Genomic DNA, 106,606 nt, shown 5'->3' on the forward strand with positions numbered 1-106,606 from the left:
GGACTCATGTACGTGAATAATCTCGCCAGATATTTCTGTATTTCCCTCCATGACTGTATTGATTGACATTCTTGCTGACCCTGCAGGAAATTGCTGATTTCCCCACTGCCTCGCCATGACGACCTGTTGGCAAAGCTTTGCATTTTTTGCCTGGGCGTCATTTTGATGTGCATCTGTTGGATTCCCAGCAAGCCTGTGCGTCCGGGGTAAGGGGTTTGTGAAGTCTGGGGTGCAGTTGGCAACTGGTGTGGAGGGTCCCCATCTCTGAAGGGCTGGTTTCCAGAGTCCAAAGGAAGGGGTTAGGGGAGCTCGGTGCGGACTTCCTGTAAACCACGCTCCTTTCCTGGCTCTGCTGGCACGCCTGGAGTCGGGGGAGGCGAGCAGAAACAGAACAAACTTGGCCCCTGTCTGTTTTGATTGCAACACCCTTTCTTTGGAAGAAGCAGGGAGAGGGCGATGCCTGCTTACTGTCCAGAGTCGAGAACAGACTTCTGACACAGGAAGGGGAACCTGCTAGGATCTCCCAACCCCCCATCCCTCCCTCTATGCCCTTGCTCTACCCCAACCCTGCCCTAGTTCCTCGATTAATCACAGCCTTAAACATTGGCGCTCTTTGACCGTCTTGGGCAGGTGTTGCTGCTGGCCTCTGCCTCCTTCCAGGCCTGGTTCCTTCTTTCCCTGAGTCTCCGTTAATCCTGCCGAAGGACGGATCGGATGGATGATAGCTCCTGCTGTTTTGACACGGAGAGGTGCTAAGATGCTTCAGAGCCCTGGGCTTCTACACTTTATGCCCATGGTGGTGGAAGTCTGGGAAGGGTCCTGTCCCCGATCGCTAGGAAGTGACCAGAGCGATGAAGGCAAATGCAGAACAGCGTTTGTTAGGAAGGAAAGAATTCTCTGAGGCTTCTTCCTGGGGTGGGCGCTTCTGCCCAGAAGGGCAGGAGGATGACAGGCAAGATAAGGCAGCAGGGGAGACAGAGGAGGAGGCTGCGGGATGGGACTTCTGGCCGGCTGGTGCACCCTGCCCAGCATTCCACGGAGGGAGGGAGGGGAACCAGGCTGCCTGAGCTGGGTGCGGTTGGTTTCTGGGACCAACAGAGCATTTGCTGTTTATCCGCAGTTTAGACGGAGCTCGGTGTCCCGGGTCACGTCAGGCCACCCTAGCTGGAAGGGCGAGGAGAGAACAAGGAGAAGGAAGTGGCCATGATTTCTGGGTGGGAGGAGGTGCTCCCCCCCCACACCTACTGGAGTGTGGTTACTTCCCCGCCTCCTCCCCTCCCCCCCCCCCCCCCCCCCGCCCCTCACCTCTGACCCTTCAGAGGCACAGTCGGGCCCAGGAATGGCAGGGACTACCGCTCCCTCCTGGCCCCCCACTTCCAGAATGGGGTCTTTGCTACACTGCTTTCTGAGAATTTCCCTCCGCTCACCGTGCAACCCGAGCTTCCCCTTCTCACTACTTATTACTCATTAACTTGAAAGTAAACTTGGCCTGGTTGAGTCTCCTCTGCCCCTTGGCTCCTTTTCCCCCACCCCCATCCCCGCACCCCCTCACTCGCCGTCAGCAGAGGCCTGGGCACCAGGGCCCCCTTTAGCCGCGCCCCCCACCCCCACCCCCGCCCCCGCCTTGGAGGATACAGGGCCAGAGGCTTTTGACCTCCCAGCCCCAGTTCCTAATCTGTAAACTGGACCATCACAACCATGGAACTTCTCCCTGAGTCTTGGGGTGACAAGCTGGTGGCATCAGCAGACAGAATGCTCAGCCTGGTGTCCCGCACACCTGGACTGTGTGTTTATTTTTCCAACACCTGCTCCTCCCGCTTCGTGCCTTACTTCCGGGACAGCCCTGCCAGGTCCCCAAGCCAAGGTCTCCCCTTCCTCCCTGGCCCCTGCATTCCCTGTCCCAGTCTGTCCCCTCTCTTACCCCTGGGGTCCGCGGTCTCCCTGCTGCAGGCTCATTGCTTCCACACCACATGCTCTACAGCAACTGGAGACCTTGTCTAAAAACCCAGATTCGCAGTCCTACGGCATCGTGATGTCGAAAACAGGAATATGCAGGAACGAGGCGAAAGGCTCCGTGAGACCCAGACGCAGCGCCTTATCCCACCAACCTTGTTTATTTTGCCTGTTTTGCAGACCAAGAAACGGGAGGGCTTTGACCACTTGCACAACATCCCCCAGCTGGCAAGAGCTGGGGTCCAGAGTTCATGTTCCTAAACTGTATGAGCTTCTGACTGCTGCTGTAACAAATGACCACAAACTTGGTGGCTGAAAATAACCCCTTTATTATCTTACAGGTCTGGGGTTGGGGGCAGATGTCTGCAATCAAGGTATAGGCAGGCCTGTGTTCCTTCATTTCCTTCGGGAGGCTCCAGGGGAGGAATCCTCTCCCAGCCTTTTCCGCTCGAGGCTTGTGGCCCCTGCGTCCCTCCAGCCCCACAGCATACTCCTCCGGGCGAGTTTTCTTGTCCCCCTCCTTCTCGGATGGACCTCTTGCAAGGATCCTTGTGCTGACACTGGGCAATCCAGGATCACCTCCCGTCTCAGGGTCTTTCACGGAATCACCGCTGCAAAGTGCCTTTTGTCACAAACTATGACATTGGCAGGTTCCACGGACTGGACGCGGACATCTTTGGGGAGCCACGACCCTGCCCAGCCCCGCAAGCGCAGGGAGTAAAGACCTCGATCCTGTACGGCCATGTCCTTCCCTGCTTTGAAATTTTCCTCAGCTTCTGCAGCCACCGGTAAGAAGTCCAACCGCGGCTGCGTCCTGGGGCTTCTGCCAGCTTCTCCCCCCTCCCCCCCGCCCCTTCCCAGCTCCAGCCAGCCCTGCAGTGGGACTGCCAGGCTATTCTGGGCTCCTCTGCCTCCACGTAACTTCCTCAGTCTGCAATGCCTCCCCACTTCCCTGTCTGGCAGGGCTATTTATTCACCTGTGCCCGTTAAGCTTGCTTCCGTTTGCAGGAAGCCTTGACCCCAGCCCAATTCTCTACCCGTTGTCCCCTGCCTGTGCCCCCCTCCCCAAAGAAGTACCTCCCAGAGTTCCAAAAGGGGCTCTGGGCACTCTAGCTGAAGGGTGTGCTGGAACGGGAAGGGGAGAGCCCCATCTCCAGAGCTGCCCGTGTGTGTGTGTGTGTGTGTGTGTGTGTGTGTGGCACGCACATGTTCAGGTCCGTCCCCAATCAGAGGTCATTCCTCAAAGCCCGCTGCAGTTCACAAAAAGCTAGGCTGTGCCGAGTCACTCCCAGCATTATCCTGGGCCATACTTGGTGACCTCGTGGGACACCCCCCTTTCACAGTCTGGGAAACAGGTGAAACCACTTATCTAGGATCACACAACAAAGGGGGCAAGTTCAAAAGGTTTGGCTGCAGGGAGTCCAGGTGCAAGGGGGCAGTGCCGCTGGTGGGAAAGCACAGCTACGACATCAGTCCGACATCAGACTGTTGCTGTTTTGAGTCCCGAGTCTCCCAACTTATCTGCTGTGTGGCCCTGTGCAAGTGACTTAGCCTCTCTGTGTCTCACAGGCTTTTTGATAGGAATGAGGGTCCACAGAAGCCTTGGAGGAGGGTGTGGCATAAAGCAGTCATTACGTGTTCAGTCTCTGCTGTGAGCTCTTGTGGGTCTGCCCACCACGTTTTCCCGCCCGCCAGCCTCTGCGGGTGCTGTGCCCTCGCCTGGGCCTGCTGCCCGTCCCCTACTGCTCCAGTCACCTGTCCCTGACTTCCCAGGCTAGGTCAAGGCCCTGTGATGAAACTGTCCAGTGACTCAGCCCTCTCCCTGACCGGCCCCCCACCCCAGACTGTAAGCCCCTTGAGCGGGTCGTGTCCACTGCTCTGTCCTCAACACCAGGAGGCTGCAACCCTCCCTCCGCAAGGAACACGGGTTTCTAAATTGTACGCACAGCCTGTGTTAGGCCTCAACACCCAGAAAGGCAAGGAACCAGGGTAGCAAAACAGATCGGTCATTATTGCACAGTTGTGAGCGGTGGGTGGCTCTGGGGCAGGGACAGGGCTGCCCCGGGGTGGGGGCGGGGAGGAGACAAGGGAGCTCTCTTCGGAATGGGCTCCTGGGCCTCCGGTCCCGGAGAGCAGGGTGCCCACTGCGCCACCCTTCTCCCCCACCGCACGTGCCTTGGGAGCGGGGCCGGAGGGTGAGGAATGTGTGCGGAGGGCGGAGGCAGGAGGTGGGGAAAGGAGGACCGGTCCAGACGCTGGGGGCTGATCACAGAAGCTCCCGGCCGCCGGCTGTCTTGTTGACTTTGGATAGGCCTTCCCGGAACCCAGAATCGGTCATTCTAAAGGCAAACAGCAGGGAGGGGGTCTGGCAGTTGAGGGGCACCAGGCGCCACTCACCCAGGGCTCATCAAGTCCACGCCCAGAGCAGCTTGCCCACCTCCCCCCACCCCCCCGCCCCCCACCCGCTGCAGTCCCAGAGCCCCACCCACTCTGCCTCCAGAGGTGCCCCCGCCCCCGCCCCTGCGGCTCACATCTGCTCCATCTGCATGTCCTCCTCGTCCTCCTGGGGCAGCTGCAGGTATGGGTTGTCGCCTGCCGGCTGGAACTTGTAGCCGGTGAGCACGAAGAAGGCCAGGGTGGACCCCTCCACCAAGAGCTGGGGGGCAAGGGGCATGGCAGTGTCGGGCATCGCCCCCCACCCCCAGCCACTGTCTGGCCCACCTGCCCACCCCGCCTGGGGTCTTGGTCTTCACCTGGTACAGCCACTGCCACTGGAACGGCACGGCCACCTGCAGTAGGATGGCGATGACCCGCGTGAAGTACACGTAGCAGATGACCTGCGGGACAGGGGGTCGGGCAGAGGCCGGAGGTGGGCTCGGAGTGGCAGGCAGAGGGGCTGGAGTGGGCACCCCAGCGGCTGGTTGTACACACCCCCACCCCCCGCAAAAAAACAAAGACAAAACTCCCCCAAATACTTGCTTCAGTGAGAAGAGGGCTCGTACCATGATGTAGTAATGGCGAAACAGCTTCAGCTTGGCCAGGTTCACTGCCACTGCCGGGTGTGCGCGGGCGGGCGAGGGGAGGGGAGAGGAATGCAGGAGGGCCGTTTGGGGGAGTATCCAAGGGGCAGGAAGTCCGGAGGGGAGGCCTTTCGGAGGACACGAGGCAGGGGTAGCCGGTGGGGAGGGAAGGGACATCCAGGCATCAGAAAGAGGGGCCTGGAAGCGGGGACAGGGGCCGAGGGCACAGCAGTCCGGGGACCAGGGCCTCACCCTTGCCGTCTGTGCCGGACGCGTCCTGGAGATGCCGGATGGACCTGGAAGGGGGCGGGGGACACGGATGGCTGTCAGCACTGCCTCCTACCACGTCTGCAGGGGGCGGGGGGTGGGGGCAGGAGCCTCACCAGACCACAGGGAAGAGGATGGCACCGCAGCAGATGAGATCCACCAGGAAGAGGATCTCCTTCCAGAGCATGTAGTCACTGGCACCCTCCTCGCGGGACTCGATGACGATGTAGGCCACGTTGGCCAGGACCTGCAGGGCGGGGAGAGGTGGGCAAGGGGCAGTGCGGGGTGGGTGGGCGGCGGTGCCCCAAGAGAGCATGTGTGCCCGCCCGCCCCAGGGCCCCAGCGGCACCTGCAGTGGAATCACGATCCCAAAGATCTTCTTCTCCTTGTCTGACAGGACGTACTTGACGAAGGCCCAGCCAGAGCCGATCAAGGCGATGGTGATGAAGAGGAGGGCGCCCTTTAGCCTGGGAGGGTGTGTGTGCGGTGAGGGGGGTGGTGCCCGCCCCCCAGCCCGCCCCCCCACCTGCCACGGAGAAGGGCACTCACAGGTGCGTGATGTAGTGCATGACAGCGAGGCCTTCAATGGGGTGGCCCTGGCTGTTGATGAAGTAGTAGTTGATCTGGAGGCGGATGGATGGACGGACAGTCAGACAGACAGATGGACATGGGGGTGGGCAGTGGCACACCCGGGAGGATGGTGGTGGTTTAGGAACACAGACAGTCACTGGGGGCATGGGGGCCACGAAGGTGACAGAACCGACAGTTGTGATCGGGATGGTGGGTGGACCCAGACACGGGCGGTCGTGGCTGTGACAAAGGGGGGGGGGGGAGTCACAGCTGGATGGACAGTGAGACCATCCATCAGGGGGAGAGTCGGAGCCAGGCCGGCAGGCAGTTAGACGTAAGGACAGACGATCACGGATGGACAGGACAGGCAGACAGCTGAGCTAGGTGGACAGTTGGTGGCCACAGGGACAAAAATGGCTAGCCATGGGGACATTTGGGACACGTGAACTCCCAAGCCCAGGGTCTGCAGAGACTGGGATAAAGGGCTCCACGGGCTTCTTCCTGGACCCAGAGACCCCAGCCCACCCCCTTCTACTCCCAGCCCAAGGCGCTCACACTGTGGAAGAGAAGGGAGACGCTCTTGGTGAAAGCTAGGGCTGCCATAAGCCAGTGGATCTTGAAGACGTTGTACCTGGCAGGGGGGTCAGGGACAGAAGGGGGTGGGAGGCATTGGTCAGGGGCAGGGATGAGGGGAGGGGAGGGACCACCCCAGGGGCCAGGGCATTACGGGTTCTTGCAGAGGACGGACACCCAGAAGACGCCAGCGGCCAGGAAGAAGGCAGACATGACCATGTACAGCTTGAAGAGGGGGATTTCCGCCGCTGACAGGAAGCCCTCGGGGTTCTTCTCCCGGATCATGACCTGGGGAGTGGGCAGGGGTGGGCGGCGGGGATTTCATGCCGGCTCTGGATGTGCAGAGCCGCGACGGTGCGTCTCGCCCTCACACTCTCAAGCTCCCCTCTCCGTGCCTCAGTCTTCCCGCCTCCCAGGTGGGCACACGGGCTTTCATGCCCCAGCACAGCCCCGGGAGGATGTGGTGTGGCCGGCCCGCCTCTGCTCACCGTGATGTCGAAGGGCTGCTCCCGGCCCGGCTTTGAGTTGTAGCAGTTGTGGAAGTTGAGGTTGTACTGGCCTTCCTCGGCCCGAGAGCCGATGACCACGTGGAACTGGGTGGTGGGGGCAGAGAGGGGAAGATGAGGGGGAAGTGGGGGCTCAGCCTGGGGGTTCCCCACTCCGGGGGGAGGTGGGGCCTCAGACGCTCACAGACACTCACACTGAAGTTGTAGGAATTGTTGAGATGCCCGAGACCCAGGACCAGTTCCTTGTCCTTCCCACTGAGGCCCTGAGGGGACAGAGGGCCAGCATCAGTTGGCCCCACGGCCTGGGTCTCCCTAGGCCACCCCCGGAAAAGGAACAGACCTTCCTCCCTCCTGCCCTGGCTTCTTCGAACCTGCTGGTCCCCCTGAGACATTGTGGCTTTTGACTTGGCCTTGTCAGACGCAGCGGTGGTCCCTATAGGGGGCAAATAAATGAGTTCAGAGACGCATGGACAGAAGGACGGCAGAATAACGGGGAGGCGGGGGCAGGTGCACAGCCCCGGCCGTCCACTGTCCCTGCTCACACGGCCAGCCTGACTCACCACTGTCCACTTTGGGGGTGACTGGTTCGGAGGGCACTTCGGGGAGGAGCCCAGGAGAGATGAACAGCTTCTTCTGCTCCCCATACTTCCGCACCTGTACCCTGGGGTGAGCATGGGGGCCTCAGAGGTGAGGCCAGGAGGCTGAAGGCCTGGGTCATGCACACACGTGTGCGGAGGGACTCCGTGGCCCCTGGGGCCCTCGGGATCTCCTTTCTGAGGACAGCCGGTGTCAGGCTGAGTCAGTGATCACACAGTTCCAGCCCCTGGCCACCAGCGATTAAGATGGCTGCCCCCTCTGGGCCCTGCCTGCACCGGCGACTGTCACTTCCTGTGACACTGACTTGCTCATTCCCACTTAAGCGCGCTACTTCACATGAATACGTATCTACAAGACAGGCCACGCCATATTGCTGGACTCTGGTTCTTGGGCCTCAGTTTCCTCCTTTAGAACGGGGATGACATCAGTGTAAAGGGTCAATGAGTCACCCCCTGTGAAAGTTTGCAGGACGCTCCCTGCCACCTAGGAAGCATTCGACAAGTAGGAACGGCGGCTATCAGTTCTCCCAACGCTGCTCCGTGTCCCATCTCCGCCCTGAGACCCCGACTCTGTGTCTCCTCCCCGGGCTGCCCCCTTCCCTCGCTCCCTCCTTCCCACAATCACAAGGCTGGAAGGCAAGATGAAAAAGCAGGTGGTTTTCCGCCCAAGTGCGTGAGGCTCTTCCCAGCAGGCTTCCCATTCCACATGGTAGCGTATGTGAGTATCAGACCCCAGAAAAGACCAAGGACGGAGCCTCTGGCCCGTCAGCTCACCGCAGATCCTTGGTGTTGATGAGGAAGAGAACTAGCAGGCTGCTGCTGTTTTTCTGGAGAGGACAGTCATGGGGGTTCCGGGTCTGGGGAGTGGGGAGGAGGGTGTCGTGGTTACTGCCTCCCACTAGTCCGGCCCCACCCTGCCCCCTCCCCATCTCCCTTGCAAGGGAGGGTCACTTCTTGCTCAGCTCCCTGCCAAAGAAGGGGGGCGTGTCCTCCTCCCTCACCACCCCCCTCCACTCACTGAGTAGGATCGAACGCTGCCAGATCGAACCCGAGTCAGACTGAACCCCACCTGCCAGGTGGAAAGAAAAGTTGAAGAAATGAGGGAATGCACAGGGACCTCGCCAAACCACCTCTTTTCATAGCAAGAGAAACTTGACCTCGGATTGATCCAACCCGGCCTGTGTGCTAGGTCCCACATTCACTCTTGGAATTCCAACAGCCTGTCCTGACCCTGGGCCCTCATACTCTTCTTTTAATTCCTAACTGGTGCCACTCAGCTTCAGTGTCACTTCCCTGGGAGTCGGGGTTGCAGTGGGGGGGGGGGGGGGCGGCGGGGAGTCTCGGGCATCTCTCGCTGATCTGCTGGCCCCTGCCTACCCTGTTTTCACGCAGTTAAAATGTTGATGGAATAAACAAATAAACAGATAAAAATGTGGATGGCTTTCCTGCCTGGAGCTGTGGAATCAAGCACACGTGGACTTGCTTGCATCCGGGCACTGTCACTTTGAGCAAGCCACATACCTCTAGGCTTAACGTTTTCACAGCATCCCTGAGAGGCGGCTGCGAGAGAACAGACCCATGGAAACTGCTCCGCCCGGTACCTGGTACTCAGTGGCATTAAAGAAATGCTACTACTCATTCTGACTGCAGGAGCTGGGGCTGTCTTGGGCTTTGGTGTGCCCTCCTCCACCAACCGCAGCACACACTGCCCGCGGTTTTATTATTCCCACGTTACAGATGAGGGAACGGAGGTTCCGAGAGACCAGAGCCCTTGTCCAAGAGCCCATGGGTGAGAGGCGGAGCTACGAACTGGGGGCTGCAGGTGCGGGTGGGAAACGTGCGCCCCTCGCCCTCCTCCAGCAAACTCCTCAAAGCCCCTCACCAGCGGGTCCTTCTCTTCTGTCTCCTGGAGGCCCAGCCGCAAGAGGCTCAGGTCCACCTCCAGGGAGCCATTGGCGTAGAAGCCGAAGCTGTTCAGCGGGATGTCTGCTCGCTTCTCCCCCTGCCGGACACCAAGGAGGCACAGGCAGCTCAGACTCCTTCCCACCAACCCAGCCCCACGGCTCTGGCGCGAGAGAGGAACGGGGTAGCCCCAGCTCCTCCAGCCGCTGTTCCGAGTCCAGGAAGAGAAAGCCGGGGGCACCTGGAGGTCTCCGCACGGGAGGGGGGGAGGGGAGCACCCCCACCCCCCCACCCCGCCACGAGAGCAAGGTTATTCATCTTGGGGTTAGGAGCCCCGACAGTTCGTAGATTCCAAGAACCCAGTGAGTGCCCGGAGGAACCCATTGTAGAAATCCCAGCGCCCCCAGAGCGATCCCAAGAATTTAGGAGACTAACGGGGGCGAGGGGTTGTCCCAGGAGGTGAAGTCCCACCCTCAGTGGGCCGGGCACAACCCGAGCGTGGTCGGCCAGGCAACTCCACGCGAGGACTAAGGGGGACTCCTCGGACGAGACCACTCGGGGCCGGGAAGCGGGGGGCGGCGGGCCGCTCCATCGCGCGTAAGCAGAGGGGGAGGTAGGACGAGACCACTCCAAACCAGGGGCTTCTTAGGAGCAAAACTGCGCCCCCCGCCCCAGTCCGCCGCGCGGCGGGACTCACCGTCAGCGCCAGCCGGTGGATGCGCCCAGAGCAGCCGCCCAAGAGCAAGAGCAGCAGTAGCGGCTGCCCCCACTCCGCGGGGCTCCGGCGGGCGAGACCCCTCCTCTCGCTCACTGCCATCTCTGGAGCCACCACCTCCCCTGACACCGCCTCTGACGCACCCACCCTCCGAAAGGTGAGCCAATCGCCGCACGATGGGGGCCGACCCTCTAACATGTCAGGCCCTCCCAGCCAGTCAGCGACCGTTTCCTCGAAAGTCTGCACCACCCCCCGTACGACACCAAATGGACGTCACCAGCTCCGAATAGGCTGCGGATACCGCTTAATCCCGCCTCCGCTATCACCAATCACTAGAAAGGTTGTGCTAATGTAATTTGACAAACAGTCCAACTAACCAATTCTAATGGATCTGATATCCCGCCCTTGAAGCGGAATTCCTTCACCCACAGATCCTTCACCCACGCCCAACTGAAGATCGGTCCAGGACTACATTACCCAGAATGCAGTGAGACCAGAGAGGGCTACTGGGCATTCAATAAACTACATTTCCCAATATCCCCAAGGACGGACTTCCTCTTTTCACTCTGGGGATGTGGCTCCCAGCCAGAGCCCAGGCTTTTGGTAAACACGCACGTCTGCTGAGGCCTGTCCGGTTCTAATCTTCCTGATCCACGAAAGGCCGAAACCTAGCCCCAGGCTAAATCTTGACCCCAGGATGACCTATGACCTCGGGCTGAATTCCAGCGTTAGGCGGAGCCTCTATCCTAGAGTGAGGCAAAGGAGTAGCCCATCCATAGATCCCACGCCGGACTCGTTGATTGGCTGAACACCTACCCCAGGCTGAGTCCTTACCTGCCGCTGAGCCCCGACGTCGGCCTGAAAACCAGACTTCCCCACTCCCTTCTGACCTTCGACCTACACCGAGCCTGGGCCTTAGTCTCTGGTTGAGCCCCCAACCTGGACTACGCCGTGATCCCAGACTAGGCCTGACCTCTGGACCCTAGTTTGAATCCCAGTGGGTTGCTGACCCCTCCGCTAAACTGACCCCAGTCTGAGATCCCATCCCAAATGCGGTGTCGACCTGGAACGAATCCCAATTCCAGTTTGAGTTTGAGACTCTAATACCAGGCTAAGCCACTGAGATCAGAACCCATGCTGAGCCCCTGACACGCCTGGTCCCCCAAATCCTGGAGCACAGCAACTTGAGGTTTTCTAGCCCAGAAGCCACCAGCAGGTGGGGCCAGGTCCCAACAGAGCCATCTGTCCCAGTGTAGGTGTCTCACTGTGGGCTCCTGGGGCTAGCCTCCTGGGCTCCCTGGTGTGTGTACTGGTATGGGTACTGGGAGCCAGGAGGCTTAGAGTCTCACTTGTGCCTGGGGGCGTCTGTTACCTCGGTAGACACAAGTAGCAAAGGCAGGAGCAGAGAGGATGAGGTGGGCGCTGCAGGGCTCTCTCCCCTTTCATCTCAGTGCCTTAAAGAGATTAATGAGGTGTGAACAGACTTTTATGAGCGAGGTGACAGACTTCCGAGCCCCAGGGCCTGAGTGTCTGGAGGGAGAGGTGGAGTCGGAACTAGGGTCTGTACAGTGAAACCTGATTGGATCTAAATGGATGCGACTGGAAAATGGGCAGGTGGAAGCGCGAACTGGATGAGGGCCGAGGAAAGACCTGGGCCCGGTGCCCCAAGGACGGTCTGTCCTCAGTTTCCCGGCGCAGACTTCGGGAGGTGGGGGAAGGCAGGATGCGGCGGGGGTGCTAATGGACCAGGCCTTGGCAGAGGCGCGTTCTGGGCAGGATCGAAGTCCTCCCATCCGCCCTGTGGCCGGAGGGAACCAGCCCATTAGTAGGCCCAGCAGAGATGTCTGGAGCCGGGCCGGCCCGCAAGAGCGGGGTGACCTCAGGTTCTTCCGGCGATGGGGTGGGGGAAGGACCTCTCAGGTTGGGGTTTCAATGTCTTGTCCCTTTAAGGGATGGTTGAAGGAAAAGAGAAAAGTAAGAACAGTCCCTGGCGGGGTAGGGTTGGGGGAAGAGGGGCCCGGGGGATTTGGAAAATAGGTGGGGGTCCTTTAAGGCACGGGTCCAGTGGCGGCTGGTGGCAACTTGCCTTTAAGAGGGGGCGGGGCGTCCGTTGGGTCCCGCCTCTTCGGGGGTCCCGCCTTTAGGGCGCTGTTCTGGGCCTCCTTGCAGTTGGGGGTGTGGCAGGGCCTGCGGGGGCGGGTCCGAGCTTGGAGTGGGCGGGGCCGGGCGCGCCGCTCCAAGCTGAGTCTCCCGGCGGCGGGCGGCGGGGACCGGGCGCGGCGGGGACCGGGCGCGGCGGCGGCGGCGGCGGCGGCGGCGGCGGCGGGTTCGGCGGGAGCAGCATGGATTGGGGCACCGAGCTGTGGGTGAGTCCGATCGGCCCGGCTCCAAGTTCCTCCCTTTCTGGAGTCCAGACCCCCTCCTCCTTTGCTTCTGCAAGACCTTAGTGGGGGCTCGGCGCTTTCCCCTTCAGAGACCCCTGGAGTCCCCGCTTTTCGCCTTTTCTCGGAGTTTCCCAGGGCGTTTCAGGACGTCCAGGATGAAGGGCGACCTTGCATGAGCGGACTAGAGAAACTGAGCACGGGGTTCAGAGTGAGGAGGGCAGAAGTCCTGGGACCAGGCCGGGGCGCCCGGGCGAGGTCACCTATTTTGAGCACCCTGGCTGGGCGGCCGGCTTATCTTACGGCCCCTGGGTCCCTGCCCGCCGCCCGCCTGTCCGGCTTGGGCGGGGGAGGGGACCCCCTGGCCACTTTCAACCCCACGTGGGACCTATAAGTTCTGACCGCCCTTTCGGCGCCTCCGATCAACACCTTGGGGCTTGGGACGCTCTAGGGGGGAGGGGGCCGCGAGGCTTAGCCTCGCGGCCCCCTCCCCCCATCCCGCCCCTAGGCGCTGGGAGGGGCCGCCCCTAGGCAGCCTCTAACCTCAGCTCTGGAAGCCCCAGGAATTTCCCCTTATCCTAGTCGGGACCTCTGACCTCTCCTTTTAATGGGGGCGGTGGCATCCCTGGGTTTCTGGGTGCAGCAGGGTAACTAGATTCTTTCTCCCACAACTCTGAAATTTCTTTTGAAATTGTAGTGGAGTCAGTGGGGGGAACCAAATCACATATTGGAGGGACCCCGGGAAGCATGGCGACCCGGGTAACATGGTGCCTGTCTCCTGGACGTTCTGGGGCCCCCCAAACTGCGGTAAACCCTGCCCCTCTGGTCCTGACTCACGCCGGGCCGGCCGGATTTTCCGGAATCTTGGGAGGGGGGATTAGGGGAGCCGGGGCTGGGGGGAGTGGCTCAGCCCCATTCCACACCCCTCTTGGCGGTCTGGAGACCGGGACCCTGCAGTCCGGCTGGGGCCCCGCCTCTGTTCCCTGGCCCTTCCCGGGAAGGGGAGGGGGTTCCCGCCGGTTTCCTGCCTCCCCCTCCGGCGCCGCGCGGGGGCGGGCCCGGGAAGCCACACCTTCTCCTAGCTCAGAGCCTTGAGGCTTCTCTGGCGCCTGGTCCTCCGGCGGTGGGGTCCCAACGTGGTGATCTCGAATCCTCCACCCGCTTCCAGGATCAGTTTGAGGTGCTCGAGCGGCACACGCAGTGGGGGCTGGACCTGTTGGACAGATATGTGAAGTTTGTGAAAGAGCGGACCGAAGTGGAGCAGGCTTACGCAAAGCAGCTGAGGTGAGATCCTAGGGTGGACCCGCCTGGGGCTGGGGGAGGCTTTTGGAGCGCTGGGGGCTCAGGCTTTCTGCCTCTCTCCATTAGGAGCCTGGTGAAGAAATACCTGCCCAAGAGACCCGCCAAAGATGACCCAGAATCCAAGTACGGATGGAGAGGGGTGGCCAAGCTAGATTTGGGGGGTCCCGGGGGTCTGGTCTCACTTCCTGGCCCTCTTGTTCAGTTCTCACCCGAGCCGGATCACCTGTGTCGGAACCTTAAGTCCACTATTTTCCAACCCCACGACTTGGGGCAATTGACTTGAGTTTTGCTTTTGTGTCACGTATTAAGTGAGTGAGGTTCCAGCAGTTACTAACCCAGTGCCTCTGGGTAACTGACCTGCATTTTATGCCTGTTTTCCTCACCTTTGAAACAGGATGATGACGACGATGATGATGGCCTTTAGGGCTCCTGCAGTCATTAACTGAGATAGTGCGTAGTTACATAATCCAAAAAGCTCTAGAAATCAGAAGATTGTTTTGGTACTCCGTTAGGCAGCAACTTCTGACCTCACTTAATGGTCGTCACGTCCTTGGTTTTTATTCCACTTCATGTGACTAGTAATACCTTTCACTGCAAAAAATATTTATAGTGTTTGGTTACAGGATGCAGCCCCTGATCCCACTGGGGGGACGCATAAAAGATGGCATAAGCATTATATTCCCTTTCTAAACTTGAAAAATTCTGAGTTCCGAAACGCATCCCAGTTAAGGGCTTGGGATAAGGGATATGGACCAGAATTTATGGTTGCTTCCAGGAGGAATGTATTGGGGCTTACCCTTTTCCATGATGGAGGTGGTTCCCGGAGCATCTGGCTCCTGAGGGATGGGGGGTGGGTGCCTAACCCCAGCTCACCGCCCCCGCTCATCTTGCCCTAGGTTCAGCCAGCAGCAGTCCTTCGTGCAAATTCTCCAGGAGGTGAATGACTTTGCGGGCCAGCGGGAGCTGGTGGCCGAGAACCTCAGCGTCCGTGTGTGTCTCGAGCTGGCCAAGTACTCACAGGAGATGAAACAGGAGAGAAAGATGGTGAGTGGTTCCCTCTCTGGGTCTTCCAAGGACCGCTACCTCAACCCAGGGGAACCTAACCATTTCTGTTTGCACAGCACTTTCAGGAGGGCCGCCGGGCTCAGCAGCAGCTGGAGAGTGGCTTCAAACAGCTGGAGAATGTGAGTTTGTGGCCACGGAGAGGGTAACTGGCTCCTGGATGTGCCTGTGTTGTCTGGCCCCGAGCCCTTCTTCTCGCCCATGGGTTTCCAGCTTGCCTGTTGCACTCCCCCTCCCCCATTTGCTGATGATGTTCCCCCATCCCTGCCCCAGTCTCTGAAACCTTGCTTTCTTACCAACTCTCTCCTCCTGGTTGTGTCCCCGGCAGAGCAAGCGGAAGTTTGAGCGGGACTGCCGGGAGGCTGAAAAGGCAGCCCAGACCGCTGAGCGACTTGATCAGGATATCAATGCCACCAAGGCTGATGTGGAGAAGGTACCTGTGAGCTCTGGGATGGGCTTAGAGGTCCGGCTGGGAGGGAGCCCGAACCTGACAGCGACCCCTGCCTCCCTATTCCTCAGGCCAAGCAACAAGCCCACCTGCGAAGTCACATGGCAGAAGAAAGCAAAAATGAGTACGCAGCCCAGCTGCAGCGCTTCAACCGAGACCAGTCTCACTTCTACTTTTCCCAGATGCCCCAGATATTTGATGTGAGTATTCCAAGCCCCCAGACCACTCCCTGAAAGACCCAGAAAGTTAACCAACTCTTACACATTTGTCAAAACCTTAGCGGCAAGTCCCGATCTCTAAATCAAAAAGGAACTAGAAATGACAGTGTGCTCTGTCTTCACTCAGACTGCTTTTTTTTTTACGCCAGAGGTGGCTTTCATGTTTTTGGGAACTCCTATGCATTCCGCTAAGCCCCAGCTCTAACAGCCCCTCTGAAAGGCCTCGAATTTGCTGTCTTCTGCTTTAGCGTCTACACTCCACTCCATCTTGCGATAGGTAGTATCTGGGTTGGATCTGCTGTCTGTTCAAAGTCCTGGCTTCATTGTCCCCTCCTTTGAGAAGCCTTTCCTGACTCCCTAGGCAAGGAGAGCTCCTCACACTCCCCTCTCAGATCTCCTGTTGCATGTCTCTCCTCTGGCCACCCGGGGCTGGAAGTCCCTGTTCGATTCTGGTTTTTTGTTGTTGTTTTTTTTTTTTTTAAAGATTTTATTTATTTATTTGACAGAGAGATCACAAGTAGGCAGAGAGGCAGATGGAGAGAGAGGGGGGAAGCAGGCTCCTTGCTGAGCAGAGAGCCCGATGCGGGGCTCGACCCCAGGACCCTGAGATCATGACCTGAGCCAGAGGCAGAGGCTTAACCCACTGAGCCACCCAGGTGCCCCTGATTTTGTGTTTTCCCCACCCGACTGGGCTCGGGGCTGGGGCCAGTGTGGAGCCCCATCACGTCTGCAGACTGAATCATGGCCCCAGGCCCCACGCATGTGCTGCTGTCTCTGCCTCTGCAGAAGCTGCAGGACATGGACGAGCGGCGGGCCGCCCACCTGGGGGCCGGGTATGGGCTCCTGTCGGAGGCCGAGCTGCAGGTGGTGCCCATCATCGCCAAGTGTCTGGAGGGCATGAAGGTGGCTGCGGATGCCGTGGATGCCAAGAACGTGCGTGTCGGGTCTTGGGCGAGTGGGCTGGCAGGTGGGCGGTAGCAGGACCCGGGCCCTAGTCTTGCCCCTGACTGTTTCCTGGCCACCCTCCCCACCCCTCCTCACAGGATTCCCAGGTCCTAATCGAGCTGCACAAGTCAGGCTTTGCCCGCCCTGGTGACGTGGAATTCGAAGACTTCAGCCAGCCCATGAACCGCGTGCCCTCAGACAGCAGCCTGGGCACCCCCTCCGATGGACGGCCTGAGCTCCGAGGCTCGGGTCGCAGCCGTGCCAAGCGCTGGCCCTTCGGCAAGAAGAACAAGGTGGGGACCGGGGCCCTCGGGAAGGGGAGTGTGAGTGGGGACAGGGGGGCCCCCACTGAGTCAGCCCCAGCCGCCAGGACGCTGAGTCCCGGGCAGGAATTTTCCTCTTGGCTGCAGGCCCAGGCTGGAGGGAAGGGAGGCGGCTCGGCTATTGGCCTGGGAGTCCCCCAAGGCTGAGGGGGTGCAGGGAGGGGGCCCGTGGCGTCTGTCTGCTGCTTCTTGGGATGCTGGGAGCAGACCTGCTGCTGGGATTCAGGGCTGGATGAGCGCTTAAGATACTTGTCTTCAGGACTACCCTGGAGTCTCTCTTGATCCTGCCAGTGGGTCCTTGGGCCCCTGACCCTCAGGCTGTTTTTTCTTAGGATTTTTGGCTTATAATGTCAAACATATACCTGGACCCCCCCTGATTTATACCTTAGACACCCCCTAAGTTTACATCCCATGACCCGGTACATACTTCTGATCCCTCTTGACGTAAAATGGATACCTCTCTGTAGTCACAAGGCTCCCCGAGCTTCAACCCACCTGTAACCGTGCTGACACTTCATGCCTTCTACCTTTCTCAGCTTGCCTCCAACCTCTGTGGCCGTATACCTGTCTGAGATCTTGATTCCCTGAATGCATCTCCCTGTTTCTTCTAGACTGTGAGCCCGGAAAGCTGGGTGGATAGAACCCTGAGCCTCCCTGCGCCCTCTTTACCCCCAACCCCCGTGCTAGGTGCTGCATACAGAACTCGAGGGATGGGTGACGTAGGCGGTAGGGAGGGGTCTGGCCTTCTGGCTCACAGTCTAATGCCCTCCCCACCACCTCCCGGATTTTTGTGTTGCTCTCTGCATGCATTTTCTGTGTGTGATTGTGCATCTTGAGTTGTGGTTTTCTTACCGTTTTTTTTTTCCTTTTCTTTTCTCCATTTTGTTTTCCTTTTTTCTTTATGATGTCCGTCCGTCCGTCCATCCTCCTTCTCTACATCCTCCCACCCCTCCTGACCCACCCCCTCCCCTGCCCCCGCCGGTAGCCACGCCCCCCTCCCCTCTCCCCCCTGGGGGGCCCCCTGCCCTGGGCATTGCCTAACGGACCCCCATCCCCCCGCTCCGGCCTCGACCCTTTGGCCATACTGAGTGAGATCAGTAAGTCAGTCAAACCGCGGCTAGCATCCTTCCGCAGCCTTCGAGGCAGCCGTGGGGTAAGTGAAGCCTCCGGGGGAGGAGGGGGCGGCCCCAGCCCGCCCAGTGCCGGGTGGCGGGACCCTGGGCTCACTTCCTGCTGCGGGCTGGGCCCCCTCCTCCGGTTGCCAGACCCGGACCTGCTTTGCTCTGTGCATGGCCTTGCCCCCCAAGAACCTTGGGTGGGGAGGAAGGTGGACTTGGTATGTCTTTGCACTGTCTTAGAGCCTGGAAGCTGAGAATCCCTGATCCCAAACTCAGTCTTCTTCCCACCTTGCAGACAGTGGTGACCGAGGATTTCAGCCACTTGCCCCCAGAACAACAGAGAAAACGGCTTCAGCAGCAGCTGGAAGAGCGGAGTCGTGAGCTCCAGAAGGAGGTCGACCAGAGGTAAGGTTGGGGACAGGCAGGGAACAAAATAAAAGAATAACCGAATTATACTGAAACGGTAGTCCAAGCTCTCCCCACCAAGCCGCAGGCCCTGGTGGTTTTATAGGTGATTCCTCCCACACTTAAAAGGAAACACTTAACTTCCCCTCCTGCAGCAAACAGAAAAAGAGTGAAAGCTGCCAACTCAGTCAGAGGCGGGTGGAATGACTTCCTGTATCAGTGAGAATTCAAGAAACTCAAATTCTGGACCCATTTTCCTTCACTTAGGATCTTAAATGCAGAATCCTAGCGAGATAGATCCGATGATATATTTTAAAAATAACGTTTCATGTGAAGGTCGCCCCGCAGCGCAGATGTACTTAATACCACGGAACCGTCCATTTGGATGCGGTTCAAGTGGGAACTTTGAACTTTCGCATTAGTGCCTTTTACCCGTAATAAAAACCTAGTTTTTTAAAAAAGACGAGTCATGATCCATTGGGTGTTATTCCAGTAATGAAAAGATGGTTCAATATAAAAACACCTGTTCATCTCTTTCACTACTCTAATTGGCTAAAAGAAAACAACAACATGATTATCTGTTTAATAACTCAAACACTTAAAATATTCACAATAAAAAAATCTGCCAGGTTAAAAAAGAAAATCTGTACTCACTTCTTCCAAGCAACAAGATCCTCCTCCCAGTCCTCTTAAATCATAGGAATGACATTTTGCTACTTTTGGATGGGTGGCCCAGTTCTGTTTTGCCATTGACGTGGAACCTCTCGGACAAAACTTTTATCGTATGAAGCTTTTGTTGTTGTGAAGTTCCATTCGGAACCTTGCAGTTCTTGAGTTTTTATTTTTATTTTTTGTTTATTTTAAAGATTTTATTTATCAGAGAGAGAGGTCACAAACGATATGGAGGGGCAGAGGGAAAGGGAGAAGCAGACGCCCCGCTGAGCGGGGAGCCCGATGCAGGCTTGATTGCAGGACCCCGGGATCATGACTTGAGCAGAGGACAGAAGCTTAACCGGCTGAGCCCCCCAGGCGCCTCCTGAGTCTTTAGGATGTAGGGGTGAAGGGAGCATGCTGTGGAGTCTGTCCTTCAATACCAGCTGTCCCACCTCTGCTTGTTTCCTCTTTTGTGGCCTGGATGTGGCATTAGGACTGGAAAGAAGTGGACCCCACATTTGACATTCCAAGGTCTATGCTTGTTACTACTTCTGCGTGTGTATCTAGTCTTGGAGGAAACAGGAACTATTGCTAAGAACACCGAACATGTGTAGATACTGTGTGAGGTACACTGTTTCAGATCCTTTACATAAGTTCACGGGCATTCCCCAGTTCTCCTGAGATTGGGAGCCGGGGCGGAATCCTGATGGTCTTGTTGGGGGCTGTACTTCTGATGGCTGGCACGGGGCCTGGTATGCAGTGGGTACATTATGTATCTGAATGAACGGAGACGCCCTTCTCAGTTTGCAGCCACTCACATGCGATCCATGCCTCATCATCCCCATTTTCCAGATTAGTGTCCCGAGACAGAGGTCAGTAACCTCACCCAGACTCACAGGCGAGGAAACGCCCGGGCTGGGATTCGAACCCAGGCAGTAAAGCGCTAGGCTAGCGTTTGCAGTGAAAACACTGGCTTATCTTGCTCCTGGCTCCTGGAAGCCAAGCACTTATTTTTTTCTGCTGGTGAAGTCATACGGGACTGTCCTTTCTGATCTGTCTGTGTCATCCTAGAGAAGCCCTGAAGAAAATGAAGGATGTGTATGAGAAGACGCCCCAGATGGGGGACCCTGCCAGCTTGGAGCCCCGGATCACGGAAACCCTGAACAACATCGAACGGCTGAAATTAGAAGTGCAGAAGTATGAGGTCAGGGAAGACCCTGGGGAGGGGTGGGGGCCAGCGGGCCTAGCTGAGTCACTTCCTGGGGGGGCAGAGGGGGGACGGGGACAGGGAGGTGTTGGGTGGGGGTGGGGCTCCAGCTGCTTCTCATCACAGCCCTGGGTGTGCATGGGTGATCTCAGGAAGCCTCCAGTCCCAGAATGGGCTGACCCCGCAGCCTGCCCTGGAATTGACCGTGTGACTCCCTCCTCTCAGGCTTGGCTGGCAGAAGCTGAGAGCCGGGTCCTGAGCAACCGGGGGGACAGCCTGGGCCGCCACACCCGGCCTCCAGACCCCCCAGCCAGTGCGCCCCCAGACAGCAGCAGCAGCAACAACAGTGGGTCACAAGATCCCAAGGAGAGGTGAGCGCGGAGGCTGGACTGGGTCCGTCCCCACCACCTGGGGGGCCTGTCCTGACCTGCTTCGCTCTCCCCACCCAGCTCTGAGGAGCCCCTGTCCGAGGAGGGCCAGGATGCCCCCATCTACACGGAGTTTGACGAGGATTTTGAGGAGGAGTCGGCATCCCCCATAGGGCACTGTGTGGCCATCTACCACTTTGAAGGTGAGGCCCGCGTGTGGGTCCCATCGCCTGCGTCGGGGCTGGGCGGTCTTTTTGGCTGGGCCGTGTTTACCTTCACCGGAAGCAGATCTGAGCCCGCTGCCTCTCCCACGACAGGGTCCAGCGAGGGCACCATCTCCATGGCCGAGGGTGAAGACCTCAGTCTCATGGAGGAGGACAAAGGCGACGGCTGGACCCGGGTCAGGCGGAAACAGGGAGGTGAGGGCTATGTGCCCACCTCCTACCTCCGCATCACGCTCAACTGAACCCTGCCACAGGCGGGAAGAAGGGGGCTGTTGGCTGCTGCTTCTGGGCCACGGGGGGCCCCAGGACCCACGCACTTTATTTCTGCCCCCTGTGGCTTCAGCTGAGACCTGTGTAACCTGCTGCCCCCTCCCCCCATCCCACTCCTCGTCCCAGAGGGACCCGCTGTGCCTTCCATATTGATGTACATACTCGTGTTTCAAATCTTCTCTTCCTGCCGCTGGGCTAGGGCCATTTTGTTTTATATAAAAAATTCTATAAAGCTTTCGGAGTCTGTGCCTTATTGGTAAGTTTACAACCTGGGTTGGCATATGCAAATGCCAGCCTCCTTCCTGGCCAGAGGGAATGAGGAAGGGGAGGTAAACTTGGGTACACCTTGGACATAACTTCCCCAGAGTTGGGTGCCCGTCTGTGACTTCAGTGTAGGGAGAAAAGCACCAAACATCCTTTCTGTGTTTACCGCAGCTTTACTGAGAAAAGGCAGTGTTGAGCACCTACTGTGTACCAGGCATTCTCCACCCGTGATATTTGAACACTGAGCTTTAATCCCTTGTGACAACACCTGGAAAGTACACAGCCTCACTTTTATGTTGAAGGCAGGCCAGAGAGGTTGAGCCATTTGCTAGAAGTCACACAGCTCGTAAGCATTTGCATCTGGCTTCTGAGGAGGAGATCTGCAAGTTCTTACCATTAAGAGTGTATGTTCCCCATTTGTAAGATGTGTGCTTGGGGGTGGGAGGTGGGATAGGGCCTCCAGACACCTGGGTTTTCTAGTGTGGGGGAGAAGGCTGTCCCTCACCCTAAGATCCATGTGCCTTTTGGGGGAGTGGTGTGGGTTTTTGCAAATCCCCCCTTCCCCCTTGTGTATAGCAGAATCTGGGTTCCCACTGCACTTGGCTATGTGCACAGCTTGGGGCAACTTCCTTGGTGTCTGCAGGGGGTTTCCATAGCTTGGGTGTCCCAGTATGAAGAAGGGGGTCTGTGCTTTCAAACATCCGGCTCCAGGCGCTGTGAAAGGACACTGAGGACGCGCTGGAACTTCTCTAGACGTGCGGCTTGTGGCGCCCCGACTCCTCGGCTTCCCCAGAGGAGCCTCTGCACGAAGCCTGTGGTCAGGGCCTCCCTCAGCTGCGGGTTCGGCCGGAATCCTGGGGGCGGGGCCAGGCGGGCTGGAGGCGGGGCCAGGCTCCGGCTCGCCCCACCCTACACCTGCCTTCTGGCCTTAGAACTTTGTCCCAGCTGGGACTGGAGGGACTCTGCCCCGAAGCTCTACACAACGGGGCGGGGTTGACGGGGAGGGGGCGCTCGGGGTGTCCGCAGGACTGGGGGTAGGGTGGCCAAGGGGCTCGGTGGAAGCAGGCTCTGCCAGGGTGCATGGGGGCAGTCCGTTCCAGTGCGCGAGGCCGGGTGGGTGGGTGGGGGGCCCTTAGGGGCTGTGCCTGGGGACAGAGCCACTTGGGAGGCAAGATTTGGAGTCTGGGCTGCCCAGTGCGACACATTTTGGGGGGAGACAGAGCCACGTTGGAGTGAGAGGCGTGCTTAGGTCGCCAGCGAAAGCGGAATAAGCCAGGTTGCGGATTCGGGAGGCTGGGCTGCCCAGGACCGGAGGAAGGGTTTGGCTCTGAATGCAATGGCGGGGGGTGGGGGGAGGGCGCTGTTCTACCAGGTTGAAGGACTGACTCATTTTGGAAAGAGCGAGGCATTGTTGGAGGGATCGAGATCCTCTGGGGGCAGGGTCGTTTCAGGTGGGAGCGGGAACGGGGTGGGGGCGGGGAGTGGGACTCTGTGGACGTGGCTCTGGGGCGGGGGGCCAACCCTTTTGGGGTGGAGAGCACTATTCCTGTCAACACTGTTGGCTGCGACTCGGACTCGGGGTGAGAGCTCCCCGGGGGCCGGGCCGTCCCGGCTTGGGTGGGGCTCCGGGAGGCGTGGCGGGAGGCTCTGGTGCCTGGCCTGGTGGGGTTTGGGGTGCTCGGTTAGAGCCTGCGGGGTGCTCGGGAAGTGGGGCCTTCTGGCAGCCGGGAGCAGAGGGGAGCACTCACCTCGTAGGCGCCGGGCTGCTGCCTCACGGAACTTGGGCGCATCCCGGGCCACCTGACGCGCCCGGTGCAGGGTGCGCAGCAGCCGCTCGCAGCTCTCGTCTAGCGGCCCCGGGAGTTCCTCGCCCTCCAGCAGGCGCACGGCGGGTGCCACGTGCGGCAGCGCCACCTCGCCCGGCTCGCAGGGGCCTGTGCGGGGAAGGGCTCTGAGCTAGGCTTGGGGCCGAAGACGCGGCCAGAGTGAAGAGGGTGGGAGACTGGGTCGAGGCGGACCGTAGCAGCAGAAGCCCAGAAACACTGGTTCCAGCCTAGCATGGAGCAGCAGGCCCGGGTCAGGGCGAGGACTGGGGCGGGGGCGGGGCCTAGGGTTCGGGCCCCAGGACAGAGCCGGACGCGAAGGGCGGGGCCTAGAGCGAAGAGGGCGGAGCCGATGGTGAACTGATTTGACTTGCGGGGCCCAGAGCGGGATTAGGATTCGGCTTAGAGCTGGTGTGCCGCGCCAAGGGCCGCCACTCACCCGCGCCCTCATCCAGTGCCCGCATCAGCGGCTTCAGCTCCTGCTCGAAGGCCAGCGCCGCCTCCGTGTGGCTCCTTCTGAGCTGGCGCCACGTGCGTTCCAGCCGGGACACCTGAGGGAGGAGCCCTGATCACGCTGTCTCTTCCCTCTTCCCCGTCACCTGCCCTCGGGCTTCCTCCTCATTTCTGCTCCCCACGCACCTGGGGCATGAGCAGGGCCCCCATGACCGCGGCCAGTCCAGGCAGGTCCCCGGCCGCCCCTGGCCGCAGCGCCAGGGCCAGCTCCACCAGGCCCCTCAGGGTGGCCGCGCGCTCCTCCAGCGGCCCCGCGCAGCCCAGCACCGCCAACGCCCCGGCCAGCGCCAGCGCCTCGTGTCTGTGGAGGTGGAGAGCGAGGGTCTGGGGGCAGTGGAAGGTTTGTAACTCGGAGGTGAGGGGCATGGGGGCGGGGGAAGCTTTGCCTATCTCCCCTCCTCCCTGGGGGGTCCGTGAATGGGGGGAGGTTTGAAGGCCCTGGGGATTCCAGGCGGCTGGCTCACCTTTCCAGAAGTTCCAACCTCAAGCGATGCCCATGGGGAAGTGTGAGCAGCTCCAGGCCAGAGGCGACCCCCATGGCACACCGCTGAGCCTTGGTCACTCCTAGGAGGCCTGTAGCCTGGGCGGGGTTGGGGGGGAGGTTAGCGGGGAGGTCAGCTGACGAGAATGAGTATATGGGTGTGAGGTGCTGTTGGGCCTTGGGGCCTCAGCCCCTGTCTGGGGAGGAGTGGCCCAGTAGTCGACACACCTGGCAGTCCACCAATAATAGGTGCAGGGCCGTGCTCCCAGGATGGTGCTCCAGGAATAGGTCACGGAGAGTACTCAGGACTCTCGGTTCCAGGGGCCGATTCTGGGGGCCCAGCAGGCAGAAGGGGTTGTTAGGGGGCCAGAAAGAGATCTCGGCCTCGGGTCTTGCAAAACTTCTGTTCTCTTCCTCCTCCTCCTCCTCACTGGCTTCCCACCATGGGGCCTCTGTCTCTGGGCCTGTGTGGCCCAGGGGGGTTCCTTGGGCACTGGGCACTCGGGGCACCAGCTCACAGTATGTTGGGGGGCGTTCAGATGCCTCCTGCAGCACCAGTGAGGGTGTTCGAGGTGGCTTGATTGGTGCCTTGGCATGAAGCTGCCCATCGGAGGCTCTGAGGCTGTCAACAACGGACCCCAGAGGAGGCGGGGTCTTCAGCAGCCCGGGGTCACTACCCATCCGAGGGAGGGCGCACATGGGCACAGCGGAGGCTCCTAGGGGTCAAACAAGACGGAATGAAGGGGGTACACAGAAAAGATAGCTGGATGGGGTGGGCGGCTTGATGGGTTACCCCCCCAAGTCAATAACTGTGTCTCTTGGACTTACAACTTCATCTATATAAATGCTACACACTTATCAGTGGTCTGAAAATGAACTTTCTTTAACACTTAGGTATAAATTCTGAATACTACAGTTTAAATGTGAATTCTTTGTTTGTTGCCCCTCTGATGTACAAAACTAAAATAGGAAAAAAAATTATTCAAAATTCACAAAACTCCAAAAGCATAGAAGAAACTACACTTATCAAACTTTCAAATGAAGTCTGTGGCATGGTTGCTTCTGAGGTTATCAGAACTTAAAGCTGCATCCAGACTATTGGGAGATGCTGTATTTACCAGCCATATAAATAGGCCCACTTATAGGGACTTAAAACCTTCCCATGGTTCTAGCTCATTCTGAGTGAAGGCCAAAGTCCTCAGAGTAGTTAAAAAAAAAAAAAAAAAAAAAAAAAAGCCCCCAGATCTGAGTCTCGGATAGTTCAGCTCCACTCACATCCTTTTGGTTGAATGCAGTTCACATTCTTGTTTTGGCCCCAGGACCTTTGCACTGCCTGTTCCTTCTGCTGGGGTCACTCTCACCACCCCCAGATAGTCACATCATTTCCTCCTTCACCTCTTTCAAATCTTTCTTCATGTGGCCTGTCCTGACTACTACTTAAAATTATAATACTCCCATCCACCTATTCCTAATCTCCCTGACTCTGTTTTACTTTTAACTTTTACCCCAAAGAAGACTCATTTTTGTTGTCAATGTCCATCTTCCTCCAGTAGGATGTTGGAACCACCGGGCAGAGGTCTTTGTCTTTCTACTGAGTGATACATGTCAGCACTTAGTACAGCAGCAGACAGTGAGGCTTCAGGGTGAATGGGGAGTGGGGAGGCAGGGCAGATGGGGCAGACAGGGCATAAGGAAAAGCCTCTTTTAAGTAGGATGGGTCAGCTACTTTGAGGAACTCAAGTTAAATGAGAAGGAGTCAGTCAGGAAATGATTAGGGGAATGGGTTTTCCCATGACCAGAATGGTGAGTGCAAAGACCCTGAGGCAGGAACAAGACTGGTTGGAGTGGGGTGCCTGGGTGGCTCAGTCATTAAGCATCTGCCTTTGGCTCAGGTCATGATCCTAGGGTCCTGGGATTGAGCCCCAGGTTGGGCTCCCTGCTCAGCGGGAAGCCTGCTTCTCCCTCTCCTACTCTCCCCCATCTTGTGTTCTCTTTCGCAAATAAATAAATAAAATCTTTTTTTTTAAAGTCACCCATTTTAAGCCCCTACAGAAGTGTCTGTGAATTTCTTAATCACATGACAATTTTGAAAGTCTTTTTTATTTTATTTTATTTATTTATCTCACAGAGAGAGATCACAAGTAGGCAGAGAGAGAGAGAGGGAAGCAGGCTCTCTGCTGAGCAGAGAGTCCAATGCGGGACTCCATCCCAGGACCCCGATATCATGACCTGAGCCAAAAGCAGAGGCTTAACCCACTGAGCCACACGGGTGCCCCGAAAGTCTTTTTTTAAAAATGATTTTATTTATTTATTTGACAGAGACACAGCAAGAGAGGGAACACAAGCAAGAAGAGTGGGAAAGGGAGAAGCAGGCTTCCTGCAGAGCAGGTAGCCTAATGCAGGGCTTAATCCTGGGATCCTGGAATCATGACCTGAGCCGAAGGCAGACGCTTAGTGACTGAGCCACCCAGGTGCCCCACAATTTTGAAAGTCTTATTGTCTCCAGTTTCCAAGAGCTTAAGTCATCTGTGCCGTATCAGTCAGGCAGAGAGTGGCAAAGCAATCTTGGGGCCCTGTGCTGTCCTGGTAGACCCTTACCTGGTTCAGAGTGGTCTTCTCTTGACCGCCCCATGTGCTCCAAACCTGCGGGCTGACTGTCACTCCACTTCCTAGCCCTGGGGGACAGAGAAGAGGGAGATGTGTAGTCCCACCCTGAGCAGGGCAGCCTCCACCGATGCCCAGAAAACCCTCTATCTAGTCACTCAGCACCAGCGGACCCCAATCAGGGTGCTCTATCCCAGGGGACACCTGACAGTGTCAGGAGACATCTTTCGGTTGTGGCAACTGGGGGTGGGGTGGAGAGGATTCTATAGGCATCTAGTAGAGACCAGGGGTGCTGCTCAATGTCCTACAATGCACAGCACAGCCCCCCTCGCCCCCCCCCATCAATCCAGACCCAAATGTCAGTATCGGTTAGTGCACAGGTGGGTATCAGGTGTCATTGGTGAGGTAGAGAGCCTATGATTACCTGGGCAGCTCTGACCGAGCTGGACTCTCTAGGAGGGTGTCCTCACTAAAACTGCGTCGAATGGGTCCTTGCCGTATTACAGGTCTGGAGGCCACAGCCCCTGTGGCCCGGGACAGTGGGCGCCGCCCGGTCACATAGCTGCGGACCAGGGAGGGCAGGCTTGGGAACCATTCATCCTCCAGCTGGAAGAGGGCTGAGGGTCGGCCCGGCCGGGGACGCAGGGCCACGTGGAGCACCTCGAAGTGCAGCGCTGAGCCCTGCCAGCGGCAGGAGATGACGGGGCGGCCCGCCCGGGCCCCGGAGGCTCGAACCAAGAAGTCCCCGTCTTGCTGCAGGAGGGCCTCAGCCTTCTGGGGGTGGAGGACAGGAGGCAGGGGGCTTAGCCATCAGCCCTGATCTGCAGTTCTTGTGATTCCTCACCCCCACCCCCACACCCAAGAAAAGCCACCCCAGAGACCAGGTGGTTTCGCAGCAAACCATTTCCCAGTTTTCTCACGGGCACGCCTCTGGAATACATTTCCCAGGCTCCCTTGCAGTTAGTCGTCATCTGACACGATCTGGCCAATAGGATGAGGCCGAACCACCGCTGGGAATGTGCAGACCTGGTTCACACAGCCCTCCTGCACAGGCGCACAGGCCTACAGGTTCTGTCCCCTGCCTGTCAGGGGATGTCCCCCAAGGCCTTGTGGAAGGTAGAGCCACAGCTAGAAGAGCTTGGGTCTTGATGGACTTCTGGAGCTCCACATTCCCCACTCCTCAACTAGCTTGTACCGTAACATGGACAGCCCCAGAATATTGGCTGTGTTTAGCCAGGGACATCTCAGGGATGTTTGTTGCCGCTGCTAGCTAATACTGACTAATGCAACATCCAACCTGAGTAAATGCACAAGGCTTGGTGCACAAATGTGGCTTCAAAAAGTGCCATTCGCCGGATCCTTCCAAACTGATTGCAGCCTGGAAATCCTGTTATAAAAATGTTCAGGCAGTCTTATGCCAGCTGTAGTGGCCGGTGTGGAAACGGGCAGGGGCCACAGTACCAGAGGGAGGCAAAGCGGACCTGGCGATGGGAACTGATGACTGAAAAATCCGTATGGTGCACACATGTAGCCTTTCCTACATGCCAGGCCCTGCTGTGGGTGTAAAACATATGAACTCATTTAATCCTTCGCCAAGGTTAAGCAGTAGATACCATCACACCCATTTTACAGATGGGGAGACCGAGGCCCAGGTAGGTCAAATACCTTGCCCAAGGGCATACAAAATGTAAGTTGTAGGGCTGGGATTTTTAACCACTAAGCAATAACGGACTCTCACAATTTGATTGGATGGCCAGGGTCCCAGGACTCCTGAGGGTGACAAATGAGTAAGATTTGGGTTGAGCGCGAGATGTCAAGAGTGCACAACACTGACTGAGCACTGACTGTGCGCCAGGGCCTGTTCTAGACCCTGGAGACACAGTGATGAATGATGCCAAGGCTCTGCCCTGTGCTCTCCGGGGTGGGGGGCGGGTAAGACACGTGACAATGAAGCACAATGAATGAACATGAATGAAGAAGATAGATAATGTCTAAGAGTAGTCACCGAAGGTGATAAAAGAGGGAGACGGGACCCTGATGGCCGCCGGTGCCTGGGACCCAGATGGAGAGATAAGCAAAGCCAAGAGTCCAGTCGGAGAGCATGCCACGGTACCAAGCAAGCTTCAAGACAGTCCCCAGACCCTCAGCCACTCCTTCCAATAGACCTTGACTGTAAGTCCCTCCCCCAGGACCCTAGCAGTCCCCAGAAGTCCCCAGTAGTTCAAGGGCGGGAGAGGTTCCCTATCAGAGGTGCTGAGGCCCTGCAGGAAGCGGAGATACCTGACGGGACAGGGGGCCGTGGTACCAGGGCTGGCTGGCAAGGTCCTCTCCATCCTGTAGCACCTGCATGGAGCTCTTGGGGGCAGAGGGTGCAGGGGCTGAACTCTGTACTTTCAACAGTCCTCAGTCTTCCACATCTGTAAAATGGGAAGAATTATTCCTGCTTCCTAAGCTTCCTGGGTGGCTGGGTCAGCCTTTCCATATTCCCCTTAGTTTTGGAGACAGTAGCCCACATCCTATCAACCGTAAAATGCAATTCTCTCTCTCTCTCTCTGTATTCTAACATACAAACATATTCTAAACATATAACATAAACATATTCTAAATATATAACATATAAACATATTCTAAGTTAAACAAGTTACTCATAGAAATATATATACATTAGATTTTGTTTATATATATACATGCTAGATTCATATACATACATCATATAAATTAGGCTATGATTAACTTCAATTTAGAATTGGCTGTGATCTCATGGGAGCACTTGTGCATTCACTAGGATTCTCGCAAAGGGAGAAGACCTAGGCACTCCCTTCAAATGTAATGCAATTTTCATGCCGATGATATGATGCTATATTTCAGAGAAAACTCATTACCTAATTCACTCAAACTAATATTTATGGGGCCCCCACCATGTGCCAGGTGCTGCTGGGCACCAGAGGCCCAGCAGTGAACAAAACAGGGGTATCCCTGCCCTTGGAGACCTGCTGTTCCAGTGGGGGAGACAGTAATTAAGAAAATAAATAAGGAGATGAAGGGGTACATAGATCAGAAAGACGTAAGTGGGAAAATAAAGCCAGGGACAGAATATGAAGATTCAGTGGTGGAGATAAGATTTTCCATAGGGGGGCCGGGGAAGGTCTCAATCAGTGACAACTTGGAGGATTTTGAGGGAGTGAGCCAGCTGGGCGAAAGAACATTCCAGGCCAGAGTGAATGTATTTGAGTAATCACTACCTTCTAATCAGTATGTGTACACACTCAAGAATTCCTAAGTTGTAAGAAAATCTAACCCATACGTGGCTTTCCAATGTAACACCATTTCTTTAAAAAATGTTATTATTTACTATTATATTTTAAAGTAAGCTCTGTGCCCAGCATGGGGCTCAAACTCACAACCCTGAGATCAAGAATCACATGCTTCACCGACTGAGCCAGCTAGGTGCCCCTCCGATGCAATACATTCTGAAGATATTAAAAAGTCATATTTTGTAGAAATGCCAGCAAACAGCAATTTGGCATTTGCAGATTCTTAAATTTTGGAGCCATGCGGTTTGTTATTATTATGGTCAAAAGTCAGGTCTCTGATATTTTGGGACTCCCTTGATATTGGCCGGGCCTCAGGCCCTGTGTGTCTCCAGTGTCTGGTGGAGAAAACCTGCCCTGGATGGGAGGGAAGCAGCAGGTCCGTTTCTCATTTCCTCCACCCCTAAGGTGTTCTGGGCCTGGCTGGGTGTGCAGGGAAACAGCACCAGGATTCTCTCATCCTGAGTCAGCAGGGCCTTGAGGGCCAGAAATGGGCAACAAGTTCCCAGGCCCGCCCCAGGTGCTGCATGCCTGAACACCAGGTGTGTCTCCTGGATGCCTGTGTACTTCCTGTTTGTCAGCTGGGCCAGGCCAGCCTCTGTCTTGAGTCCCCAGACGCCAGCTTCCTCTGTCTTGTGCCCTCTTTAGTGGGCACGCACGTGGGCCACTCACAAGGCTCTGGTTGGTTTGGAGGAGGGGAGTTTGGATGAGGGGGGAGCGCAGAGTGGGCGCAGGTTAGACACAGGCCAAATAAACCCTCCTCCTGCCATTCATCCTTTGGAATAATTTCTGGATATTTGGGCAGGGGAGAGAGGAAGGGAACAGAATCAGGAAGAAAATGGGGTAGGGGCAGACATGGAGAAAAGAAGGGGGTTATTCATGCCCTATAGACCACACCTATGTACACACATGTGAAGGGGGTCAACTATACACATGGACACGTGGACACAGTCGGACACAGGTACTCAAACATGACATTGAGCAAACACTGATTGGTTGAGCATTTACTATGTTCCAGGACCTGTTCTTGACCCTGGAGACCCAGTGATGAATGAGATCAAGGCTCTGCCCTGTGCTGTCCGGTGGGCAAGACAAACGATAAATAGCACACAACGAATGAAGAAGAAAATGTCTACGAGAAATCACTGAAGACGATAAAATGGGAACGTGTGGTAAAGAAGACTGGAGGAGGCAGCTACTGTAAATAACATACAGTCAGGAAGGTCTCTCCCACCAATGTCACCAGGTGACATTGGAGCTGAGCCCTCAGTAAAGGGAAGGAGACAGTCGCGCAAAGGTTCAGAGAAAGAGCAGTTCCAGACAGGGGATCGGGGGTGGGGTGGGGGATGGGCGGGTGGCCAGCAAGCGCAAAGGCCTGGGGGTGAGACAGCATCAAGGAAGCCGTTGTAGCTGGAATGCACCGAGCAAGGAGCTGAGTGGACAGCGGCGAAGTCGGCAGGGAAGAAACCATTCTGGTGCACCCCAAATTCTCATGTTAGCGGGATGCCCTGGGGGTTACGGAAGGGTTTTAAATGAGGGAGGGGCGCGATCTGGTTTGTGGTTTAGAAAGATTGTTCAGGCAATGTGGGAACAGGGAGATTTTCGTGTTGCACAGGAAACACGCTTTGAGATGCACTCCCAGGTACGCCCAGGTACACGGACACGCGTGACGCACAGCACTCGGCGACCCTTCTACGTCCGCTGATGCTCTTGGTCCTACACTCAGATTCTCCCTGCGAGCCGGTGGCCCCACCTGGAAAAGAGAGGACTCCCCTCCCACAATAACCCCCGATCCTGGATGTGCCTGGGGCCCCTCACTCACCTGGGCCGGGACCCGCGGAGCTGGTGACAGGCTGGGGCCAGGCCGAAGCCTGAGGCTCTACGGCTCCGGGACCTCCCTCCCCGCCCCAGCCGGCCCACCTTCTCCGGGCCGCACCCGCGGGTTCCCGCGTCAGTTCACCTGGCCCCGCCCCGGAGGACTCCGCCTCCGAAGGTGGCCTCTCAGGACACCCGCCCTCCTGTCTCCGCTCCACCCTCTTAGAACACTTCTCGGCACTTACCACGCCCCCTTGAAAACCACGCCCACAGACCACGCCCCCTTGGGAAAATCCGTCTGCCCCTGCGGCCTAGAATGTCGCCTCGCCCCCATCGGTTGGCAACGCCCACACGCTCCTCGCCCCTCTTAGTCCCGCCCCTTAGCGCTCTGCTCCTAGGTTCCTCGCAGGCGGGTCCTAAGTACCCCGACCCCTTGGGACATGGGGAGGAGTGTTTCTCTCCTCACCCCCCAGGGTTCCTCGAGGGGACAGAACGGCCCCTTACGGGCTCTCCTGCAGCGCGGGGTTGGCGGCTGCTGTGACGTAGAGGTGCGCTTCCTCCAGACCGTCCCCTTGGGTTTCCGGGAAGGGAACTCCAGTGCGTGTCGGGTTTTGTGGAGACGGATGCGGGAAAACACGACAGGCTTCCCCGTGTAACAGCGGGAGGGAGATGAGCTAACTCTGGGGGATTACGGCGTGGGAGACATTCAGGTGGTTTCCTTGGTGGGAGGAAGGAGGTGGGAGGGGGGCTTCCATCCCGATGCTTGGAGCAAGCAGGGAAAGGTTGGGGGAGTGGATCTGGAACAAAGGGAGGACGGTCGAGCCGCGTTTATCGAGGGCCCTGTGCGCCAGGACCGTTCCGCTTCCTTGACCTGCTTCAACGCATTTGATTTTTACATCGACCTCTCAGTGAAGTAGGTGCTATTTCCATCACGTCCATTTTCCAGATGGAGAAACGGAGGCAGGGGGCAGCGAAGCGATTTGCCCAAGTTGACCGGCTTGGGAGTGGCGCAGACGGGATTCGTACCTGGCGCCCTGGAGCGTCATCCTGCCGTCCTCTCCTTCCTCTGTGCAGGCCCACGATCTCTGACCCCTAGCGTGCTTCCACATGGTGAAGGTTACTGTCACCCATTTTACAGATGAGGAAATGAGCGCCCGGGATGGTTGGAGATGAAAAGTTTCGGTGCCTGTGGGATCGCAGAGCTGGTGATTTCCAGGCTCGGCTTTCCCCCGCGCGAATGTGGAAGAGTCTCGAGGCTCAGGAAATGCTGGGGGGAGTGTCTTTTCCTTGACCTCCTCCTACCTAGTTTTGGTTCGGGTAGAGGGTTGGGCGGTGTGTGTGTGTGTGGGGGGGATCTCCACTGAAAGAGACTAGCGCCCCCTAGTGATGAAAGAATTAAGAAAACCCAAGAGGGGTGCCTGGTGAGGCAGATGGGGGAGGGGAGTCTATGCAGCCGAGTGGGGTGGAGGTGGGGCGAGGGACCTTGTAGACAAAATGATTTCAGGTAGTGATGAGGTCTACGAAGGCTGTAAATGTTTGCCAAACGACTGGATTAATGAGCGACCCCCTCGAAGTCTATAAGGAAAGACACGGTGGTGGCCAGGGCCCGAGCCATACCTAAATGAATTTGGGGATGTCAGAGGTAGAGCCAAAAAAAAAAAAAAAAAAAAAAAAAGCTTCCAACCATTTATTTATTCATTCAACAAATACTTGCGGACCATGTATTTATGCCAGGTGCTGGGAACATATGAGACAGAGATTTCTAAATAAACAATAAAGAAAGAATTATGATGAAATGTCAGGTTTGTTGGATGGTGTTCAGGGCTTCAGTGCAGGAGAGTGGGAAGGAAAGTCTGTGATTTGAAATGGAGAGATTTGGGAAGATTTCATGAGAAGATGACACTGAGCAAAGGTGAGGGGGTCACTGTTGGAGGTGAGGGAGCTAGCCATGAAGTTGCTTGCCTAAGGCCCCAGAGCCATGTGCAAAGGCCCTGTGGCAAGATTTAAGATTCTGGGGTGGCCTGGTGTCTTGGAGGAACAGTGCCTGTATGGCTGGAGCAGAAAGTGGTGAGTGGAAGAGGTGAGGGCAGGGAGGGGACAGGGGCATGTCACGGAGGGTCTGGTGGGCTGCAGGGCAGTGGGCTGGAAGAAGCGAAGGGTCGTCGTACCTTGCCCAGATGTCCAGGCCCCTGTGTTGAGCTGGTGGGGGGAGAAGAGATGCCAGGTCCTGCAGAGAAGGGGCTGGGCTGCAGGTGCCCCCGCCCCCCTAACACCCCCCCCCCAGGGCTCCTCCCCCTCCACCCCCTCTCAGAGCGACAGTTACAGGCAGAGAAGAGGAAGTGGTAGCTAGCTAGCGGAGGCAGGCAGGCAGGCCTCGCAGGCCGCAAGGGTGCGCGGGCTGACCCGGGAAGGCAGCGGCCATGGAGCTGTGGCGCCAGTGTACTCACTGGTTGATCCAGTGCCGGGTGCTGCCACCCAGCCACCGGGTGACCTGGGATGGCGCCCAGGTGTGCGAGCTGGCACAGGCCCTCCGGGATGGCGTCCTCCTGTGCCAGCTGCTCAACAACTTGCTGCCCCATGCCATCAACCTGCGTGAGGTCAACCTGCGCCCCCAGATGTCCCAGGTGAGCCGGCCACTGGCTGGGGCACCAAGGGTTGGAGGTGGGGGGGCCCCACACCCCCGGCTGGCACCAGGAGAGTCAATGCACTGAAACTCCGAGCCTGTGATGGAGAAGGGAATGTGTGCTGGACGCTGGGGCTAGCACGGGGGTGAGGGGGGTGGGGGGGTGAGGAGGTGGGCAGCGGGAGGGAGGGGGTGGTGAGCGCCGAGATCCCAGGGGTGTCTCACCCAAGGGTCACAGGAATGGGTTGACAGGCTCTGAGTTCCTGCACATCTAGGCTAAGAACTGACAAACTCGGGGTTAAAGCTTCCAAACCCCAGGCTGACTCCACAGAGGTTCAACTCTCCAGATGGGACTGTGGGGGGGTGGGTGTGTGTGGAGCTTGAGGGATACCTGGGAACCCCCAGGTGGCCAAAAGGGTGCCCGGGGTTTATTACCTCCCTTGACATCCCCCCTTCTGCCTATGGGGGAGGGGCCTCCACCAACTTCTTCCCCCACATGTGTCTCCTCCTCCCGGGCCCTGGGCCCCTTCCTTCCCCTCAGATCTTCTTCCCCTTGGCTTCCTGCCTGGGCCTGGGGTGCGTGGGGCGGGTGGGGGGCTGTGGGCCCCTGGGCTCTGGTCTTCCTAGCTCTATCCATCCCAGAGAGACACTGAGAAAAGCTTTGGTCTTGAGCCCAAGAGTGGCTCCTGGGGTTTTGGAGTCTAGAAAGAGCTAGTCTTTCTCTGTAGGGATTACTGCAAAGGCCCAGGTCCGGGGAGGGTGGATTGTACCGAGCAAGCAAGCGGGGCCCTTCTAGACTCAGGAAATATATTCAAATCCCTATTTGAATGCGGTTGGGGTGGAGGAGGTAACGTGACTGGATCCCCTCTCTGGGTCCCTGTAGTGTCTGGGTGCTGGGGGGAAGCCATGTATGCTGGGGCTGGGCGCTCCTGGTGCCTCACCTGCCTTGGAAGTCCGAGAGGACAGTCCCGCCTGGCCCTCAGGCTCCACTCTGGAATGAAAGCTTGGTGCCTGGGAGCTGTGGATTGGCCTGGGGGGGCCTTTTCTCTGGTCCCTGAGATGCCACGTGCGGGATGTGGAGAGGGGAAAGCACCGCTCAGGGAGCACATCCTTGGGGGTCTCTGGGGGCATTCTCTGGGGACACAGCCATGGGGTGGGAAGGTGGGTGGCCCACCCTCCTTTGCCCAGGCAGGGCTTCCTGGAAGGATGAGGGAACTCCAGGGGCCCAGCCCTCTGGCCACAGGCCTTCCTGGATTTGCATACATTTGCTTACCTCCTGGCTTCCAACCGATAGGGAAGTAGCCACGGGACCTGTCAGACCCTGGACCCAGAAGGGGTAAAGGTTCCCAGTGAGGCTTTAATAGCCGCTGATGGGGAAGTGGATAAACTTGAGGATGAACTTCAACCCCTGCCTGCATCTTGCTTATAGCTGGTTGTCTAATGAAGGGCGAGGGGGGTGGGGGGTGGCTGCCTGGCGTTAAGATCTGGCCTTCAGCTACCTGGCCAGGCAGCTGCAGGCACTACGGGGAGGCAATGTCCTTGTTTGTGCCGGGCAGTGCCAAGGCCCCGTCTGGGCCTGGCCTTCATGGTGCTCCCAGACTGGGGAGACACAGACCCCTAGCCCTGCATGGTCACGGCTAGGACACAGGGAGACACCTCTGGGCTGGGATGCTTAAAGCAAAGGCAAGACATTGCCTGGCGATGTCTGGCTTTATGCAAGAGGGGACACTTGTGCTGGGTTTTGAAGAGTGAGTAGGAGTTTCCCATTGCTCTGGCTTCCTATGCCCAGCCGTGCTGGGCCCCAGGCCACGCAGGGGTGTTTCCCTAGTCCTCCCATCTGGACCTCTGTGCCTTCCTGCCTCTGCTCATCTTGTCTCCCCGCAAAGCTCAGCCCTTTTCCCCATTCACAGGGGGATGAGTGCGGGAAGCTGAAAGGTGGTCCCATTGAGGTGGAGGAAGGTTCCTCCAGAACAGAACAATCTTTCTAGATTCGCAGGACCCTGTGTCCTCTGATTTAAGCTGGGGCCGTGGACCACCCTCGAGATGCGGAAGGTGTGGGGACCAGAATCCGGATGCCTCTCAGTTCCTCTGCTTTTTCTCAGCTGTTTCCAGGGAAGAGGGTGGGAAGGGCACCTGCACTCCTGGGCAATCGTGACGTCTGTCAGGCCCCTTCTTGGTGCCGGGACAGTGGGCAGGAGACACGCCCAGAGCGCGTGTCTGAGGAGCTCGCCTAGTGGGTCAGACCGACAGTGAGCAAATACGGAAACATTTAACCTGTGGGGAGGGGGTAGGTGCTCTGGAGAAATCAAAGCAGAAAAGGGAGCTCCGGAGCGTGGGGGTCGCACTCTTGAATAGGTGGTCACTGATAAGGTGACATTTGAGCAGATCCCTGGGGAAAGCGAGGGGATGAGCCTTGTGAATCCAGGGACACAGCACTCCTGGGCAGGGGTACAGCCAGTGCAAAGGCCCTGAGGTGAGAGCTCGTGGGTGGCCCTCAAGTCTGCTGGGAATGGCTCATGGCTGAAGTCAGACCAGAGCGAGTCTCCAAGCTGGGTGAGATCTCCAAGCTGAGATCTGGGGCCGAGGGAGGATCCTATTACAGGTGGCGCCTTGACCGCCAGACATCCTAGCTCACTTCCTCTCTCTGGGAGTCCACATTCTGGGTTGCAGACGTGAAACTTTAAGGCCAAGGGAGTGGAGAGGAAGGGACGAATGTGACAGTCATTGTGGGAAAGACCCACCAGGGCGTGGGAGCTGATGAGACCTGGCGGAGCAGGCACTGGGGCCCGGATGATGTCAAGGTTCCCAGCTTGAGAATGCCCAGGCCACTGGCAGAGGCAGGGGAGAGGGTGGGAGAGTTAGAAAGGGGGTCAGCTGGAGGGCAGTGACTCTGAGGGTCCAGACCTGGGTTCAAATCCTGATGCCCTCACTTCCTGGCTTACCCTCTCCGAGCCTTCGTTTCCCCATCTGTGAAACATGGCTAAAAATGGGACCTTTATTTCGAGGACTATTGTGTTATTTCAATACTACTTATCACGGTGTCTGATGCCTGATAAACCCTCACTAAACTAAAAAGTTTTCTTTGGAAGGATGTGGGGTAACAAAAGGTAACACAGCAAGAGGCAGTTTGGGTTGGGGGAATATTTCTCAGCTGGGCTGGTTTTGACCCCCAGGGGCATTTGGCAATATCTGGACCCTTGTTTGGTTTCATCACATCTGGGAGGTGGTACTGAAGTCTAGTGGATGGAAGTCAGGGATCCTACTCAGTGTCCCACAGTGCCACCCACAGCAGAGCATTCTCTGCCCCAAACGTCAGTAGTGCTGAGGTTGAGAAACCCTGTTGATCGGGGACAAAGAGCTGCAAGAATCTTTAAAATATTTACTTGGTTGTATAATACATTCATATGGTTCAAATATTAAAACACACAAGAAGCAGGACGCCTGGGTGGCTCACAGTTAAGTATCTCCCTTCAGCTCAGGTCGTGATCCCGGGGTCCTGGGATTGAGCCCCACATTGGGTTCCCTGCTCAGCGGGAAGTCTGCTGCCCCCTCTGCCTCTCCCTCTGCCCCTAACCCTGCTCATTCTGTCTCTCAAATAAATAAATCTTTAAAAAACAGCAACGCATAAAAAGATGCACAAGGAAAAATTAAACTTCTAGTCCTGTTCCTCAGATACACCCAGCTCCTTCCTTCTCCCATAAGCAAACTACTTTCTTTTCTTTCTTTCTCTCTTTCTCTCTCTCTCTCTTTCTTTCTTTCAAGTTGACTGTGTATCCTCCTAGAGTTTCTTCATGCAAACATAAGCAAATAGGAGTTTAGGTTCTTATTTCCCACCCTCCTCCCTTAAATGGAAGATGGCACATACTACTGACTGCTTTGTCTTGCTTTCCTCACTTAATAATCTTCTTGGGACTCTTTCCAAATCAATATATAGAGATTGTCCTTATTTAAAACAATAACAACAACCACCACCTGACTGCACGGTTTGCTGGAGAGTCTATTTATTTCACGGATGACTTATATTGTGTTAACTATGTGTTAGGCATTAGTCCAAACCAGGTGCCAGCAAACAACAATCCAACAGTTGAATCTGGATTACAGCATTTAAAAAAAAAAAAGATTTTATTTATTTATTTTAGAGAGAGAAAGAGATAGCGCGTAAGAGAGAGAGAGAGAGAGAGCGCACTGGCGGGGGGTGAAGAGAGAGGGAGAAGCCGGCTCCCCACTGAGCAAACACCCTGGGATCCTGACCTAAGCTAAAGGCAGACGCTTAACAGACTGAACCACCCAGGTGCCCCTGGACCACAGCATGTTTTTATAAATAAAGTTTTATTGGCACACAACCATGTCCACTGATTCCTGTATGTATTGTCTACGGCTGCTTTCCGGCTACAACTGTGGAACTGCGGAGTTGCCACGGAGAGACTGTCTGGCCTGCAGAGCTGAAGATATTAACTTTCCAGATCTTTGTAGAAGAAGTTTGCATATTCCTGTTGTAAACATTTTCTTTTCTTTTCTTTAAGATATATTTATTTATTTTAGAGAGAGAGAAAGAGAGAGCATGAGCAGAGGGGGAGCAGGCTGAGGGGGGAGGAGAGTCCCAAACTGACTCTGCCCTGAGTGCGGAGCCTGATGTGGGGGTCAATCTCATGACCCTGAGATCACAACCTGAGCCGAAACCACGAGTCATTTGCTTAACTGACTGCATTACCCAGGCACCCTGTAAACATTATCTATACATTAACTTGTTTAATCCTCGTAACACCAGAGGTGGCAGAAGGTACATTATCCTCATTTTTCACAGAAGGGATTGAGGCACAGAGGTGTCCAGTAACTTGATTCAGGGTGCCAAACTCAAAAGCAGCAGAGTTGGGGATTGGAACCCTGGGTAGCCTGGTGCTGGGATTTTTGCTGTCCGGTTACCCCAAACCACCTCTATCCCATTGTTTAATGGGGCGATCATTTATTTTATCATCCTCTGTATCAGTGGACACTTGGATTGTGCCAGACTTTTGTTATGACACATTTACTGCAACCATTAACCTTGTCCATGAATCATTTTTTGACTCCTCGTCTGTGTGAGCTTGGGTTTGTTACCTAACCTCTGTGTGCCTCAGTATCCTCATCTCTAAAATGGGGATAATAAATCCCTATCTTTAAGCATCACTGAGAGGGATAATGAATCACTATCAAGAACTTAGAAAAGTCCCTGGCCACACAGGAATGTTATTGTTGCTGCTGTACACATGAGCAAGTATCCCCACAGGATAAGTTCTCAGAAGGATTTGCTGGCTCAAAGTGGCTGGGCCTGTGTTTTTGGCAGATATTGCCAAGTTGTTCTCCATCTGGGCCTGTTCCCATGTGGGTTATTCCAATTACATCGCCACTAACAGAGCATGAGACTGCTTATTGGCCATCACCTTGCCACAGACTGTTCCATTGTTAAGACTTTGGAGTCATGCCAACTTTACGGGTGATATATGGAGCTCATTATGGCTCACTTTACATTTCTCTTATTCTGAATGAGCTTGAACCTCTATTCCTTTGTTTAAGATCTATTTCTATTTTCTCTTGGTGAAGAAATATTTGTTCGTATCATTTGCCCCTTTATTCTTTCTTCCCTTCTGGGACTGCTGTCCTTTCTTCCTTATTAGTTTTTAGGAACTCTTTATATATTAGGCTGGCTTGAATTTCAAGTCAGGTACTTACTACCTTTGCGATCTTGAAGAAGAAAAACATTGCTCTCTGAGCCCTGGTTGTCTTATCTACAAAATGGGGATGTGGACAGCACCTTTATCTCAGGTTTATGTGAGGGTTAAATGTGATAGGTTAAGTTAAGTTCCTTACTGGTGTGATTGATGTGCTAGATTTAGCCAATGCTAAAATAATGGGAAGTCCTCTTTTTGATACTTTGATTTCAGTTAGTATGAGTTGGCTGTCCGATGTGGTATAAGTCAGGATGTGTAATGTTAGCTGCTGTAACAAAGTATACACTTCAGTAGCAGTAATGATTTCCTTCTTTCTCACATCACAATCTATTTGGGTCAACTGGGGGTTAAGGGAGTGGCTCTTCTTTACAAAGTCCCTACAGGACCTGGGCTTCTTCCATCCCATAGCCCTACTCTCCTTAAAGCCCCCGGAGTCCTCCCTATCCCAGAAGGTGGGGAAGAAGACTGTGAGGAGGGAGACTACGGGAGGCTTTCATGGACCAGGCCCAGAAGTGGTGCTGTCGCCTCCATTCTTGATCCATTCACCAGAACTCCATCACATGGTCCCATCCAACTGCAAGGGAGGCTGAGAATGGTTTAGCCAGGAGCCAGGGAGCACAGGAAATGTTTAAGTGGACATAGAAGAGAATGCTGTAGAACTGTGGAATGATGCCTAGCTGGCTTTAGAGAGGCAGGTCTAGAGAGGCTGGCTTGGAGGAAGCTGTAGTGGGATAAGGAATGAGGAGGGCTTGAACTGAAGCCATGGTGGAGGGATTCAGCTAGGGGCTGGGGAGCCTGGGCAGGAGCAAATCTCAGCCAAGTAGGTTGGGTTGGGTTGGATTGGTTGGAAGACCTCATCTCAACATGACTACTGTGGCTGATGGGGACAGAAGTCTGGAAGGGCGAACATTTGGTATTTTGCCTTCTTTTCTTCCATTTTTTTCTGTTCACGAGCCTTCTTTTGCACCTAGTACTGGGAAATGTCACCCTTCAGCACTTTCCACAGGGGGTGCTGGGAAATCCTGTTCCTTTCCCTCCCATTACTCCCATGACTCCCCATTGCCTTTGGGGCAAAAGACAAAGTCCTTACCCTGGCCCATGAGAGTCTATGCATTTGGCCTCTGCCCACCTCCTGGCCCTCCCCTCCCCCTTCCTTTTACTTATTCTGCTCCAGACACACGAGCCTCCTCACTGCTCCCACAACCCACTTGGTCTGATTCAGCCTCAGGGCCTTTGCACATCTGTTCTTTCTCTGTGGATCTGTCTTCCCCCAGATATACACTGTGATTGGTCTCTTATCTCCTTCAGGTTTCTTATCAGAGAGCTTCCTGGCTTCCACACATAAGATTGTTCCCCTTACCCCCTGCCCCTCTGTGCTCTCTCTTCCTTTTCTTATTTTTATTTTTCTCCATGGCACTTGTAGCCCTCTGACCTACATAGTTTTTACTTTTTGCTTATTATCTGCTCCCCCAGTAGAATGTCAGGGCAAGGCTTTTGTCTTTTTGGCTCACAGCTGTGTCGCTGGTGCCAGAACAGCACCTGGCACATAGTAGGTGCTCAATAATATTATCAACTATTCACTTCATTCACTCATAACTTATGCCTTGTTTCATACACACAATTTAATCAATACATGGTCACACTCATTTGTTGACATATTGTCTGTGGCTGCTTTCGTTACATGAAAGAGTTTACCAACTGATCCCTGATTTAGTGGGATTCGTTGAGTGCTTGCTTATTATTGGTTAGTGGTTGTTGGTTAGCTCTGGTTAAGTATGGATTGTTTGAGATCAGTGCCTGCTTCTACTGGTTCCTAATTATGTGACTTTGGGCAAGTGTTCAGCCCTCCCCTGCCTTTGGTTTTCTCACATATAAAACGGGGAAAATGATGATGATGTGGTAATAATAATGATGACACCATCCATGTCATGGATATTTCCTTGTATTAAACCATGTACGGGATGATGGAGAATTCCATGATGAATGACACACAGATCCTCATGCAGCTCATGGAAATAGACGAGGAATTAGGCAGTTAACCTGAGAGTGGAATAGTCTGCTGATGCGTGGGTGGAGCCCAGGGACAGTGGGAGCAGAGAGGTGGGGGAAACCCCAGAAGCAATCAGGGTAGGCCTCTTGGAGGAGGTGACATGCCAATTGAGTGTGGGAGGTTGGGGCCTATTTGAGGAGCCAAAAGAAGTTCTGCTTGTCTGCCTTGTTAACATTAAGGGCACTGGAAGTGGAAAGAACCCAAGGGTGTGTTGAATGGGCACAGCTGAACTTCTAGCACAGATGGTGATTGGAGACCTGGGTTTCAGGAGGAACTTGGGAGTCAGGTCCCCGGGGGAAGAAATAAGGGATGTTCAGTTGGAGAAGTTTGAAGGTTGAAGAAATTCTGAGCTCCATCAGCAGACATTGTAACCAAGAGTTTTAGCCCTTGTGACAGAAAACCCAACTGAAACTGGCTTAGTAAAAAATAGCATTTATTAGCTCACATAACTGAAAAGCTTAGGAGAAAATGTATTTAGGTAGAGCTGGATCCAGGGGCTCTATCTCAGGATCACCTCCACCCTTAACTTAACTCAGCTGTCTTTTCAGTGTTTTCCTCCATTCTCAGTCATCCTTTCCTCTTATGGTGGCCGGCAAGGGTGCCCAGGTGCTCCAAATTTAGGTGCCCACATTTTTGTGTACAGTGAAAAATGGCTGCTCAAGCCCAAGTCTGGGTTTCACTGGACATAATTTCTTTGTGTGTGCATGTGGCTGGGGATAGAGGGAGTGGGGATGGATGGGCGGGGAGTCACGTGTCTGTTCCTCAACCAATTGTCGTGGTGGGTAGACTATGCCGTTCTGATTGGCCAGGCTGAGGTCGCATGTTTTTCCTGGAGCTGAGGAGGAGTTGACCCCACCCAAAGGAGGTAGACGTGGAGGAGACTGGGTGGCTCCCCAGGAGACGCTGAGGGGCTGCTAGCAGAAGAAGTGGGAATAGATGTCAGGAGGCAATCGATGTTTATACTGGCACCAAGTATGAAGTCGCTGCACAGCCTCTCACTGGTGCCGTCGGCTGGCTGTTGGAGCCCCATCTTTCTCGGTCCTGGGGGCTGCTCTGTGCATGGTAGGATGTTTGGCGACCTAGCTGACCTCCACCCCCTCGATGCCTGTAGCAGCCTCTCCCCTGGAGCCATGACAAGAGAATGTCTGCAGACATTGTCAAATGTCCTGAAGGAGGCAGAATCCCCTATCCCACCCCTCCAAGAAACTCCATTTTGGAGGGAGCAAGCCTCTGATCTTTGGGAGGGTCCAAAAAGACATGCATGAACAATTACTGTCTGGGGACAGTGAGGAAGAGATCGAGAGCTTTGTTGGGTCAGAATAATCACTTATTTTATTATGAACAACAGGAGCTGTGCTGATTGCCGGGGTTATGGGAAAGAACAGAGCAGACACATTATCTGGTCTTCTGAGTTCATGGCCTTGTGGGGGAGAAGGGCAGTGTACTTGTTTCCTGTAACTGCACGAACAAAGGACCACACACTGATGGCTTAAAATAACAGAAATACGTTATCTCACGGTTCCCAGGGTTAGAGGTCTGAAATCAATCAAGGTGTGAGCAGGGTCGAGCTCTTTCTGAAGGCTCTTGGGGAGAATCCATTTCTTGCCTCTTCCAGCTTCTGGGGGCTCCAGGCTTTCCTTGAATTCTGACTGTGTCACTCTGTCTTCACCAGGTTGTGCCCTCCGTGTCTGTCTGTCTGTGGGTCTCTTCTGTGTGTCTTGTGTAAGGACACTTGTTGATGAATGGAGGCCCCCCCCCAGTAATCCAGGATGATCTCGTGATCTCGAGATTAATTTTGTCTTGCAAAGTCCTTTTTTTATTTTTCCCCCCAATGATGTCACATTTACAGGTAGGTTCCAGGGATCTGAGGTAGTTATATCTTTTGGAGGGGGTCACTATTCAACCCACTACAGACAGTAAAAAAGCAAATCAGTAAAATATTACAATAAATGCTGCAGACAAAATAAGCCAAGGTCAAGATGGAGAAGAGGAAAGGGGCATGCTTCTGGAGGGTGGTCAAGGAAAGTTGAAAGCTGGAGGATGGGGAGCTGGCTCTGGGAACAAATGGCGCAAGGAGGCAAATGCCATGCAAAGGCCCTGTGGTGAGGAAGGTCTAAATGAAGGTGAATGGTGAAGAGGGAGTGCTGGGATTAAGGTTGGGAGGAACGCACTTCTCTAGTGTGGTTGTGGCTATGTCATAATTAGATGTGATGGGAAATCCTTGGATGGTTTAAGCAAATTGGTGGGTTAAAGAGGTCCCTCGAGCTGCGCTGTGGGGACCAGACTGTTAGGGTAATTGAAATGGCAGTGAGGGGACCTGGGCAGAGAGGTTGATGGAGGTGTCCCACAGGGATGAGATGGTGGCTGGACTAGGAGTCAGGAATAGTGGGAGGGCTCACATTTCAGTGGTTGTGCTAGTCAGACTTCCTGACAGACCAGATGGGGGAGTGGTGGGAGTGAACGAAAGAAGGTGAGATGATGTCTAAGTTTGTAGCTTAGGAACCTGTGAATGGGGGCATTATTTGCTAAGATGGGAAGGATGGGGAGAGTCAAGTTTTGGGGGTGTTCTGATGGGGCTGAGTTACCTTGGAGTTGGAAGACAGCATAGCATAGTGATTAGTGCAGTGGTTCTCACCCGGGGGTGTGGGGAGCAACTCTGTTTCTCCAGGGTACATTTGGCAATGCCTGGAGATATTTTTGGTTTTCACTACTGGAGGGAGTGGTGTGCTCCTGGCATCTAGTGGGTAGAGACCAGGAATGCTGCTGATATCCTAAATGTCCTATAATCCCAGGACAGCCACTAAAATATCAGTTCTGCTGAGGCCGAGAAAACCATGGTTGAGGGGCAAGGACTCTAGTTACATGGGGGTCTGGGTTCTAGTCTTGACTGTGGGATCTTGGGTGAGTTACTGTACCTTGGGGTGCCTTAGTCTCCCTACCTTTCAAATAGGGGTCAGGATAGTCCCTGCCTTATAGGTCTGTTACAAGAATTAAATGAGTGAATGGTTGTAAAGTTGTCACATGCTGTAAGCAGTACCTAGTAGTGATTGGCAAGCAAACTCATAGGGATGGAAGAGATCATTTGGGGAGGGAGGAGAGAGAGAGAGAAGAAAAGGGGTCTGGGTCTCAGGGTGCAGCAGCATGGAGAGTTGGGAGAGGGGAGGAGGAAAAAGAAGCCAAGGAGTCAGAAGAGAACCAGTGACTTAGGGGGAAAGCCAGAGGCCAAAGGAAGAAAGTGTATCCACAGTGAGGTGTTGGTCCTTTGAAACAAACCGTTTAATTGAAGGGACGGGAGTAGTGTCAGAAAGTATAAGAAATAACAATAGAAACAGGTCCCATTTATGGAGCATTTATGATGTACAGTTGTTCCAAGTATGTAACACTTTTAACTCATTTGATTTTCACAACAAATCCATGGAGTGGGTGCCATGATGTTCAGGTTATCTCTTCTGTGAATCAAACCACCCCAAACTTAAAGGCAACAATTTTAGAATTCTCACAGATTCTGTGAGTCAAGAATTCAAGTGGAGTGTGGAGGTGATGGTTTATCAGCCCCAAGATGAGAAGGCTTGAATGTTGGAGGGCTGGAATCTGCTGGAGGATCCTTCCCCTAAACCCCGAGAGTCTGGGATGGGGTGACTCACGGCTGAGCCCAGCTGGGGCTGTGGAATGGAGCAGTGGCCCATGGCCTATCTGTGTGGCTTGGGCTTCCTCACAGCACGGTACCTGAGTTTGGAGAAGGAGTGTGGAGAGATAAGACAGAAGCTGCAAGTTTTCTTCTAACCTACGTAGAGACCACGTTGTGTCACTTTGCTGTAATTCGCTAAGACCAGCCTGGATTCAAGGGCAGGGGAATCAGACTTCACCTCTTGATGGCGGTGTGACAAGTCCCACTGCAGAAGAGCATGCTGGATGGGTGCTGTGTTTGTGGCAATCTTTGGAAAGCATAACACGTTCTTTGTTATTATCCTAGTCTCACAGATGAGGAAATGGAAACATGAAAAGTTTAAGTGAGTTTTCCAAGTGAATAAGTAGCTATGCTGGGATTTGAACCCCTAAAGCTGTGACCACAAGCACTATATGAATATTGCCTCTTCGAGGGGACATATGAACCTTTTAGGTGGGATAGTCTTGAATTAGGTTAGATAGTCTTGGATTTAGATTTCTGGTTTAGCCAGGAAAGCAGAAATCATCTTAAGATCTTTCAGACAGAGAGGATTTCATTCAGGGAATGGCTAATGGGTGATGGGGGAACTGAGGAGACAGGTGGGGAATACTGACGTAACCCACAAGGCAGGAGAAACAGTGGAGGAGGTGGTGAGACCAGGGTCCAGAGGCTAGAATCATTCAGGGGAGCCAGGACCTGGTGCAGGAGCTGTCAACAGGTTGCTGAGACCAGGAAGGAGACATATTTGCTGCTGAAGAGGGAGAAATACCCTGGTTTCTCTTCCTCCCTCCTCCTGTCTCCTGCCTGGGCATCCCATTGGCTGAGCCTGCCTGGAAGCCAGGGTGCAAAGGAGTCTGGGAAATGTAGTTCTCTTCGCTATGGAGAGCAAGGGGCAGGCAGGAAAGGGACCTGAGAGCAAGCGGACCAGTGGTCCTCATCGTAACTGCCTATTTGAGCTCAGTGTTCTCTCAACGGGAGCGGCTGTTACTGCTGGTTGCCCGAGAACGGGTGAAATGCAATGGTTTCATTTCCCGAGGCAGGGTCCTCTTTAGTTCTAGTGGCTCTGGTGGTTTTGGAGTTCAGTTTAATCTTAGATCAAACCCAGATCTCCTTTCTTAGGACTCTCCACCAGCACACAGCTCATCAGCCTTCCTCCAGACAACCCATCAGAGGTCTGCCTGCAATAATTTTGTCCCTGGCTTCTTCCAAGTCACCTGTAGTCCTGGTGGAACACCACAGCAACTTCATAGCTTCTCAGTGGACAGCGTGTTTCCAGAAATCCCCCTTGGGGTGTCTGTCTTGTGCCTGTCTGTGTGGGGACTCAGGATGATCCCCACATGGGTGCAACGTCCCGCACCCCAAAAGATGTGTGGGGCTTGTTCCCTTCAGTGTGATCTGCTCTGGAGTGTGGGACCGGGGGATCTGGGGGAATGTCATTAACCATTTGTGCTTCCCTCTCGGGGACTCTGAGATATGGCCAAAGTGTAGAATGCTCTGGTGACAACCACTGGCCCCATTTTGATTACACAGTTTTATTTTTTTAAAATTACTTAGAGAGGGAGAGAGGTGGGGGAGGGGCAGAAGGAGTTGGGGAGAGATCATCTTAAGCAGGCTCCACACCCAGCATGGAGCCCAACGTGGGGCTCGATCTCAGAACCCTGAAATCAAGAGTCAGACGCTTAGCCTACTGAGTCACGCAGGCGCCTCTCATTACAATATTTTGATATCCAACAAAACAAAACAAAACAAAACCAATATTTTGATATCCAGTTTTGGTAAATCAGCACCTGATACTGCCCTTGGTTCACTCCCTCCCATTCCCCCTTTCTCCCTTTGCTGCAGCCACACTGGCCTCCAACCTCTTTTTCCAATGCACCAGGCAGGGTCCTGCCTCAGGACCTTTGCCCTGGCTGTTCCCTCCACCTGGAATGCTTCTGATCATACACTATGCACCCCCTTGGTCTGCTTCTTTCACTTGGCACCATTCTTCCGCGATTTATCATAGTCCTGTGTGTATCAGTCCTTCACACCTTATTCCTGAATAGTACTCCAGTGTATGGACGCCCCACAGTTTGCTCATCCTTGGTGGACACTTGGGTTGTTGCCACATTTTGGCTGCCACAGATATGGCTGTTGTGAATGCTCAACTATGCGTGAACACTTGCTTTCATTTCTCTGTGCAAATGCTTGAAGGTGGAACAAGTTGTGTGGTAGGTGCATGTCTAACCTTTTAAGAAACTGCCAAACCATTCTTCCAACTTGGTTGCACCATTCAACATCCCAGCCAGCAGTGCGGGAAGGTTTCCTGGAGCACTCCTCCTCTTGCTTTGCCATCCCTTAGTCCTTGGCTTTATCAGACACCTCTTTCATTTAACCAGATTTAACCAATCACTTATCAATACCCCTGTCTTCTCAATGTCCATCTCCCCACTAGACTGTAAGCTCTGTGGAGACAAGGTTCTGTCTGTCTTGGCCACTACCAGTTTCCTGGGGCTTGGCCCACAGTAGGCACTCAGTGCGTGCTTGCTGAATGAACGTATGACCCTGCCTGGTGGACCAGGTTCTAGAGTGGAGATTCGGTTGGTATTTCCATTCCCAGAGCGGAGATGAAGAAGTAGAGGCTCCAGATGGTTCAGTAACCCATCTGAGGTCCTCCGCTGGCAGCGGCTCGGCTGGGAGTGGAACCATGTCTGTCTGACCCCCTCGACTGACACTGAGATGTTGAGTGTGTGTTGGGGCAAGAGGGGAGGAGACAGAAGAGAGACAGGCGGGCATGGGGAAGGTTTTGAAGGCCAGAATGAGGAGCTGATGCTCTGTACCTTTGCTTCCAGGCTTTGAAGAGGCAGCACAGCACATCTACCCTCTCTGGTCTGCGAGATGAAGTCTTGCAGTCCCAAGATTAAGGGGTTTCAGGACTGAAAGCAGAGGTGCCCCCCCTTTCTTCTGTCTTCCTTAGCAAGCCCTGCTAACAGGCATTTCCTGTTTCCGGTGGCTCCCTGGGTCGGGGTGGGGGTAGGGGAGCTGATTGCAGCAGTTGTGTTCAGCTGTGGGTCCTCTCTGCTACTCCCTGCCTCCCCCCAACCCCCACCCTGTCACCAAATGGAGCCTCTGTCCCTGCATACTGGTTCCCGAAAGGAGGGTGGCAAACTAACCAACCTTTCTGGCTCTTTCTTTGTCTTGGGCAGAGCTTGTGCTGACGGGACCAGCAGGCGGAGGGGAAGTCTGGGTGCTGATTTGCCTATGGGCAAGATGCCAGCCCAACTCTTTGATATTCTGGTGGAGGGGGAGGGCGTGCTGAGGGGCTTGCCTCGCCAACACGGAGGAAATGTTCTCACACACGCCTCCTACCTTTGGTTAAAAGACCTCCTGTCTTTTGCCACCTCTCCCACGCTCTGGGCTACCAGAAGGTCCTTCTGGTGGTCTAACCTCAGTCATTCTTGCTGCCTGAGGGAGCCCCTTTCTTCAGCTGGCCCTACTCCAGCCTGGAGGGCTGATGAGTCATACCCCCACCCCGTCCCCCCTTGAGATGTCACATGACTGGGGGGAAGAAGTCTCAAGGCTCAGCTGATCTCCCTGAGGTCAGGAGGGAACTTCCTCCTTCAGGCCAGATGAGACCAACTGCTCTGTTGCCCCTGGTGACTTGCAAGCCCTGCCTGGAGTCAGCCTCCAAGGCTGCAAAGGCTGCTGGGCAGAAGAGTGTTGCATGTGGTTCCTGTCACGTGCTGAACCTCCTACGTGGCACCAGGAGGCAGTCTGGTGTGGTTCAAAGAGGTAGGGTGTTACCGTGGTTAAGGGCATGGCCTCTAGGCTCAGGGAACTTGTATCTGGCTTTTCATTCCTTCCTGTGTGGCCTTGGGCAAGTGACATATCCTCCCTGAGGCTCAGTTGTTTCACCAGTACAATGTGGATTCATCTCTTCACCGACTTTTACTGAGCATCTATGGGATGTCATATGTTGTGCTAGGCCACAGCAGTGAGCAAACAGCCCTGAGAATCCTCTCCTTGGGGAGCTGATGTGCTTTGTGTGTAAGGGAGGACAGACAGACAGTAACAAAATAACTAAGAGAAGTATACAGTGCCCCAGACAATAAGCTTTATGGAAAAAACACAAAGTAGAGGGGAGGATGGGGAGTGCTAGGGGTGTGCGTGTGTGTATGTCTAGTGCAGTTTTAAATAGAGTGGCTGGGAACGTCTCACTGAGAAGTGACATTTCATCAAAGGCCTGTAAGAGACAAGGGAAGTTGTCTTTTGCACCGGGTTGATGGGGGATGGACATTCTGAAGATGAGAACAACCTGTGCAAAGGCCCTGGGGTATGGCCATGCCTGGCATGTTGGAGGGACAGTAAGGAGGTCTGTGTGGCTGGAGCAGAAAGAGCAAGAGAAGAATGGGAGGAGGGGAAGGTAGGGAGGGGATAGGTCAGGTCATGCGGGGCCTTGTGGTTTGCATCTGGGTAGGAGGGGGTCCCTGGGAAGGTTTTGACCATATTTGTTTGGATGCCATGTTGAAAATAAATGACATGGGTCTAGGGGCAGAAGCAAGCAGTCCAGTGAGGAGGCTACTGCAGTAATGCAGGTGAGCGATAATGGTGGCTCAGGCCTGGCAGGTGTATAGAAGGAGCAGGATTCTGGCTGTATTTGGAAGGTGGAACAAATAGGATTTGTTGAGGGGTTGGAAGCAGATGAGAGAGAAACAGAGGAGCCAAGGTGACTCCAGTGTTTTGAGTTTGAACAACTGGAAGGCAGTGTCGTTAGAGCGTGCCCCCTAGGTTTCAGTAGCAACATTGTTGGGAGGACTGAACAAACCTGTGCATGCCAAACCTTTCATCTCAGGTTTGGAAGAGGCTATGCTCTCAACAAATGGCGCCTCCCCAGTAGGGCTGAGTGTTCCTGGAGGGCAGGGGCTGGCTCTCACAGGCAGGGCTGGTTCACCGAGCCGCTCTTTAGAGACAACTTTGGGAAATGGCGCTGTAGCAAGAAAGGAAGTGTGAGCCACGGGACAGAAAGGAAGGAGCCCCAGACAGTACCGAAGCACGCTACTTGCTGTTTGTGGATGTGCGCATGCGTGGAAAGTGAATGAGGACATGGGCCGGGGCGGTCCGTGTCTACTTGCGGGGGGGCAACCAGTGAGGAGGGAAAGAAGAGAATGAGATCAGAGACAGTGCACAATGAGATCTTCAATGTTTAATTGAAAAGAAAATGTATTGACCCGAAGGAGCTGAGAACTCATGTGCACACAAAAACCTGCACTGAGATGTTTATGGCAGCTTCATACATCATCGCCAGAACTTGGAAACAGCCAAGTCCTTCAGTAGTGATGGATAAGGAAACTGGGGGACATCAGACAAGGGGAGTGACGGAGACAGTGGTTGCCAGGGGTTCGGGGGGAGGGGCAGATGACCAGGTGGAGCACAGAGGGTCTTGAAGGCAGTGAAACTACTCTGTATGTTACTATAATAGTAGATACGTGTCATTATATATTTGTCCAAACCCACAGAATGTACATCAGGAGTGGACCCTGATGTCGGCTATGGACTTTAGGTGATGACATGTCAATGTAGGTTCATTGATCATAACAAACCTACCCTCTCTGGTGGAGGGGGGGGCTGACGGTGAGGGAGACTGTGCATACTTGGAGGTAGGGATATATATGGAAATCTCTCTACCTTGCATTCAATTTTTCCATGGACCTAAAGCTGCTCTAAAAACATAAAGTCTACTATGAAAGAAAAGAAAGGAGCGGGGCGGGGGGGGGGAGGGCAGGGTAGAGCCTCCAGACAGGACTGATGGAGATACCACACACACCAAAAGGAGCTGACCAGGTGTTTTCTCACCTGACTCCACCCTCGACCAGCCTGTTTGTCTCTGCTCCACAAGGTCTCTCAGCCTCCAGAGGTTAGCCTGGCTCTGTATTTTGGCAGCAGTGTTCCAAGAAAGCAAGAGCAGATGTTGCAAAGCCTCTGGATGCCTAAACTTTATTCACACAGTGTTACTGTCACTGTATTCTATTGGTCAAGGCAGGTCACAGACCAGCCCAGACACAAAAGAGGGGGAAACAGACTCCACTTCTACTTGGTATTTGCCTGACTTTAAATAATTTTGCATCTCTGGTGGGTGGGAAATAGTATCTTGTTGTTTTAATTAGCATCACTTTGATGACTACCAAGGTTGACCCTCTCCTCATGGGCTTGGGGCCATTTGTGACTCTTCTGCAGGGAAACTCATGTTCACGTCTTGCCAATTTTCTGATTGAATTGTCTTTTTCTTATCGAATCATTAGGAATTCTTTATAAATTCGAATACACATGTGTAGCAAATATCCATTTTCACTCTGTGGCTTGCCTTGTCACTCTCTTCCTGATACTTTTTAAAAAATTTATTTATTTATTTGACAGAGATTACAAGTAGGCGGAGAGGCAGGCAGAGAGGAGGAGAAAGCAGGCTCCCTGCTGAGCAGAGAGCCCGATATGGGGCTCGATCCCAGAACCCTGAGATCATGACCTGAGCCGAAGGCAGAGGCTTTGACCTACTGAGCCACCCAGGCGCCCCTTCCTGATACTTTTTGATGAATAGAACTTTATTTTAGTTTGATCACATCTTGTTTATCATTTGGAGTTTTTGTTGTTCCAGAATCACTCACAATTCTGAGGTCATCCAGATAGTCTCTTCAATTGTCTTCTCAAAGTCTTACCTTTAGCACTTAAGTCTAATACCATCTGGAATTTGTTTTGAGTAGGATATGAGGCAGGAATTTGATTTATTGTTTGTTTGTTTTTCTTGGCCCTTATGGATAACCATTCGAACCACCCACAATTATAAAATATACCTCTTTTTACCATACATCTGTAATACCTGCTCAGTCATAAAAGACATTTTTGTACATGCGTGATTTATTTCTGGGTCCTCTGTTATGGTTTATTTGTCTTTATCCCTATATTTCTTATCTATTGCTAAGTAACAAATTATCCCCCAAATATTCTTTTATTGAGCACTTACTATGCTTATGAGTTATTTGGATCAGGAATGAGGAAATGGCTGAGCTGGGGTTTCTTATGAGGTTGTAGTCAGATGTTAGCCAGGGCTGCCATCATCTGAAGGCTCAACTGTGGCTGGAGCATCTGCTTTCTTGTTGATTCAGCCACATGGAACCCCAGTTCCTCTCTGCTTGGACCTCTCCGTAGGGCTGACTGAGTGGTCTCACAATATGGTGGCTGGCCAGGGATCCAAGAGGCCCAAAGTGGAAGCTGCAATAGCTTTTATTACCTAGCCTTGAAAAGTCACGTCTTGTTACTTCTACTGTACTCTATCAGTCAGTCACACTGGGCTAAGCTTGGTTCAGTGAGAGAAGTAATTACAAATAGGGCACAAGTATTGGGATCTGTGGGCCACTGGGGGCCATCTTGGAGGCTAACTGCTATAATTACATTGTTTTAATTACAGTAGATTTATGATAAGTCTTGATGAGAGTATTCCCAGTTAACTTTCCCTCTACAGAATTGTCTCGGCTATTTGCAGTTCTGTGCTTTAGGATTCATGTGTCAAGTTCAATAAAAAACCATTTGGAGATTTTAATTGAAATTGTATTAGAGCCATAGCTCAGTTTGGGAAAGAGCTAAAAATTTTAAAATACTGTCTCTCTAGGAAAGAATTAGGACATATTTCACTTTTTTTTAGAACTTCTTTCATATTTTTCAATAAAATTTTATAATTTTTCATAAAATATTTTCACTTCTTTTTGTTAGATTTGGTACAATCACTAGCTTTTTTGAATGTTTGTTTTCCTTTTTTTTTTTTTAAGGCTATGGTAAGTGGTATCCTTTAAAAATTGAAGTCCAAATTTTCGTGCAGTGAAATGCTTAGTTCTTCAGTTTACTGCTCAATCAGTTCTAGCAGCTGTACACACTTGTGCAACCCACACCCTTATCAAGACACAGAACATTTCCATCACTTGTGGCCTTTCTGAGTCAATCTCCACCACCCTCCCCACCCCAGAAGCAACCACTGATCTGATTTCTATCACCATAGGTTAGTTTTGCTTATTCTAGGATTTCATAAATGTTACCTTTTAAGAAAATAACATTTTCTGATTGATTGTTGCTAATGCACCAACACATGGTAAACTTCATATATTGATTGTGAATTCACTCACATTGTGAAGTTACTGTATTGATTCTGGTTATTTATCTGTATATTCTTTTGGGCTCTCTGCGTTGACAATGGTATCTTCTGCAGATGCTCAATTTCTTCCTCCTTTCCCTTCCCTTCTCCCCCCTTCCTTCCTTTCCTTGTTTTGCCTTGTGCTGCAGGCTAAGATCTTCAACACAACGTTGTCTAGAAATGGTAGTGGGGACACCTTACCTTAGTTCTGATTTCAAATACCAGGGGATCTTTTCGACACTTCCCCATTAAATATAACGTTCTGCTTTTTTAATTTAAGACAAAGGTTTAAGATTTTTGGGGGCAGATTCTCTCTTTATCAGGTTACAGAAATTCCTTTCCATTCTTACTTTGCCCAGACTCTTTTTTTTTTTTCCTTTCTCTTTCTTTCTCTCTCTCTCTCTCTTTTTAAAGATTTCATTTACTTGAGATAGAGAGAGTGAGAGGTAAGAGTGTGCACAAGCAGGGGGTGGAGGGAGTGGCAGAGGGAGAGGGAGAAGCAAGGTCTCCACTGAGCAAGGAGCCCAACAGGGGGCTGGATCCCATGACCCTGGGATAATGACCGGAGCCAAAGGCAGACACTTAACCGACTGAGCCACCCACGTGGCTCTTTCTTTCTTTATCACAAATGGATTGTTGAATTGCCACTCTGTCTTTTAGGAAGCTCTAACTCTTACTAGTTTCTTTTCCACAGAGAGAGAACAATCTCCGGCAGGCAGCAGGATCCATCTGAAACTTACTAACACTGTTTACATCATATTTACTTTACATTGTGTCCTTTTTATAGCAAATGATCCCAGTTTTCTTTTGATAGAAGGATGTCAAGTTCTCTTCTTAATACATTTATTTAAGTTAAAGTTTATTTTATTTTTATTTATTTTTTAAAGATATTTACTTATTTGACAGAGAGAGACATACAATGAGAGAGGGAACACAAGAAGCGGGAGTGGGAGAGGGAGAAGCAGGCTTCCCTGATGGCAGGGAGCCTGATGCCGGGCTTAATCCCAGGACTCTGGGATCATGACCTGAGCCGAAGGCAGACGATTTTAACGACTGAGCCACACAGGCACCCCTGTCTTATTTTATTTTTAAAAATATTTAATTTATTTATTTGACAGAGAGGGAAAAAAAAGCAAGAGAGGGTGCCTGGGTGGCTCAGTGAATTAAAGCCTCTGCCTTCGGCTCGGGTCATGATCTCAGGGTCCTGGGATCGAGTCCCACGTCGGGCTCTCTGCTCAGCGCGGAGCCTGCTTCCCTTCCTTTCTCTCTGCCTGCCTCTCTGCCTACTTGTGATCTCTGTCTGTTAAATAAATAAAAATATTAAAAAAAAAAGGCAAGAGAGCACAAGCAGGGGGAATGACAGAGGGAGAGGGAGAAGCAGACTCCCTGCTAAGCAGGGAGCCCAGTGGAGCTTGATCCAGGACCCTGGGAAGCTGGAGATAGATGCTTAACCTACTGAGCCACCCAGGTGTCCCTAGGTTAAAGTTTATTTAAAGTTCATGTTGCATAGATAGTGGGGTAGGTATACTGTGGATGTGGCAATCACTGAGAAGAAGACAGTCTGAAGATGGAAGTGTGAGATCCACGGGTACAATGAAATCTATATATTGACACGATTCACATACGTTCCTACAGCATAGTGCTTGCGGTCATGCTGCCTGGGTTTGCATCCTGGCTGGCTGTCCTTGCTTCAGTCCTTATCTGTAAAATGAGGATATCATAGTGCTTGCAGGATTCCATTGCGCCCACGCGCGTGCACACACATACACACACACACACACACACACGGGTGCACACGGGGGGTGGGGGTGGGGAGAGAATATGAGTGGGGGGAGGAAGGGATTTGGGGGGAAGAAGGGAGAAAGAGAAAGTCAAACTCATAGAAGCAGAGAGTAGAAGCTTGGCAGGTGCTGAGGGGATGAGGAAAATGGGGAGATATTGATCCAAGGGCACAAAATTGTAGTTAGGGGGTATGAATCTGTCTAGGGCTCTAACGTGCAGGCGTGATGTAATCGTCCTAAATAATGCTGTACTGAGGGACGCCTGGGTGGATCAGCCGGTTGAGCGTCTGACTCTTTTTTTTTTTTTTTTGAAATAGAAAAATCAGAGCTAAGGCTTGCTTTATTAGATATTAAGATTTATTACGGATCTATAATAATTAAGGTAATGTGGTATGGGTGCAGAGATAGACTAATGAAATAAAATGGACAGCCTAAAAGCAGATATAGATATCCAGACATATATGTGACCAAGATGGCATGGAAGATTAGTGAAGGATGCACAATGTCTTCCATAAATACTGTTCAGATCAAATGTATCCATATGAACAACAAATCAAAATGCTACTTTATGCACACATAAGATCAAGTCTGGGTGGATTAAAGACCTAAATGCGAAAGACAAAATTATCAACACAGGAAAGTATCTTCATGATGTCAGGTAGCAAATGATCTATATCCATTGACTGCAGTTGGAGTATAAAATATGAAAACACATAATAGTAGACCACTAATAATATTCATAGAACTGAATATGTCATTCTTTGATATTTTAATATATAAATATTAGAGCATCTGACTCTTGATTTTAGCTCAGGTCATGATCTCAGGGTCTTGAAATCCAGCCCCGCATCAGGCTCAGCACTGAGTGTGGAGTCTGCTTAAGATTCTCTCTCTCTCTCTCCCTCTCCCCGCCTCACCTTACTCCCTCTCCCATGTGCACGGCACACACTCTATCTCTCCCTCTCTCTCTCTCTCAAAAAAAAAAAACCATACTGAATTGCACACTGGAAATATACTAAGAGAGTAGATTTCAGCTATGCTCATCACACACAAAAATGGTGACTGTGTAAGGAGATGCTGTGTTAATTAGCTGGACTGTAGTAATCATTGCATTATGAATATTCATATCAAATAATCATCTGGTATGCCTTAAATATACACTATATTTTACACATATAGACGTTAAATATATAGAGTGCTGAGAATCGGGCCCATGGCAGGTGCTCGTGCAAGGCCATGAGATAAAACTGTTGTCAAGAAAGGTTGGTTAGAGTTTTGTAGGTTCTAGGGAACTTAGAGAGCGCTGAGCCCACTGGGACGTTTGGATGAACTGATACCAGGCAAATGTGAGGGTTTCTTTATAGCAGGACCAAATACCCCAAACCAGAGTGGCATCCTGGGTGTCTGACCGCTGCATCAGTCAGTATCTTCTGGTTTTAAGTCACTACAGCCCAACCCAAACTGATTTAAACAGGAAAGGAATGCATCGGTTCATGAAATTGAAAAGTTCAAACATCTTTCCTCTAAATGGAACGGTAGCCTGCGTGACCTTTTGTGCCTGGATTCTGTCATTGAGCACCATATTTTTGAGGGTTATCTACTTTGTAGCATGTATCAATACTTCACTCCTTTCTATGGCCCAATAATATTCCATTTTATAGATATGCCATTCTTTGTTGGTCTATCGATCAGTTATAGACCTAGGTAAAGTCACAGAGACAGAAAGCAGACAGTGGTTACCAGGGAGAAGGAAGAGATAGGGAATGGCAGGTGACTGCCTAATGGGGACAGGATTTACTTTTGGGCTGAGAAAAAAGTCTTAGAACTAGATGAGGTGCTCATTCCATGACATGGTGAGGTGTCAAATGTCACTGAAGTGTAAACTTTATTTATTTTTAAAGATTTTATTTATTTATTTGACAGAGAGAGATCACAGGCAGGCAGAGAGGCAGGCAGAGGGAGAGGGGGAAGTAGGCTCCCAGCTGAACAGAGAGCCTGACACGGGGCTTAGTCCCAGGACCCTGAGAACATGACCTGAGCTGAAGGCAGAGGCTTAACCCACTGAGCCACCCAGATGCCCCACAAAGTGTATACTTTAAAGTGGTTCATGGTTATATTTTTTTATTGCTGTAAAAGATACACAATATTTATTATTACATATACATACATAAGACATATATATTTGATAATTATAAATACAAATTTTTATATTTGAATACTTTATAAATAAATAGAACATTTATTATTTTAACCATTTGTAAGTGTACAATTTAGTGGCATTAAGTCTGCTCACAATGTTGTCTACCCATTACTACTACATCCCAAACTGTTCCTCTTCCCCAACAGAAATTGTGTCCCCATGAAACACTGACTCCCCACCCCCGCCTCCAACTCCTGACTCCCACCATCTACTTTCTGTCTCTGTGAATTTGCTTGCTCTAGGGACCTTATGGAATCCTACAAAAATTGTCCTTCTGTTTCTGGCTTATTTCACTGAGCAAAACGTTTTCAAGGTTCATTCATGCTATAGCATAAATCAAAATTTCATTCCTTTTTCTGGCTGAGTAATATTTCATTATATGTATATACTACATTTTGTTTTCAGTTAATGGTTAACTTTATGTTATATGAATTTCATCTCCATAAACAGGGATTCAAGGGTAGTGTCAGCTTCAGGTACAGCTCGATCTTTATCAGAAAAGATGTGGCTTACTTTTTCCCCTTCTGTGCCAGTCCCCAAGTCTGGCTGCCCAAGGCTCAGCCTCTCCCCTGTCCTGTTATGTTTCCCACACCCCCACTTCTGTCTCTCTTCACAGTTCCTGTGTCTTAAGAACATCCGAACATTCTTGTCTACCTGCTGTGAGAAGTTTGGCCTCAAGCGGAGTGAACTCTTTGAGGCTTTTGACCTCTTCGATGTGCAGGATTTTGGGAAGGTAAGCTGGGGCTGAACTGCTCATGGGGCTGGGCATGTAGAGCTGAGAGATTGGATTTTAGTCCATTTCCATGAATATTTCCATCGGGAAAGCTACGTGCTGTCGGGGAGAAGAATAAGTAAGTCAGACGAGGCAACACACCAGGTGCAAAGAGCATGAGACCTGTGCAGCTGGGTTCCAGTCCCTGCTTTGCTACTTGTTGTGTGACCTCAGATTTGTGACCATGCCTCTCTGGTCCCTCCTTTCTAACACAGGAATGATATCATCCTATGCTTTCTGAGTGGTTGTAAGGATTGCATAGAAGAAGGCTATCAAGTGGTGGGTGCTTAGTTAAGGGAACCTTGACCTACTACATGGAGAAGTGAAGGTGGAGAAAATCCTGAATTAGGCTCTTAGGGGTATGGATCTAACCATAATGTCTAGCCTCCGATGTTGGAGTCTGAGGCTATGTTCTGGCATGTGGGTGGGTAAGGGGCTTACTGAGCAACCATGGTCCTTGTCACAGGTCATCTACACCCTGTCTGCTCTGTCCTGGACCCCCATTGCCCAGAATAAGGGGATCATGTGAGTAACCATTTGAGCTGGCATCCTTGGGTTGATCTGGCCCTAGTCCTTCCCTCCTGGAAGTGCCCCTCCCACCCGGCCCCCAGGCCTGTGGCTCATACCATTGTGGCACCCCCAGGCCGTTCCCCACTGAGGAGGACAGTGTGGGTGATGAAGACATCTACAGCGGCCTGTCTGACCAGATCGAGTGAGTGTCTGGGACCACCACCCTGCCCTGGGGGTGTGAGGGGACACGGGCTGCCCTAGGGGGTCTGAGAGGACATGGCTCTGCCCTGTCGTTCTGAGGGGACACGAGTTTGATTTGGGTGGGACCTGAGGGGTCCCTGGCCTGGGAGCTCTGGGGGCCCTGGCTGACTCCACACCCCTCAGCGACACGGTGGAGGAGGATGAGGACCTGTACGACTGCGTGGAGAACGAGGAGGCGGAGGGCGATGAGATCTATGAAGACCTCATGCGCACGGAGCCCATGCCCATGCCGGTGCGTGGGGCTGAGTGCCGCGTCTGGGCGGGCGCATGGCCGGGGCCGTGGCAGCCCCGGGTCCCCTAACACTGAGCTGTCCTCCCCATTCTCAGCCCAAGATGACAGAGTATGACAAGCGGTGCTGCTGCTTGCGGGAGATCCAGCAGACGGAGGAGAAGTATACAGACACACTAGGCTCTATCCAACAGGTGCGGTGCTCGGACCCAGCCCCTGGCAGGCGCATGCGCGGGAGCTGGGCGGGCAGGTGCGCATCCGTCGGTGCGGTGGCCTCTGGGCCATCCATGAGAGGCCACCTGTGCCCCAAGCGGGCCTGGAGCTCTTCTCTGCCCTCATTGCTTTCTGCTTCTTCATCTCTGCTTTTCTCTTTCATCCTGTCTCCTGCGTTGACCTGTCGCTCTTTCCTTCGGGGTCTCTCCTTCTTCCGATGATCGTCTTTCTTTCCCTATGTGTGTCCATTTATCCCTGTCTATACTGTTCCTATATCCTTGTCCTGTCCTCCTGTCTCGATTACGGCTCTCTGACCTTCTAGTCCTTCCTTTCAGCCATTGCTTTTTGAACAGCTTTATTGAGAGAACCTTAATATACCCTACAGCTCACCCATTTAATGGGTGCAATCCAGTGGCTTTTGGTTTATTCACAAGGTTGTGCATCTGTCGCCCTGTTTCGTTTTAGAACCATTTCATCATCCCCTCCAAGAAAACCCATACCTTTTAGCCATCACCCCCTAAAGCCCCATCCTTCCTCAGCCCCTGACAGCTGTTAATCTGCTTCCCGTCATCACGATGAGCCTGGTCTGGATGTGTCACTCACGTGGAGTCACACGCCGTGCGGGCTTCTCTGTCTGCTTCCCTCCCTGAGTGTCGCGAGCTCAGGGTCCATCCCCGGGGCAGTGCGAGTCGGTGCCTCGCTCTTGTTCAGGGGTGATTTTCCCGGGTGTGAGTGGACGCTCTCATCCGCCGATGGACATTTGGGGTGTTCTCACTTCCTGACTGTTATGAGGAAGTGCTGGGAAGGTGTTTGTGTGGACATTCTCCAACAGTCTTTCTCTCCCAGTCTCTCTTTCTGACTCTGCCGCCTTGTCCCCATCTCTCTGGGACTGCGCTGGAGGAAGAGGTCTCGGTCTTCCTTACCCTTTTTTCTCCTCTCACAGCACTTCATGAAACCCCTGCAGCGGTTCCTCAAACCCCAAGACATTGAGATCATCTTCATCAACATCGAGGTGAGCTGACCAGTCCCAAGTCCTCCTGGCCTCCGTCCAGTGGGGACCACCTTCTGGACCCGCCAGTCTCTGGAGTGCGGGGGGTGGGAGTTGAGCGATGTAGGGCAGGAGGGTGACCCGTCTCCTGCTTGGCTTCCTGAGCCCCGGCCCTCACCCCTTTCTCTGGGTAGGACCTGCTTCGCGTGCACACTCACTTCTTAAAGGAGATGAAGGAAGCTCTGGCTGCCCCGGGTGCGCCCACTCTCTACCAGGTCTTCATCAAATACAAGGAGAGGTGAGACCCAGTTGGCCAGCCTGCACCCCTGGAAGTCACCCTGTCCTGCTCAGGCTGGGCATTTGAGAGAAGTTGCCCTCAGAGACTACTGGACAGGCAGGGCTCTTCCTTCTTTGCTCGTGGGCAAGGGACTGCCCATCTCTGGTCCAGTCCCCCGCTCTGCCTCTTTGGGGCTGTGTAGTATTGGAAAATCACTTAACTTCTCTGTGCTTCTGCTGCCACATCTATTAAAATCAGTGTGGCACAGGAACGTACCTCTGAGGGTGTGGTGAGGTTTAAAAAAATTGCGGCCTAAAGTGCTTTGCACAGGGCCTGGCACACAGTAGGTGCTCTGTAAGTGTTGGTTAAATGAACGTTGGAGAGCCAATATACCGAGTGCTAAGAGCTTCTTCTGTGTCATCTCGTTCAGTGCTACCATAGCTCCTTGTGGGAGGTGCCACTGTTATTCCGTTTTACAGATGGGGAGACTGAGGCTCAGCATCACCCGTCTGGGAAGAGGCGGGGCCTGGACTGCCACCCAGATCTGCCTGACCGTGGTGCTGGCCACCCATACCGGCCCCCTGTCCTCCCCTCAGGTTCCTCGTCTACGGCCGCTACTGCAGCCAGGTGGAGTCGGCCAGCAAGCACCTGGACCGTGTGGCCGCTGCCCGGGAGGATGTACAGATGAAGCTGGAGGTGGGGGCCTGGGCCACATCTGGGGGACTCTCTTACTCCTTCCCATGGCCCCAGGGGCACCCAGGAGGAGACAGAGTGGGTCGTGCCACTTTCTGCAGCAGCCCAGCCAGGGACCTGCTCTCCGAGGGTTTGGGGAGGGAGGTACTGACCGGCCGACTGGGAGGGATGGCGCAGGAGGAGGCAGGTGGGAGCACTGAGCCCTGACCGCAGCTGAACCCCAGCTCTGGATTCAGCGCTGACACCAAGCTGAGGTCCTGACCTTGAACTGAACTCTGAGTCCAAACTGATCCCCAGCCCAGCGTGGGCTGAGCCCCAGCCTTGGCTGTGCCCCAAGTCCAGGCTGAGCTTCAGCTTCACAGCGAGCCCCCACCCTGGCCCAGTGTGTCTCGTGGAAGCCCAGACAGGGCAGAGATGATGAGCAGTCCCCTGTGTGTGCTGTATGTCCGGCCTCGTGGAGGCCCTGACCACCTGTGTCTCGCCCTCGCCAGCCCCACTCAGCTCGTGGAATCTGGGGCTTCTGCCCCAGGCAGGATTTGCCAGCCTTCCAGGAAATTCTTCCTTTTCTTTCCTTGGGGGAGACATGATGCTTCATGTTCTAGAAAAATCCACTACTATCTCCCCCTCATCTTGCTCATCTCTTTCTCTGGTCCCCTAGGAATGTTCTCAGCGAGCAAACAACGGGAGGTTCACCTTGCGGGACCTGCTGATGGTGCCCATGCAGCGGGTCCTCAAGTACCACCTTCTTCTCCAGGTGCGCGAGCGGGGCGGGGCAAGGGCGTGGCTTCCGGACCTCTCTGTGTCCTAGGAGTGGGGTGCAGCGGGGCTTCCAGGAGCCAGGCTCTAGGACCCTCTAGGAGGAAGCTCGCGGGCCAGGCTTGCCTGGAGGGCCCCTGATAGGAGAGGGCAGGTCCAGGTAATGCCTATCTCTGTGGACCACACAGGAGCTGGTCAAACACACGCAGGATGCCGTGGAGAAGGACAGCCTGCGGCTGGCCTTGGATGCCATGAGGGTAAGTGGTCACACACAGGCACACGTGCATTCAAGGTAGTGCAGCCCAGGCACACGGTCCCACCCAGGGGCAGCCCCTCCTCTCACCAAGAGTGACACACCTCTGCGACCAGTGAGTGATTCCCAGAGTCCCCCTTGGGGACAGGACATGCTGAGGACACCGTCTCTACACCTCCTTCCAGTCCCTGGTGGGAGCTGACCCCTCTCCCCAGCCAGGTAGGGGATTGCGTGGGGGTAGCCTCCTACCTGTCCCCCCCCCCCCCAGGACCTGGCCCAGTGTGTGAATGAGGTCAAGCGGGACAACGAGACGCTGCGGCAGATCACCAACTTCCAGCTGTCCATCGAGAACCTGGTGAGGGGGTGGGGCAGGGAGAGCCAGGCGTGTGGCCATAGGGGGAGAGCATTTGGTGTCCTCCTTGGTGGCCCCTTGCCAGACCCCCTTCCTGCCGCATAGGACCAGTCTCTGGCGCACTATGGCCGGCCCAAGATCGATGGCGAGCTCAAGATCACCTCCGTGGAGCGGCGCTCCAAGATGGACAGGTGGGTGGAACCAATAGGTAGAGGGTAGAACCTGAGCAGGGGTGGGGCCAGATTTCTAGTTATACCGGGGGGTGGAGCCTGGGTGGACCGGCGTGGGTGTGTGGGTGGAGCCAAGACCGACAGGGGCTGGGATCAGTACCCATCGTGGGGGTGAGATCAGTATGGACAGGCAGGAGGGCACTGCCAAGTTGGCCACAGGGGAGGCGAAGGGCAGGAATCCTAGATGGACAGCAGGTGGGGACAGAAGGTGGAGGAGATCAGGCAGGGAGCCCGTGGGGACTGCTGTCAGGAGCCCGACAGGGGTACCTGACCCAGCTGCTCGCAGGTACGCCTTCCTGCTGGACAAAGCTCTGCTCATCTGTAAGCGCCGAGGGGACTCCTACGACCTCAAGGACTTTGTGAACCTACATAGCTTCCAGGTTCGAGATGATTCCTCTGGAGATCGAGAAAACAAGAAGGTGGGCTCTGAGGCCAGAACTGGGCTCCCCAGTGCTGGGAAGCCCCTGTGCAGCTCAAGGCTTTCCCCTTGACCTTTAGAATGCCGGGGTGTGTGTGTCCGTATGTGACCTGAGTGTGTATATGCTTGTGCGTGCATGTGATTTTAGAGTTATGGATGTGTATTTGATTCTCCTCGGTAGACCATTACAAGGGAACCCACGCCGGGTTCTCCTGGAGGCAGAGGCTGTTCTGGCCTGACCCTGTTCTCCCCACAGGTAGGGGAAGGGAGGGTGTGTGGTCCACTCTCTGCAGAGTGGATGCCTTCATTCTGAACCCTGCTTCCTTGCAGTGGACTCACATGTTCCTCCTGATCGAGGACCAAGGGGCCCAGGGCTATGAGCTGTTCTTCAAGACTCGAGAACTAAAGAAGAAGTGGATGGAGCAGTTCGAGATGGCCATGTGAGACCCCGTCCCCCTCCGTCCTGTCTGCATACGGGCAGGGGCTGAGAGGCAGTTCTGCAGGGCCCCTCTGAACCTCAGTTTCCTCATCTGGGAAATGGGAGGGATAGGCTTTTGATGCTGCCAGCGTTTTCAGAATGCCACGGGTCTGTGTGAGCTCCTGCCACCAGGCTGGACCCCTCTTCTTCCTCCTCCTCCTTTTTCTTTCTCTTCTTGAGGTGAAATTCATGTAACAAAAAATCGAACTATTTAGAAGTGCGTGTTTGGGTGGCATGTAGTACATCACAGCGTTGTGCAATCATCAGCTCTGTCTGGCTCCAGAGCATTTTCATCCTCTCAGAAGGAAACCCTGCAGCGGCAAAGCAGTCACTCCCCATCCCCACTGCTCCCAGCCCCTGGCAACCGCCAGTTTGCGCTCGGTCTCCACCCCTGTTCGTAGCAGCACTACTCACAATGGCCAAAAGGTGGCGACAACCCAAATGCCCATCAGTGCTGGGAGGGGGAGGCAAGATGGGGTTGATACAGCATATCCAATATGGCAGCTCTGATGCCTCCAAGCGGCAGCACGCGTCCCTACTTCATTCCCTTGTGCGGCTGAATACTGCTCCATCACATGGAATTCTCTCCCCTCTCCAGCTCCAACATCTACCCTGAGAACGCTACAGCCAACGGGCATGATTTCCAGATGTTCTCCTTTGAGGAGACCACATCGTGCAGGGCTTGCCAGATGCTGCTGAGGTGGGCATCTGTGAGGATGGCCCTGGGGCCTGGACTTGGGGAACTCTTCCTCCTTAGAGGGGCGCCTCCAGCCATCTGTCCCCTGAGTTGGGAGGTTGGAGGCTCTTCGAGTTTCAGCTCTGTCATCTCTTTCCGGCCCTAAAGAGAACCCAAGGGGACCCTTGGCAAAATGATGGCCTGTGTCTGTTCAACATCACTGACTTTCCTTTCTCTTGCTTTGGCGTCCCAGAGGCACCTTCTATCAGGGGTACCGGTGTCATCGGTGCCGGGCACCTGCACATAAGGAATGTCTGGGAAGGGTCCCTCCGTGTGGCCGACATGGGCAAGGTACCACTGGGCGAGAGAGGGTGGGAGGTGGGCTTGGCTCTGTGTGGGCGATTTCCCATCCTCACTATTTCTTTTTCCATCCTGTAGATCTTTCAGGAACTATGAAGAAGGTAAGACCCCCCCCATGCTCCTTTCTCTGCATGGCAAGTCATGGGGATTAAGGAGGGGTGGGCAGGGCCCTTTGCTGGGTGCTCACATAGGCGCTGAGGAGGCCCCAGGCTGGGCCCAGTAGCCACACTTGCTTTCTTGGTCTCTCCCTCTAGGATAAGCCACATCGCCGGGCTCAGGACAAGAAAAGGAATGAGCTGGGTGAGTCTGGGGTGGGGGCGGGGGGCGGGATGTGCAGTGTGGAGCAGGAGGAAATCCAGTCCTTGCCTCAGATCTCACAATTATATTATTGACAACATAAGGTCCTGCTTATAAAGCTGGGATCCCATTTGTTCCACTCCTAGAAACCTGAAAGGAATTTAAAAATAACCAACTCAAATTCTTTACTTGCTTTGCTCAAGCCCTAGGAAGAGATGCATAGGGTAGTCCTTACTAAGATGCTCTCTCTCTTACCACCCACTTCTCTTACCCACTGTCTCTTTTTGCATCTTCTCTCCCAGGCTCCTTCTCTAGCCTTCGTCACTAGGCACTCCTCCGAATGTTCTCTCCTTTCCTCTTGACTCCATGCCACGGAATCTTACTATGATGTGTGGTTTCAGCAGAATGCCCTCCACCTCCGAGACGGGGAAGTGAAGGACATGGGTTCTTTTTAGCTCAGCGGCAGGGGGTGGGGGGCTGGGGTGGGGGAGGTGCGGAGAGGCCGGACTCATTCCTAAGTTAATGAATTTTGTGGAATCACAGCAGGGATGGGTGACTTGTGTTTAGTATCTACTGTACGCATCATCTGAGGCAAAGGATGGCTGGAACACCTGTGCTTCCTGTCCCCCACGCACTAGAAGCTCTCAGACTTTCGTGAAGACATGACATTGTGATGGGGGACGTCGAGGGCTTTCTGAAGCATGAAACTGAGGGACCTGACAAATCTGAGGCTTCAGGGAAGGCTTCTTGGAGGAGAAGGCATTTAGGTGGACTTTCGATGGATGAGGAGGAGTTAGGCAGATGAGGAGGAGGGCAGGGGTGCTCCAGGCAGAGGGAACAGCATGTGCAAAGGCTAAGAGGCAGGGTGTGCGTGTGTCCAGCCTTCATTAAACACATGAGAACAGTTTGGTGTGGCTGGTAGAAGTAAACCCTTTGCCCATAGTCATACAGAGTCAATGTAAAGACCCAGATTTCATATCTACCTATCCCTATCTACCTATATTCATATATAGATATCACCATATAAAGGTCTATAGATATCTATAATATAGATCAATAGGTAGATATAGATATACCAGGTTTATCTGAAATAGTAAAAAATTAGAAACAAATGATCTCAACAGGAGGGATGTATATATCATTGTGTGTATCTATATTGCATAATCAGTTTTATTCAAAAATAAATATCAGCTTTATTTGTTTTTTTAAAAAGATCTATGTATTTATTTGTGTGTGAGAGGGAGAGTGGGAGAGAGAGAGAGAGAGAGAGACCAAACACAAGCAGAGGGAGAGCAGGCTGACAGAGAAGCAGGCTCCCCGCTGAGCAAGGAGCCCGATGTGGAGCTCCATCCCAGGCCTCTGGGGTCATGACTTAAGCCAAAGGCAGATGCTTCGCGGACTGAGCCACCCAGGCGTCCCTTTACTTTTTTTTTTTTTTTTTTTTTTAAGATTTTACTTATTTATTTGAGAGAGAGAGAGAGACATAGGGCAGAGGGGGAAACAGGCTTCCTGCTGAGCAGGCAGCCCGATGGATCTTAGGACCCTGAGATCATGATCTGAGTTGAAAGCAGACACTTAACTGACTGAGCCACCCAGGGGCTCTAAGTTACATTTGTTAAAAACTAGAAGTGACCCAAATGTTCTCAATGATGGAAATACATATAAGCGTCTGTGTATTTATTATATATAGGTTTATATTTAGGCATATCATAGATATAGGTTAATATGCATATTTATACATAATGTATATGCATATATTATATGTAGCATATTATATAATATATATCATATATTACATATACACACACATACTTTTTATTAAGATAGAAAATACATCCTGTAAGAGTTATAATGTGAACACATCTTAACTACATGGCTCCGTGAATTTCTACTCCTGTAACTGCCCCGCAGATCAAGGTATGGAACGTGTCACTGATTTCTAGAAATACACGGTCTAATACAAACTGAAACTACTTTAAATAACCCCAAACCCCTGTACTCAGCCACACTGGCCACAGCGCCTGTGCTCTGTAGCCACCTCTGGCTAATGACCGTCCTACTGGACAGCACAGACTTTGAACATCTCCACCACACAGAAGGTTTTCCTGAACAGTGCTGCTGGTCCATACCCATCTGACTCTCATCACCATAGATGAGTTTTGCCTTTCTTTGAACTTCACAAAAATGAAATCATGTGGTATGTCCTCTTCCTGCTTCTTGCTTCTTTGATCAGCATCATGTTGGTGAGACTCACACCTTGTTTATTGCTGCGTAGTATTCCATTGTACAATTATATTGTATTTGGCATATCCATTTTATTGAGGACATTGGGTTGTTGCCAGGTTTTGGTTTTGTGAAGAAAGCTCATCTAGGATTTTGGTGGACATGAGTGTTCACTTCTCTTGGTCACGTACACCTGAGTGGAATTGTCGGGTCACAAGATAGACACCTATTTAGCTTTGGGAGATAAAGACAGACAGTTTTCCCAGGTGGACTCTCACCAGCAATGTAGGAGAGTTCCAGGTGCTCCATATCTTCACCACCACTTGGTGCTGTCAGTCCCTACTTTTTGCCATTCTGGTGGGCTGTGAGACCCAGTTTTGAACATCTATGACCACCAATCACACCGAGCCACCACCTTCCCTCCCCTCCAGGCCTGCCGAAGATGGAGGTGTGTCAGGAGTACTATGGGCTTCCTCCACCCCCTGGAGCCTTTGGACCTTTTCTACGGCTCAACCCTGGAGACATCGTGGAGCTTACCAAGGCTGAGGCTGAACAGAACTGGTGGGAGGTACAGGCTGGGCTGTGGGAATGATGGAGAAGGACCGGAGTGTGGCATCATAGGCATAGGCAGTCCCTAGAAGTGACTCTGGCAGGGGAGGCTGGTCTGGAGGCAGCCTCTGGGAAGGGTGGTAAACATGGGGATTTCTAGGGCTGGCCTGGCCCTTCTGAGCTGGCTGTCTTCCCAGGAAGTTGATAGTGGTTGGCACTCCGTGGGTCATGGTCCTGCAGGCCACAGAGAGATAGATGGACAGAGTGGCCACTAGGTAGAAGATCAGCGCACACACATACACGCATGAATACCTGTAACCTCTCTGTGTCTTCCCCTTCTGGCTTTTTAGGGCAGGAATACGGCTACCAACGAAGTTGGCTGGTTTCCCTGTAACAGAGTCAAGCCCTATGTGCATGTGAGTGCCTCAAATCTGGACATAGTGAGGGCAAGGGGGTCCAGAGAAGGTCCTGTGAGAGTGGGAAGCCTTGGGGTGACACCCCTGAGATAGGGAGGACCTGCCCATCATGGTAGGTCATTCCCAAGTTCGTGTTCTGCCCAACTTGCCTACTGAGCCCAGAGTGGGGGCCACACAGAGAATGATGACCTGTCCTTTCTCCCTTGATTCTTCTTGTATGAAGGGTCTCTCCCTCATAAAGGAGAAGGAACAGGGGCCCGAAGACTGGCCAGCCCGTTTCCTTCAGAGACAGCAAATGTTGTCCCATCAAGTGTGGTGGCCACTCACGCCTCCTGGCCACCTGCCCACAGTTTGCCCCACCTCTGTTCTTCCCCTGTCCTCTGCTTACCTGACCACCTCATTCTCTGATGACCTCAGATCTTTCCCACTCTCCCCAGACCTCCCTCCCTTATTGTAGTCACCCTCTGCCTGCTTCACAGCCCCAGTAGGAACCCGCAGAGGGGAAACTCTCCCCTGTTTTGTTGCTTTAATTTTGTATCATTCAGGCTTCCAGAAAGGTTGCTAAAATAATGCAAAGAACTCCAAATAGCCTTTCCCCAGGTGCACCAGCTGTCAACATTTTGTCTCATTTGCTCTTTCATTCACTCTTTCTCTGCACATTTTATTTTAAAAATTCATATTATTTTTTTCTTGAGACATTTAAAAGTAAGTTTACAGACATATTTTCCATTCACCCTTAAATACATCCTAAGAAGAACAAGAACCTTTTCTCACATATCCATAGCATGATTTTAACAAACAACCCTGATTTTGACACTTGATGTTGACATTATACTATGGTTTAATCTATAGTCCATATTTAAATTTTGACAAATTCCCCCAAAATTGTATTTTAGAGATTTTTTTTTCTTTTTTGGCCTGGGGCTTCCTGGTTTCTCTGTAATGGAGATACATTATACATTTCCAATTCCATGGTTCTGTCCAAGTTTATTCACAGATGTTCTACTATAAAGACTAGCTGTGTCCTAATCAATCAATCAACTTACCTATCAATTGTCATCTATGTATCTAATGATCATCTATGTATCTGTGTCTCTGTGTGTCTCTTAATCACTTAGGTATCAATTTATGTATCAAGCTTCTATGTATCTGTGTAGCTGGGTGTGTGTCTATCTGCCCATTGGTCAGGTATGTACGTACGCATTTATCTCAGGAAATGCCCGTGGATTCTTACTTTAAAGTCCCAGCTTTGGCCAGTGGGAGCCCTTTCAGGCTGGCTCATCTGTTCTTTTGTTATGTCCCCATTATTCTCAGAGCCCTTCCTCATTTTCTGGCATAATACCAGACCTACCTTGTACTTGCCACGCCCCAGTCTTGGAATCCACCGTTTTCCCAAAGAGCCCTGGCCCTTTCAGTGGGACATGACATTCAGGAGTCAAGATCTGGGCATCTCTCCAGTTTCTGCCTTCAAATGTACTGCCTTCCTAAAGCTACACCCAGCTTAGCCTCCTCCTCTCCCATTACAATGAAGTCTCTGAGAAAAGAGAAAAAAAATGACAATTCTCCTTTCTACTCAAGGATTCCTTCCTCCTGGCACCACCTAACTTATGAGATAACTACTGTTAGTTGTTTTCTGTGTGCCTCTCCGGCGTTTCTTAGTGCACATCCAAGTAGATACAAACACAGATTCTCATGTCCCCCATGATATATTCAGAAGATTTGATACTCATTATTTTGCTGCCTTCCCCTTTGCCCCTTGCCCCTTAATATATCTTGGGATCTTTTTTTTTTTTTAAAGATTTTATTTATTTATTTGACAGAGAGAGATCACAAGTAGATGGAGAGGCAGGCAGAGAGAGAGAGAGGGGGAAGCAGGCTCCCCGCTGAGCAGAGAGCCCGATGCGGGACTCGATCCCAGGACCCTGAGATCATGACCTGAGCCGAAGGCAGCGGCCTAACCCACTGAGCCACCCAGGCGCCCCTATATCTTGGGATCTTTCCATATTACTATATGTAGATCAATTTATTCTTTTTTTTCCCTTCAAAACATTGAGGTGAAAATTGAAAAAAACATAAAATTAGACATTTAAAATCCACACTTCAGTAGTACTTAATGCAACTTGCAACCACTTCATTTACTTGAAATATCTAGAATAGGTGCACCCACAGGGCCAGAAAACAAATGGGAGATTCCCAGATATTAGAGGTTGGGGAGGAATAGGGACTGACCATTTAATGGGTGATACGTATGGGTTTCTTTTTGGGGTGATGTTTTGGAACTGGATAGATTGTTCCTCATTCTTTTTTATTGTTACTATTTTTCAGTTATGGTAAAACACACATAACAAAATTTACCATTTTAGCCATTTTGAGTGGTGCACTAGGAAGGTTCGCAGTTATACAACCATCACCACTGTCCATTTCCAGAACTCTTTTCATCATGCAACGCTGAGACTCTGTCCCCATGAAACATTAACACCTCACCCCTTCCCTCAGCCCCTGGTAGATGGTGGGAACCATCTGCTTTCTGTCTCTATGACTTTGACTCCTCTCGGGACCTCAGATAAATGGTGTTGGTCCTTTTGAGAGCATAATGTTTTCAAGGTTCATCCATGTTAGAGCAGGTGTTGGAATGTCCTTTTTTTTTTTAAAGATTTTATTAATTTATTTGACAGACAGAGATCACAAGTAGGCAGAGAGGCAGGGAGAGAGAGAGGTAGGGAAGCAGGCTCCCTGCTGAGCAGAGAGCCCGATGCGGGACTCGATCCCAGGACTCTGAGACCATGACCTGAGCTGAAGGCAGCGGCTTAACCCACTGAGCCACCCAGGTGCCCTGGAATGTCCTTCTTTAAGGCTGAATAATAGTCCATTACCTGTTCATCTCTTGGTGGGCACATACCTTTTGGCTATCATGGATAATGTTAGGAACATGGATGGGAAAATCTCTCTTTGAATTCCTGTTTTTAATTCCCTTGGGTAGATACCGAGAAGAGGAACCGCTGGATCATATCGTAATTCTATTTTTAGTTGTTGAGGAACTGCCATCTGTTTTCTCTAGCAGCTGTATCATTTATATTTCTGCCAGTAATGCCATAAAGTTTCCAATTTCCCTATAACCTTGCCAACACTGTCTTCTGTTTTTGTTGTTTGTGTTGTGGTTTGGTTTTGTTTTGTTTTACGGTAACCCTCCGAACGTGGTGGAAGCAGGCACCTTTGTATTTATTCAGACCAGGAGTTGGGCTTTTCGTAAATAGACAGATCATGCAGGTTTTCATCTTTGCAGATCAGAGGCTCTCCTTGTGACCTCTCACCGCTGCCAGAGAAGTGCAAAAGCACAAGAGGGCATGACTGTGTTCTAGTAAACATTTGTGTTTTGGGACTTCGGCATGTGAATTTCATCCCATCCCCACAGGCTGGGCAATATCATTCTTCCTTTAATTTTTGTCGACCATTTAAAAACATAAAATCCATTCTTGGCACGAGGGTCATCCTAAAACAATTGGCTGCTCAGTCCCTCAGTGAACAGCACAGTGCCCGGCACTCAGTAAGTGATGGTGAAATGAATGATAGTAAATGAGCATGACTAATGGAGTGCCTTGCGAACCTGGGCTCTCGATGCTAAATCCCAGTCTCTGTCTGTGTCCCTAGGGTCCCCCTCAGGACCTGTCTGTCCATCTCTGGTGAGTAGAACTACGTTTCTTATTTTCAACTTGAGGCCCCCTGGGGTCCCAGGTGCAGCATGAAAACCATACTCCAGCCCCTTGGTTACTCATTTTTTGAACTCTGGGTATTGACCGCTGGGTTGAGCCCTGTGCCCAGGGCTGCTGAAGAGTGAGCTAGCAAAAGAGGGTCCCTGACTCTGGGAGATTAGGGTCTCACTGGAAGGAAAATGAGGGGGGGGTGGGAATAGCAGCTCCTCCCTCCTGCTTTTGAATATCTGTTGCAGGTAGAACAGTGAGGGTTAGAGGTTTACAGTATTGCTTTTGTAGCCCACTGACCTGGGTGCAAATGCTGAGTACCACATTTCCCAGCTGTGTGATCTTGGGCCAGTAATTCAACCTCTCTGGGTTTTAGCTCTCCTTTCTGGAAAATAGATTGATACCAACATCTACTTTATAGGGTTTCTATAAGGCTTCAATGAGCTATTACCTGTACAGTTCTTAGTCGTGTGCCTGGCACACAGTAAGCCCTTTATTATCCATGATTAGATTAGATCTGTTCCTATTGTGGCCATCTCATTCTGACGACATTTCATCCATTCTAAATGCACTTTTTTTTTTTTCACGTTTGAACCACTCTGACATTGGAATGGCTCTTACAGTCAATGGAAGATCAGTCTTCTGCCTAATGTTATGGGTAGGAGTTTTTATTTCATAATGGCCCGTGAAAGAACAGTGCCCTTTACGGTTGCTGGCATCCTAGATGATGTCACATGGGACTGTTTCTATGAGCGCTGTGTCAGCACTTTTATGAGCACTTCGAATCCTCATAATAACCATTTGCTTTTCTTCCTGCCTTTTGGCAAAGAAGGAGGAAACCAGGGCTTAGCGAGGGGAAGTGATTTGTTCAGTGTCACACAGTGAGGAAGTGATGAGACAGGATGGAACCCATCTGCCCCCACTCCAGAGCCAGAACTTGCTGCCCCTCAAGAGTCCTATTAACATAAGGGGCATAATAACGCTCACATTTTCTGAGCTCCGACTGTGTACCAGGTGCACAGGCTGCATTACAGCCAGTGGTCAGAAATGCCGCTCTGGCAGAAAAAAATGTTGCTCTGGGCTGGGGGCAGTTTTAGCTTCCTCTTTTCAGAAAAGGAAATTAGGGCTCTGAGTGGCAAAATCAGTTCCTGAGGTCACAGAGCAACGAAGGGGCAGAACCAGGATTCAGACCCCATCTCTGCCCTCTCCTGCTGGAGCTGTCATGCCTGGAGCTGGGTCACTCATTTCCAGTGCAGGATTTGAGGGGGCGTCAAAAACTCAGGGATTGAGATCCATAATATTTCAACGTGGCACTTCATATAATCAAAAGCAAGGCAAACAGGGACGCCGGGCTGGCACAGTCGCGAAGCGTGCAACTCTTGGGGTGGGGAGTTTAAACCTCTCATTGGGTAGAGAGCTTACTTAAAAAAAAAAAAAAAAAAAAAGCAAGGCAAAAAAAAAAATCCATGATAAGCAAAATATCAAAATTATAAATAAAGATGGGATATGACAGGGCTGGGGGTAGAAAGAGGCAACACAGTGAACCCCCAAGCCCAGAGTGTCTTTATTTAAAGCCTTAACGTTTTGTTCCCCATGGGGTTGTTTGCATTATTTAAAAAAAATTTTGAAATTTATTCATTTGAGAGAGATACAGAGACAGAGGCAGAGCATAAGTAGGGGGAGAGGCAGAGGGAGAGGAAGAAGCAGACTCCCCGCCCAGCTGGAGGCTTAACCCACTGAGCCACCCAGGCGCCCCGACTTTGCATTAATTTTTAAAACTGAGTTGAAATCCACATAACATACAATTAACCATTTAGAGGGGCATTTATATTCATATTTACATTTCTGTTACATGTGTCCATGTATGTATCATACATAGTTTTATTTCACCTCAAATTAATAGATACAATTTGTTGTATATTTACATTTGCAGCTAAGTGCATTCATGTGCACCTTTACATATCGTCTATAATTACTTATCATCTATAGTCGGTACATATAGGTTACCTATTTACATTTATAATATAATATATTCATATTCACATCATCCATAATTGTATATTCTCTGTAATTAGCATATATTATTTATGTTATGTATCTATGTCTACAACATAAATGTATTTATATCCAGTGGCATTTGGTACATTCCCAGGGTTGTTTGGCCTTCACCACTATAAGTCCAGAACATTCCATCCCCCCAAAGGAAAGCCCACCCCCGCTAGTGGTCACCTCTAGCGCCCCCAGCCCCTCGCACCCACCTCTGACCCCTTCCCATCCATGGAGGAGCCTGTTCTGGGCGTGTCACACACATGGAACCACACCCCGTGTGGCCTTCTCTGTCTGGTTCCCTCTCTGAGCGTCGTGGGCTCAGAGTCCATCCACGGGGCAACATGTGTGGGCACCTCACTCCCTTGATGGCCCCTTTGGATTTTTTTCAGAGAGAGAGTGTTGGCTCCCTCTTCACTGTTTGTACCTGGGGCTCATTTCTCACTCTCCTCACCCAGTTTCTGTCCTGGTGACCACAGAGAGGGGTGAACAGTGGGCACTCAGAAAATGTCCATCCAAGCATTGCCAAATTCCAGATTAAAGGTAAAACCCCTGCTTTTCTACACTCACACTCTCAATCAAATGTGTGGGTTTTCCCCTACAACCAAACAATTTGGTAATTCTTCCCTCTCAGCTGGGTGTCCTACAGTTCAGTCCACTTCTGACACTACCCACCTGGAGATGGCATCAGACCCCACAGGTTAGGGGTTGGTTCAGACCAGACTGTCTGCACATCAGGTGCCAATCTCAAGTCCAGCCTTCCAGGACTTCTCACTGACCTGCTGCAAAGTGTAGGCTCCCACAACCCCCTCCCTGGCTGGCACAAACCCCTAGAACTCAGGAAATCCATTTACTTAGATAAACAGTTTATTATAAAAGGGCCTATCAGGGCATGAGAATTCCTGTCCCCTTCAAGGTCCTTCTAGCAGGACTAAGAGTCCAATTGACACAAGACAGACCAATAAGGAGAAAAATCAAATTTAAGAATCAAATTGACATGAGACAGATGAATAGGAGAAAAATCAAATTTAATTTTGTAGGTACAGGGAATCCACACAGACATCGAAACCCAAAGACAGTCAGGCAAAAGGAGACATACATGTCATTCCGAACTAAGGAGAAGGGGGCAAGGGTGTGGGACGTCAAAGGGAGGGAATGGACATCACAGGAAGATGAAGAAGATTAAATGTCTGGTACACAAATGTTTGCTGGGCCACTGGGGAGCCGTGGGACACAGAGGATTTGATCGAACGGGCCTTGCTAAGTTCCTCTCTGTCGGCCACACCTTCTTCGTAGCCTCACGTAGGTATCTGGGGCGACAGTGGCTCTCCTCCCAGAGTGGGTCCTCTGTCTGAATTCTTTTTAGTTATTTGTTGGGGAGGTAGAGTTTTTCCTGAATCTGCTGGGTTTTGATTGCTTTTTAATTTTTTTAGATTATATTTTTTTATTTGTCAGATACAAAGAGAGAAAGAGAGAGAGAGAGAGAGCACCAGCAGGGGGAGCAGCAGGCAGAGGGAGAACCAGGCTTCCCTCTGAGCAAGGAGCCCAATATGGGACTCAATCCCAGGACCCTGGAATCATGACCTGAGCCGAAGGCAGAGCCTTCACTGACGGGGCCACCTAGGCATCCGGGGTTTTTATTGCTTTTTAACTCAAAACGGTCTTCATGCTAAATTGGCCCATTTTGGAGCAGCCTGCTCTGGGACTGTCACCAACTTAAAAAATCACAGGCATGGGGGCAGTGTGGACCTCTCTCCTTGGTATATATGTCCACAGGTACGCCGGCCCCATGGAGCGCGCAGGGGCAGAAAGTATTCTCACCAACCGGTCGGATGGGACGTTCTTGGTGCGGCAGAGGGTGAAGGACACAGCAGAATTCGCCATCAGCATTAAGTAACTAACTCCTCCTTCCCTGACCCCCTATGACCCGGGTGCTGCAGGAGCCTGGCAGGAAGGAAATGTACAGTTTTGACAACCATCTGTTACTGAGCCCCAGTGTCCTGGGTGATCGCATCCATCTTACTCCTTTTCCTTGACTGACAGCCCACGAGAAAGAGCTGTGCCTCCCAGACAGGCTTCAAAAGGCGTTTAGCACATTCGAGCAAGAGGCAGAATTGCTAGGTGGACCAGTGCTAGCCGACCCCTTTGCCCATGCCTGTCTGTGGTGTGCAGCGTCTCACTCATGGTGACTCGTTCCCTGGTTGGTTTTGTAATTTTGTCTTGTGATGTCCAGTGGGGATTTCCCAGTGGGAATCTTGTGCTGCTTGGGTCTCCAGAGATTTTGAATTTGTTTCTGTTGATCACCAACAGGTTAGTTTTTTTTTTTTCCAGGTTAAACATTTTAGGCTAATTCCTTAGTTTCCCGGACTGTGCAGGTAGTTTAAGTTCAAACCCCAAACCTACACGAGGGCCGGCGTGAGGTTCTGAATTTCAAGGGCGACATTTCCATTTGGGGCCTGAGACAGACAAGCTTTCTTATGGTCCCCCAGGCATCAGGTGGTTTTTCTAGAAGATGTAGTATTCGCTGGTCCAGGCTTATGGGGTGTGGGTGGGTCTCAGTGCTAACCTCCATCCCCCTGGACCCAGTACCTCATCCCATGTTTCTATGGGATCATCAAAACATAAGCTACTTAGTTAGCAAGATCAGCAAACCCCATAGGGTAGCAGTTCACTCAGCAAGCTCAGTTTTAATTTCAACCTCATTTTTGGCCTCTGGCGATTTCCCTTTACTTTTTTGAGAGCTCAGCATTTTTTTTCCTCTCATCATTTCTAGTTTTCTGTGGTCAGATATTTTTTTGGGGGGGGGGATGGTTATCTAGTTTTCCGTTGACAGAAGTAAATATCGCTTCCATGTCTTCACTAGTCTGTGGCCCGGCATGTTGGTGGAAATGAGTCTCTGTTCCCATCCTGCAGATTCTAGGTCCTCCGACTTGGGGGAAGCACAGATCTCATCCTCTCTATTCTAGACCATGGCTTTCTTTGCAAGATCTTTGTGACTTCTCAACAACCCTGTGAGTCAGGGAAGGAGATTCGTATAGACAGGGGAAGAAATGAAGACTCCTCCCAGGGAAGGGATCCTGCTGGGGAAGCAGGAGGCATTTTCTTCAGTCTTTGGGTTTCAGTGGTTGTTCCCTCCTTGAAGTTGTCAAGATTGTTTCTTCCATAGTTGGGGCTGTGTAGCCTGGGGGGCGCTGAACCTGGGCATGGGATGAGCTTGAGTCCCCAGCCTCAGGGCCCTGTGACCCCCTGTTCCTCTCTCTCACTGCTTCCAGGTATAACGTTGAGGTCAAGCATATTAAAATCATGACAGCGGAAGGACTGTACAGGATTACAGAGAAGAAGGCTTTCCGGGGTCTTACGGTAAGGGCCAATCTACCCCAACCTCGGTGTCCTAGAATCTAGGAGGAGAATCTAGCCCTCCCTGAAGCTCCGTCTCGGGACCCCATTTATTGCACAATCTTTTTTGTCCTCCAAACTTGATTCTGAAAAATCTTCCCCTCATTTTTTTTATGTCTGAAAAATTTCCAAAAAGTTATTAGAACAGTGAAATGAACATCTGTGAATCCTTCACTTAACTAATAGTTATTATTCTGCCTCTTTTGTGCCCTGTCAATCCCTACCCCCTGCACATTTATTTAGCCCTATATAAGAATAAGTTGCAAGCATCTACACCCTTCACCCAAAAATACTCTAGCATGAATATCTGGAGAGCCAAGACATTCTTGTACCTCACTACAGTATCATTATTACACTCAGAAAGTTGAGCATTGAGGCAAAATTCTTATGTATTATACAGTCTATTTTCCAAACTCTTGATTGTCCCAAGTATCCCTTTTATAGCTCTTTTGTCATTCAGAATATAATCAAGAATCACACATTGCATTTAGTTTTTATCTTCTTAGTTTCTTTTCATTTGTAGCACTTTGCCAGTCTTTTAAAATCTCTCTCTCTCTCTCTCTCTCTTGCTTTCTCTTTTTGTCTTTCATGATACTGGCATTTGTGGAGTCAAAACTCTAAACCATGAGACATTTTGTTTTGTCTTAGCTGCGATGCTCTACTGCCCCCCCTCCCAGGGCACTGAATTCCGGATCTGTCCATTTCCAGATGTGAAACCCTGGCCAAGTAATTTGTCTTTCTCTGGGACTTGGTTTCTCCGTGTATAAAATGGGAGAATCATGAATGTATTCATCTTTCATGATTATTAGGAGATTTTGATGATGTGTGATTGTACACTGACCAGCACATAGCAGGTACTCAGGAAACAGAATTTCTTAATATTAGAATAATTAATTGTAAAAATAAGTCTCTTGACACCTACAGTAGGGGCTGATTTTGGTGAGCTGGTTATCAAGCAAGTTGATTATTTGGTAAATTTATTATGAAGTGATCTGTTTATTAAGTGATCTCCTCCCCTGAGAATGGTCCTGATTGCCCAGGAGGGGAATAAACTTCCCATCATGGGGAGTAGTTAAGGAGTCACTTACCAGGGGTGCCAGAAGAGAAAGCATCGGTCCCTCTGTCCTTCCAGGAGCTGGTGGAGTTTTATCAGCAGAATTCCCTAAAGGACTGCTTCAAGTCACTGGATACCACCCTGCAGTTCCCCTTCAAGGAGCCTGAAAAGAGAGCCATCAGCAGACCACCAGGTAGAGGTCTCAGGCTGGGGGCCTGTGCCCCAGCTCCTTCTTACTGTAGAGGGCAAGTTTGGGGATGCCATGGACATTCCAGTGGGCATACAGAGGTCATGTCTGGTAAACAGTGGGAGCTTCTTCTCATACTAGTCTGTCCCTTTGCTCTTGAGTGGTTTCCATGTTCATTTGCTTGGGTGGGAGGTGGGACAGAGGTTACTTTTGTATTGGGGAAGATGAGGACACTAGGTACCAGAAGGGTCCTCACCTGCACCTTTTAAGCCTGTATTTTTATATCAATATCAAGGATTAATTAGTATCTATAACATTCTCTCACAAAAAGGCAAGACCTTTAGTGCACTCTTCTCTTCTCCATTGCATCTCTCCCCCATAGTTTCATGGACATTATCTGGGATATTGGATACAGTTTTCTATGAATTAAAATAAATATGACATGTTTTAAGAATTATTTCTTAACAACTGCATTTAACTTCTCAAATATAGTATCAAGGATTATTCAGACTCCATCTATATTTCTTGTTTTCCCTATTTTCCTTTAATTTTTAAAATTCCTTTTCCTGATTCAAATGTCATTTTGCTAGGGTGCATCCTGAAGTATATTTTTCAGAAAAGTCACATGGGTGGTATAGTTTCTGGATTCTCATATATCCAAAAAAATTTTTAAACAGAGATTTAAAAATTAATTATTATTAAAACATTAAATTTTTGAAAAAGCAACACCAGCATAACATTAGGACTCCATCCCTCATCAGAGAATCCTCATCACCCAATGGGGTAAATGTGTGTCTGTCCGCACATTACTTATATGCTCTGGTGTATTTATGGACCTTAGCATACTTGGAGAAATACTATAAATTATTTTTCCATTCTACAATATTGTTTAATATTTGACTATAAAAAGTTATCTGTGTCTTTCCCCCTTACATATCTTTCTTTTATTCCCTTTCTTTTTTGACCTTTGGTCCTCTTCAGGATAATTAACATTAATCACCTTGAATGAATTTCTTCATATCATCCCTTTATTCCTTTCACTATAAATATATAGAAACCATTTATAAAAATTCACAAATGGCATTATTTTCTAAACCTGGATACTGGTTGGGCTAGAAGGATGATGCGGAAGTACAGTTGTGTTCCCTCAGATCACAGGGCACCCAGTACTCTTCATGAAGAAGTATTGAGGGACCCTTTGTCCTGGTGTTACTCTCCTGAGAGCATTGCCTTCCTCCAGCTGTCCCCAGGTGGTGGGCAGATGTCTGCTCCAGGCCTTTTACCCACCTCTGCTCTCCCCTACACAGCAGGGAGCACCAAGTATTTTGGGACAGCCAAAGCACGCTATGACTTCTGTGCTCGGGACCGATCAGAGCTATCCCTCAAGGAGGGTGACATCATCAAGATCCTTAACAAGAAGGGACAACAAGGCTGGTGGCGAGGGGAGGTCTATGGCCGGGTAAGTTGGAGCAAAGCTTGGCAGCCTGGGGAAAGGGCATGGAATGACCTGTCTATTTGTCCTATAGCCTGGAATTATGGAATAGAGCAGGTGGGGAGTGGCCCCATAGGTCTTCCCTGCTCAGAGGAGAGGAAAGGAGATAGAGATTTCATTCATTTCCATAACTTGTATTTATTTACTGAGCACCTACTATGTGTTGGGCATTTCCTGGGTGCAGAGGATTCAAAAATGAGTGTGGTACAGTCACTGTCCTCGTGAAACTCAGAATCTAATGAAGATGATAAACATGTAACAAAGCAGGTACAATACTAAGTGGTCGGGGTTGAGATGGGGAATCATGGGGAAGGGTAGGAGCACGACAGGAGGACTTCTGAGAAACTAAGGTGATCACTGAGGGGTGAGTAGTTAACCAGGCAAGAAGGTCATAGAGAGGGTGGAAGAAAGTATTCTAGGCAGAGACACCAGCATGTGCAAAGGCCCTGGGGTGAGAGAGTGATTAGCATGTTGGGGGGATGCAAAGGGAGGGATTTTTGTCTGTCTTGTTCACAGCAATGTCAACAGTGATTGGCACATTAATAGTTGCTCAATAAATATTGAATGCATGAAGAGACATATAACTGGAAATGACCACTTTGCCTTTTGTGCTTTTTTGCCTGCCTGCATTTAGACTGTTAGGAGGGACCACATGGTTCCTCAAAAAATTTTTTACCTGGTTCTTATTTTTATCTCATGAAGACAGAGAGTCTTTATTTTATCAATGAATGAGTTCCTAGTCTCTAGAATACTGCCTCACTTGTAATGGTTTCTCAAAAATATTTGCTGAATGAAGGTAAGGACACTGGTTAGGAGCTTACATTCTACTGGGAGAAACGTATGTGAAAAAACAGTCCAGATAATTGCTTAGGTGAAGAGTTTTGTTAAGAATTGTGAGGGTAAGTTCAGTGTGCTGTGGAAGACAGTTGGGTTTCTCAACTGTTTCTCAACAGCTGAATTCTCAGCTATAATGAACTCGTCCATCCATCCGTCCGTCCGTCCATCCATCCATCCATCCATCCATCCTCTTAAGAAGTATTTATTAAGCATCTCCCATGTGCCAGGAACTTTTCTAGACTCTTGGGTATCTAATGGATAAAACAGACATCAATCCTTGCCCTTGAGGAGCTCATGTTGTAATGGGGGTTGGGGGGTAGACAACAAGCCCATAAATAAGTAACATATAATCAATAAGATACTGACAAGTGCTACAGAGAAAAATAAAGCAGGGATAAGAAGTGTTGGGGTGGGTGCAATTTTAAACAGGGTGGTCAGGAAGGTCTCACTAATAAGGTGACATGTGATAGAGAATTCTGGAAGGTATGGGCGGGTGTATCAGCCATGTGTACCTCTGGGAGATGTCCTTTCTGGGGTAGAAGTTGTGGCAGGTGCAAAGATGGCAGGTGCAAAGGCCCTGAGGTATGAGAGAACCTTTCTGTTGAGGAACAGTGGGGCATGTGCAGAGGCTTCCCTGACCACTTCCTCTTCTCTTTCCAGGTTGGCTGGTTCCCCTCCAACTACGTGGAGGAGGATTATTCTGAATACTGCTGAACTTTGGCACACTGGCGGAGAGATGAGAAAGTCCAGGCTCTGAGCCCAGGATGAGCAGGCAGCAGGGCCAGGGGGGCTGTGACAGGTCCCAGCGGCCCGAGAATCCAGGATGGACTGTGGAGGGCCCGTGTCCAGCTGTCAGGGCTGCTCCTGGGATGATGCCATGCCATGGTTAATTTATAACACACTGGTTTTCTCTTGGGGCCCCTCAAGAAGGTGGAGCTCAAGGCAACAGCTTTTAATAAAATGATGAAAGGAATGACTGCTGTCATCCAGGAAGACCTGGATGGGAAAGGGTTGGAAAGGACATGGGGGCACGGATGACAGCCCCCTTCCCAATCCTCACCTTCCAGCTTTATCATCTTGCTTTGCCATTTAAGATAAGACCCCAAGAAGGAAATGGGACCCCCACAAGACAGGAAAGAATTTTACACTCACAGATTCCAGATCACAAACATGTAGCTTTCCTATATTTTTTCTTTGCTAGAACTTAGCTACCCTCCAATTCTACTAAGAGGTAGAGACTTCACTTTAGTTTCCCCCAAGATCAGGTTTAAATCTCAAGGGCTTGGCATTGGGGTATGGGGGGGATAGCTGGTGCTTGGTGGTACCACCTTATCACATTATCACACTGCCACCTGCAGAGACGTCATGGTTTCTACTTCACCTCTGGTTCCTCTGTGTCTCCCACATCCTTGGCACATGCAAGACACCTGGCTGTTTGTCCTGAAATGCTGAGTGGAACAACTCTACCTCTTGGTTTACCTGCAACAGTCCTGGCTGTTAAACCCTGGTGTAGTTACTAATCATGATCCTTTTCATTCTCCAAAGTGTACTGGTGGGTGATAAATTATATGGTCACTGTCTTAGGTTGGGTTTCTCCAGAAGCAGAGCCTGAGACAAGGATTTGAATGTGCAAAATTAATCTGGAAGGTGATTCCAAGAAGTAGCCAGAAGGGGAGGGAGAGGGGAAAAGGGGAAAGGAAGGAGCCAGTAAAGGGAGCACTGATGAGCAGGTGACAACTGCAGGCAACAGGGGCTCATTCTTGGGAACCCCTGGAAATCCACCTAGAACATTCCTTGCAGTTGAAGTCCAAGGGAGCTGCAGTACGTGTTCACCAGCTTCCATCAGTCATTACTTGAGAACTGCTTGTATCTGGTGGCTGGAGAACCACAGGCATTTCTGAAACCGTGGACCTGTTGCATATTGTCAGTGGGTGCCTGGGGGTACTGACAGGTTCTGCTGCATTATCTCTAAGTACAGAGGAACTGCATGCATACCCCTTTGCAGCCATCCCTACCCAATGGATGTTGCCCTATGCAGGGTGTGGGGAGCCTTTGCAGAATTTGCTATATCCTAGGGTCCCTAGGGCTCCAGGAAACCTTTTTCTGATCAATTCTCTTCTACATACATGACTAGATTTTTTTCTTTTTACTTAATAGATTTAATTTTTTAAAAAATGTGGCCCAATATACACAGCATAAGACGCACCATCCTCACCAGTTTCACGTGAATGGACCAGTAAGTAGTGTGACGTATATTGGTTGTGCAACAAGTCTCCAGAATTTTTCATCTTGCAAAACAGACACCCTGTCCACATTAAGCAACAGCTGCTCGTCTCCTCCCTTCAGCCCCTGGCACCTAGTATGGGCATATTTTTATTGGGAATTCTTTGGGGCTTAGATTTTTGCAGCTCAAAAGCCAATATGCAATATCTCTGAAAGGTTTTTGAAGTTCAAAAGCCAAAAAGCTGTTCCTTCCGTAACTCTCCTGCAGGTTGTAGAAATAACCCATTGGAGGCAGAAAGTTGATAGCCAGGTCTAGGGAAGGGCCATGGGCTATATGTTACTTTGGGGGAAAAGAGTTAGTATTTCTCAATATTACCTGCCCCCCCACAAACACTAATAGCAGAGGCAGCCCCATGTCAAGCATGTGCCATGGTAACACTGTCCAACACCATCTCACAACCAGCATCATGGGCGGAAGAGCATCATGGCCACAGCTCCGGGAAGATCCTAAGGTCAGCTTTGCTCCCGTAAGATTAGATGTAATGTTCTGGGAAAGTGACATCACCTCTCTGAACTAGAGAAAGATGAGAAATTCCGCACCCGAGGGTGCAGAGTTGTCTGGGAATTAAGTGCAAAGTCACCCTCTTAACCATCGCTCTAGTGGCTGGCGGGAACCTCATGGTTCTGTCCTCAACCCAAGGACGCCAGGGCCCAGACAGCACCTGCACACACCAGGCCAGGCGCACACCCTGGACTCCCATATTTCCCATCTTTGAAGCTGGAGGGGTGTGTTGGAGTCACAGAGGTCAGAGATTACAAGAGGACCTCTGCCCTCCCCCAGGACTCCCCCCGGAGTCATGCCATGAATTTACCGAAGGCCTAAGGAGGCTACCCGGCTGTCTAATTCAATGGTGCTGCTGAGGTGGAGGTCATGGACTTGTTCTTAAAGGTCCTGACATCACCGTCCTCCAGCCCCCGGCTGAACTTTGACCCCAGCCATGTCTTGGGCTCTCACCCCAGACTTGGGCGTCTTTAGGGTGCAAGCTGTCATCAGTCGCCTTAGGCTAAGTTCGCTGCTGCCACTTGCTTCTCTCCAATCTCAGGGTCATACAAACTCCTTCCTGGATTAGCTTCAGCTGTGCCGAAGAAGTTTCTGGAAAGAGAAGACACTGCAGGAGTCGCACTGTTTGAGACACGCCAGGCTCATGGCAGAACCAAAGGAGAGAGGACAGGACAGCTCTGTGACTCTCCAAGTTTCTTCCAGAGAATGGCACACCACTTCCTCTTGCATTTCGGTGCCTAAAGCAGGATGAATGGCTAAGAGTAACATCAACAGGGCAGGAATGTTTAATTCTCAAACAGAGAGAGCTGTGACTACTTGGAACAAAGCCAGAGTCAACAGGAGAGAACATGGTATCGTTCAGCGCTGATTCATTCACTCGTGTTTGCGATAAGCACTTGATAATATCAGCTGTTACGGGCTGACCTGCCTCCCTTCCAAATTCATGGGTTGAAGTCCTAATCGGGACCACAGAATGTGACTGCATTTGGAGATCAAGTCTTTCTAGTGGTGATTAAATTAAAATAAGGTTGGGGGGGTGGCGCTAATCTGATGTGACTGGTGTCCTTACAAGTACGGGGACATTCACAGATTATCTGTGAACCAAGGAGAGCAACCTCAGGAAGAACCAACCCAACTGACATTTGGTCTTGGACCTCTGGCCTCCGTGAGATAGTAAGTGTTGTGCAAGCTGCCCGGTGTGCGGCAGCCTGCAAACTCGTCCACCGGCCTCGTGCCATGTGAACCAATCAACTAGGTGATCATGACCTGCAGCGATGAGCTTCAGGTTAAGGGAAGCAAGAGGCTATGGGGAAAGAGACATACCTAACCAGGGTTGGGTTGAGATGACCAGGGAGGGCTTCTTGGAGGAGGAAACATCAGGTGGTACCTACCTGATCAATGAGCTAGAGTATTTAAGAAACAAGCAGGGACTTTTTTTTTTTTTTTTAGGAGGAGGTGGAAGTGAGGGTGTACTTTGTGGGTTCTGGGGACTGCAAGGGGTGTCGTTTTCTTAGAAAGGGCGGGAGAGAGGGGGGCTGGAGTAACTGTCAGACTGAGCCCAGGTCAGACCCGGTGCAAGACCTGCCTTCTTATGTGTCCCTCAGAGGGGCCGGAAGGGAGAGGCTGTGACTGGCATCCTGAAGACACCTTCTGGAGGGGGCCACTTCTTGCTGGTGTGGTGGAGATGATGAAGGCCCCAGGTGAGCTCTGGAGAGGCCTGCTGTTGGCTGGGGAGTTGGGTTCAAGGGCACAGCTTTCACCTCCTCCACTGGCACAGAGTCCAAGGAGCATGTAGCAGCCCCCCAGAGCCCTAACTTGTTCTCTGATGCTGGCCATCCATTGTGTTGGCTGCCTGGAAATGCATGCACACATGCGTGTGTGTATGTACGCGTACGTGTGCACGCGCGCGCACACACACACACACACACCCTGTATTAGCTTGCTTGTACTGCGGTAACAAAGGACCACAGATTGGTGGCTTCAACAACAGACATTTACTGTCTCCATTCTGGAGCAGAAGCCCAACATCGAGGGGCTGGCAAGGCTGTGCTCAGTCTGGAGATGCCAGAGAAGGATCTGTTCCCGGTGCTTCTCTGAGCTTCCGGTGGTTCCTCAGCCCGTGCCACAGTCCAGCATTCACATGCTGTCCTCCCTGTGTGCGTGTCTGTACACATGTCTCTTTCTTGTCAGGACTTTCGTCCTGGATGAAGGGCCCACCCTACTTCCAGTGTGACCTCAGTTTAATTCATTTTGTCCACCAAGACCCTATTTCCAAATAAGATCGCATTCCGAGGCACTGGGGACTTTCAACATGTGTATTCTGGGGGGAAGCGATTCAACCCATAACACATACATCCTGTGTATGCGACGGCCGTCACAAAGAAATGCCCTACAACAGGACAGATGTGCACACAGATGGTCACGAAGAAGTACGGACCCCAAATACACACAAATGGCCCAAGACTTGCAGAACCTGGCACGTAGACGCACAGATGGACATGGCACACGAAGTATTTGCCCAAGTGCAGGCAGGCAGCGCTGGAGACACACAGACATAGGAACACTCCCCGTGTTGCCAAAGACCAACAGACCCGGGACCCAAACACTCCTCCTGCAAAGTCATCCAGAACAGACGGAGAAATGAGCAGAAACACACAGATACAGAAACACCAACGCCGTCTTTCCACAGGCCACCCCACGCGTGTGGGCACCCATGTGCGCAAACGAAGCTGGTCCGCACAGGCGCGGAGACCATACCGGCGACTCCGCCAGGCACAGGGACACACCCAGGACGCCTACAAGGCTACCTCCCCGCACAGCAGGTAGTCCGGGAAGTGGACAGTCACACACACACCCTCACATCCACCCGCTCATGAACGCCCCGTGCTGGGAACTCATCAGCTCGGATGAAGACCTCCGCACGTGGGGAAGCTGGTGGAGGCCGGCTTCCAACCAGCAGACAGGCAGCCCCTGAATGAGACTGAAACCTTTCTGGAAGGCGAAGACCAAACCCGGGACATGGCCGCGGCAGATGGCCCCAAGTTTAAGCCAAGCTTGCCCTCTGGTGGCCGGTAGCAGTAGTGCGCCAACCCCCTCTGCAGACCGGGGTCCCCGCTGGGGAAAGAGAGCAGGAGAGAGCAGAGAAAGGAGTGTGTGGGGGGGAGTGTGTTTCCGTGCACATGTGTGTATGTCTGTGTGTGCATGCGTATGTCTGTGTGTGTATCTCTGTGTGTCTGTGTGTGTGCCTGTCTGTGTATCTCTGTATGTGTTTGTGTAGTGTGTGTATGTGCACGAGTGTGCGTATGTGTCTCTCTGTGTGTACATGTATGTACGTGTGTGCCTGTGCATATGCGTATATGTATGTTTGTGTGTGCATGTGTGTCTCTGTGTGTCTGTGTGTGTCTGTGTATCTCTGTATGTGTGTGTGTGTATGTGCACAAGTGCACGTATGTGTGTCTCTGTGTGTGCACGTGTCTCTTTGTGCCTGCATGTATGTCCATGTGTGTGTCTGTGCATACATTTGTGTGTGCATTCATGTTTCTGTGTGTGTATCACTGTGTGTCTCTGTGTGTGTGTGTGTCTGTGTATCTCTGTATGTGTTTGTGTGGAATGTGTGTATGTGCACAAGTGTGCGTATGTGTGTCTCTCTCTGTGCGCATGTATGTCCATGTGTGTGCATATGCATATATGTATGTTTATGTGTGCATGTGTGTGTCCGCGTGTATCTCTCTGTGTGCCTGTGTATCTCTGTATGTTTGTGTGTATGTGCATGAGTGCACATATGTGTCTCTCCGTGTGTTCATGTGTCTCGGTGTGCCTGCATGCATGTCCATGTGTGTGCATATGCACACATGTATGTTTGTGTGTGCATGTGTGTGTCTCTGTGTGTCTGTGTGTGCCTGTCTGTGTATCAATGTATGTGTTTGTGTGAGTGTGTGTATGAGCACGAATGCTCATATGTGTGTCTCTGTGTGTGCTTGTGTCTCTGTACGTCTGCATGTATGTCCATGCGTGTGTCCATGCATATGTGTATATGTATGTTTGCATGTGCATGTGTGTGTCTCTGTGTGTATCTCTGTGTGTGTCTGTGTGTTTGGGGTGTTTGTATGTGTGTATGCTTGTTCACAAGCTTGACTTTATGAGCCCAGGTTTGGGCACCAGAAAGGGCTCCTGGTGCTTTTGACTTTGCAGCCAACTAGCATCATCACACAACCCTATGACACCCTTAGTCATTCACCCGAAACCACAGGGAAGGACCCATGTAGAGGTCCCACGCAGGTCTTAGTCTCAGGGTCTTCCTGGATACAAGCACTCCCAGCTTCCAGGCTGGGACAGGGCAAGCAGGAGAAGCAGAGTTGGGTTCTGGGGTCTTGGAGAGAATAAGTTCATGTTTATACTGTTAGAAGGTGGTGAAACATATTGAGGGTAGAGGGGGCTCTAGCCAGAGCCTTTTACTGCGATCAGAAGGCCCTTCCCATTTCTGTCACCCCTTCCAGAGGCTTGCACTTGAGCTGTTGAGTCAGTACCTTGTATCTTCTGGAGGAGAAATGTTTAATCTAAAGGAATAGCTCTCTAATGGTGGAAGTTCAGTGAAGTCAGGCACGGGGCAGATTTCCTTTTTTCTTTTTAAAACTAGTTGGTTGAGGGTGGCTGGGTGTCTCAGTGGGTTAAGCCTCTGCCTTCAGCTCAGGTCATGATCCCAGAGTCCTGGGATGGAGCTCAGGGGGGAGCCTGCTTCCCCCCTCTCTCTGCCTGTCTCTCTGTCTCCTCCTGATCTGTCTCTGTCAAATAAATAAATAAAATCTTTAAAACTGATTTGTTGAGGTATGATCAATACCTAAAGAGCTGTACATGTTGAACATATATGTCACAATGACTTCGGGGACACTATATCTACCTGTGACTTCATCACCCATGTCAAGGACATTAACATATCTCTCACTTCCCAGGGTTTCTTCCTGCAGCAGATTTTCATGGAGTGTCCCATATTACGTGGGGACTCTTTACTCGAGGTCGGCCTTTCCTCAGGGGCCCAGAAAGCCGAGTTTCCCTGGTGTTGGAGGCTGGGGTCCCAGGTCACCGAAGATCCACACCCCACTGTGTCCTCAGGTGCCCGTCGGAGGGTGTGTGCTGCCCTCTAGTGGCTGACTTGGCTTCAGCACGCAGAGGTCCCCGAAGACCAGGCTGCAAGTCAGCCTGAAGGGTTTGAGCTTCAGGCTGCAGGAGATGGGGGTGGGGGAGGGGGCACGGAGTCAGGGGCTTTAATCAGTGGATGCTGGCAGAGCACGTGCCAATTTCCACGGTATGAATACACCTGGCGTGTCTGATCCCAAATCCTTGCATTATCACCCCCTTGCCCCCACAGTGGTCCCCATTCCTGATCCACTCGGGGAAAAGCCCCGGTAGACATCAGACAGGCCAGGCGTCAGGCTGGGTCTCTAGGACGGCCCACAGGGCCCTATGGGATCTGAATCTCCCCCCTTCCACCCGGGCCACAGTGGCCTCCGAAAGCAGGAAGGGGGAGGAGAAAAAAGCTGAGCCAAGATGTGGGCTCGGTTTAAGTTTGGAGGTCAGCTCTGTGGGGGGAAATAATGCTGAGTAGCGCCCCCCAGTGTCTTGATGGGGGCGGGGGTTGTTCCTGGCTGGGTGGCCAGGGCAAGGCCTCCCTCCCATCTGTGCTGAGGCCGGAATTCACGGAGAGAGTGCATCATGGAAAGTGGGAGGGAATATGTATTTTGGGCAGAGGAAGCAGGCAGGCGCAAAGGCTCTCAGAAGCCCGTTGAGTCGGTCAGCCTTGCATTTTCTGGAAGAGAAATGCTTTTTTTTTTTTCTTTCGTCGTCGTCTTCTTTTTTTTTTTTTAATGTTCAACTAGCCGATATGCGGTACACCGTCAGTTTTTGATGTAGTGTCTAACGATTCAGTAGTTGCGTATAACACCCAGTGCTCATCACACCACATGTCCTCCGTAACACCCATCACCGGGTTACCCCATGCCCCCAACCCCTCCCCCACTCTGGAAACCTTCGATTTGTTTCCCAGAGTCCAGAGTCTCTCAGTCATGGTTTGTCTCCCTCTCTGACTTCTTCCCGTTCCGTTTTCCCTCCTTCCCCTGCGGTCCTCTGGGCTATTCTTTATGCCCCACATACCAATGAGAACATATGATGATTGTCTTTCTCCGCTTGACTCGTTCCACTTAGCATAATCCCCTCCAGTTTCATCCACGTCGATGCAAAAGATGGGTATTCATCCTTTCTGATGGCTGCGTAATATTCCTTTGTATATGAACCACATCTTCTTTATGCATTCATCTGTTGAAGGACACCCCAGCTCCTCCCACAGTTTGGCTATTGTGGACATTGCTGCTATGAACGCTGGGGTGCATGTCCCCTTCCTTTAACTACATCTATATTTTGGGGGCAAATACCTAGAGAAATGCTTTTATCCAAAGGAATGACCAATAGTGGAGTTTCAGGCAATGAAGTCAGGTTTCTCTCTCTCTCTCTTTCAACATCACTCTTTTGAGTCTGAAGAATGAGCTTGGTGAGATCAAGAATTTTTTTTAAATCATAAAAATTAGAATCCCTTCCAAGAGCTTCCTTTGGTAGCCCCCAATGGCCTGCCAGAAGTCTTTCTGAAAATTAGAAAAAGGTGCCCCCACCTGGGAAGATGCAGACCTACTCCCAGGGTGTCCAACAGGCACCTTTGCACAGACGCAACTGTACAGAATCACTGGCGTCCGGCGAGGGGGAAACAACAACAACAACAACCCTTTTCACCAGTTTCCTTACGCCATCAATTCTGACATTCTTGGAGATTCACTTCCTTCAAATTCTGTCCCCTGTTTGCCTGGGCTCTGGGACCCTGCATTTGGGGAAGAAATATAATGGCTCATTATGACCCTCTCAAAGCTTCTGCCCTTCCACATCCTCTTTTGGGCGAGGCCCAAACAGGGCAGGATCCGAACGAGGTCCAGGATGGGTAACAGCCCTCCAGCTGTTGCTTCTGCCCCTTGGGGGATACCAGGCCCACAGGTGTCCGTGTGAGCAAGCAGGTCTGATATTCGATTTTCCATCCTCCCATGCCCAGGGGGGATGGAAAAGCCAATCCTGCGTTGCCACCAGGGTTCCAAACAGAGCACCCAAGCTCTCGTTGTTGAGGAGGAGGGATTCCCAAGAAATGTTTCTGATCAGTTCAAAGAGAAACTTGCCCGTTTGGTGGTTTTATGGTTGATTTTTTAAAGGAAGTAAGATTTAGATTGTTTTCCAGCTGTATAGGCCAAATGTATTCATCGCTGTGACATGGGATCGGCTCTATATGAAACCAAATGTAAGGGACCTCACTTCCCTGGAGAAACTCAAGACGCATGTCCTTCTGTCGCTTTATATAGCATAGAATAATAGGGTTCCTTTCTATGGATACACAACAAAATCATTTCGTGGAATGCTGGGTACCTTTTATACGGCAATCAGTCTTAACTCTATCAAGCGGTGATTTATGTAGAATAAAGTGCTTCCTTTCACAGTGTAAAATCTGATGAGTTTTAAAAGCCTCTGCTGCAAGCAAGATACAGAACATTTCCATCATCTCCCCAAATTTCCTTGAGCCTCCTGTTTCCCTTCCTCTCTCCACTCCTGGCTCTAGGCAACCACGGATTTGCCCCCCTCCCACCCACCAACTAGAATTTTCTAGAACTTTCTTTTCTGTGGTCTTTTATCTTTTTTTAAATAGTTTCAAGTTTTTTTTTTAAATATTTATTTATTTATTTGAGAGAGAGAGAGAACATGAGAGGAGAGAGGTCAGTAGGAGAAGCAGACTGCCTGCTGAGCAGGGAGCCCGATGTGGGACTAGATACCAGGACTCCAGGATCACGACCTGAGCTGAAGGCAGACCCCTAACCAACTGAGCCACCCAGACGCCCCAGTAGTTTCAAGGTTTTTTTTTTTTTTAAATTAATTAAAATTTTAAAAAGACTTATTTATTTATTTATTTATTTGACAGAAAGAGATCACAAATAGGCAGAGAGGCAGGCAGAGAGAGGGAGGGAAGCAGGCTCCTTGCTAAGCAGAGAGCCTGATGCGGGGCTCGATCCCAGGACCCCAAGATTCCATTTACTAGCACCAAGAACCATAAGATACCTGGGAATAAACCTAACCAAAGAGGTAAAGGATCTGTACTCAAGGAACTACAGAACACTCATGAAAGAAATTGAATAAGACACTAAAAGATGGAAGACCATTCCATGCTTTTGGATCGGAAGAATAAACATTGTTAAAATGTCTATACTGCCTAGAGCAATCTATACTTTTAATGCCATTCTGATCAAAATTCCACCGGTATTCTTCAAAGAGCTGGAGCAAATAATCCAAAAATTTGTATGGAATCAGAAGAGACCCCGAATCGCTAAGGAAATGTTGAAAAACAAAAATAAAACTGGGGGCATCACGTTACCTGATTTCAAGCTTTATTACAAAGCTGTGATCACCAAGACAGCATGGTACTGGCATAAAAACGGACATATAGACCAGTGGAACAGAGTAGAGAGCCCAGATATGGACCCTCAACTCTATGGTCAATTAATCTTTGACTAAACAGGAAAAAATGTACAGTGGAAAAAAGACAGTTTCTTCAATAAATGGTGCTGGGAAAACTGGACAGCTATATGTAGAAGAATGAAACTCAACCATTCTCTTACACTGTACACAAAGATAAACTCAGAATGGATAAAAGACCTCAACGTGAGACAGGAATCCATCAGAATCCTAGAGGAGAACATAGGCAGTAATCTCTTCGATATCAGCCACAGCAACTTCTTTCAAGATATGTCTCCAAAGGCAAAGGAAACAAAAGTGAAAATAAACTTTTGGGACTTCATCAAAATCAAAAACTTCTGCACAGCAAAGGAAACAGTCAAGAAAACAAAGAGGCAACCTACAGAATGGGAGGAGATATTTGCAAATGACAGTACAGACAAAAGGTTGATATCCAGGATCTATAATGAACTCCTCAAACTCAACACACACAAAACAGACAATCATATCAAAAAATGGGCAGAAGATATGAACAGACACTTCTCCAATGAAGACATACAAATGGCTATCAGATACATGAAAAAATGTTCATCATCACTAGCCCTCAGGGAGATTCAAATTAAAACCACATTGAGATATCACCTTACACAAGTTAGAATGGCCAAAATTAACAAGAGAGGAAACAACATGTGTTGGAGGGGATGTGGAGAAAGGGGAACCCTCTTACACTGTTGGTGGGAATGCAAGTTGGTGCAGCCTCTTTGGAGAACAGTGTGGAGATTCCTCAATAAATTAAAAATAGAGCTTCCTTATGACCCTGCCATTGCACTACTGGGTATTTACCCCAAAGATACAGATGTAGTGAAAAGAAGGGCCAGCTGTACCCCAATGTTTATAGCAGCAATAGCCACAGTTGCCAAACTGTGGAAAGAACCAAGATGCCCTTCAACGGACGAATGGATAAGGAAAATGTGGTCCATATACACTATGGAGTATTATGCCTCCATCAGAAAGGATGAATACCCAACTTTTGTAGCAACATGGACATGACTGGAAGAGATTATGCTGAATGAAATAAGTCAAGCAGAGAGAGTCAATTATCATTTGATTTCACTTATTTGTGGAGCATAACAAATAGCATGGAGGACATGGGGAGTTAGAGAGGAGAAGGGAGTTGGGGGAAATTGGAAGGGGAGGTGAACCATGAGAGACTATGGACTCTGAAAAACAGTCTGAGGGGTTTGAAGTGACGGAGGGGTGGGAGGTTGGGTTACCAGGTGGTGGGTACTATAGAGGGCACGAATTGCATGGAGCACTGGGTGTGGTGAAAAAATAATGAATACTGTTTGGTTTTTTTTTTTTTTCTCCATTGGGCAGTCTTTCCTGCTTTGTGGAAGATTAGTTGACCATAGAGTTGAGGGTCCATTTCTGGGCTCTCTCTTCTGTTACATTGATCTATGTGTCTGTTTTTGTGTCAGTACCACACTGTCTTGATGATGACAGCTTTGTAATAGAGCTTGAAGTTTGGAATTGTGATGCCACCAACTTTGGCTTTCTTTTTCAACATTCCTCTGGCTATTTGGGGTCTTTTCCGGTTCCATACAAATTGTAAGATTATTTGTTCCATTTCTGTGAAAAAAAGTTGATGGTATTTTGATAGGGATTGCATTAAATGTGTAGATCAGTCTAGGTAGCATAGACATTTTAACAATATTTGTTCTTCCAATCCATGAGCATGGAACGTTTTCCATTTCTTCGTGTCTTCCTCAATTTCTTTCATGAGTGTTCTATAGTTTTCTGAGTACAGATTCTTTGCCTCTTTGGTTAGGTTTATTCCTAGGTATCTTGTGGTTTTGAGTGCAATTGTAAATGGGATCGACTCCTTAATTTCTTTTTCTTCTGTCTTGCTGTTAGTGTATAGAAATGTAACTGACTTCTATGCATTGATTTTATATCCTGACACTTTACTGAATTCCTGTATGAGTTCTAGCAGTTTTGGAGTGGAGTCTTTTGGGTTTTCCACATAAAGTATCACATTATCTGTAAAGTGTGGGAGTTTGACTTCTTCTTTGACAATTTGGATGCCTTTTATTTCTTTTTGTTGTCTGATTGCTGAGGCTAGGACTTCTAGTACTATGTTGAATAGCAGTGGTGATAATGGACATCCCTGCTGTGCTCCTGACCTTAGCAGAAAAGCTCTCAGTTTTTTCCCATTGAGAATGATATTCACAGTGGGTTTTTCATAGATGGCTTCGATGATATTGAAGCATGCACCCTCTATCCCTCCACTGTGAAGAGTTTGATGAAGAAAGGATGCCGTATTTTGTCAAATGCTTTTTCAGCACCTATCAAGAGGATCATATGGTTCTTGTTTTTTCTTTTATTAATGTATTGTATCATATTGATTGATTTGCGAATGTTGAACCAACCTTGCAGCCCAGGGATAAATTTCACTTGGTCGTGGTGAATAATCCTTTTAATGTACTGTTGGATCTTATTGGCTAGTATTTTGGTGAGAATTTTCGTGTCTGTATTCATCAACAATATTGATCTGTAATTCTCCTTTTTAATGGGGTCTTTGTCTGGTTTGGGGATCGAGGTGATGCTGACCTCATAAAATGAGTTAGGAAGTTTTCCTTCCATTTCTTTTCTTTGGAACAGTTTCAGGAGAATAGGAATTAATTCTTCTTTAAATGTTGGTAGAATTCCCCTGGGAAGCCGTCTGGCACTGGGCTCTTGTTTTTTGGGAGATTTTTGATGATTGCTTCAATTTCCTTGCTGGTTATTGGTCTGTTCAGATTGTCTATTTCTTCCTGTTTCCATTTATAAGTTTCCTGGAATGCACCCACAGTTTATAAGCTTCCTGGAATGCATCTATTTCTTCCAGATTGCATAATTTGTTGGTATATATTTGCTGATAAGAATTTTTAACAATTGTTTCTATTTCCTTGGTATTAGTCCTGATCTCTCCCTTTTCATTCATGATTTTATTAATTTGGATCCTTTCTCTTTTCTTTTGGGTAAGTCTGACCAGAGGTTTATTGATCTTATTAATTCTTTCAAAGAACCAAATTCTAGTTTCATTTATCTGTTCTACTGCTCTTCTGGCTTCTATTTCATTGAGTTCTGCTCTAATCTTTATAATTTCTCTTCTCCTCCTTGATTTAGGCCTTATTTGCTGTTCTTTCTCCAACTCCTTTAGGTGTAGGTTTAGCTTGTGTATTTGAGACTTCTCTAAGTTTTGGGGATAGACTTTTATTACTATGTACATCCCTCTTAGGACCATCTTTGCTCTAACCCAAAGGTTTTGAACAATTGTGTTTTCATTTTCATTAGTTTGCATGAATTTTTAAAATTCTTCTTTAATTTCCTGGTTGACCCATTCATTCTTTAGCAGGATGCTCCTCAGCCTCCAAGTGTTTGAGTTTCTTCCAAATTTCCTCTTGTGATTGAGTTCAAGTTTCCAAGAATTGAGGTCTGAAAATATGCAGGGAACATTCTCAGTCTTGTGGTACCAGTTGAGACTTGATTTGTGACCCAGTATATGATCTATTCTGGAGAATGCTCCAGGTGCACTCGAGAATAATGTGTGTTCTTTTGCTTTAGGATGGAGTGTTCTGTATATATCTGTGAAGTGCATCTGGTCCAGTGTGTCATTCAAAGCCCTTGTTTCTTTATTGGTCTTCTGCTTAGATGATCTGTCCATGCTGTGAGTGGAGTGTTGAAGTCCCCTACTATCATGGTATTATTGTCAATATATTTCTTTAATTTGGTTATTAATTGGTTGATGTAATTGGCTGCTTCCCAGTTAGGCGCATAAATATTTATAATTGTTAGATCTTCTTGTTAGATACACCCTTTAAGTGTGATATAGTGTCCCTCTTCATCCCTTACTGCAGTCTTGGTTTTAAATCTAATTTGTCTGATATGAGGATTGCTACCCTAGCTTTCTTTTGAAGTCCATTAACATGATAAATGGTTTCCCACTCTCTCACTTTCAGTATGGAGGTGTCTTTAGGTCTAAAATGAGTGTCTTGTAGACAGCATATGGATGGGTCTTGCTTTTTTTTTTTTTTTAAGATTTTATTTATTTATTTGACAGACAGATCACAAGTAGGCAGAGAGGCAGGCAGAGAGAGAGAGAGGAAAGGAAGCAGGCTCCCTGCTGAGCAGAGAGCCTGATGTGGGGCTCCATCCCAGGACCCTGAGATCATGACCTGAGCTGAAGGCAGAGGTTTAACCCACTGAGCCACCCAGGCGCCCCCCCCCCCCTTTTTAAAAAAATCCAACCTGATGCTCTGTGTCTTTTGATTGGGGCATTTAGCCCATTTACATTCAGAGTAACTATTGAAAAACATGAATTTAGTGCTATTGTATTGCTTGTAAAATTCCTGTTTCTGCAGATTGTGTCTGTTTCTTTCTGGTCTATGTTACTCTTGGGCTCTGTCTTCCCTTACAGGGCCCCCCTTAATATTTCTCACAGGGATGGCTTAGTGGTCACATATTCTTCCAGTTTCTGTTAGTCCTGGAAGCTCTTTTTCTCTCCTTCCATTCTGAATGACAGCCTTGTTGGTTCAAGTATTCTTGGCTGCATGTTCTTCTCATTTATTACCCTGAATATATCATGCCAACCCTTTCTGGACTGCCAGATCTCTATGGATAGGTCTTCTCTAAGTCTAATGTTCCCACCCCTTTAGGTTAAGAACCTCTTGTGTCTGGCTGCTTTCAGGATTTTCTCTTTATCTCTGAAATTCACCAGCTTTACTATTAAATGTTGGGGTGTTTATCTATTTTTATTGACTTTGGGGGGTCCTCTCTATCCCCTGGACTTGAAGGCCTCTTTCCTTCCTCAGATGAGGAAAGTCCTCAGTTATTATTTCCTCAACTATACCTTCTCTCTCTCTCTCTTCTCCTTGGGGATTCCAATAATTCCAATACTATTTCATTTTATGGCAGCATTGATTTCTTGAAGCCTCCATACTTGTTTTTCTCTCTTTTCCTCAGCTTCCTTCCTTTCCATCCACTTGTCATTTTCTGCATCACGTTCTCTTTTTTCTCCCTCATTTACTCCAGCTGTTAGAGCATTGAATTTAAGCTGGAACTCAGAGCCTTTTTGTTATTGGTCTGATTAGATTTCACTTCTGCACTAAGTGATTCTCAGGTGTCTTTCGTGTCTTTTTTCAAGTCCAGCTAGTGACTGTAGAATTGTTATCCCCAGTTGCAGCTCCAGTATTTTAATTACACCCATGTCAGTTAGATCTGTGGGGGACAGTATTACCTCTGGTCCTTTCTTTTGTCGTGAACTCCTCCTCCTGGTCATTTTCCCCAGAGGAGAGAGAACAAGAGAGCAAAAATAAAAAATATCAGCCACGACTCAAGCAAAACACACCACAGACAAATCTAAAGAGGTCAGAAACCAACAAAGAAAAGAAAAAGAAACTAAAAGGGAGGGGGAGAATGTAATCTCCCAGACTCCCAGGTGGACAAAACATCGTGATCCACTTGGTCCCAGGTACATTTTGGTCTGTTTGTTAGAAGACACTAAATCCCAACATTGTAAAGAAAGCAAAACTTACATACATACAAAAATAAAACTGAATACAGTGAAAGGAAGCCAAAAATGAAGAATATATCTATAAAAGGTAAATGCAAAAAATGCAAGTTAAAAAAACACTTAAAAACAAATTGTTGATAAAATAAGAAACGTGCTGGGTGGCTCAGTCATTGAGTGTCTTCCTTCAGCTCAGGTCATGATCCGGGAGTCAGAGTCCCAGGATGGAGCCCTACATCAGGCTCTCTGCTCAGTGGGGAGCCTGCTTCTCCCTCTCCCACTCCCCCTGCTTGTGTTCCCTCTCACGCCGTGTCTCTCTCTGTCAAATAAATAAATGAAATCTTAAAAAAAAAAAAAGAAAGGGAAAATTTTAAACTGAAAGATAAACACATCATGAGAAAAAAACCCCTCGAATTCTATATATTCTTTTACCCGAGCCCTGGAGTTTGCAGTCCTGTGTGCTCTATAAACTTGGCGTTCCCCTCTTGTTTCAAGGGGTCTTCTGGGTGGGGTCTGCTGTGCCAATTCCCAGGGGTCTTCCCCCTGCAGGCTTTCCACCTCTCTAGAGGATGAAAACAAAAATGGCTGCACCACAATCTCAAGCCCCACAATCCCTTCTCTTCAGCAAAGCCTCAGGCACAAGAGTCTTCACTTTTGTGTACCAAACTCTCCACTCTCCTGCGGTGCGCTGGCACCAAGCGTCTTGGGGGAAGGCAGAGGGTCCCTGTCCTTTGTACTACACCCACACTGTGAGTGGTTGCCTGGTCACTTGAGCTCCTGTGCTGCCCCTCCTAGGGAAAGGCAGAGGTCTGCTGCTCTCCTGTCCTTTTCAGGGCCCTGCAAGAGAGCGACCACGCATCATGCTGTGGTCTGTGGTTTATGGCAAACTGAGCTGAGAACCCGCTATCAGGCTTACTGACCCTAACTGATTTCACACTGCAATGCTTGGGAGCTCAGCCCGCTGAGGCATCTCCATTCTTTCTGTGACCCCGGTAATCCAGGGACCACACTGTCCCACCAAGGATTTTGCTTGGTTTCACCCCCCGAGCACTTTTCAGGTAGGGATGTCTCTCACTGGAGCAGATTTCTAAAGGTTCTGGTTTTGTACTCTGGGGCGATATCACTTTCTGGTAGCTGCTTTATGGAGGCTCCCTCCCACCACCTCAGATTCATGTCTCCACACCTGCTAGCTTGCAAAAAGTGGTCACTTTTTTATTTGTAGAATTTTAGCAATTCTTTTCTTACATCTCAGGATGAATGCATAGGCGCTCAGAATGATTTGATAGTTATCTATCTAAATTTAGGGGACCAGATGAAGAGAGGTCCCCTACTCTTCTGCCATCTTGCTTCCCTTCAGTATTTTCCAGAATTTCCTGTTGTTGGACTGTGTGATGGTTAATTTTATATGTCTGCTTGGCTGGAGGCTGGTGATCAGTTGGTGTAGTCAAACCCAAGTCCAGATGCTTCTGTGAAGGTATTTTAAAGACGTAATTAACATGGACATCAGTGACCTTTAAGAGAAGCTAATAACCCTCCATAATGTGAATCATGTTGCAGACCTTATGAACAAAAACTGAGGTTTCCGAAGGAAGAAGGAATTCTGCTTCCAGACTGGAACATAGAAATCTGGAGTTTCTTGAGTTTCCAACCTTTGGACTCAAGATGGCAGCATCAACTCTTACCTGGGTCCCCAGCCTGCTGGCTTAACCTACAGATCTTGGACTTGACAGCTCCCACAATCAGGAGAGCCAATTCCTTGGGATCCCTCTCCTGTTGTTTCTCTGGAGAATTCTCTCTGGAGAATCCTAATACAGAATTCTTCTAGTATTTACTCTTGTGTGTCCTTTATGTCTGGCTTCTTTCCCTCAGCATAAAGTCTTTGAGATTCATCCATACCATGAAGCATGAAGGTCCTAGTAGGTCTTGCCTTCATCATGGAGACATAGTACCTGTCCCTGAATGTCTGAACTCTGCCCAGCATTCGGCAGCTGCGGACATTTGTGTGTGAGTCCTTCTATGGATGTACGCTTCTATTTCTCTTGGACAAACACTCTAGGGTCCAGTGATCCTGCTTCAGGGTATACAGCCATATGAAACCAAACCTGGATATCAAAAAGATAATCTGCACCTCCATGTCCATTTCAGGGTTGCTCACAACAGCCTGGACATGGAAACAATGTAAGTGTCCACCAATGGATGAGTGGATAAAGAACATGTCACACACACACATGCATACACACGCACACACACATACACACTGGAATATTATTTAGCTACAAGAAAGAAGAAAATCCTGCCATTTGTAATAATATGGGTGGACCTTGAGGGCATTAAGTGACGGAAGTCTGACAGAGAAAACTAATGCTGCATGGTGTCATTTATATGTGAAATCTAAAAAAAGGGGAATGTGTAGAAACAGAATAGGATGGCCACTACCAGGAGTAAGGGTGTGGGGGAAATGGGGAGATATTGGCCAAAGGGTGCACACTTGCAGTTAGGAGAGGAGGGAGTTCTGGGGATCTAGTGCACAGTAGGGTGGTCATAGTTAACAGTACTGTATTATATATACTTGGAAGTTGCAAAGATGCTAGATCTTAAATGTTCTCATCAGAAACAAAATTTGACAATTATGTGACATGATAGAGGTATTAGCTTATGCTCTGGTGACCATCAGATTGCAATAGATAAACGTATTAAATCAACCCATCGTACACCTTAAGCTTAAGAAGATAGGGAATTATTTCCATTCTAGTTGGCAAGGAGTCATGATTCCCAGCCAACTTCATATCTAGCCTTTCCCATAAGATATCCTACGATCCAGCTGCTGAAGGCTTAGTGGCTGCCACCAGAAATAGTCCCTGGATCTTGTCTGAGGTTCCCAGCCAGCATTGATTCTGTTGGTCAGTGCCCTACTTAGACCAGGAATCCTATCCTTCCGATATCACTTTGTGGGAGCACTGACAACACAGACTCTGTCTCTGGTTCTCCGTCTGGCTCCAGCCTGTGCGTTGACCTTCCTGGGGACTATGTGTTCCAGCCTGCATGGTGGCTAATGTATGCTCTGACCGGGAAGTGGGAAGGCTTGTTCTGATCTTCCCTTAAGGGATGCACAGAAGCCCTCACTTTTGACAACCAGTAGAGATTCTCTGGCTCACAGACGGCCCCACTTTAGGCAACTACCCTGTGACCTCACCACCATGCCCTTCACTCCATAAAGCTGGGGATTATGTCTGGACTGGGTGGAGAGTCACTGTTGGGAATGGCTGTGGACTCCGTGGATAGTCCCTTCCCAATCTCCCCGTCAGAAAGTTACCCTGAACACAACTTTTGGTAAGTGCTACAGAGAGGCTTGCTTTGTTTTTCTATCCTTTTTACTTTTTAAAAAAGGTTTTATTTATTTCTTTGACAAGCAGAGATCACAAGTAGGCAGAGAGGCCTGCAGAGAGAGAGAGAAGGGGAAGCAGGCTCCTCGCGGAGCAGAGAGCCTGATGCAGAGCTCAATCCCAGGATCCTGAGATCATGACCTGAGCCGAAAGCAGAGGCTTTAACCCGCTGAACCACCCAGGTGCCCCTATTTTTCCATCTTAAAGTGATTTCTTAATAGCGCAGAGGACCACAGGGGAAGGGAGGGAAAACGGAGTGGGAAGAAATAAGAGAGGGAGACAAGCCAGGAGAGGCTCTTGACTCCGGGAAACAATCCAGGGATTTGAGAAAAAGGATATATGTGGGGGAATGGAATAACTTGGTGATGGGCAATAAGGAGGGCACATGACGTGATGAGCCCTGGGTGTTATACGCAACTAACGAGTAGGTAAACACTACGTCAAAACTAATGATGTGCTCTATGTTGGCTAACAGAACATAATAAAAAAAGTAAATGGAAAAGCCCCTTGTTGGCCTGGAAGATACATTACTGCCTCTCCTCCACTTTCTGGCACACCTGTTTAGAAAAACTGTTAATATAATTAGCCCTTGGTCGGGGTCTGGGAGCTTGGACCCTGCCTTCTGGATTCTTGTGTCCCGGGTTTGCTGGGCGAGTGTTTAGCAGAGGCAGGGTGAAGGAAGCCACGTGGGACAGAGAAAAAGAACTAAATGAGGAGGTGGTCTCAGATGCAATTAACCTCAGCCTGATCCCATGGGGAACTGAGCCTGCTACCACCATGAGTTGATCTCACCACGGCGCTGGCCTCTTGCAGCTCTGTGACTGTGGGTTACTAGCTGGGCTGGGTCTGAGGGTTTGTGCAGGCTCTGGGGAAGGGGAAGCTGTGAGCTCTTATCAGGCAATGCTCACAGCAGCTGGGTGATGGGTCCTCCACCTGCTAAAGGGTGACTGTAGGGTATCAACAGCATCCATTATGGGGCCCTCAGTTGGTAGAGGATGACTATGGTTCAGGGGGGAAGGGGAGAAGTGAGGCCAGCAGGGGAGACCAGTGTAAGACTAGGCAGGGTCTTGAGTGCCATATTAATGAGACTGAAGTTCATTTTGAGGAAAATGGGGAGCCATGGGAGGATTTAGAGTGCAGGAGGAACATGGTCAAGTTGGGTGGGGCTGTCCAGAGTAGCCCTGCCAAATACCTCTTGGACTCCTCCAGGCTGATTTCTTCAAACTTGAGTGTCCCTTATTTTCCCCTTTGCTGAGAAAGACATAAGGGGTTAGGCTTACCAAGCCATGTGGCTAGCAAACCCATTTCCTCTATTCCGTCCTTCCTTTTCTCCCTCTAGACCTACCCTCTGACTGGCAGGATCTCTGAAGTGCAGATTTTATAGCCTTGGCTAACTGTTTGGGGTTTAATAAAGGGTAACAGGCATCTCCTGATCCTCCACCCCTGACCAGGACCCCAGACCCATGTTTAGGTAGGATTATGAGGCTCCCCCAATACCTCCCTACCAAGGTGTCCACACCCACATCCCTGGAACCTGTGAATATGTGACCTTACATGGTAAACGGGGCTTTGCAGATTGATTAAGTTAAGGATTTTAAGATGAGGAAATTCCGGATTATTTGAGTGAGTCTAATGTAATCATGGGTATTGTTTTTAAAAGGGAGGGAAGAGGGTCAGAGAGGAGTGAGACAGGGAGATTGAAGGAGAGAGGAAGGGAGACAGGAAGATTCTACACAACTGGCTATGAAGACAGACAAAGGGGCGCCCGGAAGCTGGAAAGGACAAGGAATGGATTTCCCCTGGAGCCTCCAGAAGGTGCACAGCTCTGTTGACGTTTTGACTTCAGTCCCCCAAGACTCACTTGGGACTCTGACTTCTGGATCTATAGTGTAATGGATTTGTGTTATTTTAAATGGCTGTTTGTGGTATTTTGTGGTGGTGGGGGCAGGAAAGTCGCATGTCCTCCTCCCATGGCCATCCCCATTCTGAATGTCGGCTATTCCTTCTGTCTCAGACTCCCCACTCACCAAACTTTTCCCCATTTCTGCTTGCCCTGCTTCCTAAACTCCCTTCTATCTCCACAGCCCTTGCCCTAGATCAGACCACCATGCTTTTCTCTCCCTCAGGATGCAGCCCGACCCTTCTCCATGGCTCCCACTTGGGCCAGGGCACAGATGTTGTAAAACCCAGCATGACCCTCACTCCCTTGCTGAAATCCCCTCTGGTGCCCTGAAGATCAAGTCCAAACTCATGCACTTTAGACCGTTCTGCATGAAATGATCTTTGTTGGCTTTTCCAGTTTAGTCCTTGCTGGTACCAGGCCTTCTGTGAGTAGCCATGACAACTTAGCATAGCAAAAGAATAACGTAATGACAATGAATATTATCAAGCATTTAAGCTATGTCAGGCAGGATTTTGTGTTTTTTATTACATTAAACCTCAATCCCTATAAAGCTGGTGTTGTCTTCATTTTGGTGATGGGGAAAATGGCTTCTAGGTATACCAGTTGTCTCTTGCTGCCTATTCTACCACTCCAAAACTGAGTAGTCAAAAACTCCAGCTTTAGAACCAGGTTTTATTTTCCTATAGTTTCTGAGGGTCAGGAATCTAGAGGTGGCTCAGTTGGGTGGTTCTGGATCAAGTCCCCCAACACACACACCCCATGAAGTCACAGTCAAGCCATCGACCATAGACCTCAGTTCCTCCTCATGTGGGCTTCTCCACAGTGCTGCAGAGTGTCCTTACAACATGGTTGTGGGTTCCCTCTGGTGAATGATCCCAGAAGGAGAGGGCAAGCAGGAAGTCACAGTGACCCTCCAAACCTCAGATGTCTCAGATGGCCCAGTGTCATACTCTCCTTTTCCTGTTCCCCAAGTCTAGCACACCCTCAAGTAGAGGAGGATTAGGTCCCTCTTCCTGAAGGGAAAAGTACCAAGGAATTTGTGGATGAAGTTAAAACCACTACATTTATTTGTCTGCCTTTAGTGTCCACACCTTGGATGTACAAAACAAAGATTATGGAAGAAAGTGAAAATCCCAGAAGTTGCCCCAGTTGGCAACATTACCCCACATTATGGAATCCCCTCCACAGTGATGCTCTGGGACATGGCCTGTTGGTACCCTTATTCTCCAGATGAAGAAACTGAGGCCCAGAGAGGCAAGTCACTTTCCAAGGTCACTTTGAGAATATCTTGCAAAATCAGGATCTGATCCTAGGTCTGATTCCATCTCCTGTGGCCATAAGAGCCAACCTCAGATCTTTTCCTGCATCCCAGACTCTATACTAGGCACACCATATATGTCCCCTCCTCAGAGGTTCACATCAGCCCCATGAAGTAGACCTGTTATTATTGGACCCAATTTACAAATGGGAATGCGGAGACACAGAGATTAAGAACTTGCCAGGACCACACATGACTGGGAAGCGGAGGAGATGGGATAGAAACCTCTTGTGATATGGTTCTAAAGTCTGTGTATCCTCCAGTGCTTCTCCTTAACACAACACAGCTTTTGTTTATCCTATCTTGGTGGAATTTGCTATGTTTTTGTGCTGACTCTTAAGTGCAACCTCACCATGTAGGGTCCCTTGATGCACACAGTGGGGGACCACTGATGAATCTTCTTCAATGATCATAACTGCAAGGTGGGTATTTTGTTTTGCACAGAGCAAAAGGGAGGATGTAGAAACACTTGGGGACTTTTCTTCCCAAGAAGTTGGGGCTAATCTTTGTGTCTCATTTTTAGCTTGTGGCAGATGCTTTTGGTGCCTACACACACCTGTGACCCTCAACCCCTTGGGACACACTAGACTGATATCTATCAGCTGCTGCATTTTGTTATCAACAGGTTTACACTCGGGTTATGCCCGTTCTCCCTGCTTGGAGGCTAGGCCCAAGGTGCTGTGGGTTGATGTGAACCTCAATGCATGATGGGCAGTAGCTGGGGGATAGATACCCCAGCTCCCTTGCCCCTCTGCTGGGGTAACTGAAGATTTCTCTGAGCTGCCTTTCAGAGTTGCCCAGGGAGATTGAGCTCTAGTGCAACTTCCTAGATGGCATGGCCCCCTGGGACCCTTTACCATCCCCATCTCACTGCCTACCCCTCTGAGGTCACCTTCCTGATAAACGACTTTCACTAGAATCCTGTTCTCAGCATCTGTTCCTGGAAATGCTGGCCAAGGCATTACTAGACCTTCATGTGTGTGAGATTGTGCATGCAGGTGTGTTAGGCCTGGGAATGTGGTGGAGTGTTGCTGTGCTGTAGTCAGATGTAGGACAGCTGAAGGCATATGGGATATTTCAAGTGCTAGACCTTGGAGCCAGAGGTTCCTGGATTCAAATCTTGACTCCAAGTAACCTTGGACAAGTCCTAGCCCCTCTCCATGCCTCAGTTTCCTTTTTAACTTTATTATTATTATTTTTTGTAAAATAGGTGGGGGTCAGAATCCTTACTTGATGATATTGATGTGATGTGATGAAATTAAATTTTATTGGCAATGTGTCTAGCACAGCACCTGGTCCATGATGGCTGTGGTGGTTATTTGTGTGGGGTGTTCTGGAAGGAGACCTTTGAGTGGGATTTGCTTCATTATAGACAAATGATGGTAGTTTATTTATAGTTGGGGGCAATGAAAGATGGTGAAGAGGTGGGTGCTGGTGGGGAAAGAAAAGCAAAA

General features: G+C 50.7%; 4 protein-coding genes across 10 annotated transcripts; 2 read left to right on the top strand and 2 right to left on the bottom strand.

Annotated features, from left to right (window-relative positions):
• Nucleotides 1–3,938: 3,938 nt before the first annotated feature.
• Nucleotides 3,939–10,260, bottom strand: GPR108 (G protein-coupled receptor 108). 4 transcript variants are annotated; one of them, XM_032308340.1, is made up of 18 exons: nt 10,085–10,260; nt 9,368–9,487; nt 8,504–8,554; nt 8,260–8,342; nt 7,450–7,550; nt 7,261–7,322; nt 7,084–7,152; nt 6,872–6,976; nt 6,538–6,671; nt 6,366–6,441; nt 5,790–5,863; nt 5,590–5,707; nt 5,357–5,487; nt 5,226–5,269; nt 4,956–5,101; nt 4,707–4,790; nt 4,485–4,609; nt 3,939–4,292 (listed from the first exon to the last, which is right to left on the bottom strand). In XM_032308340.1, the coding sequence occupies exons 1-18, from the start codon at nt 10,202–10,204 to the stop codon at nt 4,220–4,222; spliced, it is 1,716 nt and encodes a 571-aa protein (XP_032164231.1). In that variant the 5' UTR covers nt 10,205–10,260; the 3' UTR covers nt 3,939–4,219. The 4 variants fall into 4 exon arrangements, with proteins under 4 accessions (XP_032164231.1, XP_032164238.1, XP_032164259.1 ...); XM_032308347.1 differs by having other exon boundaries at nt 4,956–5,005; nt 10,085–10,259; XM_032308368.1 differs by lacking the exon at nt 10,085–10,260 and adding an exon at nt 9,823–9,918.
• Nucleotides 10,261–12,354: 2,094 nt separating this feature from the next.
• Nucleotides 12,355–21,263, top strand: TRIP10 (thyroid hormone receptor interactor 10). Of its 2 annotated transcripts, XM_032308382.1 has the most exons (15): nt 12,355–12,468; nt 13,652–13,767; nt 13,852–13,908; nt 14,682–14,829; nt 14,907–14,969; nt 15,176–15,280; nt 15,367–15,495; nt 16,300–16,446; nt 16,557–16,751; nt 17,767–17,934; nt 18,195–18,304; nt 20,030–20,162; nt 20,391–20,536; nt 20,615–20,736; nt 20,851–21,263. In XM_032308382.1, the coding sequence occupies exons 1-15, from the start codon at nt 12,445–12,447 to the stop codon at nt 20,997–20,999; spliced, it is 1,812 nt and encodes a 603-aa protein (XP_032164273.1). In that variant the 5' UTR covers nt 12,355–12,444; the 3' UTR covers nt 21,000–21,263. The 2 variants fall into 2 exon arrangements, with proteins under 2 accessions (XP_032164273.1, XP_032164281.1); XM_032308390.1 differs by lacking the exon at nt 17,767–17,934.
• Nucleotides 19,265–33,116, bottom strand: SH2D3A (SH2 domain containing 3A). 2 transcript variants are annotated; one of them, XM_032308412.1, is made up of 10 exons: nt 31,846–33,116; nt 28,993–29,129; nt 27,137–27,486; nt 26,707–26,783; nt 24,337–24,824; nt 24,092–24,207; nt 23,754–23,928; nt 23,554–23,665; nt 23,040–23,225; nt 19,265–20,036 (listed from the first exon to the last, which is right to left on the bottom strand). In XM_032308412.1, the coding sequence occupies exons 2-10, from the start codon at nt 29,059–29,061 to the stop codon at nt 20,026–20,028; spliced, it is 1,584 nt and encodes a 527-aa protein (XP_032164303.1). In that variant the 5' UTR covers nt 29,062–29,129; nt 31,846–33,116; the 3' UTR covers nt 19,265–20,025. The 2 variants fall into 2 exon arrangements, with proteins under 2 accessions (XP_032164303.1, XP_032164295.1); XM_032308404.1 differs by lacking the exon at nt 19,265–20,036 and adding an exon at nt 21,445–22,145.
• A 1,033-nt stretch (nt 33,117–34,149) lies between these two features.
• On the top strand, nt 34,150–82,656 carry VAV1 (vav guanine nucleotide exchange factor 1). Of its 2 annotated transcripts, none has more exons than XM_032308315.1 (27): nt 34,150–34,462; nt 58,639–58,755; nt 59,261–59,319; nt 59,438–59,506; nt 59,689–59,797; nt 59,893–59,988; nt 60,951–61,019; nt 61,190–61,293; nt 61,869–61,968; nt 62,624–62,719; nt 62,910–62,978; nt 63,243–63,329; nt 63,432–63,517; nt 63,843–63,975; nt 64,305–64,414; nt 65,051–65,152; nt 65,382–65,479; nt 65,567–65,589; nt 65,743–65,788; nt 68,440–68,576; nt 68,908–68,973; nt 72,622–72,653; nt 76,494–76,610; nt 77,990–78,077; nt 79,246–79,360; nt 80,662–80,813; nt 82,344–82,656. In XM_032308315.1, exons 1-27 carry the CDS (start codon nt 34,259–34,261, stop codon nt 82,395–82,397), a joined length of 2,538 nt encoding a protein of 845 aa, XP_032164206.1. In that variant the 5' UTR covers nt 34,150–34,258; the 3' UTR covers nt 82,398–82,656. The 2 variants fall into 2 exon arrangements, with proteins under 2 accessions (XP_032164206.1, XP_032164217.1); XM_032308326.1 differs by having other exon boundaries at nt 80,665–80,813.
• The last annotated feature ends 23,950 nt before the right edge of the window (nt 82,657–106,606 follow it).

The sequence above is a fragment of the Mustela erminea genome, chromosome 1 (genome assembly GCF_009829155.1).
Source record: "Mustela erminea isolate mMusErm1 chromosome 1, mMusErm1.Pri, whole genome shotgun sequence".
Lineage (NCBI taxonomy): Eukaryota > Metazoa > Chordata > Mammalia > Carnivora > Mustelidae > Mustela > Mustela erminea.

Excerpts from the sequence above, each read along its gene's own strand:
- SH2D3A (XM_032308404.1), bottom strand. The coding sequence starts at position 29,061 with ATGCAGGTGCTACAGGATGGAGAGGACCTTGCCAGCCAGCCCTGGTAC. Across the intron at positions 24,208-24,336 it reads TATTATTGGTGGACTGCCAG|GCTACAGGCCTCCTAGGAGT; the intron begins GTGTGTCGACTA and ends AACCCCGCCCAG. Across the intron at positions 23,929-24,091 it reads AGGTTGGAACTTCTGGAAAG|ACACGAGGCGCTGGCGCTGG; the intron begins GTGAGCCAGCCG and ends CCACCTCCACAG.
- VAV1 (XM_032308315.1), top strand. The coding sequence starts at position 34,259 with ATGGAGCTGTGGCGCCAGTGTACTCACTGGTTGATCCAGTGCCGGGTG. Across the intron at positions 63,518-63,842 it reads CGGCGCTCCAAGATGGACAG|GTACGCCTTCCTGCTGGACA; the intron begins GTGGGTGGAACC and ends AGCTGCTCGCAG. Across the intron at positions 65,590-65,742 it reads TTTCAGGAACTATGAAGAAG|GATAAGCCACATCGCCGGGC; the intron begins GTAAGACCCCCC and ends CTCTCCCTCTAG.
- TRIP10 (XM_032308382.1), top strand. The coding sequence starts at position 12,445 with ATGGATTGGGGCACCGAGCTGTGG. Across the intron at positions 13,768-13,851 it reads GCTTACGCAAAGCAGCTGAG|GAGCCTGGTGAAGAAATACC; the intron begins GTGAGATCCTAG and ends TCTCTCCATTAG. Across the intron at positions 20,537-20,614 it reads TCACAAGATCCCAAGGAGAG|CTCTGAGGAGCCCCTGTCCG; the intron begins GTGAGCGCGGAG and ends CTCCCCACCCAG.
- GPR108 (XM_032308340.1), bottom strand. The coding sequence starts at position 10,204 with ATGGCAGTGAGCGAGAGGAGGGGTCTCGCCCGCCGGAGCCCCGCGGAG. Across the intron at positions 9,488-10,084 it reads TCCACCGGCTGGCGCTGACG|GGGGAGAAGCGAGCAGACAT; the intron begins GTGAGTCCCGCC and ends GGTGTCCGGCAG. Across the intron at positions 6,442-6,537 it reads TCCGTCCTCTGCAAGAACCC|GTACAACGTCTTCAAGATCC; the intron begins GTAATGCCCTGG and ends CCCCCCTGCCAG.